The sequence below is a fragment of the Ascaphus truei genome, chromosome 16 (genome assembly GCF_040206685.1).
Source record: "Ascaphus truei isolate aAscTru1 chromosome 16, aAscTru1.hap1, whole genome shotgun sequence".
Taxonomy (NCBI): domain Eukaryota; kingdom Metazoa; phylum Chordata; class Amphibia; order Anura; family Ascaphidae; genus Ascaphus; species Ascaphus truei.
The window spans coordinates 44,824,397-44,968,575 of NC_134498.1; the positions used below are offsets into that span (position 1 = coordinate 44,824,397).

At 43.9% G+C, this 144,179-nt stretch overlaps 2 protein-coding genes across 3 annotated transcripts in view; both read left to right on the plus strand.

Annotated features, from left to right (window-relative positions):
* Positions 1-8,231: 8,231 nt before the first annotated feature.
* On the plus strand, positions 8,232-75,998 carry STAG2 (STAG2 cohesin complex component). The gene is made up of 35 exons (XM_075573416.1): positions 8,232-8,500; positions 42,448-42,590; positions 43,647-43,706; positions 48,870-48,948; positions 49,169-49,321; positions 52,679-52,775; positions 53,103-53,179; positions 54,127-54,331; positions 54,770-54,921; positions 56,888-56,961; positions 57,052-57,175; positions 57,290-57,388; positions 57,813-57,892; positions 58,455-58,562; positions 58,950-59,061; positions 60,968-61,085; positions 62,671-62,774; positions 63,014-63,106; positions 63,280-63,369; positions 63,791-63,994; positions 64,940-65,010; positions 65,898-65,985; positions 66,078-66,158; positions 66,260-66,352; positions 66,825-66,999; positions 68,649-68,788; positions 69,298-69,399; positions 69,731-69,879; positions 70,693-70,821; positions 71,454-71,659; positions 71,808-71,997; positions 72,135-72,248; positions 73,050-73,176; positions 73,329-73,406; positions 74,079-75,998. Exons 2-35 carry the CDS (start codon positions 42,547-42,549, stop codon positions 74,100-74,102), a joined length of 3,840 nt encoding a protein of 1,279 aa, XP_075429531.1. The 5' UTR covers positions 8,232-8,500; positions 42,448-42,546; the 3' UTR covers positions 74,103-75,998.
* A 62,312-nt stretch (positions 75,999-138,310) lies between these two features.
* Positions 138,311-144,179, plus strand: part of SH2D1A (SH2 domain containing 1A) — an 8,789-nt gene continuing 2,920 nt past the window's right edge. Inside the window, exon 1 of one of the 2 annotated variants that reach the window (XM_075573418.1) lies at positions 138,311-138,581. In XM_075573418.1, the coding sequence (XP_075429533.1) occupies positions 138,445-138,581 (137 nt within the window). In that variant the 5' untranslated portion in view covers positions 138,311-138,444. The remainder of the gene's footprint in view (positions 138,582-144,179) is intronic. The other variant, XM_075573419.1, reaches the window with a different exon arrangement.

Sequence of the window (144,179 nt, forward strand, 5' to 3'; positions counted from 1 at the left end):
CATTAAGGCAGAAACAATTCCATCGATTAAAATAACAGTTTATAAAATACAATACATTAATCCTACGCGTTTCGTAGCTGAAACGCTACTTCACTGATGAAGTAGGGAAAGGGGGTGTTGGTAGCAGCTCCAGCTGGGCTGTGTGTAGTGATAATAATGGCGGCATAAATGTCCTGAATCACCTGAAATTAACGCAGTTCAACTGCGGAGACTCCCTGCTTGTCACCAATTAAAAAAAAAAAACATGTTTAACTCCTTTAATTCCACTATATGCAGCTTTGCTCGATCATTTCTAGGTTTATTCGCTGCAGTGCTAGTTACAGTGACAGAAGCACATTTCAGGAAAGCACGACATCAGATGTAAAGTTACAAAACATGTCTTGTTGTATCATTCCACCAATTTACAACAAAATGTAACCGTTACGTGCTGCTTTTTAGTGAGGCAATATTTTCACTCCACATATAGAACAGCCACAAGCTCATGTTGAACCCCCAAAATAACCACAACATATAAGCGTATAAGTGTCACAGAGGAGTGCTACTGAGCATGGCAATATACATTTAAAACCAGAGACAAACATGAAACACAGACAGAGCTCAATGCACATCCAGCAAAACTTTATACACGGTACAGTGCCTAAATATACATGTATTGATATCTATTAAATAAAATGGTCTTTTAGTTTTACATTTTGGCCAAATTGTTGTAAGCCCCTGAGCCACTGCACAGCAGACCACACCTCAAGGGTCCCTACACTAATATAAATTCTTAATAACCTATGCATTGCCAGGAAGAATGATTTATAATAAATCTGTCAAAATTAGTTGGAAAGTTCTAAGTCTGATTGAAGCTTTTATTAACCTGTACATTACCAGGAAAAGCACTCTGTATTAGAGTTGTCACAATCACACTGCAGGCAGGCAAGTTCCCCTGAGGGTGGGAGATGCTATGGAGTAAGCTTTTAACCATTTAAAAGTGGGAGGGGGTGAGCTTAAATTAGGTAGGAGGTTGCCACCCTCCAATTAGCTAAGACCAGCTGAACAAGAATTGTAACACATAGAACACCCACAAGCTCATGTTGAACCCCCAAAATAACCACAACATATATATAAGCGTATAAGTGTCACAGAGGAGTGCTACTGAGCATGGCAATATACATTTAAAACCAGAGACAAACATGAAACAGACAGAGCTCAATGCACATCCAGCAAAACTTTATACACGGTACAGTGTCTAAATATACATGTATTGATATCTATTAAATAAAATGGTCTTTTAGTTTAACATTTTGGCCAAATTGTTGTAAGCCCCTGAGCCACTGCACGGCAGACCACACCTCAAGGGTCCCTACACTAATATAAATTCTTAATAACCTGTGCATTGCCAGGAAGAATGATTTATAATAAATCTGTCAAAATTAGTTGCAAAGTTCTAAGACCTCCTACCTAATTTAAGCTCACCCCCTCCCACTTTTAAATGGTTAAAATCTTACTCCATAGCATCTCCCACTCTCAGTGGAACTTGCCTGCCTACAGTGTGATTGTGATAACTCTAATACAGAGTGCTTTTCCTGGTAATGTACAGGTTAATAAAAGCTTCAATCAGACTTAGAACTTTGCAACTAACTTTGACAGATTTATTATAAATCATTCTTCCTGGCAATGCACAGGTTATTAAGAATTTATATTAGTGTAGGGACCCTTGAGGTGTGGTCTGCCGTGCAGTGGCTCAGGGGCTTACAACAATTTGGCCAAAATGTTAAACTAAAAGACCATTTTATTTAATAGATATCAATACATGTATATTTAGGCACTGTACCGTGTATAAAGTTTTGCTGGATGTGCATTGAGCTCTGTCTGTGATTCATGTTTGTCTCTGGTTTTAAATATTTTCACTCCATCATATTGTGTAGCGAGTGCACTGATCAGTGAGAACTAGATGTCACTTTGGAAACAAATATGAAAACACTGCATTCTGTCTCTAAGGCCCCGGCTATAGAGCACGCGACTGCTTGCCCTGTAAATTCATTACGTGCACCAGTCCAGTTATACTATGTGCGATGCGACGTGTGCGGCTACCTTTTGAGGAGACAAATCTATTTGATTTTACAGACGACAGCTGCCTCAAGTGAGACGTTTGAACCAATGAAGACGAACCTCGGATGTGACACCACGGCCAAGCCTGTCCGTAGTGCGTGTCAACTGAGGTCACAGATCGTCAAGGCGACAGACGCGCGCACATATTGGAAATGTCGCGTGCACTATGGCCGAGGCCCGAGAAGCAGTGCTCCTTCAGAAACTGGCGTCAATATATCTTATACCGTATCCCCTCGATTTGCGCCAGGGATGCGTTCCTGGAAAACCTTGTGCAAATAAAACTGAAGGTTATAAGGTAAAACAACTTGTTTACCCACCATCATTTATTTAATGAGTTGTTGAAACCCATCACAGCTTCAAATTGCAAAGCCAGTATAACCATCCTCACACTGAGACCCAAAAGTTTGAAATAGCTGGCTGTAAGTAGGTTTACTGGCTCTGCACTTCTATAACCCAGGCTGTGCTGAAAAGCTGTGTAATACGGCAGACATAAGCTTATAGGGGTCCATATTAAAATGGATTTGAAGCACAAGGTGATACTGTGAGCTTGTGACGGTGCTCGTCTCAAATCAGGAGGGGGACCCGCAGGGCTGAGGTAGGGATACAAATAAACCGACCACAACCCAGGGATAGAGTCCTGTAAGAGTATCCGTAGTCGGTATGGAAGCAGGGGCCAGGGCTGGAGCAGAGTTGCAAAGTCCAGGGGATAGGCAGAGGTCAGGGCTGGCGGCAGAGGTGCAAAGTCGAGGAGGCACGCGGAGGTCAGGGCAGGCGGAAGGCAGTGAGGTTGGGTTCACAGTCCGGGGTCAGCAACAGGAATTACAAACAAGCAAGAGGTTAAGGCAAAACTGCAAAGACCGAAGCTGCAAACACAGAGAACTTTGCTTGGCAACTCCCTATGGTAACTGCAGCCTTATAAAGCAGGCTGCCAGTACCCAAAATGGCCACAGAGAGCAGAAAGGGCAGGAGAGACATAAAACCTGGACCGAAAGTAAAACCCGGTACCGATCAAGCAGAATCCTTACAGTGCTCATTTGCATGTCATTTCCCAGAATCTTTAGCTGCAGTGAAAGCATTGTTTGCGAAAAGATAATGGTGAAAAGAAGGGATGCAGACCTGTCTGAGACATGCTAATGTGCTCACAAGTGATATTTGTATTTGCTGAATGCTGTATGGTCGAGGGTTTTTTACTCACCATTGTATGTCTTTATTTATATAGCGCCCTTAATGTACATAGTGCTTCACAGTAGTAATACACGTGGTAATCAAATAAATAACAGATAATATAAATAACAGGTCATGGGAATAAGTGCTTCAGACATAAAAGCAACATTAAGGAAAAGAAGTCCATGCTCCGAAGAGCTTACAGTCTAACTTATTTAATGTATAGTAAAATGGGGATGCATTCCCAAGACCTCCAAAAGTCCCCATTTTTCCACTTCTACGCCTAATTGAACACCAAGTACTCCCATCACTTCCTAGGTACTGTACAAATGTACTTTAATAAGAGTACAGTAGTTTAACACTCACGAATGATGAGGCGTGGTGTTTGGGCGCGCGCACTGCTGGGCGAGACAAGGACGGGTGGGAAGGGGGCGCCAAACAGAAAGCGAGATGCCGCAAACCCCCACAACACGACTTGCGCACCATACCTCACACCAACTCACGGACATGTGAACCACCCCTCATACTTTTTGAATTTTGGTAATAAAAACAAAACGGTGGAGGTGCAAATTCACTTTAACCGAAGTCATGCAAATAGAGAGTCCACTGTAATATGTTGGTCAATATTTTCGCTACAAATTGGAGACAGCCAATTGTTTAGAAAACAAAATTCTATTCTGTTGGGTATAACCTTTATTTGCTTCACATTCAGTGTTGTTCTATGTGCTGATATTTCCCCCCTGTATTTATAATATGAAAGGGAGAAAACAAGGATGAATATAGGACATAATGGGAAGATTATTGCAAAATACAACCACATTTCTGGGAGGCTCAACTGAGACAGGTTTACATGATAAACAAGCAAGATACCAGAGTAAGAGGCTGCTTTAAAAAGTAATGTAACATAGTTACATAGATGAGGCTGACAAGACATATACCCGTCAAGTCCAACCTATGCTAAATTTAGACGACAGATACTTATCCTATATTTGTATTTACAGTATGTACATATTGATCCAGAGGAATGCAAACACAAAACCCCAGTGATCATCCAATGATGTCTCATAAGGGGTCAAAATAAATTCCTGCCTGACTCCAATAATTGGCAATCAGATTTCTCCCTGGATCAACATCCTTCCATGTTTACTTAATTGGTACAGTATATCCCTGTAAACCTTTCCTGTCTAAAAAGAGTCCTAACTTTTTTTCTTAAGATATCTATTGTATCTGCCATCAGTCTCCATGGGTAATGAATTTCACATTTTAACTGCCCTTTCTGTAAAGAACTCTTTCTTTTGTTGCTGGTGAAATCTCCTTTATTCTAACCTCAAGGGACAATGCTGTATCATTTGTACTACCCTTGGGATGAATAGTTCTTTAGAAAGCTCCTTGAATTGACCCCGAAAATATTTGTATATACAGTAGTCCTCGCTATCCAACATTTCACTTTACAACGAATGGTATATCCAACGCTTTACAATGCAACCCTATGGGCCGTTTTCCGACGCCTAAACGCGTTATCCAACGCTTACCGCCACTGATTAACATGGGACTCGCTTTACAGCGGTTTCACTATCCAACGCTACTTCCAGAACGGATTCCGTTGCATAACCGAGGACTGTCTGTAGTTATCTTATCCCCTCAAACACCTTTCTAATTTAATCAAATCTAAATTAGTTAGCCTCTCCCCTGGAACTAGACAAAGTTTAAAAAGTGACTTTATGATTAAAAGTAAATAGTTCTGCGTACATCAAAGTAAAATAAACAAGCAGTTGGTTAATAGGTTTACCACACCAGGAGACGACCGGAGGCGACACCCTTTACTAGGTCTCAGCAGGTGGTGGATCAGCAAGCGTCTCGTCTGCTATTCACTCCACACATGTGGAATCCAGAGTTCTCTGTCTCAGGGTGGTAGATGGGTAAATCCCAAGGTGAAAGTCCCAGAGCACAAGGCTCAAATCGGCGTGAATCAGCCACAGTCAATGTCCACACGGCTTGAACGCCACTCGCTTGCCGTTACTCCTCGTGAGGCGCCCGGCGATGACGTCACGAATCGACCATCGACTTCCGGGAGGCGTCTCCTGGAACGCACAGCGTGCGGGCCGTGCTAGATGTTCCCAGCAGCGTAGAGTACAGTACACGTATTGGCAGCTATGGAATGAACTGACTGGCACTCACATGCGGGGGAGAATACACAAACAGTGTTCTTAGACACACAGGGGTACAGAAAGACGAGCAGAGACACCCTTCCTCAAGGACGATATACATTATGTCAGAATCATGAATAGATTACTCCCCGATCCCGCTTGCAATAGTGAGTATAAAGTCTTATTAGCAGCCTCCTCAGCACTTTTACAGGCATTGATTCTGACATAATGTATATCGTCCTTGATGACGTCTATTTTGGCTTTGTAAGTAAGATGTGTATTTACATAACCACCGCGCATGTGCAGTTGAAAGATCATAACAGCTGTAAAGCTAAGTGCCCGGGGGGGGGGGGTCGCCTCTGATTAGTCAAGTGGCTGCAACAGTGCTGATGACGTTAACTATTAAATCCTGCATTTACTATTGGATTTGAGGTCTGGGAGGTACTCTGTATACTTACCTGATTTTCTATATAGACTAGCTTGCCTCTAGTTTTACCTTATCACTCCGGTATGAAGCCCACTTAGGGCGAAACGCGTAGAGTGTATTCGTTTGGCAGCTTTATGTGATTTCTCTGGCGTGATCCCTGCAGCTCAGTAACTATGGACTCTATTTGAATTTTTTAAGACAAAGTTTTGATATTTCACCACAGAGGACTGAACCCGTTTGCTATTTGGTGATAGCTGAGTATAATCCCCTCTGCTGTCTGGTGGTACTGTTCCTCGTGGTTCCTGTTAATTTGTATGTTTGCAACATTCTCCAGCATGTGTTTTGTGCAACATTACTTAACTTTGTCTCCATCTACTCATGTGCTATGACCATGGTTACTTTATACATCTATGCTGCAGGAATCTTTTATCATTTTTGTATTTGCTGATCAGGGTATGAGTTGGTTTAAAAATGTTCCTTTTTTTCTCCCCTGTGCTCTTTCCTTGGCTTTAAGGTATATTTTTGTCTATGTTCATGTTTTATGCACATAGCATTATTGACTTCATACTTTTCCATATGCCTTTAGTTTAATTTTGCTCATTATAGCATTAGGGTTAAATCAGATATAATATCTTTTTTGGTTGCCTTTTGTCCCATTTTTGTCTTTTGATTGCCTCATATATTATTTTTTATAAGTTAGACGCATCATAGCTTCTTGGTTCAAATACAAGCATCTACTTTTGAAATATCACTGCCTATATATTTTCAGCTGCCATCTGTTTGTTTATGTTTTTAAGTTAGTGTGTCTTGCTGCTTTAATAAAATCTTGTTCATTTTTTGCCTTGAAGGAGCATTCGGGTCTTTTTTGTCAAACTCTACTTAGGCTATTTTGGTAGTATACTTTAGAGTGCTACTTTAGGGGGATTGTCTTTGTCTCTTTTCTTTGTGTGTTTTTTATATTTGAATCTCTCCCCCAGCACCATCAGTTTACCCCTACATATATTTTTTTCTGCCTCTTTGGGTGTATAAATTTTTCGTGTACCCTATCAGGCAGTACTAATTTTGGGGTCTGATTTAACTACTTATATATAGTGTTGAGCTACATACTTTTTTGTGTGTTCGATATATATATATATATATATATATATATATATATGTGTGTGTATGACCAAAGTGTGGGGGGTGTGTTGAACATGCGCGCTGTGCTGCCGGCTACTGCGCATGCGTAGAGGGGGACAGCTCTCCCTGTGCATGACCAGCTCTGCGCGTGCACACGCGCCACCACTCTCCTCCTGAGCGCAGTCGCCAGCCTCTTCGCTTCCCCCCTCCCCCACTTTGGAAAATTCACACGCACAAACATGTAGAAGTGCAAATAGCTAAAACAGGATGTGTGCTGAACACGCATGTTCTCAATCAAACTTCTTTGCGTTTTGTCACCGAAATTGTTTTGATTTTTAATTTAAAAAAAATCACCATCACAAATACAATTTCTGTGACAAAAGACAGACGTTTCACTTAAAATGCACGTGCTCGACATACACACCTTATTTTTATATATATATATAAATATACACATATATATAGCGTGTGCTTTCTTGTGTGTGTGTGTGTGTGTGTGTGTGTATAACACACAGCTCAACTGGAACTGCAGTGCTGAAAACTTCAATGTTTATTTCCCAGATATACGGGCACTACCTGGTTTGGGACCCCTCATCCTCCTCCATAATACCCGCCCCCCTGACTCCCCCCGGAGTTGCACGTAGGCAGCCGCCGCCGCCATGGCGGACAGTGAATAATAACATACGCCATTGCTTCCCTGGCAGCTAAACCTCCAGCGGCGAGGGGGGGGGGCACCGGTTCACTTTCTGAGTACGGGAAACACAACCTCGCTTTCCATCAACCCCCGGCCAACGTGTACACCTTTACGGTGCTGATAGCGTTTTACACCTCCTCCTCACAGCCGGTTAGGCCCTGCGCTCCACAACAGAGGCGGTGGCGCGGAAACTGTGAGGGGGGGAAACCTAGTGGCGCATGCGCACAACCACCTCCAACTTGAACCTGAGGACGCGCGGCCAACTGCACAGCGCGCGAGCCCCTCCCCCTCCAACACCGCCACGGCTTCCCCATTATGGCTAGAGAGAGGAAAAAAGAGAAGGGGGGAGGGCAGAGGCGCGCGCCGCCTCGTCCGGCAGGTGTCGCTGCGTCACAGCGAGAGCTCGCGGGCGCCTCGTGGCCGCCAGGTGGCGCCTGCGCGCCTCATTCGCTGCCCAGCCGCCGAAGTGCGAACACTTCGCAACCGAGAACCCGAGCGCCGCCGCGGAAACGGCCTCCGGACCCGCCACTTTGGATTTTTTTTTTTTTTTTGAGGGAGGGTGGGGGAGGTGGCCGAAAAATAGGGGGGGGTCGGGAGGGTCCGGTGAAAGGATTTTGAGGCGGGAGGGAGAGAAGACCCTCCACACACACAGAGTTTTGTTGTTGTTGGGTGAAAGGCGGAAAAGAACAGCAAACCCGTGGGGGGCCACATATACATTTTTTTTTTAATGACAGTAAAAGAAGTCGGATTTACAAAAGCAGGGGTCGGCGGTGGGACGAGGGCCTCCCCTCACACACACCGAGAAGAAGCGCGCTCCCCCGGAGAGGGGGGGGGAACCCTCAGCCCTCTGAGGTAAGTTAAATACAAATGGCGGCCACGCTTGTGGAAGTTGTTTTTTTTGTGTGTGCGTTCCCCCACGCTGGGGGAAATGTTTTGTGGCTGCGTCCTGAGAGACTCGCAGGCAAGATGGAGGACGCGGCCTGGGAAAGCGGCTGCTCGGCCAGTGAGGGGGGGGGGTGGGAGGAGGAGGGGAGGACGCGGCCTTGTCTGCCTTGGGCCCTCATCCCTCCCAAGTATTATACCCTCCCTCCCCGTGTACACTTTATTTCAGTGTCTACCCCCCAGGATCCTCCATATTTGTTTTCCTAATGGTCGTTATTGTGTCGCCCCCCTCGGTGCAGGAGGGGGGAGTGGGGAGAATCTCCCCCCCACGAGCTGAAAGGGGGGGAGGAAATAAGCGATTTGGAAACGGGAATCCTCCCACCAAGTATCATCACCCCCTGCATGAGGTCTTCACCTCTCTCCCCCCTCCTGCATGAGGCCTTCACCTCTCCCCCCTCCTGCATGAGGCCTTAACCTCTCTCCCCCCCTCCTGCATGAGGCCTTCACCTCTCCCCCCTCACCCCCATCTTTGCTTTCCCAAACTAACCAGCTTCTTCTCATCGGCTGCTTCTATGCTGTGTAACCCCCACCCCAAATCTGGCAGTGCTGTAGGGGTTCACCTCGGCTGTCTCCCCCTCCCCCCCAGCTGTATACTTCCCTCCAGTGCTGACTATGGTTTTAGATCCACTTTCTGTACTGCTTGCACTTGGATTGCAAGCTCTTTGGGGCAGGGTTACCTGTTGCCTTAATCCCCCCCCCCTCTGATTGTCATTTATTTACCCCGTTGTAAAGCGCTGCGTACACTTTAGGCGGGACGTATGTTAAAAGAAAAAGTAGTGCTAGTTTTCATAGGCGGGTTTCAGTGATTTGTGTTACCGTCATAACAAGTCGCTGAAAATTGCATTAGAAACGTGAAGTATGTTAATGTTTTTTTGTCTGGTCTATATGCATCCAATGGTGTATGTGCAATCCAAGCAGTTACGACGCCCGCACCTATTTACCTCTGAAATGACGGTTACATAGGTATTTTTTTCTTTTAACCTCATCTACTATGTCCATCAAGTTCTACCTATGCTAAATTTAGACGACAGATACTTTATCCTATATTTGAAATATATTCTCTCTCTGCCCAGGGCATGCTTGAAAACGACAGGTGATGCTCCAATGCATTTTGCTTCTGGTTAAAATATTTTATAATATACTGCGAGTGCTCGCAGATCTGTGACTGGGGGTTTGTAAATAAGTAGTGATAATTATATGGCGGTTACCTGCTCTAGGTGAGTGTTGTGGCCATGTAGTCAGCTGTGTAACTTCAGGAAGAGGTTCATGCCGGACCCACTTCCAAATCACCTGAGCCTGACTTGGTGACAAGTCTCCTAACCGCCATGGGGAGGGGGAGAGAGTTTGTGTAAACAAAAGTTACATGGACATAATCCTAGTGTAGGTTGGCTGTATTTATCTTTAAAATTACTTTTTGTGACCACTCCTAAGGCTGCGCGTATAGTGCCCGCGGCGGGACGGGTGAGGTCACCCGTCGCCGCTAGCTAAAGTTATATTTCGCTTTGCGGCGGGGTGAGCTTTCTGGCATTTGATTGGTTCAGGGGCTCTCACATGAGGCGACAGCCCTTGAAAAATCAAATATTGCCAGCTTCCAAATTCGGCGACGTCGCAGGCATTATACGCACGGCCTAAAGCTGCTTCTCTGTGGCGATCCAGACTAATCATTCATTTTGTGTTGCTTTAAAGTTATGAATTAAGTAGACGTAGCTGTGTTAGTCCCAGTGATACATAAAAAAAATTATTATCTGGACTAAATTAAAATGTTTTGAAATGATTTGTGTGGGTGGCCCACGCTGTGACGGTTTACATTACAGGGCATCCACTGGTCTGGATCTGCCTGAGATAAAGCTTCTGTGTTTGTGTGTCTCTCTCTGTCTGTGTGTGTGTATATATAATAGATGTGTGTATTTAATTTTGGTTGTTTCCCAGTCAGTGTATGGTGATATTTGATGGTGTTGCTCTGTCCTCTTCTCCATCCCTCCTCCCCCGTATCTGGTGTCACGGGACACCCAGCTCCTGAGGCAGCCACGCCCGCTGTTTACTGTCTGAGGAAGGGGGCTCGTGACCCCGCCCGTTTACTTATAGGGTCTTGACCATAATAAGCCTTTATATTTAGCAGGGAAGTAACGGGCGCATCCTGCACAAAGTACAGTACCAATAAGCCAGTTGTTGGATCCCTTTCCCACCCTCCCATGTTGCTTGCAGCTGACGGCGGCTGTCAGAGGGAAAGGGGGGGGGGTCATCGGGTAACCGAACTGCGTCACACAGCCGCTGGGGCCTTCAGGGATTTGCTCCTTGCGGCCCCGCCCCTCCCGTTCTTCCCCATTGGCTGGCTGTGTGGTGGGCGTGGTTACCAGCTTCCCTGTGCTTGCTGTGAGTTGGACCTGGTTGCTGAAGCTGCATACAGTATTGACTTTTGCAACACGTTTTGTTTTTTTAAACTCTACACATTTTTTTATTTTACCTGTACATATTCATTTTTTTTGACCTGTACATATGTTTTCATTTAACATGTACATATTTTTTATTTAATATTGACATCCTTTTTTTCATTTTTAACCTGTACATATTTTTATTTTTTTGGTGCATTTTCCAAAATGGCCAGATCAGAAAAATAATGGGAGACATAGAAGGGCCACAAAAATACTTTAATGTAATTTTTGATACATTTAAAGACTCGCAGGATTATGTTTTGCAATCTTGCATCCATAGGACATCTGAAGCATATTTACATTACCTTAATTTACAAGTCAGGTTCTATTCTTACATTTTTTTTAAAGGCACTATAATGAAATTAGCAGAAGCAGACAGTCCAGGGGCAACTTCAAGGCCCTTCACTGCTGCAAGTTGAAGAACCCTGCTGTAGTTATACATTGTATACATCAGACTAATACATGAATGAGGGACAAATACTGCATCTTTTTCTAACTTGTAGTGATCAGAAATAGGAATTGGGGGTCCCTGGAGGTTAATCGTCCAATTTTTGGTTCTTGGAAACTCCCGGTCCCTGATATATTTTACTGGTACAGGTGCTATTATCTTTTCACTTTCTGTTTTCTTGCTGGGATTTAAATGTCTATGCAGTAACAAGCCACCATAAATGACTGAAACGCCAGTACCTTCACTATTAAGTATCTTGGGATTCCCATAGAAAATAGCAGGGTTCTGTTCCAGGGACCTGCATGTTTTATCCTTTAAGGAAAAGAAAAAAAACAGCCGAGATTGCAGCTTTGAATCACTGCAAAAAAAAGTTTATCTTGGGATGGACTACTGACTCCAAAAAGCTTGTCAATATAAAATGTTGGTAATTCAAAATATCCCACACAGATGAGCTAATAGTTTTCCTTCTGTACATGTGATTAGACTGATACAGCGACTGAGTTGTGTTCTCTAGAACAGTGTTTTTCAACAAGGTTTCCCAGGAACCCTTCCCTGGCCTTCCCTAAAGGGTTCCCTGCAATTTTCTGGTCATTTGAAAATTGTATCAAATACAGAAGAATTTACAATGCATCTGATCACAGACACGCTTTTAGAGGGGGTTGGGGGCTCCTCAGAATTTTAATTGGGGTTCCTTAACCAAAAAAAGGTTGGAAACCACTGCTTTAGAACAGCGGTGCGCAAACGGGCGCTAGGTTTTCTGGGGGGTGGGGGGTGCGGTTATAGTTATAGAGGTCCTGCGCTCTCCCCCCAGGCATTTAATTTAAATGCCGGGGGACCACGCAGGGTCTAACACTTACCTTCCCTTCCAGCGAGGCTTCGTCCTGGTAACCCAGCAACAAATGACACCGCGAGGTGACGGTTAATTTTCTTGTCTCCACTTGAAATAAGCACTCTATACTTTATTTCTAAGTAAATATTTTGTTTGTTGATGTAGCCTTCTTGTTTAAGATATCTTCATAATGCATATGATTTTCACCACTTGAGTGTACTGTTGTCGTTAAGCAATTAGGTTTACATGATCTACATTAGTAACTTTTGATGAAGAACTTGAAAGACAAAAATGTTTACTATTTACCAAAAACCATATTAGAGGTTCAATGATCTTTTGCTGTGCATTCCAAATTGAGCTAAAAGCACATTATCCTCTTTCTGTAACTCGTAAATATTTTTTAATTAAAGGGGCACTCTCTCCTTGGTAAACTCTAATGGCGATGGCATGCTCTATATAGGTTAAATGTGGATGCTCTATCTATATCTGTGTATTTAAAAATATATGTTTTAACATTTAATGTCTCCATATTAACTAAATACTTTGACTTATTTATACAATCTGCACCTAATCTCTCTTCTGATACTACAATAGTGTTATTTTCTTTTATATGTTTGGTAAATTATGGCAGCATCATTTATTTAAAGAGCTTTAAGGAAAAACAACCGTACCAGATGACATTCACATTTAGTAGAAATTGACTAATTTTTTACACCTGAATCATATAAGTAAAAATTGTACTTGAAGGAGAATTACATTTTTGTAATGATGACAATTATATTTATATGTCGGTAAAAAAATGAATGCAGATGTTCTTGTATAACTTGCTAATAAGATGAGTTAAAAAAAAACATGGATTTGCCAGCCATGAAGAACTGCCCCTTTAAACGTAATTGCACAATGTGTTTTATTCTTTAAAGTAGACCATACATCCTTATAGTAAATGGTTACATCTCACTCCTTTCTTTTGTTCTAATGTGTATCATCAGGGTAGGGCCGCCAAGCAGCACCTCTATGAGGCAGGCCATAGTGCGTGCGATGAAGCGCAACGGCGCGGTAGCATGTTGAGCCAACAACATTTTTATTTTTTGCGCGACGGCCGCGTCACGTGGGTGTTGCAACAAATCAGGGCAAACCAGTCTGGTGATGTCATGGCCACGCCTCCCCGTCGCGCGAAACTCAGTCCATACATCACTCAAGTAACAGGCACGCGCAAAGCCATGTGTTCCATCGCGCGTCTGCACTATATCCGAGGCCTAAGGCTGCGTTTATAGTGTGTGTGAGGAAGAGCGTCCGCGCAGCAGAATTTTGAAGCGTCAATTTTGTTTTTTCGTGAGATGGTCGCATCACGTGCGCGGTTCAGCCAATGAGGTCGACCCAGCCTGTTGACCTCACGACCACGTCTCCCCATCAAAGTTCACAGATCGCTCGGGCGACAGGCGCCTTCCCTATAAACGCATCCTTATACATATGATTTTGTTTAGTGGAAACAGGTGTTACATGGTGATTGAAGACTGTTGTCGCACACTAATTCAAAATCTGTTATGAATACTACTTTCAAAATTAGTTTTTGTTTGCTATTATAAGAATCAGTTAATTGGAAATTACTTGATTATTTATTTTTACACGAGTAGAATTGGGCCCTGTGTAAAAGGTCCATGTACATGAAAGGTGTAGGCTTAGAATGTGCTTTCACAGTTAAAGTAACTTGCTCTGCACACTGCATGCTCCTATGAAATCTAATTTGTATGTCACTGGTGTTTGTCAGTCAACCTCATCTGGTTCCCTGCTCTTCTGTTTTTTTATGTAGTCCTGGTTTTATTGGTGTTTTTGTGTGTCCTAAAGTTGCCTTATCACTTCAGGGGTAACCACGTAAATGTTACGATGTATCCCAAGGAAATAACATTTGTTTCAATTAGATACAATTTCTTGTTATTAAAGAATGGGTATCAGAAACAAATTTATTGGAGCTTTCTAAAAATATAGTTGCAGTACCTTAATATTCTCTGTTTAAACATGGCATCAAAAACTGTTTTGTAGAGGGATACTTCTCATGTTAGCTATTTATCTTTGATGCAAACCAAGAACGTTTTTTTTCTTCCATGTACTTATTGTGGATTATATTTTGTCTATTTCTGCACATGTGAATGAGGCATAAAAGGGGGTGTATGTAATAACATCTATTTAATTTTTTTTTTTTAATCCATTTGCTGTTGGAGCTTACAAACTATTTTGTACCGTACTTTGCATTATTTTCTTTTAGTAAAATGTATGATGTAGTTTTAAAACCGCTATCCTTTCTGCTTACTCAATTACTTATTACGGAGTCCTTTGATGCTAAATCTTTCTTTTTTGTTTTGGTTTTGTTTCTTTATTCCCACTTGGGAATTTAAAATGATCACTGTGTGCGTTATGCACATGGATTTCCATGGTGACCCCTCATGCCTATGTAATAACATTTGAAACAGCGGATCACAGCATACCCTGTCAAAGTATGCTGCTGATTAATACCAATGAAATAAAAACACGTGTTCTAAGACTTGTCGGTAAACAGATGCGTTGAATCTCTACACAACAAATATTGGGACCTTTTATTTAGTATTCATTAACTTTTTAAAATAATTTGTTAGATTTTTTTTTCAAACTAAAATAAAACCTGTTATACAGTGTATTTCCAGAAATTCCTAGGAGCAAAGACCACTTAATGATGCCCTTTCAGCAGTTTGATTGTACATAACAAACAGCATCAATTTGCTGAGTGGACTGTGCAATTTTAATGGCATGACATTATAATCATGAGACTGTTATTTCCTGCAATACTATCACCTCTTAACAATGATGAATACGAATGATGTTCAATTTTGCGGTTTCATTTTCTTTTTTTATTTCACAATTTAATAACAATATTTTGTTCACCTAAAAAGTTTGTCACCCTTAAAGTGAAACCTTACTTGACTTGGAGAATAGGTACATTTAAAAGAAAAGTACTTAAACTTGACTGGTTAAAGGCAATCGATCACTTAACCCATTAAACAGTTTTCTGCTTTTTTCCTGTGCGGCTGCTCCTAGTTTAGAGCAAGCTTTTTCAATCACGGCCAACATAAGCCACTCAGTGACTCCAATTGATCGTAAACGACAGTGCCTGGCAAGTACAGTGCAGCTCTACTTGACATATTGAAGTTGTAATACAACAAAAGGCTATAGAGATACAGCACCATCTCTACAACACTAAACAGTTTTCCACAATGTAATGAATAAAGTTTGTTTACTACAGGTTGCTATTGGCTAGGCTGCATCAGATTACAGATGGATAGAGAGCAGTAATGCTAATTGTGAGTGAGTTGATTGTACAGTATGACCTTACAGGTTTGACATACCTTATATAAGCGAACAAATCCGTTAACATCAGAAGGACCTCTTTCATGAACAAAGTATGTCAGAATTAAATTACTTAAGTGTTACGATGATAATGCCACCCCAATTGTCTTGATTTAGGTTAATATGCAACGTTGCCATGATTTTGTTGAGAAGTGTAATGAAATAGTACATTTAAAAATAAATAAATACACATACAAAAAAAAGTATAAAACTTAGGAGCCAGCAAGATTTGTTAGGAGTCAAAATTCTGCACACACACAAACACACACACACAAACACACACACACACACACACACACACACACACTTTTTCTCGCTGACACTCGCGCTCGCCCCCGCACTCTTGCTCACGCTCTCCTCGGCTCGCGCTCCTTCCTGCGCCCTCCCCTGCTGGCCTGCTTTTTTCCCCATGACCTGCCTCGCTGGCTCACGCTCTTTCATGGGCCCTCCCCCCTTGCTCGCGCTCTTTCCCCCCGCTGGCTCGCACTCGACCTCGCGCGCTCGCACTCGACCTCGCGCGCTCGCACTCGACCTCGCGCGCTCGCACTCGACCTCGCGCGCTCGCCCTCTCTCGAGCGCTCGCCCTCTCTCGAGCGCTCGCACTCTCTCTCGCACCGACTTGTGCTCGCCGCCTTTCTCTCACCGTCTTTCTCTCTCTCTCTCTCTCTCTCGCCGTCTTTCTCTCTCTCTCTCGCCGTCTTTCTCTCTCTCTCTCGCCGTCTTTCTCTCTCTCTCGCCGTCTTTCTCTCTCTCTCTCTCGCCGTCTTTCTCTCTCTCTCTCGCCGTCTTTCTCTCTCTCTCTCTCGCCGTCTTTCTCTCTCTCTCTCTCGCCGTCTTTCTCTCTCTCTCTCGCCGTCTTTCTCTCTCTCTCTCGCCGTCTTTCTCTCTCTCTCGCCGTCTTTCTCTCTCTCTCTCTCTCTCGCCGTCTTTCTCTCTCTCTCTCTCTCCGTCTTTCTCTCTCTCTCCGTCTTTCTCTCTCTCTCCGTCTTTCTCTCTCTCTCTCTCTCTCTCTCTCTCGCCGTCTCTCTCTCTCGCCGTCTCTCTCTCTCGCCGTCTTTCTCTCTCTCTGTCGCCGTCTTTCTCTCTCTCTCGCCGTCTTTCTCTCTCTCTCTCGCCGTCTTTCTCTCTCTCTCTCGCCGTCTTTCTCTCTCTCTCTCTCTCTCTCTCTCTCTCTCGCCGTCTTTCTCTCTCTCTCTCGCCGTCTTTCTCTCTCTCTCGCCGTCTTTCTCTCTCTCGCCGTCTTTCTGTCTCTGTCTCTCGCCGTCTTTCTCTCTCTCTCTCTCTCTCGCCGTCTTTCTCTCTCTCTCTCTCTCTCTCTCTCTCTCGCCGTCTTTCTCTCTCTGTCGCCGTCTTTCTCTCTCTCTCGCCGTCTTTCTCTCTCTCTCGCCGTCTTTCTCTCTCTCGCCGTCTCTCTCTCTCGCCGTCTCTCTCTCTCGCCGTCTCTCTCTCTCGCCGTCTTTCTCTTTCTCTCGCCGTTTTTCTCTCTCTCTCTCTCTCTTGCCGTCTTTCTCTCTCTCTCTCTCTCGCCGTCTTTCTCTCTCTCTCTCTCTCTCTCGCCGTCTTTCTCTCTCTCTCTCGCCGTCTTTCTCTCTCTCTCTCGCCGTCTTTCTCTCTCTCTCTCTCGCTGTCCTTCTCTCTCTCTCTCTCTCTCTCTCGCCGTCTTTCTCTCTCTCTCTCGCCGTCTTTCTCTCTCTCTTTCTCTCGCCGTCTTTCTCTCTCGCCGTCTTTCTCTCTCTCTCTCTCTCGCCGTCTTTCTCTCTCTCTCTCTCGCCGTCTTTCTCTCTCTCTCTCTCTCTCTCGCCGTCTTTCTTTCTCTCTCTCTCTCTCTCGCCGTCTTTCTCTCTCTCTCTCTCGCCGTCTTTCTCTCTCTCTCTCTCGCCGTCTTTCTCTCTCTCTCTCTCGCCGTCTTTCTCTCTCTCTCTCGCCGTCTTTCGCTCTCTCTCTCTCGCCGTCTTTCGCTCTCTCTCTCTCGCCGTCTTTCGCTCTCTCTCTCTCGCCGTCTTTCTCTCTCTCTCTCTCGCCGTCTTTCTCTCTCTCTCTCTCTCTCTCCGTCTTTCTCTCTCTCTCTCTCTCTCTCTCGCCGTCTCTCTCTCTCTCGCCGTCTCTCTCTCTCTCGCCGTCTCTCTCTCTCTCGCCGTCTTTCTCTCTCTTGCCGTCTTTCTCTCGCCGTCTTTCTCTCTCTCTCTCTCGCCGTCTTTCTCTCTCTCTCTCGCCGTCTTTCTCTCTCTCGCCGTCTTTCGCTCTCTCTCTCGCCGTCTCTCCCTCGCTATCTTTCTCTCTCTCGCTCTCTCGCCGTCTTTCTCTCTCTCGCTCTCTCGCCGTCTTTCTCTCGCTCTCTCGCCGTCTTTCTCTCGCTCTCTCGCCGTCTTTCTCTCGCTCTCTCGCCGTCTTTCTCTCTCTCGCCGTCTTTCTCTCTCTCTCTCTCGCCGTCTTTCTCTCTCTCTCGCCGTCTTTCTCTCTCTCTCTCGCCGTCTTTCTCTCTCTCTCTCTCGCCGTCTCTCTCTCGCTGTCTTTCTCTCTCTCTCTCTCTCGCTGTCTCTCTCTCTCTCTCTCGCCGTCTTTCTCTCTCTCTCTCTCGCCGTCTCTCTCTCTCTCGCCGTCTCTCTCTCTCTCGCCGTCTCTCTCTCTCTCGCCGTCTCTCTCTCTCTCGCCGTCTTTCTCTCTCTTGCCGTCTTTCTCTCGCCGTCTTTCTCTCTCTCTCTCTCGCCGTCTTTCTCTCTCTCTCTCTCGCCGTCTTTCTCTCTCTCGCCGTCTTTCGCTCTCTCTCTCGCCGTCTCTCCCTCGCTATCTTTCTCTCTCTCGCTCTCTCGCCGTCTTTCTCTCGCTCTCTCGCCGTCTTTCTCTCGCCATCTTTCTCTCTCTCGCCGTCTTTCTCTCTCTCTCTCTCGCCGTCTTTCTCTCTCTCTCGCCGTCTTTCTCTCTCTCTCTCGCCGTCTTTCTCTCTCTCTCTCTCGCCGTCTCTCTTTCTCTCTCTCTCTCTCTCGCCGTCTTTCTCTCTCTCTCTCGCCGTCTTTCTCTCTCTCTCGCCGTCTTTCTCTCTCTCGCCGTCTTTCTGTCTCTCTGTCTCTCGCCGTCTTTCTCTCTCTCTCTCGCTGACACTCGCGCTCGCCCCCGCACTCTTGCTCACGCTCTCCTCGGCTCGCGCTCCTTCCTGCGCCCTCCCCTGCTGGCCTGCTTTTTTCCCCATGACCTGCCACGCTGGCTCACGCTCTTTCATGGGCCCTCCCCCCTTGCTCGCGCTCTTTCCCCCCGCTGGCTCGCACTCGACCTCGCGCGCTCGCACTCGACCTCGCGCGCTCGCACTCGACCTCGCGCGCTCGCCCTCTCTCGAGCGCTCGCCCTCTCTCGAGCGCTCGCCCTCTCTCGAGCGCTCGCCCTCTCTCGAGCGCTCGCCCTCTCTCGAGCGCTCGCACTCTCTCTCGCACCGACTTGTGCTCGCCGCCTTTCTCTCACCGTCTTTCTCTCTCTCTCTCTCTCGCCGTCTTTCTCTCTCTCTCTCGCCGTCTTTCTCTCTCTCTCTCGCCGTCTTTCTCTCTCTCTCGCCGTCTTTCTCTCTCTCTCTCTCGCCGTCTTTCTCTCTCTCTCTCGCCGTCTTTCTCTCTCTCTCTCTCGCCGTCTTTCTCTCTCTCTCTCGCCGTCTTTCTCTCTCTCTCTCGCCGTCTTTCTCTCTCTCTCTCGCCGTCTTTCTCTCTCGCCGTCTTTCTCTCTCTCTCTCTCTCTCTCGCCGTCTTTCTCTCTCTCTCTCTCTCTCTCTCTCTCTCTCTCTCTCGCCGTCTCTCTCTCTCGCCGTCTCTCTCTCTCGCCGTCTTTCTCTCTCTCTGTCGCCGTCTTTCTCTCTCTCTCGCCGTCTTTCTCTCTCTCTCTCTCTCTCGCCGTCTTTCTCTCTCTCTCTCGCCGTCTTTCTCTCTCTCTCTCTCTCTCCGTCTTTCTCTCTCTCTCTCGCCGTCTTTCTCTCTCTCTCGCCGTCTTTCTCTCTCTCGCCGTCTTTCTGTCTCTCGCCGTCTTTCTCTCTCTCTCTCTCTCTCTCGCCGTCTTTCTCTCTCTCTCTCTCTCTCTCTCTCTCTCGCCGTCTTTCTCTCTCTGTCGCCGTCTTTCTCTCTCTGTCGCCGTCTTTCTCTCTCTCTCGCCGTCTTTCTCTCTCTCTCTCTCTCTCTCTCGCCGTCTCTCTCTCTCGCCGTCTCTCTCTCTCGCCGTCTCTCTCTCTCGCCGTCTTTCTCTCTCTCTCGCCGTTTTTCTCTCTCTCTCTCTCTTGCCGTCTTTCTCTCTCTCTCTCTCTCGCCGTCTTTCTCTCTCTCTCTCTCTCTCTCGCCGTCTTTCTCTCTCTCTCTCGCCGTCTTTCTCTCTCTCTCTCGCCGTCTTTCTCTCTCTCTCTCGCCGTCTTTCTCTCTCTCTCTCTCGCTGTCCTTCTCTCTCTCTCTCTCTCGCTGTCCTTCTCTCTCTCTCTCTCTCTCTCTCGCCGTCTTTCTCTCTCTCTCTCGCCGTCTTTCTCTCTCTCTTTCTCTCGCCGTCTTTCTCTCTCGCCGTCTTTCTCTCTCTCTCTCTCTCTCGCCGTCTTTCTCTCTCTCTCTCTCGCCGTCTTTCTCTCTCTCTCTCTCTCTCTCTCTCTCGCCGTCTTTCTTTCTCTCTCTCTCTCTCTCGCCGTCTTTCTTTCTCTCTCTCTCTCTCTCGCCGTCTTTCTCTCTCTCTCTCTCGCCGTCTTTCTCTCTCTCTCTCTCTCTCTCGCCGTCTTTCTCTCTCTCTCTCGCCGTCTTTCGCTCTCTCTCTCTCGCCGTCTTTCGCTCTCTCTCTCTCGCCGTCTTTCGCTCTCTCTCTCTCGCCGTCTTTCTCTCTCTCTCTCTCGCCGTCTTTCTCTCTCTCTCTCTCCGTCTTTCTCTCTCTCTCTCTCTCGCCGTCTCTCTCTCTCTCGCCGTCTCTCTCTCTCTCGCCGTCTCTCTCTCTCTCGCCGTCTCTCTCTCTCTCGCCGTCTTTCTCTCTCTTGCCGTCTTTCTCTCGCCGTCTTTCTCTCTCTCTCTCTCGCCGTCTTTCTCTCTCTCTCGCCGTCTTTCTCTCTCTCGCCGTCTTTCACTCTCTCTCTCGCCGTCTCTCCCTCGCTATCTTTCTCTCTCTCGCTCTCTCGCCGTCTTTCTCTCGCTCTCTCGCCGTCTTTCTCTCGCTCTCTCGCCGTCTTTCTCTCTCTCGCCATCTTTCTCTCTCTCGCCGTCTTTCTCTCTCTCTCTCTCGCCGTCTTTCTCTCTCTCTCGCCGTCTTTCTCTCTCTCTCTCGCCGTCTTTCTCTCTCTCTCTCTCGCCGTCTCTCTCTCGCTGTCTTTCTCTCTCTCTCTCTCTCTCGCTGTCTCTCTCTCGCCGTCTTTCTCTCTCGCTCTCTCGCCGTCTTTCTCTCTCTCGCCATCTTTCTCTCTCGCCGTCTCTCTCTCTCTCTCGCTGTCTTTCTCTCTCTCTCGCTGTCTTTCTCTCTCTTTCTCGCTGTCTTTCTCTCTCTCTCTCGCTGTCTTTCTCTCTCTCTCTCGCTGTCTTTCTCTCTCTCTCTCTCGCTGTCTTTCTCTCTCTCTCTCGCTGTCTTTCTCTCTCTCTTCTGTCTCTCTCTCTTCTGTCTCACTCTCTCTCGCTGTCTTTCTCTCTCTCTCTTCTGTCTCTCTCTCTCTCTCGCTGTCTTTCTCTCTCTCTCGCCGTCTTTCTCTCTCGCCGTCTTTCTCTCTCTCGCCGTCTTTCTCTCTCTCGCCGTCTTTCTCTCTCTCGCCGTCTTTCTCTCTCGCCGTCTTTCTCTCTCTCCCGCCGTCTTTCTCTCTCTCCCGCCGTCTTTCTCTCTCTCTCGCCGTCTTTCTCTCTCTCTCGCCGTCTTTCTCTCTCTCTCCGTCTTTCTCTCTCTCTCTCTCTCGCCGTCTTTCTCTCTCTCTCTCTCGCCGTCTTTCTCTCTCTCTCTCTCTCTCCGTCTTTCTCTCTCTCTCTCTCTCTCTCTCTCGCCGTCTTTCTCTCTCTCTCGCCGTCTTTCTCTCTCTCTCGCCGTCTTTCTCTCTCTCTCGCCGTCTTTCTCTCTCTCTCGCCGTCTTTCTCTCTCTCTCTCGCCGTCTTTCTCTCTCTCTCTCGCCGTCTTTCTCTCTCTCTCTCGCCGTCTTTCTCTCTCTCTCGCCGTCTCTCTCTCTCTCTCTCTCTCTCTCTCTCGCCGTCTCTCTCTCTCTCTCTCTCTCTCGCCATCTCTCTCTCTCTCTCTCGCCGTCTCTCTCTCTCTCTCTCTCTCTCTCTCGCCATCTCTCTCTCTCTCTCTCGCCATCTCTCTCTCTCTCTCTCTCTCGCCGTCTTTCTCTCTCTCTCTCTCGCCGTCTTTCTCTCTCTCTCTCTCGCCGTCTTTCTCTCTCTCTCTCTCGCTCTCTCGCCGTCTTTCTCTCTCTCTCTCGCTCTCTCGCCGTCTTTCTCTCTCTCTCGCCGTCTTTCTCTCTCTCTCTCTCGCCGTCTTTCTCTCTCTCTCGCCGTCTTTCTCTCTCTCTCGCCGTCTTTCTTTCTCTCTCTCGCCGTCTTTCTCTCTCTCGCCGTCTTTCTCTCTCTCGCCGTCTCTCTGTCACGGGACTATAGGAGTGCTCACCACAAACCGGACTGGACCGCGAGGCCGAGGTGGGGATACAGGAAAACCACCGCCCTACAGCCGCGTGAGCGGGTCCGGTAAGCAGAGTCGTGTGGATAGCCTAGTTCGGAACAGGAGAGTGTAGAGTCGTAGAGATAAAGAGTAGTCGGGGTCCAAAGCCAAGGTCGAGGAGAGGAGAAGGTAGAAGTCCGTAGGGCAAGCCGGGGTTTGAGGGTGCCAGAGATCGGGAGTCCAGATTCAAACAAGGGTCTGTAACGGAAGACAAGAGCAGACTGCGAAGTAGCTTGTAGCAAGCACAACTAGAGACTGACTATGCTCAGCAATCAGCTCAGGGCTGGTAGCACTATATACTGATAGGAGCCAATGAGAGCTCCCAGCGGTGATGTCAGATGAAGGTAGAGCGCTGATAGGCTGAGGCAGGATGCAGGACAGGTGTGGGAGGAACAAGTACATTGCCGGCAGTGGAGATGGACATAGTGGCGCGTGCGCGCGACGGAAGGGGCGGATTGAATCTGCCGGGAGGAAAAGCCGGAACAGTAGACGCGCGCGGGGGTCTGCCCCGACGGCGCGCATGAGCTGCAGGGGAAGAGGAGAGGACACGGGACCGGACGCCGCGTGCCCCGACAGCGGAGGTAGGAGCCGCAGCGGGCGGCGGCATTACAGTACCCCCCCCTTAAGGGTCGGACTCCGGACGATCCATACCAGGTTTAAGCGGAAATTTGAGATGAAATGCCCGGACCAGCCTGGGGGCGTGTACCTGGGCTTGAGGAATCCATGCCCTCTCTTCGGGTCCAAAACCCCTCCAATGCACCAAATACTGGAGACCTCCTCTTGAGATACGAGAATCCAGGATGGACTGTACCTCAAACTCCTCTTGTCCATTAACCAGTCTGGGGGGAGGTGCGTTGTGTTGGATCTGAGGATTGGGTATAAACGGTTTTAATAGAGAACAATGAAAGGTAGAAGGAATCTTCATAGTTGCAGGTAGTTTCAGTCGATAGGTAACCGGATTGATCCTCTCCAATATAGAGAATGGGCCGATAAATCGGGGTGCCAGCTTTGGGGATGTGACTTTCAACCGTATGTTCTTTGTAGATAGCCATACTTTCTGACCCGGGGCATAATTGGGTGGTTTCCGACGATGGCGATCAGCCTGTCTCTTCTGCATAGCCGTGGCCCGTTTGAGATTATCCTGAATCCTAGACCAGGAAGCTCGAAGATCCCGAATCCTCTCTTCTGCGGCCGGAACTCCGGTAATAGGCCCAGACTGAGGAAGGGAGGAGGGATGAAAGCCAAAATTAGAAAAGAATGGAGACTGTAGTGTGGACTCATTCCTGAGATTATTATGAGCGAATTCTGCCCAGGGGAGTAGGTCGAGCCAATTGTCCTGAGAGTCAGATATGAAACAACGAAGGAACTGCTCCAGTAACTGATTGGTTTGTTCAGTTTGACCATTGGTCTGTGGGTGGTATCCAGAGGAGAAGTGAAGTGCCACGTTAAGTTTCTTACAGAAGGCCCTCCAGAATATCGAAACAAATTGCGACCCACGATCAGAGACTATGGTTTGGGGTGACCCATGGAGCCTGAAGACTTCCCTCATGAATACCTCAGCATGTTTAGGGGCGCTGGGTAGACCTTTGAGTGGGATAAAGTGCGCTTGTTTTGAAAAGCGGTTGACCACTACTAGTATAGTGTCCATACCCTTAGATTTGGGGAGGTCGACAATAAAGTCCATCGAGAGATGTTCCCAGGGTCGATCGGGAATGGGAAGGGGTTGCAGGAGTCCTGGAGGTTTATTCCGTGGAATTTTGTTTTGTGCGCAGGTGGAACATGCTGAGACGAAATGTTGAATGTCCTTGCGCATGCCTGGCCACCAAAATGTTCATTGCAAGAGGTCAATAGTCCTTTTGATCCCTGGATGACCTGCCGTCTTGGCGGCGTGCCCCCATTGCATTACCTTCTGGCGGAAGGTAGGGGGTGTGAAGAGTCGTCCAACTTGGCACCCTGAGGGATTTGATCTTGAACCTTGGTGATTTCCGTCAGTGCGTCAAAGGTATTGGCAGACCGGACACATTTAGGAGGAAGGATAGTCTCTTGAGGGTCTTCGGTTTTGTCTTCTACAGAGAATTGACGAGACAGTGCGTCAGCTTTAATATTTTTAGAACCAGGGAGGTATGAAATAAGGAAGTTGAACCGGGTGAAGAAGAGGGACCAACGTGCCTGCCGGGCACTCAGACGGCGGGCAGTCTCAATATATAAGAGGTTTTTATGGTCCGTAAGGATGGTGACGGGGTACTCAGCGCCCTCCAGCAGGTGACGCCACTCCTCCAAGGCCATCTTGATCGCGAGGAGCTCACGGTTACCCACGTCATAATTCCGTTCTGCTGCGGAGAATTTTTTTGAAAAGAATGCACAGGGATGCAATCTGGCCTGTGGGTTCTTCCTTTGGGATAAGATCGCCCCTGCCCCTATGTCCGAAGCATCCACCTTGAGAGTGAAGGGTTGTGCTGGATCAGGATGCACCAAAATAGGTGCCGTGACAAAGGCTTCCTTGAGAACCTGAAAAGCCATGATTGCCTCGGGGGACCACAGTGCGGGATTGGCGCTCTTCTGAGTGAGGGCTGTGATGGGTGCGACCAACGTGGAAAAATTATTTTATGAACCTGCGGTAATAATTGGCAAAGCCTAAAAACCTCTGTACCGCTTTCAGAGAGAGGGGTTGGGGCCAATTCAAGACAGCTTCCACCTTGGTAGGATCCATCGCGAGTCCCATGTCCGAGATTATGTAACCCAAAAATGACGTGGATGACTGGTGGAACTGGCATTTTTCAAGTTTGGCGAACAGACGGTTCTCCCACAACCTCTGAAGTACTTGTTTGACGTGCCGAGTATGTTCCAGGGGATTCTGAGAGAATATAAGGATGTCGTCTAGGTAAACCACCACGTGTTGATCCAGAAGATCTCTGAAAACGTCGTTAACGAAATCCTGGAAGACGGCTGGCGCGTTACAGAGACCGAAGGGCATCACGAGGTACTCATAGTGCCCATCACGCGTGTTGAAGGCCGTCTTCCACTCATCTCCCTTACGAATCCGAACCAGATTGTAGGCTCCCCGGAGATCCAGCTTGGAGAAGATAGTGGCGCCTTGTAACCTGTCGAAAAGTTCGGCAATCAAGGGAAGAGGATACCGATTCTTGATAGTCACCTTGTTGAGGCCACGATAATCAATGCAAGGGCGAAGTGTGCCATCCTTTTTCTTTACAAAAAAGAAGCCAGCTTCTGCCGGAGAGGAAGACTTACGAATGAAGCCTCTCTGGAGGTTCTCCTGTATGTAAAGCTTCATCGCCTTGGTCTCGGGGGGGGGGGGGGGAAAGCAGGTAGGTACAACCTCTGGGGGGAATCGCGCCAGGAATAAGGTCGATCGGGCAATCGTAGGCGCGATGGGGTGGTAATTCCTCCGCCTGAATTTTGTCGAAGACATCTCTGAACTCCCAGTAGGCGTCCGGAAGGAGGGGATTCTTGGATTCCGGATGTGTGCCACCTACTAGGGCCTTAGGCGAATCCAGACAAATGTCTTGACACCGGTCTCTCCAGGTGATGGGTTGTGACTGGAGCCAGTCGATCTGGGGGTTATGGTGCTGGAGCCAGGGAAGACCTAATATCACGTCCACAGCCGGCATGTGGATGGCATCCAACTGAATATGTTCGGAATGGTGACCAGTCATCTTAAGACGGAGGGGAATGGTCTGCTGTGAAATGAATGCAGGCTGCAAAGGCCTACCGTCAATGGCTTCTAGGCCCACGGGCCAATCCTTGGCTACCAGAGGAATCTGGTTCTTCTCCGCAAAAGCCTGATCGACGAAGTTCCCACCAGAACCGGAGTCTAGGAAGGCCTTCGTGGTGACGTCCCCAAAGCCTCCTGATAGGGTTATAGGAAGGAGTATCTTGGATGGCAGTTTGGGAGAGGGAGGAGAAGTTACCATGCCCAGTGTAGTTCTCCCAGTACTCACTGGGGGCTGGCATTTCCCGACTTGGAAGGACAGGTACTCACCCGGTGTCCACTATTTCCGCAGTAAAGGCAGACGCCCGCCCGACGCCGGCGTAGTCTTTTTTGTCAACGAAAGGCGAGTCCCACCCAGCTGCATGGGTTCTTCGGAAGATGCGGCAACAGGCTCCCCTGGAGCTGTATGTGGGAAGGAACTGGGTTGGGTACCTTTTTGACACTTCCCTTTCTCTGCTCTTCGCTCCTGGAGCCGCTGGTCCATACGGATACTGAGCGCGATGAGTTCCTCCAATGATGTAGGACACTCTAGGGCGGCCAGTTTGTCTTTTGAGGGAGTCATTTAAACCCTGCCAGAACAATGCGGCGAGTGCTTCGTCATTCCACCTTGTTTCTGCCGCAATAGTGCGAAATTCCAGTGCGTAGCGAGCCACAGAGCGATTTCCCTGCATTACATTGAGGAGAGAAGATGCGGCAGTTACCCTCCTACCTGGTGTATCGAAGACCCTCCGGAATTCAGCACAGAATCGTTCCAGGTTGGAAGTCAAATCCGGCCGTTGCTCCCATATGGGTGTCGCCCAGGCCAGGGCATCATCGGTCAGCAGCGAGATAATGTACGCGACCTTGGAATGTGGGGTAGGAAAATGAGAGGGTAGAAGCTCAAATTGGATGGAACACTGCCCCAGGAAGCCACGACATGCTGAAGGCTCTCCCGCATAGCGATTGGGAGTAGGTAGGCGAGGTTCAGGAGGGTGAGTTGAAGGTACCGGCAGGGAGAAGATAGGAGCAGGCGGAGCGGCAGCAGTATCAGGAGAGGACAGAAGGGATTTGAGTTGTTCCGAAATGGTACCCAAAGAGTTTTGGAGCAGTTCCATACGCTGGTTATTTTGAGAGAGACACGTCTCTACTTCCTTGAACAGGCCATCGTGTTCGCTTAAGCGTCGACCCACCTTGGCGGAGTCCAGGTCTGTTGGGCTGAGCATAATGTCACGGGACTATAGGAGTGCTCACCACAAACCGGACTGGACCCCGAGGCCGAGGTGGGGATACAGGAAAACCACCGCCCTACAGCCGCGTGAGCGGGTCCGGTAAGCAGAGTCGTGTGGATAGCCTAGTTCGGGACAGGAGAGTGTAGAGTCGTAGAGGTACTTGCCAGATTCAGGGTCGGAGAGATCAAGAGTAGTCGGGGTCCAAAGCCAAGGTCGAGGAGAGGAGAAGGTAGAAGTCCGTAGGGCGAGCCAGGGTTCGAGGGTGCCAGAGATCGGGAGTCCAGATTCAAACAAGGGTCTGTAACGGAAGACAAGAGCAGACTGCGAAGTAGCTTGTAGCAAGCACAACTAGAGACTGGCTATGCTCAGCAATCAGCTCAGGGCTGGTAGCACTATATACTGATAGAAGCCAATGAGAGCTCCCAGCGATGATGTCAGATGAAGGTAGAGCGCTGATAGGCTGAGGCAGGATGCAGGACAGGTGTGGGAGGAACAAGTACATTGGCGGCAGTGGAGATGGACATAGTGGCGCGTGCGCGCGACGGAAGGGGCGGATTGAATCTGCCGGGAGGAAAAGCCGTGACAGTAGACGCGCGCGGAGGTCTGCCCCAACGGCACGCATGCGCAGCAGGGGCTGCAGGGGAAGAAGAGAGGACACGGGACCGGACGCCGCGCGCCCCGACAGCGGAGGTAGGAGCCGCAGCGAGCGGCGGCATTACACTCTCTCGCCGTCTTTCTCTCTCTCTCTCGCCGTCTTTCTCTCTCTCGCCGTCTTTCTCTCTATCTCTCTCGCCGTCTTTCTCTCTCTCTCACACTCTCTCGCCGTCTTTCTCTCTCGCCATCTTTCTCTCTCTCTCACTCTCTCTCGCCGTCTTTCTCTCTCTCTCGCCGTCTTTCTCTCTCTCTCGCCGTCTTTCTCTCTCTCTCGCCATCTTTCTCTCTCTCGCCGTCTTTCTCTCTCGCCGTCTTTCTCTCTCTCTCGCCGTCTTTCTCTCTCTCTCTCGCCGTCTTTCTCTCTCTCGCCGTCTTTCTCTCTCTCTCTCGCCGTATTTCTCTCTCTCTCTCGCCGTATTTCTCTCTCTCTCTCGCCGTATTTCTCTCTCTCTCTCTCTTGCCGTCTTTCTCTCTCTCTCTCTTGCCGTCTTTCTCTCTCTCTCTCTCTCGCCGTCTTTCTCTCTCTCTCGCCGTCTTTCTCTCTCTCGCGGGCACACGTCTTTCGCTCGCGCTCGCCGTCTCTCTCGCTCGCGCTCGCCGTCTTTCTCTCGCGCTTGCCGTCTTTCGCTCGCCGTCTTTCTCTCGCTCGCCGTCTTTCGCTCACCGTCTTTCTCTCGCTCGCCGTCTTTCGCTCACCGTCTTTCTCTCGCTCGCGGTCTTTCGCTCACCATCTTTCTCTCGCTCGCCGTCTTTCTCTCGCTCGCCGTCTTTCTCTCGCTCGCGCTCGCCGTCTTTCTCTCGCCGTCTTTCTCTCCCTCGCTCTGTCTCTCTTTTGCACCGACCCTCGTGGTCACTCGCCGTCTCTCTCGCTCGCCGTTGCTCACTTGCCCACTTTCGCTCGGTCGCCGTCTCTCTCTCTCTCGCCGTATTTCTCTCTGTCTCTGTTGCTCACCGTCTCTCTGTGTCTCGCTCGCCTTCTCTTTTTCTTTCGCTTGCTCGCCGTCTCTTTCGCTCGCTCGCCGTCTTTCTCTCTCTCTGTGTCTCTGTTGCTCACCGTCTCGCTCGCCGTCTCGCTCGCCGTCTCTCTGTCTTTCTCGCTGTCTCTCTGTCTCGATCGCCGTCTCTCTGTCTCGATCGCCGTCTCGCCGTCTCTGTCTCGCTCGCCGTCTCGCTCGCCGTCTCTCTGTCTCGCTCGGTGTCTCTCTGTCTCTCTGTCTCGCTCGCTGTCTCTCGGTCTCGCTCGCTGTCTCTCGGTCTCTCTGTCTCGCTCGCCGTCTCTCTGTCTCGCTCGCCGTCTCTCTGTCTCGCTCGCCGTCTCTCTGTCTCGCTCGCCGTCTCTCTTGACAGTCCTCGCTGTCGCTCTCTCGTCCCCATGCTCCCTAAGGCCTCGGCCATGTTCCCTGCTGGCGTGCTGAGGCGCAGGGAAAGCGGGTGCTTTCCCTGACCTTGCGGTTGCTTACCGCACGCACTGTCAGCAGCCGTCAGGGGGCGGGCGCGTCACTGGCCGGGGGCGGGCCAGTGACGTCACGGAGCTGGTTCGCCCTCATTGGGCGAACCGCTCACGTGACCGGCCTGTTGCGCCGGCAAGCGGGGGAATTTAAAATTCCCCTAAGACCTGCGCTTCCGCAAGCGCGCGGAAGCGCAGGTGAGCCCCTACTGAAGCCGCTCTAATTGCGGCTGTAGGGGCTCAGTGCTGAGCGGGAGCGCGTGTCAGCACGCTTCCGCCAACAAGTGCTAAACATGGCCAAGGCCTTACTCTCTTACCGGGGGGCTTGGTCAAATCTTGCTACCCCCTCTAATGCAATGCTAGACTAGGCTTGTGCATGCCGCAGAGGCAATTTGTGGCCTAGGTGGAGACGTGGCGGAGGCATGACCGTGACATCACAAAGCTGGTTCACCCTCATTGGCTGAACCACTCATGTAACCTGGCCGTCACGCGACAAAATCAAATTATTTTGTCTGCTCGGCAATCGGGCGCTCTATGGCCTGCCCTTTTGTTCTCTTCGTGCTAAGTTTGGACGCGTCTTTACCCATTGGCGGCTCTGTGTTATACTCTCTCCTCCCCCTGAAATAGTGTGAATTGAGAACCCTGGATCACTCTGGCTCGCTCCCTCGTCTCTGCCACCTGCTGTCTGCTCCCCTCCCCCTGCACTCCACACTTATTTATTTATATATCAAATGTTTTACCAGGAAGTAATACATTGAGAGTTACCTCTCGTTTTCAAGTATGTCCTGGGCACAGAGTTATAACAATACATGGTTACATTAAATGAATAGGGTTATACAGTCAATTCACAGACATTTCATGGACAGTTAGAGTTGAAAAATTGGGGGCAGAGGATAAAAGGGTTGGAGAGTTTCACACTAAGTGACGTGGCTGATGCTGAGCGGTCAGTCACTGCCGCGGCCGGTCATCGTGCCCTCAAAGCAGCATTGGGCATGGATGCATGCTGGGGAACGCTGTTGTCTGTTGCGGTGGTTACTGCACAGGCACCAGGGACAACATTTTAGATTTTCCTGTCCCTGCTTTTTTAAACTCAGCGATCATATAACCTTGCTATCACCACGAACGGAAGAGTATTGTCCTTTTCCATTCAGATCATGTTCGGTGAATGGGATATCCCCTACCTAACAAGCAAAAGAACATAACATAGCTGCTTACGTTATAGGCACTCATGATGCAGTAGATACATCATAGGGCCCCCAAGGGTTAAATCCTTGTTCATGTCACTGAAGCAATCACATAGTTGTGATTCCAGAAGTCTGGTGTCACGCTGGTGCTGCTCGACTTTAGGCAGTGAAGATTTCAATTTTACTTATTTTAACCTGAATAGAAGCATATCAGCTATCATTGCTTCTGTTTTGATTGATGGCTTATTTGTGACATACTGACACCCGTCCCCACCCGACTCTGTCAGAAATCCCATTCCCCCTTGCACACTGTCCAGAATTAGGTGCACAGGAGGGCAGAGTCCTGGAGCACTCAGATTTGCTCCATCCACCGATCGGTCGCAGTGTACCTGATCCTGCTTTGCTGTCGCGTTAGTAAACCAGGATCGGGTGCAATGTTGCCGGTTGCAGCTGTCACTGACTGGCCAGTCAGCGCTCCATTCAGGATATATATTATGTACCGGGGCAATTGAAATTATGTTCTCAAAAAAAACAAAAAACGACGCAGAACATGCTCAGTGGGCAGGATACTAACTATTACTAACAGTTTATATCATGTTTGCTACTGGGGGGGGGGGGGTTTGGAAGATTACTTCTGTAACCCTTTCAGTGCTGGAAGACCTGCGGCACCTGGGTGCCACTCATCTTCTTGCACTTAGTCGCTGGCAGGATCCCCAGGACGTGAACCGAATTGGAGAATATTCCACTTGTGTTCTGATTTACATTCCATGGTAAACACGCTATCCCACTAGAAAAAAAGTATTTAATGCATGATGTACTCTATATGTCATTGCTGGTCCTTTTGATGGGCAGAGTAAGGCCTTGGCCATGTTTGGCGCTTGCTCGCTCTCGCTTGCTGCCGCTCGCTCTACCTGGAGCTTTTTGCTGTCCTTACAGAGGAGACAGCAAGCGCTTGGGAGGCGGGTATCACTGTGTGTGTTGGTAGCTGTCAGTGTGTGTGTCACTGGGGAACGTGTGTGTGTGTGTGTGTGTGTGTGTGTGTGTGTGTGTGTGTGTGTGTGTGTGTGTGTGTGTGTGTGTATTATATAATATTTTAAAAATTAAAAAAAAAAGACATGTTGTGAGAATAAATTATTTATTAACATTGTGCAACTTTGATAAATATATTCACGCACACACGCATACACATACACACACACACACACACACACACACACACAATGCACACACACATGCACACACATATACATACACACACACACACACACGCGCACACACGCATACACATACACACACACACACATGCATACACACACACACGCACACACGCACACACACAATGCACACACACATGCACACACACATGCACACACATATACATACACATATACATACACACACACACACACACACACACATGCATACACATACACACACACACACACATGCATACACATGCATACACAAAGGCACACACACACAAAGGCACACACACATGCATACACAAAGGCACACACACACACACACACACACACACACACACATACACAAAGGCACACACACACACACACATGCATACACAAAGGCACACACACACACACACACACACACACACACACACACACACACACACACACACACGAGACATGGATCGGGGTAGAAGGGGGACAGACCGTCAGGGGGCGGGCGCGTCACTGGCCGGGGGCGGGCCAGTGACATCACGGAGCTGGTTCGCCCTCATTGGGCGAACCGCTCACGTGACCGGCCTGTCTCGCCGGCAAGCGGGGGAATTTTAAATTCCCCCAAGACCTGCGCTTCCGCAAGCGCGCGGAAGCGCAGGTGAGCCCCTACTAAAGCCGCTCTAATTGCGGCTGTAGGGGCTCAGTGCTGAGCGGGAGCGCGCCTCAGCGCGCTTCCGCCAGCAAGCAGGTAACATGTCCGGGGCCTAAGTCTGGGGGCACTCAAAGGGTTAAAAGCTTGAGGGTTTCATTTCCATTTAGGTCATCCATTGTGCATGGTCATTCTGTTCCCCTCCCCCTCCTGCCTTCTTTCCCTTCACCTACTCTTGCTTTTTCGGAATGGTGTGTTTGTAGATTGGAGTGATTCAGATGACATCATGTCATCTAAAGAACATCTTAAAGTTGACAACGCAGTCACATACATGTCCACTCAATGGAATTGCTTAATTCTCATTGTAAGCAATCAATTCTGGTCTCATAGTATATGAATCTTTAAAAGGGGAACATTTGTATTCCCAATGACATCGTTGGAAGAAACCTATGGCATACATAAGCACTTTTACTCGTGGTGTGTGCTTTTTTTTATTTTGTTTTTTTAATATCTAAGGAGGAAATATACGGTTTGATTTGTAGCTGCAAAACTAGTGTCACTGAGAATCCACTTTTCGAATTCACAAAAAAGATATTCAAAAAGTTACCGGGAAGCGATCATACAAACAATTATGTAGATGTTCCACCGTATGTACTTTGACACAAAACAATTGAAGGCATTTCTTTCTAGGTTGGATATATCTAATTACATTGAATGAATTACTGAAGTTTAATAAAATGCCAGCAAGACAATCATGTCATGTGTCTTAAACTACCAAAGTGTTTATTTGCGGATTTCCACACACATCCTCTCTCAGCGAGATACTTGAAATAAAATATTTGCATTCCTAAAGCATAAATAAAAAACAATTCATCATATGCTGTCCTTGAATAGTGTCAAATTACATCGTTCTGTCATTCAGAATTGTGTTGTGCCTGTCAGCCCTAGGATATTGTTTATATTTTTCATGCCTCTGCCCCTTTTTATATGGTGATACACGTCTAATACTAATCTTTTTATCTCAACATTATTTGCCATACTTGAAATGCAAGAGCAGATAGAGAAACGTTCCGAAAACAATATTGTTTGTTTGGTACTGGTTGTTTTCTTTTACCATCCGCCATCCCCTTTAACTTTATATTCTATCAGTCTTGTCTTGCTTCTAGATTCATGCCAGAGTAAATTGACTTTCCTAGACAGCAGGCTTAGCAATTGTGCCCAAAGTCATGCAGTAGCTGCAAAGGCAAACAAGATCTTATCTTGCATCAAACGGGCAATGGATGGAAGGGAAGTAAACATAATTATGCCCCTTTACAAAGCAAGGATTAATCCGATTGCCAATTCTTGGAGCCAGGAAGGTATTTATTTTTCCCCTTATGAGATATCATTGCATGATATGACACTGGGGTGTTTTGTTTGCCTTCCTCTGGATCAATAAGTAAGTATAGATCTAGGATAAAGTATCTGTTGTCTAAATTTAGCATAGGTTGAACTTGATGGACCTACTTCTTTTTTCAACCTCATCTACTATGTAACTATGTAACTATTCAGATGTATATCTGAGATTAGAGTGTGTCAAAAAGCTAGTTATACAGTCTTCAAAAAAAATATCGTAGGCTGGATTTAACCAATGTTGCAGGGGCATTTTTCTTTATGGCGTTAAAAGACCAATCTAAGCAGCGTTTTTTGTTGTTTTTTTTTTATAACAGGATGGAAGCGGGGTCACCGTAACTGAACCCCACCAATTTCCGCTCTGGGGACCCCTGTAGGGGGCGTCGGTATCTCTGCAAAGTTTAATGCCCCATGTCACTCTGGCCAATAAGAAGCCGCACTAGATGACATCACGGCTTCCTATTGACCCACATGACCATGGGTGGCTACCGGCACCCCCTACAGAGGGCAGTATCTCTGGAAGCAGCTGATCCTTGGAGCTGAAATGATTGGGGTTCAGCTCTGGAGACCCGTGCCTCAATCCTATGTAATAAAAAGGGGTGGGGGTTGAAATGGCATGCTTGCATTGCCTCTTGTTTGCCTTGTTAGTATTCTCAGAACTCCAGTTACTCGTCGTGTAGTTTTAATGTAATGCTAGCATGGATCATACACTTTTGAAAAGTTTCTTTCTGCATATCAATATTTTCATTTCCCCCAAATCATTAATAGCGGATCCTGTCAGCATGTGAAAAATGTTGTTGCTTGTTGGTCGTGATTCTTTCTAATTTGAATGTGTGCCAGGAACATATTGTGTGTAATCCTTCCCATGTTTAAACTTGTTATATATATTAAACCACCTTTGTTCTCTTTCTCAAATATCTCTTTTCTCAAATCTGGCTGCAGTGGAAGCATAGTACGCCAGGAGATAATGGGGAAAGGCAGAGTTGCAGACCTGTCTGAGACGTAAATGTGCTGCTTTCGCATATATAATGTCTAACCAGCTAGGCTGTTCTGCTATTTAGATCTTATATAGATTTCTTATGTGGTCCTGTAATATATTTTCTATCGTGTATACTGTGCCTGCATGATTAACCCATTAAAATATAGGTTATGATTTCCATTCCCCACTATTATATAGGTGTTTATTACTGAGCAGATGTCTAGTACTCAGTATAATGGGAACTTGGCATTATATACCGCCTCTGTATAATTGATTGGAAACAGTCTGAATTGGATTGGAGCCATAAGATCATTCCTTATGGAAAAAGTGTAATTTATGTTCAATTTTCTCCATAACAATAAATGCTGAAATGTTGTTACAGGATGCAACCATGAGCTTAGTATTCATTTTCTTTTACCTATGGTGAAAAGCCATGGTTCTTTCTTCCCCTCTCCCCCCCCCCCCCCCCCAATTTTGGTTTGCATATTTCATGTTCTTGTTTTGGCGTATGTTGTAAATTTTTATGGGCAATTAAAATGTAGCTTGTTTGCCTTATAATAGAACAATTAAAAGCAATTGTTTAGGACCAGCAGTGGCAAGCTGATAGTTTCTATATTTACATTTTCAGCGCCAGTTCAATTGGAACCGTTACAGGTATCATTTGTTGAGATTGCAATAAGATAATACAGTACTTTTGTGCTTGCAAAAAAATATTCTAGATCAAATATCTCAAGAGTTAGAAATGTGATTGCAATGGGGCTGGAAAACCTGTCATTAATCTGTTTAGTGCATTTTTCTCTATGGGAGACACTTGAAGGGATGTAAGAATCCCGGGCTACTAAAATTTCCACCCTGCCGCATGTGTTGTGCGCAGTGATGACTGACCTGATTGACTGCTCAAGTCTCTGTTGCGCTTCTCAGTAAGGAGAGCGAGGGAGGTGAGAAACTGAGAGCAGAAGGCAGAGGTGTGTGATGGCTTGGGGCGGAGCTAGTCAGATGGGGCGGAGCTCAGAAGGGAGATGTGAGCAGTAGTGTGTTACAGGTACACACACATGGTGACATAGACCCGACTGTGGGTGGGGAGGGACAACGGGGTAGCCGGAAACCTCCCTCCCAAGCGCCCAACAACGCTGGCTCCTAAAAATTATATCTGGCTCCTAAGTATTTTATATTATCGGTCACACTAATTTACCTGTGCACCAGGCAAAGTAAACTGATGTTGTTGTCGTACCGCTATCTATATATTTTAGCAGGAGTGGACAAAAATATAAAAAACCTAAAAGCCAGCCCAAATTTTTAGCCACCAGAATTGGGGGGGGAGGGGGAAGGGGTCGCGGTGGTTTGTAGCTGTAACGGCATCCCCCTCTTCAGCGGTGTGTGTTTGTTACACACAGCGACACACTTACAGGTGTGTGTGTATAATATATATATATATATATCAAATAAAAATATAATCTTGTGAGCACATTCACATGTCTGCAACCCTGAAAAAGGAAAGGAAATTATTTGAAGTGCTAAAAGTATTAAAAACATGTAATAAAATCTAAAATGCAATTCATCTCATTTTCCTCCAAAAAATATTTAGTGTGCACTAATTGTTTGTCACACATACTGTATCAGATTGATATGTTAAAAACAAAAAACAGATACAAAAAAATCTTCTTTAGAGATCATCTTCAAAGACATACAAAATATATGCAAAACCATTGACAATCTGTGTATATTATGAATAATTTTAAAATGTTGGATTGTGCGTCAGTCTTATGTTTTTTCTAAATGGTTCCTTCTATGCTGCTCCGTGAAATGCTTCTCGCCCACTGGCAATTACTAGTATAGACTAAAAGAAAGCGCCTCCTAGTGAGGTATATTGAGAGGTGGTAGAAGCAAAGTAATCAAATGGACTTGGTGTTTTAGCTTTCCACAAATAGTTTATCAGCTACAGATGCAGCGGCCATTATTTTAAGGAATCACGGCGCCGTTTTCGTGTGCGCTGCTGTTCTCCACGTGGCATGAACGCGGCCAATCGCTCCAGGCACACGTGTTTATCCCGGTTGCTTTGAATTTCATGGATTGTGTGCAATTATATGCAATTAAATGAATGAATTGTAATGTGTACAGTACTGTGCTACTGTGTCAATTTCAGGTGTTTAAAAGCCAGAACACTAAAATGCACTAGCCTGCACGCGCGTCTTAAGGCGGTATGGTTGGAAGAAATCCAGCGCCATGACATGGGTATTCCGTATACAACGCGTGATTTGTTAAAATAATGGCCGCTGCATCTGTAGTGCCGTACCCAAGGTATTTATGCAGAGTCCGAGCTATATGAGGTCTCTGAGTCCAAGTCTGTCAGTCTCCGTGGGTGGTGTCTCAGATCACCGCTTCAGCCTTTTTTACCCGCCGGTTCTCACCAGCTTAACACTCTTTCTCCGTTTCACGCTCTTTACATTTCTCTGTTACTCCATATCTGTGATGTCCAGTATCCAACGCGTTTCGTGCAGTCTCTGCACTTTGTCAGTGATATGCCATTGTTTCTACCACCTCTCAATATACCACACCAGTAGGCTCTTTCTATTTGCACTTCTTCCTTTTAGTCTATACTAGGTCTAGGTCTGCAACCCTGCCTTTCACCATTATCACTTGTCATACAATGCTTCCACTGCAGCCGGGCATTCTGGGAAATGGCATGCAAATGAGCACTTTGTCACCTTTTGCTTTATGTCCATTTTAACATGTACCCCTATAACAAGGGTCTGCAACCTTTCAAGGAAGAACTATTTTATTTAAAAAAAAAAATGCCTTTCTCTAAAATATTCAGAGAGCCGCAACACATGCATGAATAATATTACACCCCCACAAACACACACATATACTGTACACACACTAACGGGTATATACTGTTTAAGCATTAACATACAACAAAATATGTGGGGGAATAAAATGGATATCATAATATTAAGTCCCTTTATTTAGTTTTTTTTTCCATTGTTTTTCTGTGCAAAACAGTGTCATTTATATTTGTCGCTGGCTGTGAGGGCGGGGGGAGGGCGGCTGGCCAGCGCTGGTTGGTCCGCTTGTTGCCGCCGGCCCAATGTTTCTCCAGATGCTTGCCTGCCTCTCCTGTACTGTCCCACGCACTTCCGGCGCGCACCGCATGAGCCTGGTGTGGGACAATACAGGAGAGAGGCAAGCAGCTGGGGGGGGGGGGGGGGCGTCGGGCCCGGCGGCAGCATGAGGCCTGACCAGTGCCAGCCAGTGCCCCCCATGCAGCCACCTCCAGGATAGTGAGGGAGAGAGGCAGCAGCTGGGAGTCGGCAACCTTCAGAGAGCCGCAAGCAGGAGCGGAAAGAGACCCACCCTGCCCTATAAGCTTATGCCTGCCTTATTGCACAGCTTTTTTTTGACAGTGCCTTGGTTAAAGAAGCGCATAGCCCAGCAGTGCGCAAACTGGGGGTGCGACCCCCTAGGGGGGGTGGGAGATTTTTCTGAGGGGCGCGCGGGCTGTTGCAGAGGTCCCGCGCTCTTCCCCCAGGCATTTAAATTAATGCCGGGGGATTGCGTGAGGCCTCTGCAACAAAAAAAACTTACCAAGATTTAGACGCTGTGACGCGTGTCCATGGCAACGCGGCGTCAGGTGATGTGAGGTCGCCGCGGGTCACGTATCCTGACGTCACGTGACCCGTGACGCTACTAGAAGGTATGGGGGGGGGCGTAACTTCGGCACAGGCCAGACGGGGGCGCAGCTGGAAAAGTTGGCGCTCCGCTAGCATAGCCAGTAAACCTACTCACAGATGTGAATGAGTATATTTTTCCTGGAGGGCTTTTTCCTATTTTTATTATTTAATATTAAATGGAGAATGCATCAAAATTAATTATCATTGTAAGTTACTGTTAATTACTGTAGTACACACTAAGAACCAGGGTCCTGCGGCCCTCAAAAAATATATCAATAATCCCCTCAGAACACGGCATTACTGGCCAATAATGCCCTGGCTGGGCTAAAGTCCCTCGGCCTCGGACCTTCAACTCTCCCAGCCAGCTTCAACTCTCCCAGCCAGTACATTATTGGCCAGTAATGCCCTGTTCTTTTGGGATTATTACTTAAGTCAGGGGTGCGCAAAGGGGGGGGGGGTGGTTACAGGGGCCCCGCGCTCTTCCCCAAAGCATTTAAATTAAATGCCGGGGGAGGCGTGAAGCCTCTATCTCCCTTACCTGCTCTCTGCCGGCTCTTCAGTGACGCGTCGCCATGGCAGCGTGCCGGCAAATGACGCCACGGGGTTATGTGACGCGTCATCATGGAAAAGCACCTCAAATGACGCCACGGGTTCACGTGACGTCACATGACTCGCGACATCATCTGACGCAGAGTCCTTGGAGACGGGGGGCGTGAACGCTGCGGCTGCCTGGCAGGGGGACGCAGCTTTAAGAAGTCTGCGCACCCCTGACTTCAGTAATACATTGAGAGTTACCTCTCGTTTTCAAATATGTCCTGGTTACAGAGTTATAACAATACAAGGTTACATTAAAAGAATAGCGGTTATACAGTCAATTTACAGACCTTTCATGGACATTATGGTGTAAATGAGTTTTGGATTGTCTCTCCTCTCCAACCACCGTCAGATTGAGTGCATACTACGTGAGACTGAACAGGGCTGATTATACATTTACTAACATCTGCTTTGCAAATCAGTCCTGTGGAATTACAGCACTCTTGTTATTTAATTATATTGTATAAATTATATTTATACTTATAGAAGTTAATGTTCAGTCTTAAAGTGTTAATACCAGGGTAGGGAAGGGGAGAAGGGGTAGAGGGAACCCTCGCTACTGCCAATGACAAAGGTGCTACGACCAGGGGAAATGCAGAACAAAAACACAGATAAAAAGAATAAACCTGTGTATAAACCTGTTAGGTAAAATCCCACCCTCCTCTCACAACATACATACCATGAGAGTCTGTGTACCGGATACTCCTCAGCAGTTGGAGATAGTAAGCGTATACCGGAAGTGACGAACCCGGAAGTCTCGGGAGCGTCACCTATGACGTCATTACGTCTATGGATGCCGACGTTCGTTTCGCTGGTAACGCTTTTTCGATAGTGTATACAGATAGACCAACATTCAATAGGAACATACATTCCTTTTGGTTCTACTCACCCCACCTCCACCTTTATTTTAATTCGCCATTAACAGAGGATTTATTTACATTGAGGACCATTTATTTTATTTGAGGTTATCTCCTAATAAATATTGCTTTTAACATGCTTTCATTATTCACACTTAAAACCAATTGTCCCCATTAAGTCCCATTTTTCTGACCATTTACATCAGTATCATTAGCCGCCGAGTGCTCCCAACATAGGGGTTCTTTTTCTCTGTGTTTTTTTTTTTTTTTTTTTTCAGTCTTAAAGTGGCAAACAATGCACCACTTTAAAAACATTTTTTTTAATTTAGAATCATAGGTTTGAAGCAAGGGGGTCTTTGAAGCTGATGCCCATTCATTTCTTTTCCGGGGACCCCCTGCTTCCGGTGATGCAGACCGACGTAGGGGGTGCTGGTAGCTTCTCCTGCTTGGCTAACAGGGATTACATAATAGCGGACCAATAGGAAGCCATGATGCTATCAAGTGAGGCTTCCTATTGGAAAAAGCGCCTGAAATGCTTCTTTGAAGCTGCAGTTGAAGCTGTCGTTTTAAAAAAATGTATTTATTTTTCATTCAATATGTGCATCAATACAATCTACACACTGACAAGTGATTAGCTAAGCTGCCGATCGATCCGTTCTCATGTGATCGATCGGCGAAGATTCAGCTCAGGGTTCACTAAGTGCATCTTGGGTCCTATTCTGCTGCACTGTTTCAGAAGGGGAAGGGAATCTGACTTGGTAAATGGTTTCAAAAGGAACAAACATGCTGGTTACATTAGAATACATTAAAAATGTCTTTAAAATAGCTTTTTTGTTTTTTTAAATGCTACAAGTATTTTCTCATAGTATAGATTTAAAAAAAAAAAAAAAAAACACATGTAGGATATTGCATGGTCTGCAGCTTTAAAGCAGCAGTCCCAGCTGCCAGTTTTTGAAATGTAATTAAAATTTCCCCCCTTTAATATGTGCATCAATACCCATCCACACAATGAGAAGTAATTAGCTGCTGATCGATCCGTTCTCCTGTGATCGATCGGTGAAGATTCGGTCCGGGGTTCACTAAAGGGCTGCATGTTACCTTAAAAAAAAAATGTCATAGTCCAGAACTGATTTATTAAAAATAAAAAAATAAAAAATAACACGTAGGATATTGCATGGTCTGCAGCTTTAAAGGTTGCACATCTTAAGTTATGAAACAGACAAAAGTAATGGAGCGTATTTCATCGCCTTTCTCACTTTGGCAAGAAATGAAAGAAGTCTAAAGTGGCTAGACGGTTATCTGGAAAAATTATTTTGAAATATGGTGCAGGTTTCTAAACCTAGAAACACAGAAATTGTTAACAGATTAGAAGATAATGCAGCCCACCTAGTATGGCCATTTCCCCTATTGCTATAAAATCATTATACCAAATCAATTACGTTTTCCTGACATTTCCTCTTTTGTATGTCAAGCATTTTTTTAATTAATTCTGTCTTTTGCCCGTAACATTTTTTTTTTCTTGAAGGGTCTCATTAAAAGGTGTTTAATTAAGCTTTGGTTTACTAAACAATGCTGAACCAGATAATACCAGGGGCCCATTAAGTTGATTTGATCCTTATGATGCCATAATGCATAGCACCATTTAGTATATATGGGCCTAAGTGTTTGCAGACGCTTTTGTTTTATGTTGAGCATCACAGATTTCAAATAAATTAGCAAGTCCATCTATTCCATCTGTTACTATGGTAACCATGACTGGCCTGCCAAGTTCAATACTATCTTTTAGTAATAATTGTCTTATGTAATTTGTCATGTCAATTTTATTTTCGTGGTAAATCGTTGTTGCAATGCAGATTTTGCCATATTAATAGTTTGCTATGAAAAGAATGCTGTCAAATAACTAGGTCAACCTCTGGATGACCTGTCTTCAGTTTCCTTAGTTAGCCTGGGGCTAGAGCTCCACCTTGTGATCTTCAAGAACAGTATGTTGTATCTTGCAACTGAGAAATTGCAGTAGTTTAACATTGTTTTTATGAACCGCCTCTGTATAACAGACGCATGGTTTGATTTGGCAGACGATAAATTCAAATCTGAAAAATAATTCTGAAAATTAACATGCATGTAAATATTACATGTTTTTGAAAATATAATGTTTTTTTGTGAAGTCTCATTTGCAACCCTAGTAAACCGGCTGGGATTCGTGAACGGGATGAGATTATTTTACTCTGGCACTTTTTTTCCAACCATATACCCAGTTGCTTTACTAAATTGTTAATATTACTCAATGTGTATGGAATATAGGTTTATTATGGTAATACTATGCAGTAGCACTACTTATTGTAACAAAAACAAGCAATAAGTTATGTGCCTGTGTATATGCACAGTGCTATTTTCCACTTATTTTGTTTACGTAAGTAATTGCAATACACAATAAATGAATAGCTTTGGTCCAGTACGCGTCTCGGTGAAGTGTATTTACTAATTGTTTTATTCGTTGTCCAACATTTTTACTTGGTAATTGTTAGTGGTTTACATTATTTTATTGTAAGCATCTGCCACACTCTGTGCACAAACATTTTGTTTTTCTTTCTTTGCAGAACCTGTGTCCACTAAAGACTGCTAATAGTCCGCTTCAGTCAGCAGGTTTATGACCAGTCAATTTCAAGGACATTGGTTTTCCAGAAGATGATAAAGAAATGATAGCCGCTCCAGAAATACCGACTGACTTCCATCTCCTCCAGTAAGTTCTAATAACAGATGTTCTTTTTATGCACATACAGATGGGTTTTATTAAGATTACAAATCCTTCAGAACTGGTAAACAAATATCATGGCATTTAGAGATGTGTCAATGTCCACATTTGCTTTGCCTAGGTTTCACTCTGCAAACTTATAGCTCACAAAATGCTATACGTGGAGAATACATGTGAGTTATTTTGAATATACAAATAGAATTATTTCCCAGGTATCTCCGGTGTGTTCACAGGTCTCTCTCCCCACGTGTTGTGTAGGGGGAGTGTTTTAAGAGGTATAGAAGTCGATGGGTCTGTTTGGCTCTGCCTCGCACACTATTAAGTAAAAACAACCCTTATTTATTTATTTTTTCTCTCTCAAAATGTACTATTTCCTACATTAAATGTGTAATCCCCAAACAAGAATATTTGGAGATTCTTTGTTATGAGAATTAGAAGATTGCATGTGTTAAAGCTGCAGTTCAGGCAATATCCTGCATGTGTTTTTTTTTTAATAAATCAGTTGTGTAGTAAGAAAAAATACTTTTAGCATTTTCTGTTTTAAAAACAACAACTTTGAAAGACCAATTTTCATGTATTCTATTTTAACAAGCATTGCATTGCATTGCAACATTGCATTATTGTAAGAAGTATTGTTCCTATAGCAACGATTTACATTCCCCATATTTAAAGATGTCGCCAAACTTTGCCGATCAATAGATGGAGAACGAATTGACCGGCAGCTATGCAGTTCTTTAGGTAATTAGCGATTGCCCACATGAAACTATTGAAGTAAAAAAATAAATTAAAAAAAAAAACAAAAGAGACTGAACTGCAGCTTTAATACCATTATTTAGGAACCTGTAAAAAATTTTCTTATCGGAGAATAGAAAAGCTGTATTTTAAAGAGTTGGGAGGATATTGTCATATTTTCAACTGAATAGTGCTTGTGCTTCGCCCCCCCACCCCTCTACGCTGTAGATGGTAATTACACATGTATTATGTACTATGTTTTTTTTTATCCTACCTGCCTGTGTGCTGATCCAATTTTATCCCTCTTTTCAGACCCCTTGATTCCTCCCTTCATGACATGGGTCCTCTCTCCTGCAATGCTGGACCCCCTAGGTATGTTGTAATATACCCCTGTGGGGGTATATGTTATATTATTTGGGCACTGTTCCGAAAACGTCACGATCTGCTAATAAGTGATGCACACTGCAATAACGGGGCGTTTCATGACATTTTTTAATTTCTACCTTCAGCATCATTAAGCTGGGTGTCTCGTGGAACAAAGTCAAAGGTGTTTTTGGGAAAGCAGAGAGTATCGTAGCGGCTTATTGCTTATGTAACTTTTCCTGGTCCCTTTCTCACTTTGGCACTGAGAAATTCAGAGATGGTAGTTAAACCTTTCCCGCCTGTTCAAATCCCTGGCCCCGACGTGAACAGTGGACTCTCTCCTCATTGATAGATTCCACAGAGTCCTGCGTTCAAGATACGGGATCTGGATAGACCTAGGGATGTAATCATTCGTCTCCACCTTTTTATAAGAGCAAGAAGCACATTCTAAGAGCTGCTGGAGAGTGGTTCGGCTACTGTGGAGGGCATGTTTTTGCAGATCTTTTCAGATCTTTCACCAGCGACCTTGCGGAAAGAGGGACATCCACGAGCCATAATCCAAGCCCTTCGAGATCACCAGGCCAGGTACTGGTAGGGGTTTCCATGCAGAATTTTAGCCCGACTGCCTGCTGTCCACCGCGCACCCGCCAAGCCAGGTCTGCCGCTCTGACAACTGCATGTCCCGACCGCCTGCTCCGACAACTGCATTTTTAAATGTCTTGCATGGGACCGCTACACTGCCTAGACAGGCTGCTCCCACACACCATCTTTAAATGTCCCGCGGGACATTTAAAGATGGCATGTTGGAGCAGCCTGTCTAGGCAGTGTACCGGTCCCATGAGGGACATTTAAAAATGCAGTTGTCGGAGCAGGCGGTCGTGTGTGTCAGACTTGGCTTGGTGGACAGTGGTCTGGAGCGGACATCACGGTAACGTGTCCCGGCGGCGTTTTGGTCACGGCCAAACATCCTAGACCGGACATTGAGGCCCAGGCGTTGAACCGTAGACTGGGCCAGACTCAAGTGCAGTGGACCAGATGGAAGAGAAATCGGAAGGGCCCAAGGTCACAGCAGAGACGCATCATGGCCCGGACACCGGAGAACCGCAGTGAATAAAGGACGGTCGGGATGACAGGTTGCATTATAACTGGGCAGTAGCAAACACTGTAATGTACCTGGAACAGTCATATGAATCAGTGTATCGTCCACGTTAATCCCCTCAACTTGCAGTTTTAGAATAAGATTGTATGATGTATACTAGTTTAGAAGTTTGTACTTACTCTCCAGCTAATGATCTGAATTGAGTTGACAAGACAGGATTTTGTGATGTACGTATGAGGGGCCTGCATATACTCTCCAATTAATAAGGGGCCATGTGCAGAAATATATTGCTCCATAGAGGGCAGGGAAAGGCGGGCTATGGTGCTACTCTCATATGTTGTGTGTTATTCTCTGAGGGACATGATATCAGTCTACGGGCCCTATGTCCGATCTGAAAAAAAATAATATATATATATACATATTAGTTCGTTGTTCAGCGAAGCTTAAACAACAACTTTAATAATACATACTAAATCTGTTATGTATGGCGGGATTACGGTACTAATGTTGCTGGATGCCCTATCAGTCCAACTAGGTCATGTGATATTAACTTGGGTCTAATACAGCTAGGGGCCTTATACCGTGAGGTATTACTCGTCCTGTACTAAACAGGAGACCTCACTAGTTTATAAGAGAAGTTCTCAACAATGACTTGTATTTAGAGCTCCCTTTTTTATCTAAAAAAAAAAGGGGGGGGGGGTGGCTTGGGAGGGTTCAGTTTCAGGATACTGTTCTTACAAGATTCTCCCCCAAAAAAGGGTTGGAAACGACTCTGTTTGTTCGAATGTTGAATTTATATTGTGCTCTACAGGCCACTACGTGCATTTCTTTCAATGAGTGCCAACTCGAGCGGTTTTTTTTTTTTTTTTTTCCCCCAAAGGCACTCCCTGGGCCTGCCAGTTCCCTTAATGGGATTCGGGTTCCCCCAGCTTCCCCATCTTTTTTGCTCTCCTCCCCCTCCCACCCCCCCATTTTTTTTTCTCCCCGTCCCCAAAAATGAGAGAAGGGCGGTTCCAATCACAAACAGGTGTATATATTGGCCACAGGGCCTCACCCCATGGCACCTTCAGAGACCTAGCACAGTATCAGGGCTCTATTTGGCGCGAAAATCTTTAAATAGACACATTTCCTCCCTTTCTCATATCATGACAATCTGTATCGTCTCCCAGAATGTTAGTGGATTAAATTCTCCCAGGAAAGATTCACTGCAATGATGGGGGCAAAAAAGCAAGGGGGTAATGTTTTGTTCCAGGAGACCCATTTAATGGTGAAAGATCAACATCTCCTATACAGCAAATATTTCCCCCATGTTTCCACGCTTCAGCGCGTAGCAAAACGTGTGGTAGTTACACTTATACAATGTATGTAACTGTACTTCAAGCTTGATTCCACTAAAGTGGATGGAAATGGTAGATATGTCATGGTCAAAGGTAAAATCAAGAGATGGTTACCAAAATCAATGTAAATGCCCCAAATAAGAACCAGCACCATTTTTTTAAAGAACAGTTTTAGAAGCAATTGAAGAAGTCAGACTAGTTACAATTTATATAGGATGGGATTTTAATATAGCCTAAATCCTACAATTGATAAATCTAGCCCAGGCACGCAAGCCTCCCAGTCTAAAAGTACCCTAAAGCTATTAAATAAACCATGCCCTTACGGACACCTGGAGAGCATTGCATCCTCAAGATCGGGAGAATACTTCCTTCTCTAATGTTCACCACACATATTTGAAACTTGATCTTACGGGCTATCCCACAATGCCCTTTGTGAAATTTGTGGAAATAATCCCTACTACCTGGTTGGACTAGAGTGCAGTGAGACTTCGAATTAAATACCATGTTAGGACGAGGCAACCCATCAATTTGAGACTTAATGACTCCCTTCTGATTTACCAACAGACTGGAGGCTATTCATAGGGAGATAGACATATATCTCAATCAATATAATGCCGGAGGTTAGCAGCTCCATGGTTTGGGATCCCATAAGGCCACGTTGGAGGGTATACCAATTTCCATTGCAACATGGGAACAAAAGAGGAAAGAGAGAGATGCTCTCTCTCTAGAACTGAGAAAGACGACAACCTTGCATCAGCTGGATCCATCATAGGCCAATCTGAATACGACACGAGCATACAATCAAACTTAACTCCCTAATGATGGACAGGGCTGAAAGGGGTATGAAGTGGGGTCAACACAGATTCTATCAGCAGCCAAATAAGACGGATAGAAAGTTGGCGAAAAAATGTGCCGGAGACACGTTTCCCAGATTAACGCACTAAAAGAATAAAAAAAATTATAGGAATCCTTGTATAATTTAGCTCAATGGCAGACTAAGAAACTCCAACCTCCCCACAACTTGACACGTACCTAAGGTCATTTTAACCTCCCTAGAATCTCTCGAGGCCAGGAATAGTCTTGACAATCCCTGCCAGCAGAATCTATGACACAGGCTCACAAAGTGCTGGTACCCAAAGAAGGCAAAGACAGCGTGGACTGCGGTAGCTGCAGACCAAAATAAAATCCCTATACACCTGCCCTTCGGCGGCTATAAAAGCTAATGGTATGACATCCTGTTATTTTCATTTAGCCAATGGGACTAGACAGGGGTGTCCTTTATCCCCTTGCTATTTGCACTTCCAATGGAACCACTTGGTAACCTTATTCGCTTTAGCCTGAATATTTCTGGATGTCAAATAGGAGAGAAGGAATACAAGCTGTCCCTATGCGGATGACCTAATATTAACAATTAATAAACCACTAATATCCCTGCTAAATGTAATGTCCACTCTGCAGCAATTCGGGGTCTAGTGTGGGTTTGAAATTAATATTAAGTCTCAAGCTCTAGATATTAACCTCTCACTTCACACCCTGAAACTTTTGAAGGTACATTTCGATTTTAAGTGGAGTAAAACATACATTAAATATTTGGATGTCAAAATTACTAGACGGTCTATACGGGGTTAACTATTTCCCCCACCCCCTCCTCCCCCCCTACTGAAACATATTTGGATGGGGTGTCCTTATCTTAAGCAACTGTGGGCGCAGGTTTACCATTGCATACATACTTTGACCGGGATTACCCTTGTTAGGAAACCATTAATAATCTTGGGTAACATTCCCTCGAACCCTGATAAGGCGATAAACTATTTTCCCAAATCCTCCTGGTAACTCGCTGTGTGATCGCGTCATTTTGGAAATGACCGTATCCCCCTACCTTATTGGTAGTTATAAATTAGGTATTACTCTATTTGTTATGGAAATGGAAAGGATGACCAGCTGTATTAATGACACGTCCAAATGTCGAAGGATTTGGGAGCCCCTTTTGCAAGGTAATTAGCTTGAAATCAAAACTAATAGAGATGAGCAAACTGTGAAGATCATGAATCTTTGTGAAAATATCTCTGATCCTCTACCCTCCCCCCTTTTATTTTTCTGTACCCCCCACCCACAAACGCTATTCAAACATTTGTATAAATCACTAATTGCATTGAAATGATTTATTTAGGAAAATTCAATAAAATAAACGTGAAAGAAAAATCGTCGTGTGTAAAAAAAAATATGTTGGTGTTATTTTCTTTTCGTGCGTTCAGCAGATGAACATAGATAAACATTTGATTTTAATATAAAAACCACCATGAGAAATGGTTTATATTGACTTTCCAGGAAAGCTGCATTTTATTTATATTATTGATATTCTTATATACTTTGAATATACTTTGCTTGAATATGACATAGATTAAAGCTTCCCAAGTTAAATTCTTAAAAGGAACCAAAATGCCAGGTTTTGAGGGTAAAACATTCCTATACAAGTTGTCTTAGTTATAACTAGAGCTACGTTAATTGGTTTAATAACTGTTTGAAAGTTCTTGAAAACCTGGCCTGTTGATTGGGGAAACCTGACGCAGATTAAAGTTGAATTCTTTACACCCCTTTCAACAATTTTTAATAAGAATTGTTGTAAATTGTAGATTTCATGTCATGCCAAATTGAAAGTTGTTTTGATTATTTTATTAGATGTGGGCATTTAATAAAAGGTAACTGATGAAACTGCTTGCCTCTTTCATATCTTAGGGAGTCGGAAATGCATTTTTCGTCCGATACAGACTTTGATGACAGCGAGGCAAAAATCCCGAAGCAAGGCAAAGGAAAAGTATGTTTAATGGTTATTTGTATTCAAATAAAAAAAACTATTTAAAAATGTCTTGCTATAGCTTGAAATAATGCAAACTGTTCAAAAAGTTGTTTAAATGTTGTAAATACCTTTTTATAAAGTTTATTAAAAACCAAGAAAAATATCTGTTGAGATTTGCAATACATATCCTTGTGTAACATACGTGCAATTACACAAGCTGCTATTTTTCATCAAACAGACGTGTAAAAAAGGAAGGAAAGGGGCTGGTGAAAAAGGAATGGGAAGTGGCATACCTGGCGGCCCTAGTTGGATGAATGGACATCATCAACAAAATGGAGTCGAGAATATGATGCTGTTTGAGGTTGTTAAGATGGGCAAGAGTGCAATGCAGGTAATATCAACTCATTTGTTCTATCCGCATATTATTTTTTTTGTTTGTTTTTATCCTGGGAATCGTTACATCTGTTAAGAGTATGTCCATATTTTTAAGTGCATATGACAAATTCATACAATCAAAGATCACATTCAGAACGGAGGGCAACTGATTGAGCCACCTGTGCTGAATCTGAGAGATCCTTTAAACCCGACCTGTTGGGCGGTCCTGAGGACTGGAATTGAGAACCCCTGACTTAACCCTGTCACCCTGTCTAAAGTGATTGCTTGTGGTGCCTTTTCTCATTTTCAAAAACATTTTTTTCCCCATTTGCCAGTTGGTTTTGGCATTTCCAGACACCAGCTGCAGGTATTTTTCACACCTGATTCATGGGTCTTAGCTGAATAGTAGCGATTGAGTCAATAGCTTTTGAAAAACTAGAACATTTTGCTAAGACTCTTGTGGTGTAATGAAAAATTGAACACTAAAAAAAAATAATACAGCTGAACCCGTTATGACGCGGTGCTCGGGGTCCACATACTGAGACCGCGTTATAACCGGGATATTGTGTTATAACTAGGATCATGAAATGGCCACCACGATCAGCGCGTGGCTTTCAATTTGACTTTCGAGCGCAGAAGATTCACATGACCCTTCTCTGACCAATAACAGCCCAACAGTGAATACATTTTATATAATACACATACTAGAATCGAACCCATGACCCTTCATATGCTAGTAGCAATTCTCTAGCTGCTACACCACAGAGTTGGTGTGCTGAATCTGACTCTATAAACACACTTAACATCTACTGCACAATGCAATCCAACAGATGTTAAGTTTATTTAATGAGTCAGATTCATCACACCAACTTTATATAGTGTATTATATCAAATGCATTCACTGTTAGGCTGTTATTGGACAGTGAAGGGTCATGTAACCCTTCTGCGCTCAAAATGGACAGCCTGATGAAGCAGGGAGAGGAGAGAGCTGCCGATGCTGGGTAAGTCAATAAAGCATTGAATGTTATTAAAACAAAAAACCCTTGGAAATGTTTATAAAACGGAAGCCACACTCAGACCGCGTTATATGTGGATCTGCGTTGTAGCGGATCGCGCTATAACGCGGTGGTGCTGTATATATTAAAAAATAAATCATTTTTGTACCAGTTTGTCATAGAACTTCCAGTAGTTGTACAATGTTTATTTTCAAGCACTTGCACAAGGGCAGGTATACTGAATTGAAGTCTGTTTTTTTTTTTTTTAATGTGTAATGGTTTGTTGAGTTTGTTTGCACTGTATCTCTATTGTGACTGGTACATTTCTAAAGCTTTATAAAGTAATCATACAGCACTGCAGTCTAAAATAAATGTTGCAGATGTTCAATATACTGTAGTTTTGGTTAGGCAATTAGCACATTTCTTTGTTGAGCTGCAACTTTGCTGGAGAATGAGAGCATAGTAACAGTAAACTATAATATGCTATGAAGTTGTCTTATCAGTGAACAGTTAAATACCTTGTCAGTGCTTTGTCACCTTTAGTCAATTTAGTGCTGAAGTAATCTTACTATATATTTCTGAAACCGTCATATGTGGCTGTGTCTGTATGTGTCTTCCTGTGTCCCTCCCTGTGTCCCTAGCGGCAATCACATTGGACCTTGGGCCAGGCCAATGAGATGGCTCCCTTGGCCCGCCCGCCCCTGCACACCTCATTGGCCTGAGGCGGAGTGACGGGCCAAAGGAGACACACACACACACTCACCTCGGATCTGCGCCAGTCCCACTCTCCACCACCTCTCACTCCCGTCGTGTGTGTGTGTGTGTGTGCCCCCCTCACCTCAAACTCCCCGCCCCCCCTCACCGCAAACCCCCCCTCACCCCCTTACCGCAAACCTCAGCCTCCTCCACCTCACCACTCACACGCCGCCAGCAAAACTCCCGCCGCCTCTCACACGCTGCCGCCTGCCACTCAGCTCTTCTCATCTGGGCCCCGTATTACCGCCGGGAGCGCCAGCAAGCAGTTAACCCCCCCCGCGGCCGAGCCGGGGGCGCAAGGAGGTAACCTCCCCCCCCACCACACACAACCCCCCGCGGCCGGGAGCACCGGGTGGCGCAAGGGGGTAACCTAACCCCCCCTCCCCCCCCGCGGCCGGGAGCACCGGGTGGCGCAAGGTGGTAACCTCCCCCCCACAACCCCCCCCCGACACACAACCCCCCCCACACACACACAACCCCCCCCCACACACACACAACCCCCCCCCCCACACACAACCCCCCCCACACACAACCCCCCCCCCCCCACGGCCGGGAGCACCTTCTGCCGCAAGGAGGTACACACACACACACACACTGACTGGCTGGCACACACTGAACGGCGCACGCACACACACCCTGACTGACGCACGCACACACACACACTCACTGACGCACACACAAGCACTGACTGACTGCCATGCACACACACACAACCCCTTACTGACGCACACACACACACAGAGTGACTCACGTGCACACACACACACACACACACCGGCTGGCTGCCACGCGCACGCACACACCCCATGACTGACGCACGCACACACCCCATGACTGACGCACGCACACACCCCATGACTGACGCACGCACACACCCCTGACTGACGCACACACACACCCTGACTGACGCACGCACACACACCCTGACGCATGCACACACCCAGACTGACGCACGCACGCACGCACACCCTGACTGACGCACACACACACACACTGACACACACACACACTGACACACACACACACTGACACACACACACACTGACGCACACGCACACACACAGTGACTGACTGACGCACGCACACACACTGACTGACTGCCGCACGCACACACTCACTGACGCGCACGCACGCACACACTGATTGAGGCACACACGCACGCACACACTGACTGAGGCACACACACACGCACACACTGACTGTGTGTGTGTGTGTGTGTGTGTGTGTGTGTGTGTGTGTGTGCGTCAGTCAGTCTGTGTGTGTGTGTGTTTGTGTTTCTGCGTCAGACTCACTGACGCGCGCGCACACACACACACACACACACACACACACACACACACACACACACACACACACATTGACTGACTGACTGACTGACGCACACACAATGACTGACGCACTCACACTGCATGAAGCTGTAAAGGGGGACAAACAGAGCTGTAAAGGAGGGAGGGGGGGGATTGGATTGATTTGAATGGGGGACAAACAGAGAGAGGGGGGAGGAGAGAGGAGACAGAGAGGAGCGGGAACATTACATTCCGGGCAACGCCGGGTCTCTCAGCTAGTCTACAATATATGCGTTGCTCACCTCGGCTATTTTATTCAGATTTTTCTTTTTTTAGTCTGTTGTAGATGACTGGATAGAAGCATATAAAAGCAACAAAGATGTAGCTCTTCTTGATCTCATCAACTTCTTTATTCAGTGTTCGGGATGTAAAGGTACGTTTATTTCAAAATGGCGCAATGCAGGAAACCAGTTTTGTCTATATGTTACCCCTATATTCAAATGTATAATATTGCCTATTGCACCTAGTATAATCCAATATGCATAATTCTTTATTTAGTCTTATCTCTGTAGTATCTAAACTTTTCCCCAAGGTATTTGTATGCATTTGTGTGTGTAAGTATCTGTCTCTGATGTGTGCGTATCAGAATGTAGTGCCTACCTTGACATCTTCTGGTGCGAAGATGGTGCATTTAAAGTATGCTAAGCAAGATATTGGTGTGGCAGTTCTGTTATAAATTCTACCATGTTTTGATCTACAGGTGTTGTCAGTAGTGACATGTTCCGTCATATGCAAAATTCGGAAATAATTAGAAGAATGACAGAAGAATTTGATGAGGTATTTTGATTTTTAAATGTCCGTATTGAGAGGAAATAAATGAAGTCTACGCTTAGACTGATAATCCCTTCAGTTCTGAAAGCTGATTTTAAGGCCTTATTCATCCAGTAATGCCTGGAATGGTTGGCACTGTGCCAAGATTTGAATTCTAGCCAATGAGCTTTCAGAGTGTGTGTGTGTGTCTGTGTCTGTTTGACAAGGGTGGGTGTGGCTGTGTGGTCTAGGACATTTGGTTGCGCCCGTCTTGCTGTGACAAGTCACCGGCACTCGCCACGCTGCAGGAACATTTCGCTGGCCATTTCACTACCAAGGTAAGCCTCTAACCTTAACCTAAAAGCCCCTAATACTAATGCTACCCCCTATCGTAAAAACCTTAACCCCTTACCCTAATTCACTACCCGTAAACACTTACCGCTAAAACCCCTTAAGATAATTTACCTTATTGGCGAAACGACCTGTGGCAAATTGTTCAGCGGCGGAGCAGATGGGGCGAAGGGGCCGTCGGTGTACAAACACCAGCAGCAACTTGGTCGTGGCAAGATGGCCGCGACCAAATGGCCGATTCCGGTACTGTGTGTGTGTGTGTGTGTGTGTGTGTGTGTGTGTGTGTATGTATAGAAGGGGAAGGGGCTGCAACGTGTTTACAATTTTACTTTACTAGGCAAGTAATATCAATTTGATATGAAATTTTCTATATTTTTATGAAAAATAAAAAAAAGCATACATCTAGCCTATAATAGTAGTAATCATAACAGAGCATTACTGGCTAGCCCTGTTCTTAGGGGATTATTACTTAAGTATTAGAATTAGAAGAAAAAAAACCCGGAAATAACCCTTAAAAAAAAAAAAGCTAGTTGATGTCTGCATCTATGTTTGAGAGCAAAGCCAATTACATAAAATGTTACGTTTGAAAATTATCTGACCTATTGCTTTTTTGCTGTTTGTAGGACAGTGGAGATTACCCACTAACCATGGCTGGTCCTCAGTGGAAGAAATTCAAATACAGTTTTTGTGAGTTCATTGGGGTGTTAGTACGCCAATGTCAGTACAGCATTATATATGATGAATATATGATGGACACTGTCATTTCTCTTCTCACTGGACTGTCTGACTCACAAGTCAGAGCATTTCGACATACAAGCACATTAGCAGGTTTGCAATCATTAAATTATTTTTGCTCATTTACGTATATTTTGTATGAATGCAAAATCTTTGTTTTAAATTTTTTATTTTATTCTTGGATTACTTTTTAACTTGTCCATGCATGTTTTTCACAGCAGATTTGGTAATTGTTTTAGATGAAACACTGCGTCAGATCATATTAATGGTCTACTCATAACTATGTCACATATATACACCGGTTTGCCCCTGCAACGAATAAAATGCATGAATAACATATATTTACATTGAATACAGTTTTTATTCTTTTTAGTATCCTGTAAAAACAGGAAAAATCTCATATTAACAGTGCATGTTTTTGCTGTCATCTTCATTCTGCTTTTTTCTTTTCTTTTTTTTTTCTTCCCTAAATAAGCTTAGCAAAGAGGTTTTCTAGTTTTTCCGTCGTTTCATTTTGTTTTCATATTACAGCTATGAAGTTAATGACAGCCTTGGTTAATGTGGCATTGAACCTGAGCATCAACATGGACAATACACAGAGACAGTATGAGACGGAAAGAAACAAGATAATTGGGAAACGTGCCAATGACAGACTTGAACTATTGCTACAAAAACGAAAGGAGGTTAGAACAAAAAGATCTTGTGTCTAAAGTAGTTCTTACAGTTTTGTAGAAAGATACTTTTGCCAGTGCCGCAAACTTTGAGTAAGTTCTTTTCGGCAGTAATGTGTTGATGTACAGTGTCTAGATCCGCTGTGCACATTTGTGATCCCAGCAAACATGTAATCTGAGCATTTATCTTGCAGTATCCACTCTCGGCAAAACCCTTATTTAACTATTGAAATCGATACAAAAGTAGAATGTACATGTTTATATGTGTTGGGATACAGCCACATGTTATCATTTTGTTACCTAATAGTAATCCTGGAGATTGCAACAGATGTAGCAAGCAATCCGAATCTGTTGTTTGGCTGTAATATTGCTATTAATACCTTTGTGATGTGGTTGATTTCTTGTACTTCCAATTTTATCCCCTACAGCATGACCCTATCAAATTTAGCAAGTCAAGCTCTCTTGCAATATACAGACATTTGTTTCATGTTGAGGGTATGGAATATGAATGTGTTTAATACAGTATATAGTGTCTTTTAGGTCAAGCGCTCAATGACACAATATACAGGCGTAATAAAAATTAATTACACACATTTCCTGTTATCCTTCCTTCCAGCAATGTAGGCATTCCTTGCAGTATGGTGCAGGCTATCTCCAAGTCACCTGCAGCCACACACAACTAGCGGAATCAGCATTTTTTGTGACACAAGGCAGGGAACTGTGACACTAGTGTTCTGTGTCACTAGTTTAGTTTACTACACTTGAAATAAGTATATATACTTTTATTTATATAGCGCCAACAATGTACGTAGTGCTTTACAAAATTACAATACAAGGTAAATTACAAACAATGGGAATGGTGCAACAGGTAAATAACAGCATAAGGCAAAGGAGACCATGTCCCGAAGAGCTTGCAATCTAAGTGGTATGTCGGGAAGTTGACAGACACATTATAAGTAAAAGTGCACCTGGAGTTCATAGTAGAGGCATAGAAAATGTAATGAAATTCTTCTTTTAAGAGGTGACTTTGTAGCTGGGAATGTGGAAAGTGAAGGTGGTTGATGAGTATTGCGTGAAAGAGAGTTTCATAGGTAGGGAGAGATTTGTGAAAAAAAGGTTTGACGGGCGTGCTGTAGAGGTAAAAGGTGTGAAGATGGGACAAGCTTGTGTCGAGCATAAGAGATGTGTAGAGGTGTAACGCAAAATCACATTGATATATATTTAGGTGTTAGAGCCTTAATAGAAAATTAGAATGTTGTAGTTTATACAGAAAGGAATAGGAAGCCTGCAGAACGTTAAGGAGGTCAGAACAGATACACGTTGAAGTGTTCTTTCAGGTTTCCTCTGCGATATTTATACTTCGGATTATTGTCTGAATAGTCTGGTTTCTTTGGAGCCAAAGTTACTGGTTCTAAATTCACATAATCGGAGTCGTTTCAGCTTATGAATATCAAGTATTTTGAATGTTGTGCTAACATTACTATATCACTGCATATCTCCACGGATGGTGAGCATGTGTTCCTACACCATATGGGTCTTTTATTTATTTATTTATGCAAAAAAAAAATTTAAGGATGTTTAGTACCGTATTCTGGCTTCATCTGAGCTGTGGCCAACAGTATAGGTCTCTCTTCTGCATACAGAATTTTGGGATGGCCAGAATAACTATTTCATGTGTGCATTATTGTTAACATGATCTGCCCTTGTATAGCTCATTTTAACATTATATTTAAATGTACTGAATACTCCATGTGGTGTTGTATGTTGGCTACATCACGGGTGGTCCATTCCAGTCCTCAAGAGCCACCAATAGATCAGGTTTTAAGGATGTCCCTGCTTCAGCACATGTTGGTCAAACAGTGGTTCAGTCATAAAGACCCTAATACCTGAGCTGTTGGTGGCCCTTGAGGACTGGAGTTGTCCACCCCTGCTTTACATTGTCAAAAGTTAACTTTTTTTAATTTATTTTTTAATACAGCTACAAGAGAACCAGGATGAAATAGAAAACATGATGAATGCAATATTTAAAGGCGTTTTTGTACATCGATACCGGTAAGTCACTATTTTATAATTTCGTTACTTATTTCTTCTGTTTATATTGCATTAGTGTCATTCTAATTCATATATATATATATTTTATAGCGATGCTATTGCTGAAATCCGAGCTATATGCATTGAAGAGATTGGTGTTTGGATGAAAATGTATAGTGACGCCTTCCTTAATGACAGTTATTTAAAATATGTGGGCTGGACGATGCATGATAAGGTATGTATAATGGTGCAGTTTTTAGTTTAGTTGTCTAATATGCATTCTTTTTAATAATCGTAGACATTTTTAAATGTATACACTGTTAACAATGATCTTTTTCTTCTCTATTAGCAAGGGGAGGTTCGGCTGAAATGCCTTACTGCTTTACAAGGACTGTATTACAACCGCGAGCTGAATTCCAAACTGGAGCTGTTCACAAGTCGATTCAAGGTATTTGATCGTTTTAAAATTGTGGTTCTGCCTAGGGTTTTTTTCTTGGCGGGACACGGGGTCTGCAGAGCTCAACCGCATTCATTTCAGCTGCAGGGACCACCTGCTTCCCGAGATACTTAACCCCAAAGGTGTCTTCGGTACGATCCCAGGTTGGATGAACAATATGAAAGTTTAAATCTCCGGTGGCACGAGAAGCCTAGAAAGCCGTGACTAATTCCTTTTGGCCCAACGTGCTGTGGGAGATTTTAAGAACTAAGAAGTACCGGCAGCACCTACAAAGGGGGTCCTCCGAGCTGAAATTAACGACGTTGAGCTCCGGGGGGAACCCTTGCTTTCATACAATGAGTGCTTGGAATGCTGGTTTAAGAACTTTTTGTTGAAATTCTTTATTTTGACGGTAGAATTTCTCTATTCTTTGTAGGATAGAATTGTATCAATGACACTTGACAAGGAGTATGATGTCGCAGTGCAAGCAATAAAGCTACTTACTCTTGTTTTACAGTAAGTTTTATTTTTTATTTTATTTATTAATGTTTAAGCTCCAATTTGTCCTCATTACGTCTAATACAGGAGTCACCAACTCCAGTCCTCAAGGGCCACTAACAGGTCCTTTTTTCAGGACATCCCTGCTTCAGCACAGGTGTCTCAGTCAAAGAATGAGCCACTGTTTGAGCCACCTGTGCTGAAGCAGGGATATTCATAAACCCTGATCTGTTGGTGGCCCTTTAGGACTGGAGTTGACTAGTCAATGACTGACCAACTGATTGAGCCACCTGTGCTGAAGCAGAGAGATCCTGAAAACCTGACCTGTTGGTGGCCCTTCAGGACTGGAGTTGGCTACCCCTGTTCTAATGCATGGTAGAGCTTCAATTGATAAATCTGGAGTTGGCAAACCATATGGTTTAATGCCCTTCTCAGGCCTGAATTTCCACAGTTTATTTATTGGACATGGTTGCTCCACACTTCAGCATATCAGATTGTAACCTTAAGGCTAGTTATCAGTTTCAAATATGTATGACCATTTCTTTAGAATTCTCCCTATGTATGTGTCTTTTTTCTGTAGGAGTAGTGATGAAGTTCTGACTGCTGAAGACTGTGAAAATGTTTATCATCTGGTTTATTCAGCCCATCGGCCAGTAGCAGTTGCAGCTGGAGAGTTCCTTTACAAAAAGTAAGAAACCCAGAGAAATGTTTTTGCATCAGTCATTTAATTGTTGTCTCTTCCACCTTATGTGATAGAGGTAACATAATTCTCCACACCCATCACTTGGGAAGGAATGCTTTTCACTTGAAGAAAATGTGCATTTACATAAAGCGTAACACAGTTGTTGGAGTGAACAAAATACATTTTTTGGAAACCTTTTTGTAATCATATGTTGTATATATAGACTATATTTAAAAAACAAAAACATTTATTAAAATGATTGTTTGAATTAACAAGCCTATATTTAGCCCTTTAATTAGATTGTCATGTAGGAATGTATAGGTTCATACACAGCGATTACTGATTTTGGATTCTATGATTCTTTAGTTAATATAATTAACAAACAATTCACAGACTCTTCAGTTGTCGAGATCCAGAAGAAGAGGGGATGATGAAGCGAAGAGGGAGGCTTAGTCCGAATGCCAACCTTGTCAAGACCCTGGTGTTTTTCTTTTTGGAAAGCGAGGTATGCGAACAATGAAAAAATAATCTATATTGCCTGAAAGTGTAAGACCTTTGTAAAAAAAATTAAGTTAAAAGCTCCACAGAATTATATAAATGCATCCATCAAATTTTTGGTGGTTTTTATACTTTTAAAATTTGAGTGTCATTGCTAACAATTTATATGCATTATTGTGTTTATTAAATTGACTTGTATACATATGCCCTAGAGGGTGCGCAAAGTTTGTGTGCAGTGCCCCCTTGCCTCCCAGCCCCAGCGCTCGCGTGCCCCCCACCCCCGTTTCATAGAAACCGGGGTCAAATGACGCCACGGGTCATGTGATGTCGCATCACATGACCCTGCGGCGTCATTTGATGCTGCGTTGTCATGGTTATACGCGGCCAAAGACAAGGTAAGTGAAATAGGAGACATTGCAGGGGCCTCAAGCGATTCCCCAGCATTATATTTAAATGCCGTGGGGAAGAGTGCGAAGCCTCGGCAACCGCCAGCGCACCCCCCTAGAAAATTTTGCGCACCTCTGCCCTAGAGAGCTCTCTCTCCTCTCTCTCCTCTTTCCTCCCTCTCTCCCTCTCTCTCCATAAAAAATGGGGACGTTGCTTTAGGTAAAAATGCTGTAAAGCAAAGCAGATTTGGTTACTTGTAGGCTAGGCTTGCGGTTCTGTCATGTAATCATACAAACAGTGCAAAGTAGTTGGAAGCTGAACCACTGAAGCGGTTTCTCTTTGTCTTGATTGTCCAGTTGTCACAAGCATGGCTTTGCCTAATATCTCATCGGTTTCCTATCTGGCCAGGTGATTAGGACTGCTGAAAACAAGAAAACGAGCGCAAAAAAATATACTTTGAATATAAATAGGATACTTATAGTCCCAATTTAAAGATGTAGGCAGAAACTGGTGGGTGCAGCAGAGGGTCATAAGTGGGTTCTTCAACCACTAGGGATGGCGTAGAGTAGGAGGATCCAATGCACACTCACATCCAGATGATATAAAAATAAGAGAGTAAACACAATAGTGCAATTCTGTATGTATTCGATATAGATAAAGATGGTAATGCACTCACATTTAGTAAGGTAAAACAGGCATCTCGGTTAATCAGTTTCACCAAACTGTAATAGAGAAACTTCGGGTGTCAGGATACTTCTTATATGGTCTGTGGTCTCTGACGGCAGGATATTCCCAATATCTTCCAGGCTCACAGGCAGCAGGATATCATGCAGATGTAGAGAAATAGACACACATAGTGTAATAATGTATATATAGATATAAATTCTATAACCATATAGTGTATCAACTCACATTGTGTGTATTGGTAATACGCCCTTAGGTTGTTAAAGTAACCAACTTTTGATGTCGTCTGGAATCACAGGGAAAAGGATGCAGGAAAAGGAGAAAAAAAAAGGAAAAGGATGCAGGAAAAGGTAGAACAAACAAAAGCCCCCTGAAGAAGTCCTTTTCTGACGAAACGCGTTGAGGCAATTTTTAGAGCCAGCTGCTGACAATCTACAGACTTTGAGGAGCTGTCTGAATCTCTGTAACCCTTCAGTGTGGTATTCCCAGGTGCATGGCCAGCACTAGGTTTTACTGAGAGTGGGGTTACATGTTTTGGACTACCTTTAGGTTCCTTATATGTCTGCAGCTCTGTAAGTGCTTTTTTATTTATATAAAGTTTGTTCTACCTTTTCCTGCATCCTTTTCCTTTTTTTTTGCCTGGGATTTTCCCTGTGATTCCAGACGACACCAAATTTTAGGTTACTTTAACAACCCAAAGGCGTATTACCAATACACACAATGTGATTAGGACTGCTACCTAGCTTTTTTATGCCTTTATACTGTACGTGATTCATTAATCTCATAGCTAATTTTCATCTTATACAAATTCATGTTGGATTGCATTGATTGTTTCCTCTTAGTTGCACGAACATGCAGCTTACCTTGTAGACAGCATGTGGGACTGTGCTACTGAGCTGTTAAAGGATTGGGAATGTATGAACAGCCTACTGTTGGACGATCCACTAAATGGGGAGGAGGGTAAGTGTATATGAATTTCACATTCAGGATTATTTGTTTCCCTGTTATAACCCTGAGGCTTTAATCACATAGGCTTTAGCTGCAATGTTGGTGAAGTATATCACTATGTGCCTAAAGATCACACCAGATGGAACATTGAAGCCTGTTATATACTGTACAGTATGTACACCTATACACAGTGCTTTTTCTTTTCTTCTTTTGGTTAAAAAAAAAAAAAAAAAGAGGTACCGTTTTTCAGGCCCGCAGACAGCTTTCCCAGGACTAGAGTGTCCACTGGGGGGGTCATAACCGCTCCTCCCCCTCTCCCCCCACCTCTCTCTACGCCCCACACCTTCACTTACCTCTCTCCTCACCCACACCCCTCCCCCACACACCCCACCTCTCCCTCAACAACCCCCCTCCCCCAATACATACAACATCCTCACTCCCCCAATACCCACAACAACCCACCTCCCCCAATACCCACAACAATACCCACAACAACCCCCCTCCCCCAATACCCATAACAACCCCCCTCCCCCAATACCCACAACAAACCCCCTCCCCCAATACCCACAACAACCCCCCTCCCCCAATACCCACAACAACCCCCCTCCCCCAATACCCACAACAACCCCCCTCCCCCAATACCCACAACAACCCCCCTCCCCAATAAACACAACAACCCCCCTCCCCCAATACACACAACAACCCCCCTCCCCCAATACCCACAACAACCCCCCCTCCCCCAATACCCACAACAACCCCCCCTCCCCCAATACCCACAACAACCCCCCCTCCCCAATACACACAACAACCCCCCTCCCCCAATACACGCAACACCCCTCCCCCAATAAGTAACACACACAAACACAAGTTACTTATTGTAGAAACCTGTTGCTTGATACACATGCCTAAACATTTCTGATCTCTACTGCCTCGTTCTATTAATACAGCCATTACCAGCCTCTGAAAATAAAAGAATTGCTTATTATTCTGCCAATAGCTTCTTCTTTATAAACTCCATTACTAATAGAAAGGTTTACTGTTAATAACTGTAAAAGCTGTGTATGAAATTAAAAATCTGTTTCTACCTATAGTTTTTAATATATATCTCATTATTGAAAGCTTTTTGCAGAGGGGGAGAGAAAAGAGAGAGAGAGGGGGGGGGGTTTTAGGGGAGGATGGTGGGTGTTCCCAGAGAGAACGCGCATACACGACCCACCTCTAAGAATGACACCTGGGGGAATAGGACTGCTCCGGTCTGTGTGGAGTTGCTCTGTAGAGCTCAACCATGCGGGGAGAGATTGGCTGTGTACAGTGACGGCCTCGCCCCCTGAGGAAGCAGGGATAAAACCTGCAGTAGGGGAAACAGGTGCCGCTACTGAGTACCAGACAGTACCGTCACAAAAATAGCTTTGCATGTGTATTCATACGTTGGGATTGTATGGCAAGTAGATGAGAAGATATCTCTAGGTATTGCTATCAGTAATTGGTAAATATTGCATTAATTTACTGTTAAATGAAGGACCGTGCAAGTGTCTTTTTTTCTAATGCATACTGTATGTGCTTTATTTCAAATGTTGTGGTTTCCCTTGCTTTACAGCATTGACCGACAGACAGGAAAGTGCACTGATTGAAATAATGCTCTGTACGATTCGGCAAGCTGCTGAATGCCATCCCCCTGTAGGAAGAGGAACCGGAAAAAGGGTGAATCTTTAATTTTGACTCATACTTCTGCATGATTTTATTTCTTAAACCGCCTCTCTGGATTAAAGTTTTGTTGGAAATTAGTCTTGGATTCTTTAGGCTGTTGCAGCACAGCCAATTGCATAAAGATAATTACAAATATATTTTTTTCGTATCCATTTTGCTGGAAATGTAAACTCTGGGGGGAGTCTTCCATTCATGGCCAAAATAATATTTATATAATGTCCTTGTTTACTTAGGTCCTAACAGCAAAAGAAAAGAAAACGCAGTTAGATGACAAGACACGAATTACAGAACTTTTTGCAGTATCCCTCCCTCAGCTGTTGGCAAAGGTAAGCATCATGCTATTACTATATCCTTCACATTGGTGGGGAAGGGTAGAATGCGCTTTTCTTGTACGACCTTTGCCATTTATTGCATCAGTGCATATCCTATCATATGCATTTGCAATACACTGTTAAACGTGCTAAGTTTGACATTTGACAGTCTCTTTTTCTTGAAACAGTATTCTGTAGATGCAGAGAAGGTGACAAATCTCCTGCACCTGCCACAGTACTTTGATTTGGAAATCTATACAACAGGCAGACTGGAGAAGGTAACGTTTCCATGCTTTCCTAGCCTGGGACTAATTAGGAATATGCGTTTTCTTTTAACTTGCTTGCATGCTCAAATTGTTTTTTGAGTCACCATGTGATTTACAAGGTTTATGGGAGAACAGCTGTTTAATTCTGCCACTGCTGGGAGCTCTTGCAGGATAGTGCTGTTGGCCCAAATTCTCTCCCAGAATTGACATGTATTAAAGGGTTGCTTTCCAGAAATATCAATCTTCACAATCCCAGGAGTTTCCCCTCGAGTCAAACAATATGTTATTGTTATACAGTTATGTGACTTGAACTAGAAATGCTGGTGAATTACAAATAAGGCATTACACGTAATTCAAGTAGAAAAGATTTTCAAGAACATATCTGAAAGCTAAGCTCTACATAATGCTAACATCCTTTTTTCTTTTGTTACAGCATTTGGAGTCATTGTTGCGTCAGATACGTAATATTGTGGAGAAGCACACAGACACAGATGTTTTAGAAGCCTGTTCTAAAACGTACCATGCACTGTGCAATGAGGAGTTCACCATTTTTAACAGAGTGGACATTGCAAAGAGTCAGTTAATTGATGAATTGGCAGATAAGTTCAACCGCCTTCTTGAAGACTTTCTGCAAGAGGTTTGTCTTTTGTTTTCCTTTGGTTAAAAAAAACAAACAAAAAAAAACCATGGAGAGGTTATCCCCTTCCAGAAGAGCACTTTTGTTTTAGCACAAGTCCCAGATTGCTTAAAAACAGTTGGTGTAGCTTGATGCTTGAATGATTAGATTCTCATTGTAAATAAAGTGTTTAGCAGCTCAAAGGTGCAAAGCAAACAAGCAGCAAAAAAAGATAAACAAATAAATTATATGTGGGTGCTAGAAAATTCACCCTTGCTAAGGTGACAGCATGTACAATTTTAGAGGGCCCACTATAGGACTAAAGTTATACACACACACTATATATTTTTTAAAATTGATATGCTTTGATAACTTATGTGACGTGCTTGATTTTAATTGTCATTTATGTTAATAAGAAATGTTCCTCTTGGAGAATTGTTTCCTGACATTTCCTCACTTAGTGATAGCAAACGGCTATTTTCTTATTATTGCAAAAATGTTATGCTTATGTTCATCATTTAAACTAAAATCTATATAGCACGATTAAGGGTTTATATGGATTACTCAAACGGACACTTGACAATTAACTTGGTTGCAGAATCAGATATTTATTGATAGCATTTTTTGTATGGGTCAAGAAATAAATGTAATCTGATAGAACTGGGTACTTACATTCATGAAAATATCATGCATTATATTCAATACATGTATTAAACTTTGTTTACATGAAAAAGGGCAACAAAACAGGTCAGGTTTTAAGGATATCCCTGTTTCAGCACAGGTGGCTCAGTCATAATTACTGAGCCACTGATTGAGCCACTTGTCCTGAAGCAGGGAGATCCTGAAAACCTGACCTGTTGGTTGCCCTTGAGGACTGGAGTTGTCCGCCCCTGCTCTAGCGTATTGTATTGGCGCCTGTTTTTTATGCTTTCGAAGTAATTCAATAGTTAAATATTGCATTTACAGGAAGAAGAGCCAGATGAGGAGGATGCGTATCAAGTCTTGTCAACGTTAAAGAGAATAACTGCTTTCCACAAGTAAGAATCCTTGCTCCATACAATGACACTCTGCTTTATACAGTGACACATTTCTTTAAACATTCACTGTTTTGGTGACCATAATGTTGAGTATAGGAGAAGTTATTCATAAGTTCTGTAATTATATATCAACCAAAAAGGCAAACTAATAATTGGATCAAAATAAACTTGCATCTTAGGAAGTTGTCATCATTGCTCTGTGAAACTAAAGGCAACCTGGGTTAGCATGGTTCCATCCTTGGGTGCAGGCTGGGTTAGCATGCTTCCGTCCTTGGGTGCAGGCTGGGTTAGCATGCTTCCCTCCTTGGGTGCACACTGGGTTAGCATGCGTCCGTCCTTGGGTGCACGCTGGGTTAGCATGCTTCCGTCCTTGGGTGCACGCTGGGTTAGCATGCTTCCATCCTTGGGTGCACGCTGGGTTAGCATGCTTCCGTCCTTGGGTGCACGCTGGGTTAGCATGCTTCCGTCCTTGGGTGCACGCTGGGTTAGCATGCTTCCGTCCTTGGGTGCACGCTGGGTTAGCATGCTTCCGTCCTTGGGTGCACGCTGGGTTAGAATGCTTCCGTCCTTGGGTGCACGCTGGGTTAGCATGCTTCCGTCCTTGGGTGCACGCTGGGTTAGCATGCTTCCGTCCTTGGGTGCCAAAATGTTAAGTGTCTCATCCCCAATAAATACATTATGGTTCTACTTCCATGTTGTTGTATGCTCCGTTTTGTTCCTTGGTAGTAGAACCTCCTTGCAAGGGAATAAATAAGGCTCCGGGTTGGCAGAACACGCACAACAATGTGTAATGAGAACTGAAGTTAATAAGAGACTGTAGTGTAGATTATTAAACACACCTTAAACCTGCTAGGAATGTAACCATGTGTTTCTATTTGTTTTTGTAGTGCCCATGATCTCTCAAGATGGGATTTATTCGGCAGCAATTACAAGCTGCTGAAAACTGGTATTGAGAATGGGGACATGCCGGAGCAGGTTTGTAACTAATGACACCATTATAAATGCATGTTTACAGAATGTATTAAAGCTTGTACAATGAAATGTAAAAGCATTGCCCTTTGTTTCAGATTGTGATTCACGCCTTGCAGTGCGCTCACTATGTCATTCTCTGGCAACTGGCAAACATCTCTGAAAGTGGCTCAACCAAGGTGAGAAAGTTTCCAGAATAAACGTCCTTGGAAAATGTGTGTTTCTCTGTGTCTGTCTGTAAAAACGGTACGAGAATAAAACAACCTTTTTTTCTTTGTAGGAGGCGTTGATCACCTTAAAGAGACAAATGAGGGTATTCTGCCAAATCTGTCAGCACTACCTGACCAATGTAAACACTGCTGTAAAAGAACAGGTTAGTGAGCCGTATAGGGTTATTTACTTGCAGTTTCATAACTGTCCATTCTAATCTCCTCCTGTTAAGTATAGCCGAAATACTTTAATGTTCAGTTAAAGCAGCTGTCCGTACTAATCACCTGGGAGATCTCGTGACCTTTTCCAAAGCTGTATTATTATTATAAAAAAACATTTTTTATATAAGATGTTTAGTTCAGGAGATATTAAGCATTTGTAATATTAAGCCTCCAGGTGGTTAAAATGAAGCTCTCTCAGGGGGCAAGATAGAAACCTAGACATAAAACACACGTAGGCTTGCGGGAGTGATTACTTCTTTCAATAAATTATAATTGTTTTTGGTGCCAAATATGCAGTTTAACAAACAATTTTTCAATTGAAGACTATTTCCGTATATATAATTGGCAGGCACTTTTATGGTTTAACAGTAGACCCTCTTTCAACTTTAGTTTTCTGTTTGAAATACTTTTCAGGCTTTCACTATCCTGTGTGATGTGCTAATGATCTTTAGCCATCAGATTGTAGTTGGCGGTCGCGATGCATTAGAGGCACTAATGTATTCTCCAGAGTCATCCTTGCCCTCGGAACTACTAAGTTTTATTTTGGATCATGTCTTCATCGACCAGGATGATGATAATAATAGCGCAGGTAAATATATACAGTAGATCAAATGGTACCCTATTCCAAAAACATAATCTGACGCTCATACCCAAAGTCTAAAGAAAAATAACAATAGTGTTATATCAGGGGTCTCAAACACTGTCCTCAAGCGCCACCAACAGGCTGGCTTTTATGGATATCCCCGCTTCAGCAAGGGTGGCTCAGACAAAGACCGAGCCACTGATTGAGCCACCTGTGCTGAATCAGGGATATCCATAAAAGTTGGCCTGTTGGTGGCCCTTGAGGACTGCGTTTGAGACCTCTGGTGTATACGCTCAAGTCTGAATGTTAAAAACAGGCTTCAGTGTTACCACTATCTTTGTTATGACCTGAATATAAACATATATAAAGTTTGTAAGGCACTGGTTAGCAATAGCAGTTTGCCAACTTCATTCTTATGCACCTTAAAAAAAAATGTAATGGCAAGAAATGTGGCAGATTTGCACTTATCACTATCCACAGGCACTGTTTTGTGTTGGTACAGTTGATACCCTCTTGCAGTGCTTTAGGCCGCGCTTACAGTGCCGACGACTCGACCAATGATGTCGCCACAAGCGAAAAATATAATTTAACTTTCAGCGACGTCGCTGGTGAAAGGGTCATTGATTGGTTTACAGACAGTCACATGTGGCGACAGTCTGTAAAAAATCACATTTAACCCGCTTCCAAATTTTTGGTCACGCTGTCGCGCTTACAATAAGCGCTGACGACGGAGTCAATTGTTTTGTTTTGGAGCGATGTTGCGTCGCCGTCGCGAGCACTATAAGCGCAGCCTTAGAAACAAACCGCATTCTGATGGATGGATTTGATTTTGCCTACTTTCACTGAAACAACTTTGACTATCAGCTTTAAACATGGGTTTATTTTCTAATAATTTCATTTCATATTTATATTGCCAAAAAGTCCATTACGTGCTTCAGTGCATTCTGTTTGTTCCCTGTGTGATTAATATAATACAAGACTTAGCCTGCTCAGCCCTCATATTTTTAATGCATTTAAACATAGTAATAGTTTACAGAGGTGTAAATCCTTGTGACCACACATGCACAAGCAAAAACCGTATAATACCACTGGACACTTGCACTCTGAATGCTTTATCCAGATGTACTATGCAGTTGTGTACTATGCAGTTGTGTACTATGCAGTTGTCATTCAAATATTATAAAATAACCCATTTTGTTTAAAGCAGGTGGGATTTTTTTTTGTAAAGTTTGTTAAACCTAGCTACTATTTCACAGGAACAATTGTGATCTAGGTCTTAAAGTACTGTAATACAAATATTATTATTGATTGCTAGCAGGTTACCATAAAGCAGTTCTTAACTCCAGTCCTCAAGACCCCTCAACAGGTCAGGTTTTCAGGATATTTTTAAAACCTGACCTGTTGGGGAAGGGGAAGAGTCCTGAGGACTGGAGGTGAGAAGTCCTACCATAAATTGATAGCTAAATGTCTAATTTTGGCCAGATGTCATTTCATGTAGGAATGTATTACTGCACTAGATTTGGTTTAATTATCTCTCTTCATATTACCTTCAGCACTGAGATGTGTTATCTGTTAGCCAAAAATAATTGTCAAAATTAAACAAAAATATCAAACAGCTGCATGTGCACTTTTATTTCTATTTTTTTTTCTGGTAGATGGTCAACAAGACGATGAAGCCAGTAAGATTGAAGCTTTGCACAAAAGGAGGAATTTACTTGCAGCGTTCTGTAAACTTATAGTGTACAATGTTGTTGAAATGAATGCTGCTGCAGATGTTTTCAAACAATACATGAGGGTAAGTACATACTGTTTTGTTTAACATTGATGCTAAATACTTTGGTTACTTGTTTTTGAGACACACATATTTATGGTGTTGACCTACACACTTTTGTTGTGTATCTTTTCATATATAAAAGTAATTGGGACTATAATATTTACAAATTACTCAACGTTACTGGTTTCAATGTCTGGATTCTGTCTACGTAGCATACTCGTGTTTAAGGTTGTAGAAAATAGTGTTGATTTATTTCCTTATCTGACTTTGGTTCAGAAGCAATAAACGGATTCATACATTTTCATATTTATCTAATTTTTTTAAATATGTATGCAACACTTTATATAAACTTGTATCAAAGGCTTCGTACATATTGAATGTTTTTTCTGTTCTGTCTTATCTTGATTTTCCTTGTACTCTAATCCTAGTTTAGATAGTTGTTTAAGGTTTTCAATTGCTCGTCTTGTTGTTTGAAACCTGCTCAGGTTCGAAAACGCTTAATTAATACATGTATTATGTTTAAATTCTAGTATTATAACGACTATGGAGATATAATCAAAGAAACAATGAGCAAAACAAGGCAGATTGACAAAATACAATGTGCAAAGACTCTCATTCTTAGTTTACAACAGGTAAGCAACCACTAATCTGTGATTTGTTCTATCTATGATTAAAGCTAGTGTTAAGAGTGCGTGTGTTTTCATAGTTTTGGTAATTTTAAAGTGTTTCAAGCCACATTGCATCTTTTAATTAATTATAAAGGTAATAAATAATGCCTTTTTTATGTTGTGGAATAGATCAGTTCAGCCATCAGTCATTATTGTACTTTCTCCGTAGGTAAGCTATTTTAGCATGTCCGTATTAATTTATTGAGAAGTTAATCAAAATAAAAGGGAACATCTTAAACTGTTAAAATGACGTGCATCTTAAAACATATTTTTTTGGGGTTGGTGTTTTGTGCAGCTTTTCAACGAGATGCTCCAGGAACATGGTTTTAACTTTGACAGATCATCACCAACTTTCAGCAGCATAAAAGAGCTTGCACGACGCTTTGCATTAACGTTTGGACTTGATCAGCTGAAAACCAGAGAGGCCATTGCGATGTTACACAAGTAATGACCTTTTCGTTCTAGTAGCTGTAGTGAAAGCTGTGTTGTTGGGTATGTTGGAGGCTCTAACGTGTTTTTAGAACAGAACATGCATGTGGGATATCTGATCAGGCTAGAAGTAGTTGCTACATCTGGATAGTGAATCCTGCAAAAAGTAAAAGCAAATGATGGTTATTTTTGCATAAAAAATGTCTGACGTTTAATAGCATTTGCTATTTTAAGTAACAATGATGTCATGCTAATCTCTTAATTATAAAGGTCATTCATTATATATAATTGTATTTGTCTGAATATATTTTATGGTGACTGCTTCATGATAATCACCTAAGTAAATAACTTTTAGGTCACTGAATGTCTAGTTGGAGTTGTCATGTTCAGTGAGCATTGTGGTATGGTCTATGCTGGGGTTAGAAACCTCATTTTTAGATGTGATTTGGAGTTCTTAAAAAAAATGGCCTTCAGTTACCGTCTGACAACCATTCGGTAAGCTTATTGTGCAAGGCCAAGTTCAAGATGTCCCCAACAGCTGGATGAATAAGAGAATTGAAAGCATTTTCAGATAATCTTTTTTGCATGCATTTAATCACTGCTTACAACCCTCCAGTATCTGCATTTCATTCGCTTCATATGCTTATAGAACACACAAGTGCTGGAGGATCTGCTATTTTTGTCTTGGCAATACAACTTAAATAATTGAATGTGCAGTATCTTTAAATGATCCGTAAAATTGGCACAAGAAAATACAATGTGTTTTTTTTTTTTTTTAGCATTACTGTTTGTAAATAAGCACGAATATGTCTTCTGTTTCTTTTGTAGGGATGGTATAGAGTTTGCTTTTAAAGAACCAAGCCCACAAGGTGAAGTCCATCCACCACTAAATATGGCATTTCTTGACATTCTGAGCGAGTTCTCATCAAAACTCCTGAGACAAGACAAGAGAACGGTGTAAGTACTTTGAGCAGTTATGTTTTCCATTCGTGCATGAGCAGGTAGATGTGTCTATGCTTTTGCTCTTTATGCACAAGCACACACTCCTACATTTGTATACGTCTGTACTTCAGCAGCAGCATGACCAGCATTTGTATTGTAGTTTTGAATTGCAATGTTTATTTATAATATATATATATATATATATATATATATATATATATATATATATATATATTTAATCTTGCAGGTTGTAATTTATCAAAAATCCAGTTACTTAAGCAGTAAATTGAGTGATAATAGGGCAGTTATGCTGAAATCGCATCACATTCCCAGAGTTCCCAATGACAACAAATAAAAGATCATCCCCATATTAACCTTTTTAAAATGTACAGTTCTGTTGATGTGACACCTAATGTATTTTAGGCAGGGTTTTTATTACATTTATATTGACCAAGGTATATTCCATAGTGCTGAACATTTTGTGGTGCCAGCATTTCCAAACAAAAGTAATCACCTACCTTCTCGTTTAGAAAGTATTTATGTGCATACTTTTTCTATTTTTAGTAGGATTTAGCTGTGCATATTTGGAGAATGTTAAATCATTAATGATAATGTAGGTGACATTTGAGCTTCTCTTCCTTTTTCAGATATGCATACCTGGAGAAGTTCATGTCGTTTCAAATGTCTCTACGAAGAGAAGATGTGTGGCTACCACTCATGTCTTACAGAAACTCTTTGCTAGCTGGAGGTGACGATGACACTATGTCGGTGATGAGTGGCATGAGTGGACGAGGATCTTCAATGAGGAATAAGAAAACAAAGCCAGCGACAGGGAAGCGGAAAATACCAGAAGGTAAAACATACATGAAGCCATATATACACACCAGAGTAATTTACTTGCTGATTATGTTTTGGGGGGGCGCGGGGAAACCAAATCAGACTACTTTTTAAACAGACCTGGATACACCGATCTAGATATCTAATGTTCTGCTTCTATCTAGCTGAAGAGAGCAGCAGCAGTGAGAGCATGTGGCTAAACAGGGAGCAAACTATGAATACGCCGGTCATGATGCAAACGCCACAGCTCACGTCCACTATTATGAGAGAACCCAAGAGGTTGCGACCGGAAGAGAGTTACATGCCAGTCTACCCAATGCAACCCGAACATCACCAAACTCCTCTTGATTACAAGTAAGTGTCAATGATCAAAGTTATATTTGATCCCTTTAATACAGGGGGGAGCTTCAGTGCATTAAAACACAATGTGCTAAAAGCTCACTATATTCTGAAAATGAGGCCTACCACATGGAAATAAACTCTTCTTTCAGCACGCAGGTAACGTGGATGCTAGCTCAGCGACAACAGGAAGAAGTAGCAAGGCAGCAGCAGGAAAGAGCCGCTATGAACTATGTGAAGCTGAGGACTAATCTGCAACAAGCCATGTAAGTTTATTTGTACATATAGCTGCTTTCAATGTCATTTGTGACACCCCGAAGAAAAATATGAAGTTAGGTTTTTATATATTTTGAATCGAGCTTAAATGCAATACATTTCCTGTTCGTGGGAGTGTTAAAACATTCACTCTAATTACCCACTGCAGTCAGTACAGCATTCCGTTTATAAATTGATGTTAACCATTGTTAATCCCTTAAACCCAAGAGGGTTTGACAGCACGTTGAACTGCCTTTTGTTGCGAACACCCAATTCCCTGAAGAGGTTAAAGCTGGAGCCAGAACAGATGGTCTTTTTGGGTTTCTAATTTTGCATTGTCTTGGATTATGAATTTTCACGTTAAACAATGGGCACAAACCTTAAATGGTGTTTTAGAGAGTATTATTTATTTATTAAATGTTTTACCATAAAGTAATACATTAAGTTACTGCTCGTTTTCAAGTATGTCCTGGGCATAGAGTTATGATAACAGTTCAAGGTTACATTAAATGCACAGGGTTATACATTATATTTAAAGACCTTTCATGAACAGTAAAGTTAATATATGTTATAACGTGTTAATATTTATTAAACTACACAGATTCCCTTCAGTTCCAATTTGATATTAATTGCGAACATTAAGTATCACTTACAATTTGTTCATAAAATAAAGTGCTCTGTTGTTCAACAGTATCTTCAATCATGGTGCAATACATTGTCATCTAGAATTTCTTTTTGCTGAAATATTGTGCGATTTGTACAGATATTTGAGTAGCTTTATTAACCGTACCTGGGAATTTGTTTTCTCAAAGTCGGCGTAACACTGGCCTGATGGAAGATGATGAAGAGCCAATTGTTGAAGATGTAATGATGTCTTCAGAAGGGCGTATTGAAGACCTTAACGAAGGCATGGATTTTGACACGATGGACATAGACTTGGTAAACAGATTTTGTGTAACTGGGGGGGTGTGGGGGATACTATTAATTATTCCTGCTAATAGAATGTTTACTTGTCTTTATGATTTGGTTCCCTTGTTGTATACGACATAAATAATATGCAGGTCACACCTAATGCTCATTTTCCTTTTTAGCCTCCATCAAAAAACAGGCGAGAGAGAACAGAGCTGAAACCTGATTTCTTTGACCCTGCTTCAATCATGGATGAATCGGTAAGCTTCAAGTATGGATTGCAGGGTGCCTGTCATTCTTAATATGAAGGAGGGAGAGGGAGTAGGTGGTATTATTCATTTTATTGGACTAACCAGTAGTTATGTTATAAGCTTTCGAAGCTGTCGGGATCCTATCCCTACCCTGAGATGTTGGAAAGCTTGTAACATATCGACTACTTGTTGGTCCAATAAAATGCATCATACCCCCTCTCCCTCCCTTGGTATTATATCGAAGAAAGGACCAACACGGCCCCCCACCCTTTTTACCTAAACATCATACATTGAACACGAGTAGGATCACTGGTGACATGTTGAACCTTCAGGAATCTCGTACGAAAAAACGTTTGTTTTATTAAAAGCTGCTCTGTTTTACACAACATAAGTTAGTTTATTGTTTACGAACTGCAAAAGAAAGTCTCAACAACTCATCTCAGATGTCTGCAGTCAACTAATGTTTCCACTTGATGGCAGCAAAGCCTAATACCACCAATTACTAAACCATTGGTGTACAGAATACGCTTGTTTTTCAGTCTTTACTTAAAATGGCTTTTCTATTTTGATATTCCCCAGTGCACATTGTGCTTTCATTTGCCATTTCTATCTTATGACATCTTTACATATATACCCGTACACACTAATGTTTTCATCTGTTTTTTTTCTTTCTTTCCCTAGGTTCTTGGGGTATCAATGTTTTAATACCAATTCGTCAATCAACTCTGTGGTGAAGTTTTTTTAAATGGAAGAGGAAGTTTTTAATGACACATTTGTGGTAGATACAGTGAAATTCTGTACAGATTTTTCTCCAAGGAGAATTTGACATGCTTACCAAGATTAAGTGCATTGAAGGGGCAGTTTTGTTTGCCTGAAAAATTAAAGTAAAGGACAAGTAAACAGTTTGAAAATAAGCTACATTGTATTGTTTTTGGGAAAAGATTTTTATTTATGTATTTCTAGTTTTTCAGATTAAGACATATTCCCTGGTGAGGTACATTTTTACATAAAAATGCAAATTTAAACCAGTTAATGGCGTTGGCTCAATGAAACCCAGTGAGCTTGGATAGTAGAGTTTACGTATATGATCTGGTATGGTTATGTAGAAACTCTTTCACAATTGAACGTCCTAAATAACCAACTTTTTAAAATCCGTTTAATTTTTTTCCCTTTAATCAAGTCACAATGACTAAAATGATCATGTTTATTTTCAACATATAGTAATCATCATGCTTTAAAAACAGGTGCATTTTTTTTTGTGCTTTCGTTGTAATGGAAAAGGGCCTTCCTGAACGCCTTTTTTCAGAAACACCCGGAGATGGTTAACTGCCTGAAGATATCAAACATAACCACGCCTGCTCATTAATAACCCGAAGAGTTTGCTTGTCCTTTAAGAAACATGTAATGTTGTGAAATTCCTTCCAGTAGTGCCACTGTATTTTGTCTCCAAATAAAAGAAGCTTATTGTAGTATGTTTGCAGAAAAAAAAATTTAAACAAAAATTATACAGCTTATTAGAGTGTGGGAATAGGGATCGAAATTTTAAATAAAATGATATATATATATAAATTGGTGCTGATTTTATAATTGCGCAGTTTGTTTAGTTTTTTCTTACTTTTAAATTCCAACTTAAAATTGAGGTTTCAGAAATATATTGAAAGTTTTAACAATGTTTAAAAATAGTTGAAGCGTGAATACACGCTTGAAAAATGATTTTTAAATTTGTATTTTATATTGTTTTATCTATCTGTCTTTGCAAGCAGTCTTCAGGTTAAATATACTTCCAGCAGGTTACAGTACATTTCCTCTATTTTTAAATTAGTTTAAACAATAGACAAATCATACACACCCCAGCATTATTCTTTCAAATCTATGCTTAAAACTGCACCCGGATTCCTTTCAGAGCAAATAGTCTAAAACAGTGAATCAATGTTTTCCACCGGACACAACTCATTTTGCAAGGCTTAGGCAGCTAGACATTAAAGTAAATTTTAACTTATATTTCATGTGTATATTTTTTGTCGGTTGTCTTTCATTCTTTGAGGTTTAAGTCATTCCATGCCTTATGCTTTGCAATACACAAACTTCTCTCATTGTGTTCAAACAAAACAAAACAAAACAAAACCATCTTTATATAAAAAAAATAAATTAAAAAAAAAAAGCACTCAGAATATATAACAATCATGTTTGGGCTGTGGTAGCCAAAAACCATAAATAAACTACAAAATGCTAAAATATAAATATTTGAACCTCATAAGCCTAACAATCATACAAACCCGGATTTGTCTAACTCATGTTACGTGAATACTCATGTCTGAAAATACTGCCTACCTTTTCTTCACACCACTGCATTTATTAGAACTGCTGAGAGGACTGTGTATATATGATTTTAAAGTTAAGTTGATTTCTTTCTTACTCTTGAAGGAGTATATCTTCGTGAAAGCAGTTCTTACAGCTTTGTTTTCAACCAGCTAAAATGTTTTATATATTTACCTTAACCTGTTGTCCTTCACATTCTATTGTCCTCTGTACTGTTTTCTGATTTGTATTTATGTCTTGAGACAGTAACTTTTTGAATAAAAATAAACCTACAGTATCTGATATGTTCTATTTAATTTGGAAAGGGTTAAATGCATGGTGTGTATAATCTTTGGACTGAACTATCTGATTTGGCTAAAGTAGAAGCAGTATTTTCATAAGATGATATATGTGTATATAACAAAAATAGTAAATTGAGTACAGGAAGGTGCTGCTTTAAAATGTGTATACACACACACACACACACACACACACACACACACACACACACACACACACACACACACACACACACACACACACACACACACACACACACACACACACACACTTGTGTGTATGTGTATATATTTACACACATTTTTAAAGCGACAACGTCCTGTACTCAATTAACTTTGTTGTTTCCCTGGATCTGAAAAGCGCTATGTTTTATCTTCGAGGCACCCCTATGTGTCTCAGATATTTACCTTTTTTTGTGTCTGTGTTTCTGGTCCCTTTTAGGAAATCAATATGGCTTCTATCCAAACCGCACTCCCATGGGCCAACAGGAAGCCGCAATGTTATCAGAGCAGCCATCTTTGATTTTACTTTCATTTTACCAGTAAATAAAAAGGTACATTTCCCTGGAACTGGAGTGATTCCCTCAGATAGGAATAGTGCGGATCAGTTTCAGGGGACCCCCCCCCCCCCCCCCCCGGCTCCAATACTGCAGGGGAAAAGTAAACGTTTTGCACCTTTTAAATTAGTTTTTTCAGATGCCAAAAACAAAATTACATTCATACACACTTTTTTTTTTTTAAACACGATTTTGAGTTTCCTGTTTTTGTTTATACATATTTGTCTGGAGAGAGACTTTGTACATCTCATTTTCAATGCTGCAAATTACACCTGGCATTTCTTTTGTTTCAAACAATTTGTATTTCTTTTTTATATAACATAGGGGGAGGGTGTGGGAACAGAAAAAAAAGAAGGGAGCGGAGGGAGGATTCAACCCCCACCATAGTCATAAGAAAAAACAACAATAACAATATCTTTGTTAAAATTATACTAATCTTAATGGTTATAGTCAGAGATAAAAAAAACCATATAGACAGACTCCCACGGTAGGAGTGAAGGAGGGGGGGTCTGGGTGGCGGGATAGACAAGAGGTTCCTTTAGTAATAATTCTTTTATTTTTCCTGGATCATTTATTTTTGATATGTTTAAGTTCAGATTTATAACTCTCGGCCATCTTCTCCATTACTCGCATAGATTTTAATTATTATTTTTAGTTTTTTTCCAGTTAGTTTAGATTTGTAAATTCTGTATTGACGATATGTCCTCTGGGAAAACACTCAACCAAGGTGTAGGAGGACGCGCGCAGAGGTATGCAAGGGAGACTTGTTAAGGTGAAATTAAATAAGGCTTTTATTGCGCCTGTTTCCTTAACATAAGAAAATCATCCAAACAAGGGGTCAAACAAAGCTTCTGTTCACTAGTATGTCTAGTGAAACCTATGCAGTCCACAACTCCCTTTAGATTAGCATGTCTCCCAGCCCCAAACATATATCTTGATATTTGCAGATACAAAGTTTTATAAAGAAAAGTATTATCTGTTTCTTGTAGTTGGAGGGAAAGTCTTCTCAGTTCCTGGGTTGCTGCCTTTTTCCTCAGGCTATATCAGGATTCAGGTTCAGAAGTGCTTTCCCCTGTGTCTTGCAAGCAGCGTGCAGTTTTTCTTCTGGCAGGCTCAAGACAACTGTTCCTATGGTCAGTCCCAATACTTGTGATACTCAGGAACAATCTCCCTTCCTTTCTCAAAGGGAGGTTTTTCTAAGGAACCTAATCAGCCAGGTGGTGTTGGTTAATTGACTACCAGCAGTTAACCACCACACTGCTGGATTAGAGGCACATTTCCTGAACAGGGATAACTCCCCTGTTACACAAGGGTTCCAGATTTTTTTCAAATTTGTCCATAGTATTATTCATAAATACCGTCAAATTTTCCATTTCTAAAACATGTCGCACCTTCTTTTGGAAAACTTGACATAACGGTGTATTCATTTGTTTCCATTGAAGTGCTATTGTGCATCTGGCTGCTGTCAGCAGGTGTGCGATAGATTTATTTATGGCGTATGTATGACACATTGGGCAATGGTTTCCCTTGGATCAGTATTACAGGATCCAGTGGTATGGGAACCTCAAGCACCCGGGTGATCTTTCTTCTAATTTTCCTCCAGAAAGGAACAACCTTTGGGCTGGTCCAATATATATGATGTAATGTGCCTCTAGTTTTTGTCCCTGGAGCACAGTCTGGCGTGTAAATATATCGTCCCTCTTTGATATGTTTGTACTGTGCACCTTTCTTCAAATTTGGTTAAATGTGTATCCCCTTGCAGGGAAGATTTTGATATAATAAAATGCCTGGTTTGTGTGTATCTGAAATGCTCTGAGAGTGGAATATTATATTTCTCTCGTAATTCCTCAAATGTATATAATTTCCCCTGGGACATAAAATCTTTAATCCTAAGTATTCCTCTCGGGATCCAAATATTATTCCTATCCGGTATACATCCCGGGGGGAATTCGTCATTCCTCCATAGAGGGGTCATAAGTGAGGGTCGTCCCTTTCTTTTCTCCCAATTGTCCCAAATACACCTGGAATTTCTAAGGATTAGTTATTGCTGTATTTGATTTTTTTCTTTAGCTTGAAATGAAGCAGTGTGAAAATGAAGAGAGAAACTGAAGTGTACAGCTACACATTCAGTAGTCAATGTAAACACCTAAACTAATAAACCTAGAGCAGAAGCACGGTGTTAAAGAGAATCAGGAAAAATCATAATTCAAAATTCATGCATTTTCAGTATTCAAGAATAATCAAGTATATGCCTCTAAATCTGTATATGAAGCATGATTATAGAGTAATTGGGATTTAATTAAATAAAATCCTTCTTAGTTGTCCAATTTACAGAACTCCTCTAATCACATTCGCATTCAAAACAAATCAGGGCACATTATATTTGTCCGTTGCTTCGGAGTGTGTAATTATAAAACACTGGATTTTGCAGAGGTGAAACGCAAAATGATTGCCAGGTTAATAAGGTAGTCTTGTCAGCCGTTTCGGTTGTTGAACCCTGTGTACGCAAGTTGGGAATGCTTTTCAATTCCCTAGAAATGTATTGCCTGCACAACACGCGGCCCGAATGCGGCCCGTCTGCACCCATTGTGCGGCCTGCGGCTTTGCCCGTCCTCCCTCCCGAGCCTCCTCTCCCGGCCGCGAGCCGCTATCCCCCCATCTCTCCCGGCCGCGAGCCCCCATCCCCCCCCTCCTCTCCTGGCTGCGAGCACCCACCTCCTCTCCCGGCCGCCAGCCCCCCTCCTCTCCCGACCGCGAGCCGCCCCTCCTCTCCCAGCCGTGGGCCCCCTCCTGTCCCGCCCGGGAGCCACGAGCCCGCTCTCCCCCTCCTCCTCGAGCCTGCTCTCAGGACTGCACGAATATGCTAGTCCTGCCTGCTCCGTGAGGTGCCGTTGGGGGAAAGTGAGGTGCAAGGAGGGGGGGGGGGGGGAAGGTGAGGTGCAAAGAGGGGGGGGAAGGTGAGGTGCAAGGGGGGGGCAGGTGAGGCGCAAGGGGGGGGGAATGTGAGGTGCAGGGGAGTGATGAGGTGATGTGAGGTGAGATGCAGTGGGGAGGGTGAGGTGCAGGGGTGGGATGTGTGTGGTCTGCAAGGGGGTATTGTGTGTTATGTGGAGGGGGAGTATTGTGTATGGGTGAGGGGGAGAGATGGGGGTGTGAGATAGAGGGTGAGTCTCGCAAAGGTTGATGATGAGGGGCGCAGGGGGTGATATATGAAGATGAGTGCTGGGGGAGATATGAGGATAATGAGGGGTGCTGGGGGAGATTGATGAGGGGTGCTGGAGGAGATATGAGGATGATGATGATTTTACCTGTGCGGCCCAAATCTGTTTTCCTTGGAGCAGTTCGGCCCCTCTCGCTTTACAAGTTGTGCAGGCCTGGCCTACAGTATGTGAAAATTAGTTCATTTTCTAAGTTTCCACATGTTAAACAATAATTAGTATCTACGGTCTACTTACCATTTTTAAGTGTTCAAATTCATATTTGGCATTTATAAAATAAATTTAAAAAAAAACCTAACTTTAGGGTTATTATGTTAAAACGTTGGCCACTGGCTTTTTTTCTTCTTTCCTTCTCTTTTAACATGATGGGAACAGGAGTTTCAGTCCCCTCCAGGGGAAACAAGATGGCTGATTAAACCGCTCACGTCACGCGAGCCAATAGGAAGCCGCACCTTAATTATTTCCGGCTTTCTATTGCACATCCATTTAAATCCGAGCGCAAAATCCGGACGCTGGACAGAACCCTGCCAAATGACCGATTTTGTCTTGGTGTATGTGCTTACCGCTTCTGTACATTCAGCAGTGGTAGATTTTCCATAGAGCTGCACATACAATTGAGTACACAGTGGTTTTTTTTGTTGTTGTTGTTGTAAGCTCTAATGCCTCTTAAATATATCTAGGGATGATATGTGCAATATCCATTACTGCACAATAAGTGAACTTTACCAAATGGTCAAAAGTGAAAGGTTGTAGGAAGCCATTAGAGGGCGCTATTGTACAGGGATAGAACTAGCTTTGCCACAATACCATTCTTTTTTGTACACTGTTCCCCTGCAGTATAAACTTGTTCAGTATTGCGACAAATGTATGCATATCTTTATTTATATAGCGCCATTAATGTACATAACGCTACAGTGCAGTAATACACATGATAATCATATAAATAATACAAATAACACATAATGGTGGGAAGTGTTTCAGACATAAAATTAACATTTAGGAAAAGGAGTCCCTGCCCCGAAGAGCTTATAATCTAATTCAAACACGGTTCATTGCAATTTCTTTAAAAAATAAAAATTTGGAGACTTCCGGTGACGTCGAGAGGAATGGCTGCCTGAGAGACTTGCTCCAGGACCCCTCCAACGTATAACCCATATCAACAGCAATTAAATAAACAAATCCCCCCCCCCAAACCCTATAGCCCTGAACCTCTAAGACCAGCTGGACACAAGAGGGACCTTTTCCGGCGATTTGGAGAGGAGTTGCCAGCGCTCTGGGAGGCCTCCTGTGAGCCTCGACCCCCGGTGGAAGACTCCCCCTGACCCACTCAAAATCAGAGGAAACGCCTGGACGAGCGGTGCGGGAGGTAGGAGAGGCGACGGGGCTAAGCTCCGAGTGTCCCGTGGAGTCCACTCTAACTGCGGGGCTTGGGGATCCCCCCTGCGCGCGCTGCCCTTGAAGTGCGCCCGCGGCCCTGAGGAAGCCAGAGCGGCACCAGCATCTCTCCGCTGCGGTCCCGGTCCCCGCTTGCCCCCTCCCCTAGAATAAGTTAAATAAATATACATACCCCCATCAGGCGATCCCGGCAGGGGAGAGTACCCCCTGACTGCAGGAACTGCGAGACCCACCACGTGGCGGCAGGAGAGGAAGCGGCCATTTTAAAGGAGACACCAGCTCCCCTTAAAGAGATACACGGCTGCTTGCCCTAACCACCAACTTCCAACTGCTGCCTGAGCCTCAGTGTGCCACAACCCCCTACCTCCCCAGCAACACAGCATTGAGCCAAATAAATAAATACTCAGCAGCTCCAGAAACACCCCAGAAGTTCCCCAACACTCACACCTCCCCCCCCCCCTCAAATAAAAATAATAAAGAAGGGACTATCAGACTTTCGAAGACGCCCCCCAAAAACGGCGCAATGCTGCCAAAGAACAAGCGGACCCAAAATACGGTCACTAAGTTCTTTGCACCCGCGCAACGCCAGATGGAGCCGGCCGCCGAGTCCCAAGAGGGCGTCGCGGACCCCGACCACGCCGGGACAAGTGCGGAGCAGATCCAGTTTGAACTGCCTGAACACGGACTGCACAAAGACTTCTTTGAGGCCCTATTCAATAAAATCAGACGGGGGTTCCAGGAAGATTTGGCTTCAGCCATAGAAGGCCTCAGATCCGACGTAGATAGCCTTACCTCACGCGCTGACACACTAGAAGCAAAGGTAGAGGAGGTCTGCTACACTCAATCGACAACAGAGGACGAGGTGAACAGGCTTGGTAACCTCGTGAACGAGCTAAGGGACGCCCTCGACGACCAGGAAAATAGACAGAGGAGACAAAACATCCGCATCAGAAATGTGCCAGAAACAATCCTGCCGGACGCCATACAAGCATACCTGAAAAAGATTTTCCTGAAGCTGGTCCCGGATCTGCAGGAGCATGAGCTACTTATGGATCGTCCCAAATCCCCAGACCCCAACCGCCGCCGAGACATCATAGTCAAAATGCATACCTACACCGCAAAGGAGCGAATCATGGCGGCTAGTAGAGGGGTGGGTGACATCCAAATTTGAGACGACACCCTGCAGATCTTTGCTGACCTGTCTGCTTTCACAATCAACAAGCGCAAAGACATGAAACCCTTAACTACTATACTGAGGGCTCAAGGCATCCGCTATAGATGGGGATTCCCCTTCAAACTGGTGGTTCCCCGAAATGGACGCTTTCTAACCATTGTGGACCCAGATGATATCCAGGACTTCCTTAAGGCTCTCGGAATAGCCTCTCCACAAACCCAAGAGCGACCAACAAACCCGCCTCCTCTGAGATCCCCCGTGCTTCAGAACGGCTGACGAGCCAGAAGCAGCACTAGAGCCAACGAACCTCATCTCCTGCTATGTGCCGGGAGCGTCAGCTCCCCACCGAAACCTGCCTAAAGCCCATACTGCCGCGACAGACCCGCCAAGGACTTGAGGAAGACAACCAGAGGGAACCCCCCCCCCGAAGAGAGGCCAAGTCCACCCATCTACCTGTTGTTCCTGCTACCTCCAATCTCGGCAACTGGCGCCGTAGCACAGCATTCCCAGTGGAGAAACGCCGAGACAATCAGCGACAGACCCCCCAGCACATTGCCATCTAGAACTCAGCCAAGACCCCCTCCACTAACCCTCATCCCCCCCCCACCACAACCCTTTCCTCCCCTCTTCCCCCCCCCGCCCCTTCTCCCACCCCCCCAACCCTTTCCCCCTCTCCCCAACCCCTCCCCCCTAGACCCACCCCCTCCTGAATCCCTCCCCCTCCTCCCCTACCTGCCCCCCCCTTTTCTTTCCTACCACCACCTACCAGAGCCAGGGGAGCTGGAGTCGGAGGGTGCCGACCCCAACCTGGGGCCTCCGACCCCGGCGATAGTGGTACAGCCTCCCAGAGAGAGAAAACCCTGGCTACTGACGAGGACTATGCAGACTATATCCCTAACCCAAGGGGGTTCAGCAACAATCAGGTTGGATCCACCTTTTTCCCCCTGCCCCTTATATGCCACCAGTCTACTCCTACCCCCCCGCCCCTCCGCCACCACCACTGTCCCACCCCCTCTCCGATCCCCTATGCCCCCTACCCCCCCTCCCTACCCCCCTCCTTCCCCCCCTCCCCTCCCTCTCCCTCCCTCTCCCTCCCCTCCCTCTCCCCCCCTCCCCCTCCCCTCCCCCTCTCCCCCACGCCCCCTCCCTCCGCTCCCCTCCCCCCTCCTCCCCACCCCCCCTACAAATCAAATTAAAGAGTACTCTGTGAGAGTTGAATATACTACTGAAATGTGACAAAGCAGTCAGAAAGCATAACCACCCTCCCCCTCTTCCCCCCCCCCCCACTCAAAGAGGCACAGGAATATGTCAATGGCGAGTCCCATAGAAGGTATTTTGAGGATGTATACAACAATTGTGGGACTAGAAAGACGCTGAAATGTTTAAAGTTATAATCTGATTAGGCTATGTCTACAAAACAACAACTGTGGAAAGAAATGCTTTACATGTTTGCACTCAGGTTTTTCTTCGTTTTTTCTCTCCCTTTCCTCTCCCCCCTCCCCCCCTACCCTCCCCCTCTCTCCCTCCTCCCCCCCCCTCTATATCCCTCTCCTCCCCAGTTAGTCCCATGCCTTTAGCCTACAAGACCCAAAGGCCACACTGCACCGCAATTTAAACGGGAGGCAGCTTTCCCCTCATTTTACTAGGTCTCCATTAAACACGGTATGTTCGAAGACACGGAGGGTGTCGGACCATATACCTGGTTCTCTCTCCCATTCCAGGCTTGGTGTCCTGGAAGGATCTCCAGGGGTGTTTGACCCCGCCACCTTTCTCACTGTCGTGGGAAAGGCTACTTTTTTTCGGCCTGACAAAGGCCCGTATGTTCTTTTCTCCCCTTATGTATCCACCCTTCCCCCCTCCCAGATCCGATGCCCAGAGACGTCCTATCCCTTCCCATCCACACCGACTAAGGACCTTCGTCCTATGCCTGAAGAACGAGCTCTTGTCCTGGGAAATCCAAGAGCATCAGAGCCTGGAGCTCTGGGAATACCCCCCCATGGGACAATGTCTTCCATTAAATTAATCTCACTTATTGTCAAAGGACTCAATTCAGTTACAAAGAGGAAGCTAGTCCTTCAGGACCTAAAGAAATCAAAGGGAGACATTGTCCTCATCCAAGAGACTCACTTCAATTCCCCAACCCCACTCAACACTTTCAAAAGTGTATTCCCCCAAGCATATTTTGCATCCTCGCCAAGCAAATAAAGAGGAGTAGCCATCCTTATACGGAATGGCGTCCCTTTTGTTCTATCAAGTCACTCCCAGACCCCGATGGTCGGTTCCTGATACTACAGGGCACCCTGTCTGGCACCCCAATCACACTTGTAAACATCTACACCCCCAATGACAACCAACTCCCTTTCCTAAGAACACTCCTCCAAACCCTAGAACAGCAATCTTTCTCATCTCTGATTATCGGAGGGGACTTTAACATGGTGGCCTCTCACGCACTAGACAAATCGAACCCCGCGCCCACCCTCCTTCCATCCTCTCCCACTCCACACACCATCCAATCCCAAAAGAAAGCTAGGAAATTTAGTGACATCATGGAGGAATACTCCCTAGTGGATATATGGAGGGCTCAGCACCAGGGTCAGAGGGACTATACCTTCTTCTCCACCCCTCATCAGTCCTACTCGAGGATCGACTATTTTCTAGGTACTAGCAACATCTTCCAGGCGTCCTCCCAGTCAAACATAGGCCCAACCACCTGGTCCGACCAGGCACCAATTGAACTTACCCTATCCATACCCTTTGTGAAAAACACCCAATACAGATGGAAATTAAATGATTCCATGTTAAACTGCCCTGACACAGAAATGGTACTCTGCCAAAAGCTATCAATGTTCTTTCAAATTAATGCAGGTTCAGTCTCCTCCCCAGCCATGCTCTGGGAGGCCCATAAAGCCTCCATCAGAGGAGACCTGATTTCAATCGCATCACACAAAAAGAAAATTAAACTTAAGCTCCAAAAAGAGATCTTAGACAAGATCACCAAGCTAGAACAGCAGCATAAAACTACTGCATCTAAAAAAACGCTTAAACAACTAAATCTAGCGAGATCTGCCCTCAAACAGACCCAACTCGAGGAAGTAGAGAAGGCACTAAGGTGGTCGAAGCAAAAATTCTTCGATAAAGGCAATAAAGCTGACAGGCTTCTAGCCGCAAAACTCAGGTGCACAAGAGTCAAATCTCAGATAGCCCGCATACAGACACGAAATGGACAGACCACATACATAGAAAAAGAGATAGCACAGGAATTTGCAGACTTTTACTCTGACCTTTACAACCTTCACCCCCCAACCCAGGACCCGGTTAGCCTTAATACTATCTCACAATATCTAGAGCAATGCAACCTGCCCACCCTATCCCAGGAAGAAGTGGAGAAGTTAAATAAAAATGTCTCCCAAGAGGAACTATCTGAAGCCATTAAATCACTCAAATTAGCCAAAACCTCGGGCCCAGACGGATCCTCGAACTCTTATTATAAAATGTTCATGCCAATCCTCTCCCCATACCTATTAGATATGTACAACTCCTTCCTCCAAGGGGAACTAATCCCGCTACGATTACAGCGGCAAATCTGGCTATAATCCACAAGGCGGGTAGAGACCCGCTCCTCTGCGGTAACTACAGGCCCATCTCCCTGTTAAATACCGATCTCAAAATCTACAGTAAGATCTTGGCAAACAGGCTAAATCCAATTCTCCCTAGACTCATACACATAGATCAAGTAGGTTTTGTGTCAGGAAGACAGGCCTCCGACAACACCCGCAAAATTGTGGATATAATAGACCACGTGCATCTCACCGGATCCAAAGCAATGATTCTGAGCCTCGACGCTGAAAAAGCGTTCGACAGAATCAAATGGTATTTTTTCGACCAAACAATGCTGAGGTTCGGCTTCAGTGGCCCTTTCCTAGAGGGAGTGAGAGCCCTCTATCAAAACCCAACAGCGTACGTCAAACTATCAGGCGGATTCTTGGATCCAATAAAAATCAGGAACGGGACCAGACAGGGCTGCCCGCTTTCCCCCTTGTTATTTGCCCTAACCATTGAACCTCTAGCGGCCAAAATTAGAGCCGAAAAAAGTATCAAGGGGATCCAAATTGCGGACCGAGAGTATAAAATTTCCCTATTCGCGGACGATGTGATTCTGACCTTTGATGACCCCCTTTCCTCCCTTCCTAGCCTTCAAATGCATCTGACTCAATTTGGGCAGGTCTCTGACTATAAGGTCAACACAGACAAATCGGAAGCCCTAAATATCTCCCTCCCTCCCCAGAAGTGGAAACTTATCCAAGCCCACTACAAATACAAGTGGAGCTCCACCTATATAAAATATCTGGGGGTCAAAATTTCAAACTCATATAACTCCCTTTATCAACACAATTACCCCCCCCCCCCTATTTGACCAGATTAAAAAAGACTTGGAAACGTGGAAAAAACACCAAATTTCCTGGTTTGGAAGAATAGTGTCCATAAAAATGAACGTCCTCCCACGGTTACTATATGTCTTCCAAACCCTCCCCATCGTAGTGCCACGCCCGGCTCTAAAGAACATCCAGTCATTAATGCTCCAATTCATTTGGAACAATAAGAGACCTAGGGTTCCAAGGTCAGTGATGCTCTCCTCAAGAGCAAGAGGAGGCATAGGGGTCCCCGACTTAGTCAGATATTACCTCTCAGCACAATTGAAGCAGGCTGTAGTTTGGAATTGCGACCCAGCCTCGGCCTGTTGGCTCGCAATAGAGTCACATTACGCACAGCCTTACTCCATCCAAGTGGCACTTTGGACCACAGGAGGGAGAGTGAGTGGGCCACAGAGGTTTGGCCTCGGAGCAATGAGACGTTCGTGGGACGCATGGCTCAAAAGCAAAGGGAAGTATGGTCTGCTAGCTTCTCCCTCCCAGCTCACCCCACTCTTTGGGAACCCCAACTTCCCACCAGGGTGTTCCACAAGACAATTTGACCAATTCCAGGGTCTCAATATTAGGATGGTTGCCGATCTACTGCAGAAGGGAGAGATCCTAACTTTTCAGGCATTAAAGAACAAATTCCAGACCCAAGACCTTCATCTATTTAAATATTTACAACTTAGGCACTTCCTACACTCACTGTCTCAAACCTCCAAATTCCCCCCGCTGACCCGATTTGAAACCCTATGTCTCAAAGACATATACACTGGCGGCACACTTTATTAGAGTGCGGCCAGTTCCGCAAGCCGGGAGATTTCCCGGCTTGCTAGTGGCATCCCCTCGGCGTGCCGCGTGTCACCGATGCGCGGTCACGCGTCATCGGGTGCCTGCGCCCCCTGCACGCGCGTCCAGGGCTCCCCGAGGGAGCCCTGGTGTCCCGCGATGTGGGGGATGGCGGCAGGGAGTTCCGGGGGACCCGGCGGACCCGGAGAGGAGAGGGGGAAGCCCCGATCGGCGGGCCTCTCCTCCGAGGCTTCGGCGCGCGCCCGGGACATCCCGGCGCGCGCCAGCTTACTGTCGCGGCCGAGACCGGGCAAATGCTCGAATAAACTCGGCCGCGACAGTACCAGAGAGGCCTGATATCACAGATATACAAAAGTACGGAACCGACATCAGACCCCCCGAAAACCCGGTATATGCAAAAATGGTCGGACGAACTAGGTCTCCCAATAGACCTGGAAGACTGGGAGGACATTTGGGAGCAAGCCCCTAAAACCTCAATTTGTACGACGATAAAAGAAAACATCTATAAAAATTATATTCCAGTGGTACCTGACCCCGGCTAGGCTGAGCCAGGTCTACCCCGGCACACCGGACCTGTGCTGGAGGGGATGTGGTCAAAAGGGAGACATGGCCCACATTTGGTGATCATGTCCGGAGATCCAGAAGTTCTGGACCAAGATCCAGACACTTATCTACGAGATCACTGGAATCCCTCTCCCCCTGGACCCCCTGACCATGGTGCTGAGCAAACCCATAGACGACCTCCCCCCACCAATGTCCCGGCTGATCAGGGCCATGCTGACAGCGGCCAGATGCTCTATAGCCGCAGCCTGGAAACAGATTAAGGCCCCCTCGAGAACCACAGTAGTGAGAAGGGTTAATGAGGTCATGACTATGGAGAAGCTTACGGCCATGCGCCAAAAGAAAATGCCCCAGTTCTGGAACACATGGGACCCCTGGATCGAGAGTTAAACCCCCAGAAAATTCAAAGCACCTAGGTCTAGCAGCCACCCCCAAACAATTGGAGAGCTACACCGGGACACCTCTGGGCAAGCCCACATACCCCCCTTCCCCTCTTTCCCCCCCCCTCCCATGTTTGTCTCCCCCTCCTCTTCCCCTTACTCTTTAGCCTACTGTAAAAGGAAAACTGTTATTGGTCCTTCTCTGGAAATAACGAGCAGAAATGTTGTGGGCCCACGACACTACTGTATGTAAATTTATCTGTGACTGTGACCAATAAAAAAATTGTTACCAAAAAAAAAAAAATTTTTTAAAATAGTTATTCCTATTTTGCTGTCACATATTTAAATGGGAAATGCCCTTAATTTTTCTATTTTTTAGAGAGAGAGAGAATATTGTTAACTGACCGCACCAAAACAATGTAAATTGTACTATGTTGTAGTATATTTGATCGTTTTTATATCTACTTTTAAATGTCTTGAACTTTGCCCTACTAAAAGAGATGAACATTTCTGCTTTATAGCAACTGAAATACATATTAGTAAGTAGATCTGCCTTCGTTAGCAAAACAGTTTGGATTACCGCTTCAAGTACCGATTTGCTTGCAATGACTATTACTAATCCTCCTGTAATGGTGAACATTCTCAGGGTGTTTATCTGCCGACTTGCAATGTTTATAGTGGTACAGTTCTGCTGAGTGATTACATCACAAGTAAACCACCTACAAAGGGGATTTTTTTTATAACATTTGCATATCTAACAAGAAAAAACTGCATTAGCCTTAAATCCTGTTCCCAGAAGTAGCTTGCTGGAAATTACTGTTTTTCTGGTATGTTTTACAAAGCATTAGATTAAAAAGTGCTATTTACAAAGAACCTGGTATAGGAACAAAAATGCTTAAACAGCAATGTGTATGTAACCGAGCATTTAAATCACCAGTCCTTCTGCTTGCCTTCAACATGCAAACATAAAGAGCAATTTAATTTGAGGCCGAGTGCAGAGATATAGGTTTAGGAAGCAGTCATAATTGAGGACTATTTACTAACTATTACATGTACTTGTTGATCAATTGAGAATTGACTTAGGCAAACCATAATACTAATCTTTATATTGCACTGTTTCCATTGTGAGTCTATCCTTTATCATTCATCCCGACATGAGCATATTATTTTTGTATTTTCTGGCGTGTTTGAAACGGTTGATATTTTGCTGTCTACTTATGAAATACTGATAATTTTCACAGATTTTTTTTTTTAAGTACTAAATATTTTTATTTCCGTCGTTTTTTCTCAAATGTGGAGTTATTGCCCCTATAATTCTGATCTTATTCATAATTGTAGAGTTTGCCGGTATGAGAGCCTGCGCAGCAGATCTTGCCAACTATTATAGCGCATTAACGCACTGAGAGATCTCAAAGGACACAAGCTGTGACAAGCCTATTTTAAGATGAGGCTTATACCTGTGGGTCATTCCATATCCATTTGCCTGTATATGTTACAGCTTCCTTTAGCAATGAATAGATTAGAAATGGTCAAACCACACATGGCATTTTATCCAGTCTAAGGATTGATCGACTAATACTGTATATTGAGAGAGAAAAGCAGGGTTTTCTACTAGTCTTCCATGAGACGGCAGATAATGAGCGCTTGCCATAAAAGTGTATGCCTGAAGTGCGGTTCGTAAATACATTTTCACTGCCTGCTTCTGTTTTTTTTTTTTTTTTTTTTTAAATATACCGTATATACTGTATCTCTTATCTACCATCCACCCACCACACCAGGCTGTTCAAATCAAGGAGTCTGTAATTCTAAGAAATAAACTCACACATTAACAAACGATTGCTATTTCCTTTTTATGCCTCGAGTAAATCCTGTTAGAACTCTATACGTTGTGGATTTAAAGCACCAGTACAGGATACTTGTAAACTTGTAGTTAGCTTTCTAAACGAAACGGCTACCCTTTCCAAACTTGTCATTGCAAATACCACCGCCCCACAATTGAGTATCAAAAGAAAGGAAAGGACTTATTACAGTGAAATCATTTTCTTGCCAAAGCGAAGACATTCAAGACAAATCAGTGTCTATTCTAGTTCAAACACTGAAAGGGGTTGCAATTTACAACTAACAGAGGTCTTAGTCTGCCACCTAGGGTGAGCGTCTTTTAATTCCCTGTATAATAGCAGCACTTACTGTATACATTTGTATGTTACCCACTTTATTTTGCTATATGTATATGTTGAAATAAAGAAGTGATTGTAATTTTAGTTATTACACACTGATTACTACTTGTTGTTTTCTACATGTTTACACACCACGCATGCGCGGGTTAGGCTCGGCTGATGATTTTCTTCTACTATATTTGTCATGGGGATATCTCCATCAACTAGTTTCTTGATCATGCTACTAATTCTACACTACAGAGTAGGGGTGGCAAACTCCAATCCTCAAGAGCTACAGTACCACCAGATCACTATTTCCCTGCTTCAGCACAGTTGGTGCAGTCTTCGACTGAGTCACTGATTGAGCCACCTGTGCTGAAGCAGATATATACTGAAAACCTGACCTGTTAGTAGCTCTTGAGGACTGGAGTTGCCCACCCCTGCTAAAGAGAGCTTTCTAAATGAAACCGGGTACCCTTTCCATCCTCGTCATTGCTTGTAACTCCCTTCCCCGCCCCCCCGCAGCCCCCTAATTGGGTATCAAAAGAAAGGAAAGAAAACGTATTACAGTGAAATCATTTTATTGCCCGAGTGAAGACCACGAAGATAAAAAAATGACTCGGTAGCTACTTCCAGGCTCTCACATATCACATGCTTTTTTTAACGCGTTTGCTGCGTGATGCGTCTGGGAAGCCATGTGTCCCAAAGTCCTCTAGCAACAAAAGATTGAACACTTCAGTGCTGAGGAAACCCTGGATATATCGCACAATAATGCATTGGAAACCTCCTATATTGGTGTCTAGGATTCTGACCATGAACCAAAATACCAATGAGAAAATGGGGTCTTTTTTTTATCTTAATTTTTCCCCAAAAGCCTGCTGCATAAGATGCTGCTTAAAGGGGCACAGTTTTTCACACACACACACCACACCACCCCCCCCCCCCCTTTTAGTGTAACTAAGAAACCTATAAGAAGTATATATCTTGAATAAATAAAGGGTACACAGGACCCCTAGGGATTTAGAAATATATATATGTTACACAAATTCAGCTAGCGCTCATGTCCTGTAATAGTAATTGATACAAGATGTACAATGCGTAATGGGGAAAATGACCCCTAATAAATAGCACAATTAAAAAAAGTCCAACATGTGCAAAATAAGGAATAATGTCCAGTAATATTATGGGTTATGCAGCTTGCTTCGCCGGATCCAACCCTCGGGTCCAGATAGAAACTACAGAAGATAAAGAAAAGAAAAAAGCGGAAGACTCATAGTGTAGAAGGTTTAATAATAGAATAAGGAGAACGGTTAAAAATCACTTACAAACGTAAATAGGTATCAAGCACATAAATGTGTGTGATAGTCAGTGGAGAAGGGTCCGCTGGAACAGCCGCAGTTTTCTTGCGCTCCTGCAAGGAGATTTCTTCCAGTCAGCGTTATCTTCCCCTGTTGACCGGTGTGTTACCGCTTCCGGGTCATGTGTCCTCGTCACGTCGTCGGTCGGGGGTGGGCCCAGACTGATGTTCACTCCCACGCTGGATAAAGATAACCTGATCAAACAAACGACACAAAACATGATACTTTTTCAACATTTATCCACAACGGATTCAACATCCATGTGGAAAACATTACGTGAACCTTTACATTCAGTACCTGGTGGCGTCCACTTGAGCAGCAATGACTTCAATTAAGCGTTTCCTGTAACTGCTGGTCAGTCTCACATCGGTGTTGAGGAATTTTGGCCCATTCCTCCTTACAGAACTGCTTCAACGCAGTGATATTTGAAGGATTCCTTGCATGTTTTCCACCGAGGAAGGCCCCCGCTCAGCTTGCAAAGCGATTAAATACGTACTAGAGGGGTGCTTAGGGAATGTGCACTATACTTGTAAACAGGAGAGAAAAGAATACCTTTTACAAGCACTCTGCCTCTACTAATTAAATAATAATATATCATTCTATAATGTAATGCTAAAGAGAAAACTAGAAATATAATGTTAAAACCTAAAAGACGCTTTCTGTTGAAATGGGAGCTGGTTATATCTCATAGTCCAGTGAGAAAAACCCCACCCACAGCGGTTTCCCCCACACACTTGCAAATGGCAATTGATATTACGTTGCAGCTGTATGTGGGCGGTTCATTATATAATCTCATTGATTACATAGAAACTCTACACTTAGAGAGTGTATTTCAAACGGGTAGCTAGACTGGTAAAAGAACCAGAATTCTAGTGCTCATAACAAAATAAACATGTGGAGGAGACTGGTCAGTCTCTTACAAAATACATATATATACTCCCCAGATAAAATGGAGTAAGTGCAGATAAAGTCAGTGCTATAATACAAGGCTACCTGAGAGATGCCTGTTGGTATGGCGTGTGGTTAACTATGATTCAAATTGAGTCTCATATGTCCAGACTACATACGAAATATCATCCAGTTGCATCTAATGGATTACTCATATAACCGTTGCAAAAGCCCCATGCTGTATTGAGTATCGTAAATATAAGGCTGTGGTCCCGCTGCATCCGACTGCGCCTGCGTCACTCACCAGCTCCTGACGTTCTCCCGAGCCGGCCCCAGTCCCTCCTCACTGCAACGCTCACTACGCGCTGTGACACGTCAGCCGGCAGGGAATGCAAGAGGATTGTGATCCCGAGCGGCGACGCGTCATGTGGTCCGCTGGTGAGCCTATCAGTACCGGGGACTGTACCTTCCTGGAGCTGTCCGAGCTTACGCCACCTCCAAAAAGTCAGGGGGGGGGGGAGGGGTGGGGGAGTGTGTATGTAAACAAAACAAACAAAACCCCAGAAAGCTCGTTTTGGGAACCCCTGAGCCCCCACAAAATATATATGTATATGTGTCCAAAAGGAGAGCTATTGAGCGTGGCATATGTATACAACAAACGACATAAAAGCCCAATGCTACATCCAATATGACAAAAATACACAGTAAAATACTTATATATTCTCTTGAAAAGGGGTCATTTGGTTTAACCCTTTGGCCAAAGTGTTGTAAGCTTGCGAGTCACGACAAGGCAGACACCTGTTCGCAAGTCCTAACACTACCAGATAAAATACTGATAGATCTCTATTAGGATTAAAATTCTCATTTACCTCTATTAGGAGGGAGAAAGACCAACATTGGAACTTTACAGCACCCTATCTGCCCCCTTGTATCAACCCACCCCCCCTCTCCTCCCGGACCCACAACTCACCCCCCCTCTTCTGCAGACCCACAACCTCCTCCACCCCTCTCCCCGGGCTCAATGGCTGCGCGGCACCCCCCCCGACCCATTTTGGCGACACCCTCCCTGCTTCCTACGGACCGCAGGTAGCGGTGAAGTGCTGCACCACTTGTATTCAAGGCGCGCTGTCTGATGCAGCGGAGCCTCGGCCTTAAGCGTAATTAGGAGCTTTCGGTTATAATGTGAAGAGGCTAACTAGCGCTATTGACTGCTAGCCTTGCATGGACAGCTTGCTTCAGGTCCTGCCACAACGTTTCGATGGGGTTTAGGTACAGAACTTTGACTAGGCCATTCTAAAACATGGAATTTCTTCTGCAGCCATTTGATAATCTGCTTGTATGTTTAGGATCATTGTCTTGCTGCATGATCCACTTTCATTCCAGCTTCAGCTCACTGACAGATGCCCTGACATTCTCCCCTAGAATCTTCTAATACAATGCAGAATTTATGGTTGTGTCATTGATGGCAATCTGTGCAGGTCCTGAGGCCATCACACTGCCACCACCATGTTTGATGGTTGGGATGAAAGTCTTCTGTTCGAACGCAGTGTTTGGTTTTCGCCAAATATAAAGTTTCTCATTGAGTCCAAAAACTTCTTTCTCGTCCGTCCAGAGAACATTGTTCAAGAAGTCGTATGGATCATCTATATGCTCTTTGGCGAATTGCAGACGTGCAGCAATGTTGTTTTTTTAGAGAACCGTGGTTCCTCCTGGCTATCCTTCCATGTACACTATTCTTGTTCAGTCTTTTTCTGATGGGTAATATCTGTGTTCATGACAACTAAGGCGAGAGTGGCCTGCAAATCCTTGGATGTTACGCTGAGGGTTTTTTGACTTCCTGGATTATTTGCCAGTTTGTTCTTGAGAGATTTTGGTAGGACGACCGCTCCTGGGTAGAGTGACACCGGTTCTGAACTTTCTCCATTTGTAGACTGTCTGACAGTGGATTGTTGGAGCCCCAAATCCTTAGAAATGGTTTTATCACCCATCCCAGACTGATGAGCATCAATAACTGTTTTTCTGAGGTACTCAAGAGATTACTTTTAATCATGGCATGACGTGTGTCCACACACCTGTATGGTGAAGACCAAACTCACAAAGTTTCTTATCTTTATAGAGGGTGGAGTCTCCCAAACTCACCCACTGAAGGTCTACTTAATTATTTAAACTAGTAATGTACCGGGTACCCAGAAATTACCGGTATACCCGGCACTATTTACAGTACCCAGAAATTACCCGGAACCGGCAACAGGGGGCTATAACCCGGTGCCGGGTTATTTCCGTTCTGTTCTGCTCCCTTGGTCTTCCTCCTTGGAGAACAGCAGGAGCAGAGCAGCAGAAAACATACCTGCAGCCAGCGGCAGAGGGTGAGGAGGACTGCGGCGACATCCTGGTGGTGGGAGCAGCGGCAGACATCCTTCAGACGGTGGCTTCATTCTTCAGCCGGTGAGAGCAGCAGAAGATGCCCTTCACAGACAGTGTCGGTGCGAGCAGGGGAACATGTGACCGGAGTAGGAACGTTACTATCGGACAGCCGGGGAGGAGCGCTCCTCCCCGGGTGTCCAATAGTAACGCTCCTGCTCTGGTCACATGTTCCCCTGTACGTGTACCCGATGAGTAATTATTTTCTTCTCCCCCAGCTACCTGGTACCGTGTAGGACCTGGTACAACACTAATTTAAACACCGGCTTCTAATTATCCCCGCGGTACTTGTGAGGGTATAGCTACCCCTTCCTGGATCTGAGCTGGGATTTGACGGCTATTTAAATCTAGGCATGAAACTAGGAAGTGATACCGGTGCCATCACCAGTAAGTGTCACGGGAGGCGCCGGAGCTGAAAGGCGCGATGTAGCTCAAGGGACCGCCTCCTCCCCCCCCATATTCCCACCCTGTTAAAAAACGCTAGATCGACGCTTTACCTTTAATTCTCATCTAGATGTTATTGGGGTAACGTTGCCTCTACCATCCTGTATTCTAATTTTAGATATGTAAGACCTAAACGCTCAAAGCTATTAAAGACTGTCTAAAAAGCAGAAAAAGAAAACCAAATGGCGTATACAATAGGTACTGATTTTATGAGTGACATACCCTGCTGAGAGAGAGAGAGAGGCAGCCCCTGCAGGGAGGATTTTGAAGAGGGTTTAGTGCATTGCTTGGTTCTTTATAGTGTATTATTGTATCACCGGCTATACCTGGAGGAGCACATTTTGTTGGTATTGTTACATACAAAGATATTAACCCCCTAAGATACCAAAGGGTCTTAAATTGCAAATCCATCACAGAATAATGGAGCCAAGTTGTTGTAGCCACAGAAATGGCTGTACATAATATGTTGATGGTGAATAAGCGTGAGAAGTTCAACAGAAGCTGCTGAAGGTGATTGTGGTTGATAGCGGGGCATGAGAGAGAGACTGCATGCAAATAAATAAATTGCTGCATCTCCAGCGGGAAAAAATAAAAAGTATTTAACCTCTTTACTTCCAAAAGGCCTATACCACAGTGCTAAAACAGTGCATTTTTAAAGTACTAAAAAGTTGTTTGATATATCTTAAGGGTGGCTTACTCCATTCCTCAAGGGCTCCCAGCAAATCAGGTTTTAAAGATCCCTGCTTCAGCACAGGTAGCTCAATCAGTGGTTCAGTCAATGACTGAACAACCTGTGCTGAAGCAGGGATAGCATAAAAACCCGAGCTGTTGGTTGCCCTTGATGACAGGAGTTAAGCACCCCTGTGCTAGACTGAGGATCTAATCACCTATCTTTCAGTACGAATTCCTTCTGAGCCAAGAGCAGTTTGTTTCGAAAAGCAGATTGTGAAAATCAAGACAGGAATTTAACAAGGCGACAATGAAATGTCACCTCCCATGCGCGTTAGGGGGGGGGGGGTGGGGATGGAATCTGCCCTTTTCAAATCACTGTCCATATATTAACACCGTTGCTGTGTCCTGCAATTAATTATTTATTTATTTTATAGCACAGACTACACGCACTGTGCATAGAATTTTGCAGGCATAAATTATCCCTGCCCCATAGTGCATAGTCTAATTTTGGTGTCTGAGGCACAGGGAGATGGTGACTCACGCAAGGACACAGATTCAAACTGGGTTTACCCGTGTCAGCCCCGTGATTTTACCACTAGAGAGAAAATGTGTCTCATCTATCTAATAGGTGCCTCTTCTGCAAGTCCTAAAACCCCATTCAGATAATAGAAAATCGCCCAGAACGTTGTTATAAAGTTTCTTAAAACAATCCCTAATGATCAGAACACTGCTGTATAATCTGCTGCTGGCAGACGCAGCACATGGAGTTAGAATGTGTCTAATGGAGCTCCATGGCAGCTCTGTCCTGCTGAAGCAAAGCTGTATTCATCTGCCTCCTGAGTGCCCAGGAACCAATTTCAGAGCTTTTTACACTCACTAGTGTAAGAGTAAAAAGGAGAATATCGATTTCTCCCCATAAACAAGAACACCGGTGAACTGCAGCCCAGAAAGCTAATGCATATATTGGAGTGGCAACGAAGGGAAAGCACTCAGCCATATAACATCTAATTTTCCACTTTCAGCATTTATATCCTCTAACCCAGAAGCGCGCCCCCCGCCTTTAGTTCTCCGTTGGCAGCCCCCCTCCTTACCTCACGCGTGACCCGCTACGGCATTTGATGTCATTTTACCATAGCAACCGTGACATCACATGACCCCGGGCCGAGTTGCCATGGTCACGCGTGCTGAAGCTGGCAGAATCCCCATAAGTATAGGTTGCAGAGGCCTCACCCGGTCCCCCGCCATTTCATTTAAATGCCTGGGGGGAGAGACGGGGACCTCTGCAACAGCCCGTGCGCCCCCCCTCCCCCCCCAAAAAAAATTCTCGTGTCCCCCAGTTTGTGAACCGCTGCTCTAACCCTTGTCAAAACCTTGACTTTCAAGATTCCTCCATTCCCCTGCTACTTTAGCCGACCCCAACCAAATCCCTATTAAACGCTGACACTGATTTGGATGTGGAAGAGCAACAGCATTTTTTTAAATTCTACATCATACCACTTGCCAGCTCACCTTTAAACATAATAACCGCTAAAACATTCATATCATGCCAGCCACTTTCCTTAGAGCCAATAGGAACGTGATAACCCATAACAGTCCAAGCTGCAAAGCCATTGGCATTTTGGCCACCTTCCCGTGCCCCAATTTGGGTACCAAAAACCAGGTAAACTTTCCCACCAAACTTAGCTGGTAAGAACATTCCGCCACAAGTGAGCCTATTTTAATCCTAAAATGGGCTCCACACCCGAACAATAACCAGCGCCCGCTTCATACCCTCCTGCAAGTCCACGTTGAAAATATCCGTCAAATGAGCTCCACCGTTCCTCAACAAATCTCTATCATCCCCTCTGTGCCCAGGACATACTTGGAAACGAGAGGTAAGTCTCAATGTATTACTTCCTGGTAAAACATTTTATAAATAAATAAATTCTAATGCCTTGTGCCTAATAACTACACTACCCACCTTCCTTACAAATGTAGAGACCGCTGCCTTTATTTTCCTTCTATGCTCAATCGCCTCTCCTACAAAAAAAACTCAGTCCAACCTCCGACCATACCAAACGAATGTCCTTAAATATGGCCGATATCCTTGAAAAATCAGATTTAATTGTGTTATCGTTTGTAACTGGCCCAAATCATTAGCCCCAGCATGCACAACTAAACTAACAGGACCAACACCGTCATCTTACCCTGAGCGTTTCTAGCCCCAAGAAAATGGCATCAAACTGATCGAGCGCATAAATCCTAAAGCGATTGAACTTCCAACTCTGCATTACCTGCTGTTACAAATACCCCCAGCGGAAAAGCTACCCCCGCTCGGGGCTGGGCAACTCCAGTCCTCAAGGGCCCCCAACCGGTCAGGTTTTCAGGATATCCCTGCTTCAACACAGGTGGCTCAGTTGAAGACTGAGCCTCTGATTGAGCCACCTGTGCTGAAGCAGGAATATCCTGAAAACCTGACCTGTTGGTAGCTCTTGAGGACTGGAGCTGAGCACCCCCTGCGATAAGTGGCAATTTGAAGTAACAGTTGTGCGGTGTATGGAAATTCACTCTACTTATACCAGTAATTATGCCAGAAATTATACTTCTAAGAAGAATTGGGGGAAAGTGTGGTTTATTTTATCACTCACACACAGTGTGATTGGAGCCGCAGCTGTAACCCCTTCAGCGCTGGAACGCATTGCAATGCCGTGCAACTTCCTGCCCACAACTGAAGGAGCAGAAAGTGCTGTTTTAGTCAAATTCATTTTTTCTCTGTGTGGAAAACACAGAATATCACATCACTCAGTCATAAACAATATTCGGGGTTTTTTTTTCCAGGGGGTTCAACATAGGTGCTAACGCACAATGAGTATCTCGGTCTCCTGCACTAAATGTGACCTGGGTTGAATTCGATGGATATGTGGCGTCTTTCAACCTTATCTACGATGTAACTATGGTTCTGTATAAAGCAGCAAAACATGTGAAATGTTACAGTATATGTTTTTTTCAGAAATAAATCAGTTCTGTAGTATTAAATGTGACTGTTTTATATTTTTTGTTTCATTTTCTTTTATTCAACTCTTAATGCCATTTTGATTAATTTTAAAGCATTATTTGATTGCTATAGCAGGTGTTGTCCCACCTCCCCCGCAGTGCAAGATCAGTGCAACACGTTCCTGTTTGTGATCATTTGTTGCCAATGTTCCCAGCAGTTTGAGCTGCAAACTGTAACAATAGATAATACCTTCGTAATATAAGGATACATTGTAGCTGCTGAGTTACACTGACTGAAGGATTGATTGAAACTGAAACGCAGCCATTTAGTGAACCCAGGGAAGCAGGATCTGTGCTGATCCATCACAGGAGAACAAATCAATCGACAGCTTAGGTAATTAGCTGTCAATAAAGGTAATCAAAGAATGTATATATTAAAACAGAGAAATATATATATTTTCAACGGCTGCTTGGATTGTCTCTTTAACCTCCTGGACACTTAATATTTGAAACTCATATCTTCTGAACAAAGCTTAGGTAAGAATGTAGAATTATACATTGCTACATGCTTAACATATACAAATAATACAAATAAAAAAAATGGGGGGAAATGTAAGTGCTTTAAAGAGTACAGAGAAAAATGTAATTTTGAAGTTGGGTGAAGGATACTGCTTTTTTAACCCTTTGCTACTGTGAGGGGTTCTGGGTGCCCCTCTGCCGCTGTCTTAGTCTGGGCCATGGCACCGCAGACCGTACGGACGTGTCCACACGCTGAGCGAAGAGACCGCCTTGAGGCAGTGTTCGCGTGCGGGCCCTGTTCAAACTGATTTCTTGGCGCGACAGGCCGGTCACGTGAGTGGTTCGCCCAGCTCAGTGACGTTACTGGCACGCCCCTGGACACGGCGGGGCGAAGGCACGATGGCCCCAGCCTTAGGCGCTCCTACGGAGCCCAGATCTGCAATGATGGCGGACGGAAGGAGGATAACTCCTCCCCTTCCGCTAATCGTGACGCGGGCAATCACAGGACCTAGCTATATCTATTACTAGCGTTCCATGCCCATCGCCAACCAGTTCTGTACCAATCTGGACAGGGTCTTCAATGGGTTCTGGCATCTCAAATGGATTACATCAGGGGTGGCCAACTCCAGCCTGTAAAGACCACCAACTGGTCGGGTTTTATGGATATCTCCGACTGAGCCACTGATTGAGCCACCTGTGCTGAAGCAGGGATATCCTTAAAACCTGACTTGTTGGTGGCCCTTGAGGACTGGAGTTGGCCACCCCTGGATTACTTTAACCAGGACACTTTTAGTACCTGCTGTTTTCACGGCGAGGATAATCAGGATCTTTAAAAAGTCCCAGCTCAGCAGGGATGCTGAACACAAATCCACAAGTCTTAGTTACATTTAAATCATTATCTTTTCTTTATCCCCCCCCCCCCCCCTCCTCCTGAGCCTGTAGTTAAATAGTCAGGGAAGCACTAATGCAATTGCAGATATATTAAACCTCCCGTAAGGTTGAAAAAACAAAAAAAAGCTACTTAAAAATGTGCTACATCCTTCTTAAAAGCCTATATTCCTCTTACCCGTATTTATCTTACTCCTTGTAATTCTTAAAATGAGAATTATATGTTTAATGGAGGGTGTGCAGAATAATTTATACCACAGATTCTCCACTCCAGTCCTCAAGAACCCCACAACAGGTCAGGTTTTCACTATATCCCGCTTCCGCGCAGGTGGACTGAATCACGTTACCGCGATCACGCAGCCTCTCTCTGGTCTCGTGATTGCCCACGTCAAGAAATATAAAACCATAAGGGCAATTGCTTTAGCCAGTTTTGGCACAACGGGCTTGAACCTCTCCCTTTCACTGCCACCAAAGGTAGGTCCACCTTTGACTCTAGCTGGTCACCGCAGCTCTACCTGTCCTTAATGGTGGAGCTTGCTTGTCCCCATGTACGTGCACACAGTGCTATTCTCATGTCTTGCAACTGAGGAGCACAGCCCCTAGGCCATAATTGCTGGTGTGTTCTCCGTATAATGATGGAAACAAGCTCATGTGTCAATTTCCCTGGGCATAGACTGGTCATTTATTTCAATGGTTGCCCTTAAAGCAGCAGTCCAAGCTGATGTTTTTTTGTTTTTTTCCCCTTTATCAATACAATCCACACAATGATTAGTAATTAGCTCAGTTGTCGATTGATCTGTTCTCCTGTGATCGATCGGCGAAGATTTGCCTCGCGGGTTCACTAAATGGCTGCCAGTGTAGCAGAAGACGACCAAAGATGCAAAGTTCTGTGGGGGAGATAATGTGACCAGGCAGTCACTAGATACAATTGGTGCACTGCTAGAGAGAGGGCAAGGCTCAAAAGGGGTGTGCCAGAGCTGGTTTCAGAAGAGGAAGGTGATGTGACTTTGTAAATGGTTGCTATAGAAACAAAAAAAGCTTGTTATATTATAATGCAATTATAAAAATGCTACAAGTATTTTCTCATAGTACAGAACTGATTTAGTAAAAAAAACACATGTAGGATATTGCTTGGTCTGCAGCTTTAATGTTTCATCTGCAGACTTCTGGCCTGGCACATTAAACACAGTATGTTGAGTTCCACCTCCGCTGCTTCCATGGAGAGGACCTCCGTTTTCTGCCAGCTCCTCTTCATTAGAATACATTTTATGGAGGTGGCCGTGCGCCTGTGACTGGCCCGGAAGAATATGTCCTGGAATGTGGGCATCATGTGTCATCATGTCTCGTCCTACATTTAAAGGATTGCTCGGCCACATAAATGTGTAGGTAATATGTAGGTAATGTGTAGGTAATGTTTTCCAAATGTGTGTATACTTTCTGCAGCTTGTTTGAGCATTTGTCTGGGGCTTTATACTACTGTGTAAGTCAGATGCTGGGCTGCGACATCCACCTACGTCCAAGAGATATCTCTGGAGTGTCACAACTTTAATGTCACAGACCAGACTGTCCAATAGCGTATCTTCTAAAATGGTACAAATCCCTCAAAGTGCAGGTCGCCTCTAGGACAGAGGTACAAAGTGCAGGTCTCCTCTAGGACAGAAATACAAAGTACAGGTCTCCTCTAGGACAGAGGTACAAAGTACATCTCTACTCACAAGTTCACAATGCAATTCGTCATTTATTGTAGCAGCCAAGAACAGAGGAACACCATTTCACCACCTGATGGAAGGTCCACATGGCTAGTATCTTGCTGTAAATTTTGGTATCTGAGTTCAGTAAAGAAATAGGTTGGTAGCTACCGCATTGGTGAGGGTCTTGGCCTGTCTTGGGAATGATTGCTAGATTAGCTGTGGTCATTCCCGTCGGGATCTCTCTACCTTCTAGTTCAGTGTTTCCCAACTCCAGTCCTCAGGGAACCCCAACAGGTCAGTCAGGTCTTAAGGATATCCCTGCTCCAGCACAGGTGGCTCAGTCAAAATGACTGAGCCGCTGGTTGACCCACCTGTGCTGCAGCAGGGGTATCCTTAAGACCAGACCTGTTGGGGTTCCCTGGTGACTGGAGTTGGGAAACACTGCCCTAGTTGGATCTTTTTTAACTCTAGTCTGGCCCCCAGTAGAGTTGAATATATTGTCTTAGACGGATTAGACTTGTGTTTTTGCTCCAGTTGTATAATTTTGTCTCACAGGTCTTTGCAGGATTTTTGTTTTTACCTTTTTCCTGTGGGAGGCTATTTGATATGAAGACCCCCTTTCCCAATCTCTGGAAAGCTGGATCTTGAAAATAAAATGAGCATTCATATTTACCATTTAATGGGGATGGGGGAAGAACAGACGGCTACTGTTTACATGCCAAATGTAGTTTAACATTGCTTTAGTACAACTGCTCCACCGACACCAATGAACGGCACAGTTGCCTTTCCTAATTGCGGAAGGCAGCATTAAAGGGGGGTGGGGAGGATGTGACAGCTGTATAGCTGACAGGTGCCTGACACAGTGGTGCAGCTCACTATACAAAGATAAAAACCAGGCAATAAATAGCCAAGAAGGCGTGTTTTGTTGATCAATATATTATAGATTTAAAAAGGGGGTAATATATCTGCGTACATAAAAAAGGTTGGTAAAAGGCATGTAGTGTGTATCACACTGTTTACCACTCGGCTGTTAGCTGTAGATTCAGGTGCTTGCTTCCCTCTGCTGCTGCAGCTCAGCTGATTCTGGGGCAGGACGTCAGTCTTTTCACTCCCAAGGGGATTTCCCTTCATGCAGCCAGGTTCAGCAGCTGGTACTGGGGCTCGGTGAAATCGCTCCTGCTTCCTAGCCGATATGAAGCTGCTCCTGTACCTCGGCAGGTGTATCCTCTGCAGAGAGGTTAAAACGCAGCTTGCTGCTGTCTTCACAGCAGTGGTGGATTCAATAGGGAAGTTTGAACAGTCTTACAGAGTCTCTCACAAGTGTCCAAAACAGCACACAGGATGAAATAAAAACAGGACAGGCCAACACATAGACAAAGGCCAATGTAAGCAGATATAAGGCAATAGAATGTTACATCCAACTAGTTTCGTAGAATTAACTACTTCTTCAGGGAATAATTAGGCCATTACCCAGAGGTCTTAAATACCTCACATAGATACCTTATTGGTCAACCAATTAGGGATAGACCAATCATCTATAATAGGTAATGGTCTGCGTGATAGGGAAGATGTGTAGTTTACTTTTAAAACAACAACTTTATTAAGAAGAAAACAAAAACAAAACAATACCTATTTAATATAAACTTACATATAGACAAAATCTAGCATAAATAATTAAAAACATGCTGGAATAAAAGAAACACAATATTAGTCGACTTAAAATAGACACCATCATTACTTGCATAAAAAGATGTAACTAGAAAAAAGCGTAGGATAAAGAAAGGAAAACAGAGATACAGAGATAAATGATACATCCCCTAGGTACAGAGGGGTGGTGAGCTAAAGATTCAATAAAGTGCCCAAATATCCACATCCTCATTTAACCCCTTAGGGGACATAGTATCTAACTTATGTATCCAATATGTCTCTTTAGAAGACAATGTTTTAACTCTGTCCCCTCCTCTTCTATTTATAGGAATCAACTGAATCCCCTTAAAAGTGAGACTTGACGGATCTTTATTATGGTGTATCAGGAAGTGTCTAGATACACTATGTTTTTCAAAACCATTTTTAATATTTCTGACATGTTCCTGAATCCGAACTTTAAGGCTGCGTTTGGTTCTGCCTACATATTGATACCCACACGCACATTCCAATAGGTATACAATATGTGTAGAGGTACATATTTGAAGGACTTGAAGGTACATTATTTGAAGGACTCTACAGCAGTTCTAAACTTATTTAAAGATTTTGAATGGAAAAGTTCATATGTATGGATTACATGTGACATAAAATCCCTGTATACTAATATACCTCACCAGAAAGGGTTGGATGCTGTTAATTCCTTTCTGGAATCAGACTCTGATCTGCATCCATTAAATAGGGAATTTATTCTAGAGTCTATCAGTTTCATATTGAAACATAATTATTTTCTGTTTCTCTCCACTTTCTACCTACAGGTTTGCGGAACTGCAATGGGTACTAGGTTTGCCCCCAGCTTCGCAAACCTGTACGTGGGAAGGTGGGAGTCTCAGTTTATCATGCCCGACCAACCATACCACAGGAATGTCGTTGTGTGGAGACGCTACATAGACGACATCCTGTGTGTGTGGGATGGTGATTACGATTCAGCAAGTGCATTTGTAGCCAACCTTAATAGGAATGACTACAACCTTGAGTTCACACACAAGGTGGATGCCACCCAGATAGATTTTTTGGACTTAAGATTAACTTCCAAAATGGATGGCACCGTGGAGACTGAGACCTTCTTTAAGGAGGTGGATACCAGCAATGTGCTGATGGCGAATAGTAATCACAAAAAGACATGGATAAACAACATACCAGGGGGGGCAATTTGTGAGACTCAGACGTAACTGTAGTAGTTTAGAGGTTTTCAACCAACAGGCTAACAAATTATTTTGGAGATTTAGAGAGAGGGGATATCCTAAGGAACTTCTAGAAAGAGAGATCATAAGGGTACGTAATATGGATCGTAAGGATATGTTAGTTCAAAATAGATCCACGATTAAAAATAAAGAAGGTCAAAACACAAAAAAGGACACTCTTAATGTGGCTTTCATTACAGACTTTAATTCGGTTCATAGAGACATTGAAAAGGTTTTTAACAAACACTGGGGTATATTGTGCAATGATCCCATTTTGGGATCACATCTTGACGTTAAACCACGGTTTATTTACAGGAGAGCAAAAAATATCAAAAACTTGTTAGCTCCTAGTGATGTTTTTATAAGTAAGAGCAATACTACATCGAAAAAGAACTGGCTAGGGCCTAAACCAAAAGGCAACTATATCTGTGGTAATTGCACGATTTGTAAATACCAACATCCTGACAAATACACTTTTTATTCACAAGTAACAAAGGAAGTTTTTAATATTGATGACTTTATTCTATGTACCTCTACACATATTGTATACCTATTGGAATGTGCGTGTGGGTATCAATATGTAGGCAGAACCAAACGCAGCCTTAAAGTTCGGATTCAGGAACATGTCAGAAATATTAAAAATGGTTTTGAAAAACATAGTGTATCTAGACACTTCCTGATACACCATAATAAAGATCCGTCAAGTCTCACTTTTAAGGGGATTCAGTTGATTCCTATAAATAGAAGAGGAGGGGACAGAGTTAAAACATTGTCTTCTAAAGAGACATATTGGATACATAAGTTAGATACTATGTCCCCTAAGGGGTTAAATGAGGATGTGGATATTTGGGCACTTTATTGAATCTTTAGCTCACCACCCCTCTGTACCTAGGGGATGTATCATTTATCTCTGTATCTCTGTTTTCCTTTCTTTATCCTACGCTTTTTTCTAGTTACATCTTTTTATGCAAGTAATGATGGTGTCTATTTTAAGTCGACTAATATTGTGTTTCTTTTATTCCAGCATGTTTTTAATTATTTATGCTAGATTTTGTCTATATGTAAGTTTATATTAAATAGGTATTGTTTTGTTTTTGTTTTCTTCTTAATAAAGTTGTTGTTTTAAAAGTAAACTACACATCTTCCCTATCACGCAGACCATTACCTATTATAGATGATTGGTCTATCCCTAATTGGTTGACCAATAAGGTATCTATGTGAGGTATTTAAGACCTCTGGGTAATGGCCTAATTATTCCCTGAAGAAGTAGTTAATTCTACGAAACTAGTTGGATGTAACATTCTATTGCCTTATATCTGCTTACATTGGCCTTTGTCTATGTGTTGGCCTGTCCTGTTTTTATTTCATCCTGTGTGCTGTTTTGGACACTTGTGAGAGACTCTGTAAGACTGTTCAAACTTCCCTATTGAATCCACCACTGCTGTGAAGACAGCAGCAAGCTGCGTTTTAACCTCTCTGCAGAGGATACACCTGCCAAGGTACAGGAGCAGCTTCATATCGGCTAGGAAGCAGGAGCGATTTCACCGAGCCCCAGTACCAGCTGCTGAACCTGGCTGCATGAAGGGAAATCCCCTTGGGAGTGAAAAGACTGACGTCCTGCCCCAGAATCAGCTGAGCTGCAGCAGCAGAGGGAAGCAAGCACCTGAATCTACAGCTAACAGCCGAGTGGTAAACAGTGTGATACACACTACATGCCTTTTACCAACCTTTTTTATGTACGCAGATATATTACCCCCTTTTTAAATCTATAATATATTGTTGAATTTGCTTCACTATTTGGCGTTGTGCGCTGTTTTCTTTTGTTTCCCTTCTCTTAGTGTGTGTGGGGTGCTGAGCCACCCCTGCGTTTACAGCTGCAGACGCCATTATCCCCAACACGGTTATGTGGCACTTATTATTTAATGTTTAACTACCTCACTGTGGGAGTTGTGGTTTAATTTTTTATACATTTTTTATCACTAAATTGATGGTATAGTCACTGCACTGTATATATTTATACATTTAAACTTTATAGGTAGTTAGGTAGTAGCGCACAGTTTTGTTTTTTGTGTTTTGTTGATGTTATCCGTTCTGCTGCCGGAGGAGCCGGCATGATGTAAGCCAGGGGTAGACAACTCCAGTCCTCAAGAGCTGCCAACAGGTCAGGTTTTCAGGATATCCATGCTTCAGCATAGGTGGTTCAATCAGTTGATCAGCAGTTGGCTGGCCAACTCCAGTCCTCAAGGGCCACCAGCAGATCAGGGTTTATGGATATCCCTGCTTCAACACAGGTGGCTCAATCAGTGACTCAGTCTTTGACTGAGCCACCTGTGCTGAAACAGGGATATCCTGAAAACCTGACCTGTTGGTGACTCTTTAGGACTGCAGTTGGCTACTCTGACCAGAGGACACAGCAGTGACGTGCTACTATCTGCTCTGCTGCGGCTTCTGGATACAGCCGAGTAGAGACTCCTACCTGAGATCAGGTCTACTCGTACTGCGATTTTTAAACGATTGTTTGTGAGCGTGCATTTCTAAGGTTACTTCAACCTTGCTATATGTATTAAATACAGTACAGTAATACACTATGGGGCAGGCGCTTCTGTTTTTTTTTAGATTTGTTTGGAACTAGTTTGTTCCTCAGAAGCAGCTCAGTCCTCAAGATCCATCTGGACCATTTCTCCTTTACTATATAAAGTCCTTTTTGTAGCACGGCCATTTTTTGTTGTGTTGATACACATTTGTATTGTTTAGCATTTATCATTGTACATCTTTTAGTGCTGAATCTTTTTTCTTTTTGTTATACATAGTCAGGGCCGGCTGGGAGATGGCGGCCTCTTACTATCCTCTGAGCCGTCCTCTCCTCCTGCTGCATTGCGTTGTCGTGGTGACGTGTCGTCATGTGACATTGCGTTGTCATGTTGACGCATCACCGCAACGCGTTGTCATGGTGATGCATCGCCACATGACAGCAGGAGAAGACGCTGGCACTTGCGGAGGTCCCGCCTCCCCTCCCTCCTAGCAATCACAGATTAAATGTTGTGGGAAAGATCGCGGGGCAAATTAGATTTGCCAGGTGTCCAGTATTGAACCGGACTGTCCTGTATTTGGACTATGTCCAGTAAAAAAATGAGAGGTAATACTGGACATATGTGTGTGTCCTGGTATTACCTCTCTGGACATAGTGACCTGACCGGCTTGGGGGGGGGGGGGGGGGTGCAGGATTTCCCAGAGCAGGGAGAGAGAAGGGCTCTTGCTAGGGGGCTGGGCAGCTTTCTCGATCTTGATTGGCTGCTGCTGGGCAACGCAGCCAATCAGGAACAGGTGTCAGGAGTCTGGGGTCAAGGAGAGGACGAAACAGCATGGAGCAGAGAGAGAGGGGGGGGGGGGGGGTGGGGGTGGTGGAGCACATCGTACCATTGTGCACCATTGTGTCCAGTATTTTTACAGAAGCCGCCTGGCAACCCTAGTCACCCAGAATTCCCCACCATCTATCCGGTCCTGGGGCAACATGGCTGGGCAGCAGCCATATATAAAGATAGATAGCTTCCTTATTTATTTCATTTAGAATAACAGCTAACAAATGCCCTTTGCAGCAGCACTGCTTATGCAAATCCTCTACTCTTCTGATACATTATTGCTTCATGTTTCATTGTGTAAGTGCTTCAATGGTTATGGCTATTATCACTCATAATGATTATATTTATAATTCAAACAAAAATGGATTTTTTTTAATGTTTATGTTCGTGCCATTAGGACGCTGTTCCTCGCTGCAACTGTCACCTTAGCAAAAACTGCATGTGAAGTGGCTCATTTGCAAGTGGAAACTACTATCTGTTATCTTTCACAGATTTCTGTAGCGCAAAATGTACTGCGGTATGAAGATAACCAAAGTGACACAAGTTGTTCTTCACAAGCGTCTCCTTGTAGCGTCTGCAGAGATGCTGCTCGGCTGAAAGCCTCAGGAGGAACCACACTAACCTGTGAATAAGAGTGTCAGCCCATAATGTTACAGTCTGAATTCAGCTGTAAACTGTTACACAGAGCGAGGAACAGAAGTTGAGCAATTTACTTGGGCATCAAATGCAGGTGAAATTCTGCAAGCACGTTTGAAGACATTGCCACGCCTACAACCCCAGGCTGTACAAGTAGTTGAGACAGGATTTGACCACACAACTTATGTATTTAATGCAGCAGCTCATATCTTTATTTTTTATATATATATGTGTAGCCATGCCTGGCTTGGCTACTCATCTACCCTGCCTGACATGTAAATCCTGGTATCAGTGCAGGCAGTGTTAGGCCCAATCCAGGGTTTTCCCCACCAGCAGCAGCTCCTTTGAGTGAGAGGGGAAGAGGTGGGCGAAGGCCTGCGTTTTGCCCAATAAGGGGCTCAGACCTTGGACCTTCCCCCTCGGTAGTTAAGTGGTTGCACTTCCTAAATTTAGTAGTGTCTCTCCCCTTGAGAGAGACTGGTAGCACACAGAGGTGTACAGGGCTCTGGCACCTGCTGTCCCCTCCCCTTGGGGGATGGGGGGTGATTACCATAACTCTGGCTCTATTAGGGTGTCAGGGAAGAGTTCGGACTGCCCCTGGTGCCCTAGGCATATCTCCCAGAGGGTGAGGGAAGCACTGCTATATATACTATATATATATATACTGTATATATATATATATATATATATATATAAAACATAATACTGAGTTAAGTTATGGTGAGTAAAAAAAGTGACAAAAACCCTCCACAGGAAATTATATTTGCATATATATATATATATATATATATATATATATATATATATATATATATATATATATATATATATGAGACAGATTGGGGAAGAGAGAGACAACAGACCAGGGAAGGGAGTGAGAGAGACGGGGGAAGGGAGAGAGACAGACAGGGGAAGGGAGAGAGACAGACTGGGGAGGGGAGAGAGACAGACTGGGGAGGGGAGAGAGAGACAGACCGGGGAAAAGAGAGTCAGACGTTGAAGGGAGAGACAGACCGGGGAAGGGAGGGAGAGACAGTCGGGGAAGGAGTGAGAGAGACGAGGAAAAGGAGTGAGAGAAAGGGGTAGGGAGAGAGACGGGGAAAGGGAGTGAGAGACAGATGGGGGAAGGAGTGAGAGAGATGGGGAAAAGAAGTGAGAGAAAGAGGTAGGAGAGAGACGGGGAAAGGGAGTGAGAGACGGGAAGGAAGAGAGACAGACAGGAAGGGAGAGAGTCAGATGGGAGTGATATGGGGAAAAGGAGTGAGAGGGTGAGAAAGTGGGGTTGGGGGAGGGAGAGAGGCAGGTGGGGAGGAATAGAGGTGGGTGAGAGTGAAAAGGTGTGTAAGGCTATGGCCCCAGTCTCAGCTCCTGCACGTGCGCCCGGCAGCGCGTGCATGGGTGCAAGCCGCGATCTGCTGTCTGTGCTCGAGCTGCAGGGGGAAGGACAGGATCGCGATGCGGGGAGGCCATGACGTCTTGCGGCTGGTTCGCCCTCATTGGCTGAATCGCCGCCATGACGTGGCTAATGCTCGGCCACCGCGCTCAAACACAAAAATCTTTGTCTTTTGGCCAAGGCGGACCCGCATCGCGCTTGTGCTCGCATGCACACACGCCAACTGGAGCCTGCCCCCATAGAGGGATGTGCCTTGTGTGCGGCAAGCATGCCATAGCGTGCACCGTAGCGGCCACTGGGGACCTGGCCTAAGAGAGAGGGGAGCGTCACAAGGCCGTCGACAACAAGGACGGGGGGCGGTGGAAACAAAATATAATCATCATGTTTGTGTACTACAGACAGGGCCGCAGGATTATAAATAGAGTGTTACAAAGTAACCTCCCGATGACGACGCAGCTTCCTACTGGCTGCTGGAGCCTAACCCCCTGGCATACTGTGTCCACCGGGCAAATATTCTGACTCGGTGCACAAAACTTGTTGTAGTTCGGCAACTGGAAGGTCCCTGACGGTGGCGTTGTTGCAAATCGTCTCCAAGCGACTCCCGGCCCAGGTAATAAAAAACAACCTACCCGCTGGCAATAGAATAAAGTCGTGGGGCTGCTGCTTTAAGAGCAACACTTGCCCTGTCCCCAGATATCCATCATTGTTTAGCTGCATCTGTTTTTGGAGCCACTGAAAACTCCTCTGTTGTTATCTGCTCACTTTCCAAACACTTGCACTTCTAAGGCTGCAGCCAGGCTGGGAGCGGACGCTCAAACGCCGTGACGTCATGCGCTCTGGTCGGCCGGGGGATTTCTGGCCAGCTAGTTGTGCGTGTGGGGGTGGGAGGGGGGGCGTCCTTGCACAGTAACACGATTAATTTGGGAGGCCAGCATGTCTCATCACAAATGAATAGAGCAAGAACAGACACAATAGTTCTTTATAATGAAAACATAAATAAGAAAAACACAGGAAAAGGCACAGTGTTCACCTCTGAAGTAGCAGATGTTTATCTGGATAACAATATCCGTTGTGCTTTTGGTTTTTCAAAAGTGAAAAGCACATTTTGTGTTCGGATTCCAATCGAAATTAACATAATTCAATGTAAAGAGGAGCAATGTTTTGGCTGCTCCTCTGGTGCGGAGGTTGGTTACTCGTTACTTCTGCCCGGTAACCGTGTATTCTGAGAAATATCACTTATCTCAGGATTATAGATACATTTATCAATACAGCTATTGGACCTATACACAATGGCGGGCAATAACATACAATATGATATGACGGTGGTTTCCAGACCTTTTTTGATTAAGGAACCCTATAATTATATTGTGAAATTCTGCGGAACCCCAACCCTCTCTGATATTGCATCTGAGATCAGATAAAATGTAAGGAACCCCAACCCTCTCTAATAGCGCGCCTGAGATCAGATGCATTGTAGGGAACCCCAAAACCTCTCTAATAGCGCTTCTGAGATCAGTTGCATTGTAAGGAACCTCACCCCTCACTAATAGCGCGTCTGAGATCAGATGCATTGTAAGGAACCCTGATCCTCTCTAATAGCGCGTCTGAGATCAGATGCATTGTAATTTCTTCAAATGACCTAAAAATTGCACTGAACCCTTAAAGGATGCCCTCGAAATCCAAGGGCACCTAGGAACCCTAGTTGAAAAAAACTGTTTTAGAATATATTTCTATATATGCTTATATATACATATCCTGTCATTTATATTTATAAGTAGACATATATCGGAGTAATTCTATATTTTATGAAGTGCAATCAATTGAAAATCCCTATTGACTTGACAGGGTTTTTTTTTTGACAAAGTGCAATTACCCATATTGCCCCCTCTTTGGGGACTACTGGTTCTATAAGGGGTTAACGGCCTTAACAGGTTAACTGGGTGGATTCACAACGGTATTGCCGCTCCCCTGGTCTTGTGATGTAATTATAGGAAGTATAGAGGGAATATATAGCTCCACAGTGTGTTCTAGAAGTAGGTTCTTCAGAGGTCTGACTGGGGTCCTCACTGTGAGTCCTGTAAATAGGTTTGTGTCTATAGTCAAGTGTATTAAGATGTGTCCTGTAACCATTTCTAGTTTTCAGTTAGGAAACGTACTCCGTTCTAAGTAAGCGCCAGTAGTAAGAGTGCACGGTTGTTCTCGCTATTGATAAGGATGCAGCATACTCTTGATAGGAGCTCTCGGCATAGTAACTCCGGAGTATGTTTGGATCGGCCCAACGGGAAGGTTCCCTGAGCATTCCTGATCGACTGGGTATGGTGGAACAAAGCAATACATAATAGCTGGTTGCTAACCCAGGAGCCCAGAGTGTATGGCTGAAATGCTCATTCAACAAGTGGTGCGGCATTACTAACTCTATGCAAAAGACTACGGGTAACAAGTTCAGTACCTCCTAGCATAGCAGTGAGAGCTACCAGGAGATGAAGTATCAATATATTGTTTGCCACAAGTTTTCTGTCAAGTACCAAGTATGTCAATACCTGTGGAGCATTGTAGACGGATGTCAAATTAGGCACCTTTTTGTTTCATAAAAGTTCCAGGCTCCCATCTTTTTCCTATCTGCTTATCCACGCTCAGCCTGCACCTACCCAGCACCCTGCACAGGCCCGAGAGCCTGCACCTACCCAGAACCCTGCACAGGCCCGAGAGCCTGCACCTACCCAGCACCCTGCACAGGCCCGAGAGCCTGCACCTACCCAGCACCCTGCACAGGCCCGAGAGCCTGCACCTACCCAGCACCCTGCACCTACCCAGCACCCTGCACAGGCCCGAGAGCCTGAACACTGCCAATGTGTATAGTTCATCTCATATGAGCTCCTTTAGAGCTGGGGAAGGAGGGTTACACCCCCACAGGATGTTACTTTAAATAATATTTTAAAGTAATTCCTGCAGATGTAGGTAACCATTGGAACCAAATTGTGCGGTGGGTTTTATTTAGTTGTGCTAGGAGGGATTGTCCCATTTCTTTAGCACAAAACGCTAGGGCATCACATGACTGGGGTTAGCAGGTGTCCAATATTGAACCGGACTGTCCTGTATTTGGACACAATGTCCAGTAAAATTTTTTTAGAGATAATACTGGACATGTATGTGTCCATTATTACCTCTCTGGACTTAGTAACCTGACCGGCCTGGGGGCCCGCAAGATTTCCCCCTGAGCAGGGAGAGGGCAGGGCTGCTGCTACGGGGCTGAGCATCTTCCTCCATCCTGATTGGCTGCATTATCCAGCAGTAGCCAGTCAGGAGGAGGTGTCAGGTGCCTCAGGGAGTGGCCAAGGAGTGGAGGAAACAGCATGGAGTGGAGTGCAGCGAGAGGTTGTGTCTCGAGCGTGTGTGTCTTGCACCTATCACCATTGTGTCCAGTATTTTTGGCGATGCCACCTGGCAACCCCAATGCTTCATCAACAGTGGAACGCTCTAGCTTCGACGCTCTCAGGCGTCCCGGCGTCGCGCTTGCAAAACAAACTTGTTTGTATTGCGAAGCGCGGCTCTCCCTGTAGCGCATGTGCTTGCGCTAGCGCGCGCGCGCAATATGCACTACTACATTGCCGTCAAAGTGTTTGTTTCGGCGCGAGCTACGTAGCTCACGCCGTAGCCTGCTCTATGGACGAAGCCGAAGATTCACGCCCCAAATTCTCCAACAATAGAAATACACTTAATAAATATGTCACTTTTCAGCTGGAGAAAAAAATGCAAATGTTTCTAACACGCATGCGGCAGCGAAAGACCCCAATGTGCTCTGGCAATGAAGGAACTGTTTGCTACCAAATGCAAAGTACCTCCATCTCACAGAATATGCGCCGGCTTCCGTGATGTCCATATTAGACAATACGTTTAAGATATGGGAACACAACTGGCGAGCTATCACATTCAGGTCTATAAATTAAATAGCGCCCACGAGCCTCGGTAGAAAAAGCCCTGCTCTGTAATCTTCACGTATCTCAAATGTTACAGTCCCGTGAAACGCTTCGGATATTTCCCAGGCATCCAGAGTCTGACTAATGATTACAGCTGCACATAAAACAGAAAGATTAGCATCTCCGTGGCCTGCTTAATATGTAAATCTAGCCAGTGATGTGTGAGTGCTTTTAATGCAATAATGTGGACGTCTGTTTCCATAGATCACTGTTCAGTATGTGCAATCAAAATACAATCCAGATGCCCCTTAAAACAACACGAGTTGAAGTGATTAACAAGGTATATTTCCTTTTTAACAGATTGATGTGTGTGTTTTATTTTCTCCATGCTAACGGTGCAGAGAGAGATGGGCACTTGTAATATATGAATTACAGAAGTTCTCTTGTAGAGATTTAGATTAGCAAGTTTTAACCTCTTCACTGCTGGAAATGGCTGCAACCTACTTTACATATATCAAAAGTTACGTTTTACTCCTGGAACGCCAAATGTGTAAAAACAATCCCCAGTTAATTGTACATACAGTAGAACGACCAAATGTTCCGGTTTAGCCGTTTGTCCCTTGCTCCCGACTTTTACGGCCACTTTCCTGGTTTTTATCTGCGCTGGCCGATTGGCGCTTGCCGGCCGCTTGTGCCCATGCGCGATCGGCAAGCTTCGATCGGCAAATGGTGATCGCGCATGCACATAAGCGCCCAGTAAATGCTGATCGCGCATGTGCGGCCGGCCATTGCTCATTACGCATGCGCAACACATGGCTCGGTTTTTGCCGGGACAAATATGGTCACCTATATATATACAGTAAAAGCTTAGGTGCCGTATAAGCAAAAATTCCTGTTAACTAAGGGTTATACCATACCATACTCATACCATACTCGTAGTACAAATTTTCAAATAGATTATAACATTATTTTATTTATTTATTTATAAAATATTTTACCAGGAAGTAATACATTGAGAGTTACCTCTCGTTTTCAAGTATGTCCTGGGCACAGAGTTATAACAAATAATACATGGTTACAAGTACAGTTACATAAATGAACAGGGTATACATTATATACAAGACATTGCGTGCACAGTTAAAGAAAATATATATTATGAGCGTATGAAACAGTTACAGACCAGATTAAAGTGTGAGACAGCCTTAGATTTGAAAGAACTTAAACTGGTGGTGGATGTGAAAGTCTCTGGTAGGTTGTTCCAGTTTTGGGGTGCACGGTAGGAGAAGGAGGAACGTCCGGATACTTTGTTGAGCCTTGGGACCATGAACAGTCTTTTGGAGTCTGATCTCAGGTGATAAGTGCTGCAAGTGGTAGGGGTGAGGAGATTGTTCAGGTAGCTGGGTAGCTTGTCCATGAAGAATTTAAAGGCAAGACAGGAAAGGTGAACTTTGCGCCTAGACTCTAGTGTTGACCAATCTAGTTCTTTGAGCATTTCGCAGTGATGTGTGTTGTAGTTGCATTGGAGAACAAAACAACAAATTGAATTTGTAGAGGGTGTCAAGTTTGCTAAGGTGGGTTTGGGGTGCCGAGCCATATACTATGTCTCCATAGTCAATAATTGGCATTAGCATCTGCTGTGCGATACGCTTTCGTACCAGGAGACTTAGGGAGGATTTGTTCCTGTAAAGTACCCCTAGTTTGGCATAGGTCTTGGTTGTCAGGGTATCAATGTGCATCCGAATGTTAAGTGGGAGTCAAACCATAAGCCCAGGTATTTAAAACTAGTGACAGGTGTTAGGGTGGTGTTAGCGTTGGTTCTAATCAGGCGCTTAGTCACTGGAAGCTTTACAAATTTAGTCTTGGTCCCAAATACCATTGTTACAGTCTTGTCAGTGTTTAAAAACAGTTTGTTTTGGGAAATCCAGTTTTCGAGTCTGAAAAAGTCAGACTGAAGTATGTGTTGAAGGTCAGAGAGGCTATGGCTGTGTGCATATAGGATTGTGTCATCTGCATATGAAACAGTATACAGGTACGGCCCAATCAAGTGGAGAAGGAATTGCTCAGTGAGTAAAGACACTGACTGGTACTGAGTTTGAAGCAGGGTAACCTGGTTCAATTCCCAGTGTCAGCTCCTTGTGACCTTGGGCAAGTCACTTTATCTCTGTGCCTCAGGCACCAAAAACATAGATTGTAAGCTCTGCGGGGCAGGGACTGTGTCTGCAAAATGCCGTTGTAAAGCGCTATGTAAAACTAGCAGCGCTATATAAGAACATGCTATTATTATTAAGTAGTGATACTACCGTAATACGGTCGAAAACATCTGACTCGGCGCGATCTGGAGGTGCCGGATAAATTTGGCATGGATTCCGGTTACCACATTGAAGATTTGTACAGGGGTATCTGAGAAATTCAGGATACTAGAGTTTCACGGTGGGTAAAATGCCGGGTAACACCGCTTTTACTGTATGAAGTGAAACAAACAATAGAATTAGGACTGAAACTGCAAGTAAATGAGAGATTCTGCTAGATACACGACAAGAATGTCAGCTTTGCCAAGCACTGAATGTACATTACACATTCACAAGTGGGGAATTTAAATGTAATGTATGAGAGAAAATGTATGGGGTCTTGTCATATCTCACATGGATATTTAGCAGAAGCTGAAATAATGACATCAGTTTAGAAGTGCTGCTAGCAGAGATTGGAAGTACAAACAAGAGTGTCGCTGCTTTGTTTCTATTCACAAACATACACTTTCCCTTTTAGATTTTGAACCCCTTTTCTGGTCATATAAATAATTAAAATAAAGTTATTTAAAGGTACAGTCTATCACTAAAATAATCGCAGCCTAAGGCTTATTCTTTATCCATCAAAGTGGCCGATACAGGAGTTTCCGGCCTACATTCCCCATTGACTTTGGCAGTTGTGAATTAGAACCCTGGGAATCTGACCAGAAGCGTAAACGTCAAGTACCGCAAAAGAATTGGTGGAAAGGAAGGGTGTATATCAGTCACAAAGGCTGATTTCCTATTCAGTGTTCAGCAACTTTGCAAAAGCAAGAAAAGACGTGACTCAGAAAAATATCCCTCGAAAAAAAGAGGCGTGGTACAATTATCTCATGTTTGTAAAAGTAATTTCTCTCTTTGCATATCCAGTAGCTCGATACTTGTGTTAAGGCAGAGGGTGCTCAACCCCTGTCCTCAAGCCCCCCTCCCCCCCAACTCCCAACAGGTCGAGTTTTTAAGATATCCCTGCTTCAGCACAGGTGGCTCAATCTGATTGAGCCACCTGTGCTGAAGCAGGGATATCCTGAAAACCTGGCCTGTTAGGGGAGGTGGGGAGCTCGAGGTCTGGATTTTAGCACTCCTACATTAAGGCTTGGGCATTACCAACATGATATTCAGTAACAGCTCTGGCTTGTTTTAATCCTGGGATATCCAACCCATTACCGAGTTGTAAAACCACTTAGGTGGCTGATAGCGTTTGTTCCCGGTTTTCTTCTTGGGGTTGTTACATTTTCACCAAATTGCCAGTGGGAGGAATGCAAATTTTTGGCAAGAAATGGGAAACCCCAAAAGTGACTAATTCTAAGTGGAACAGCACAACTTCAAACCCGTATCATCTTTTATTTGCAATTTGTATGAAAAAATGAGGAAGCATGAGAGCAGAGGGGCGATTCATAACATTCTCTGCCTTGTTCGACTGATACCAAGAAAACGAGATGACTAGGCTGCCAATAATTAACACAGGTAAGAGAGCGAGGCGAAGAGCAATGAGACGAGAATGAATATACAGTAACAATCATCACACACTTTGAGTGGGGTTCTGAACAGTGGTAAACGTTGATGGTCCCAGGTAAAGAGTACCCCAATTGTATTATTTAAAGACCCAGTGATACTACTTTTAAAAAAATGTACACACAGTTTCTCTTTCTTTTTAAATAAAATATGATTGATGTCAGACTCACTCCTTTTCTATAGCATATTGTATAAATCTTTCTAAAATACAGTTCAGAGATATTTTTCTAATCTTATTTAAAAAAAGTTTATTGGGTGCAGACTGTTACTTTGTAAATCCCCTTCTACCGGTGGTTCTGAAGGAAAAGAGATTGGTTTTGCCGGTCCAGAATACTCTTAACAGATCAACTCAAGAGCTCTAAGGTATAAGGACAACATTGGCTTCCAGACCTTAGAAGTCTCTCCTTCAGGTGGCATATCCAAGGCCAAAGAAACCTTTGAAGTCTTGAAAGCTCATGCATCAACTGTCCACATCTATGAGGAGCACTCACGTCAATCTTTTAGCATGTGCTGTAGCACTGGAAAGAAGAAAGATCCAACACAAACATGCATGTAGAGGACAACTGAGAAGAAAGAGGTCCCCTATCTGGGTCTCACAGTTGACAATCCCTGGCCTTCCAAATGTTCTTGGGAATATGTTGGCCTTCTGAACTGGTCAAGTGGTTGGTGCACTTAACTATTCTCTGGCAATATGATCGGCTTTCCAAAGAAACATGTCAGGGCCCATTTATCTTGTGAGAACTCATAGTGACCTTACAGGAAATGGATTAGGTTTTCCATGCAACACGTAGCATAACATGGCATGCAATCGGTAACACGGAGGTTAGCCGTCTAACGTGATTCAGTGAGCTGGAACATACTATCTGCATCGCTTGATGCTTTGCATGGCAATGAATGCTTTGTCTGATCATTTATATAAAGCGCCGACCTGCTCAGATTCATCATGTATGATCATCCTCAGCAGGAATCCGAATACATGAGAGGAGGAGCATGCAGCGTTTATAAAACAGGCTGAAATAGGATTAGGTTTATCTCATTGCGTACCCATCCTAATCCAGGCCTGAAGACATTGTCCATCGTTAATTACAATGTGGTATACACCGACGGCAATTTAGGCCTTCGCTGAATATATAAGCAGAAGGACAGCGTTCTCGATAAAGCAGACGTTCTTGTTTGGGATGTTTAATAGTGAAAGTACAATATACTTAAAGCATAACTGAAATGCAATTGTGCAAAGTGTTGTTATCCATTTCAGTCATTTGCTTATATTAACCATTGAAAATCATGCGGCGGATGCCTCTAAGACTCCACGTGTGAGCCTGAACAATGCATTTGCTCAAATAGAGGAGAAGCAAAGAGGCATGGGGAATACATGAAATATACCCCCTCTGCCTTAGATTAGGGGGGCTCAACTCCCGTACTCAAGACTCCCCTCCCCCCAACAGGTCAGGTTTTCAGGATAACCCTGCTTCAGCACAGGTGGCTCAATCAGAGGCTCAGTCTTTGACTGAGCCTCTGATTGGGCCACCTGTGCTGAAGCAGGGATATCCTGAAAACCTGACCTGTTGGGGGGGGGGAGGGGGGGGTGGAGGACGGGATTTTAGCGCCCCTTGTCGTAGATGTGTATCCAGTAAACCAACACCCATGTAAGACTCTTCCCTAAATAGATGGGGACAGAGGTATGACCGATATATAGACTGCCTGGCACGACCTACGCAAGACACAGAGATCCCAGCTGGATAAGTCGCCCTTTCTTGTTCTCTGATAATATTGTTTAAACCCCTTCACTGGGGTTGCATTGTGTCGAGTACCCCCTCTCTCAGTGAAGTCTTTACATTATTACTCCACACAGCTCTTGGCTGTGAATAGCACCTGAAAATGAGCTTCTATTGCAAACATTTTGCATCCAAGAACTGCTCGGTCCCCAATCCACCCCTCAATGTTCCCATTTCCCATTTTTAATTTTTTGATTGACAGAATTATTTCAGTTTGTCCGAGTGGCCTCAAAAGTGCAATCTGCATATTGCAGGCGGCAGACGGTGACATTGTTGAACGAGAGTGGACATGCACCGTTTCCAGGTGACGGGGAGCAGGGGTGCATGTCGCCGTCCAATCGGAAGTCCTGAAGTGGACTCGGGCAGGAATACATTTGCATCCTCTGTCAGCCAAATTGCTTTGCCAGCAGTAAGTAATCAAAGTGACAGTCGCGCTTGATTAGAATCAGTGGTGCAATTATCCTGGCAAAGGTCTTCGTCAAATGCAAATGCATTAGATAACTCACAAACAAATTACTTCTGTGATCACAAAAAAACATGTTTTGCCGACAGTTGGTGCTTCCGTCCAGCTACGCGCTGTTCAAGGTTTATTCTTAGTTCTGGTCCAATGATTTAAATATGGCATTCACTTAGGACCGGAGTGATATATATACAGCATACCCCGCTTTAAGTACACTCACTTTAAGTACACTCGTGAGTAAGTACATATCGCCCAATAGGCAAACGGCAGCACACGCATGCGCCTGTCATCACATCCTGAACAGCAATACCGGCTCCCTACCTGTACCGAAGCTGTGCGCAAGCGGGGAGACTATAGAGCCTGTTACAAATGCGTTATTTACATCAGTTATGCACGTAGATAACGATTGCAGTACAGTACATGCATCGATAAGTGGGAAAAGGTAGTGCTTCACTTTAAGTACATTTTCGCTTTACATACTTCAGAGGCTTCAGAGATTTTCAAGTCAAGAAATTTTCTAAGTCCCACTTTTCGGGGCCAAGTTCTGAGAAGAGAACGTAGTGGTCGTGGCTGGAACTACACGCTGAAAAGAGTACCAGGACGTTTGGTACTTTCTCCCGGTCAAGGGATTTTGGCATCTCCGGCAGAGATACAGCGGTGGCATCTGGAAACTCATGCCGATTTGAGTTCCAGGACAACTTTCGGGCTGTGTCCCGGTCAACCTAAAGACTTTGTTTTATGGACTATTTCGACTAGGAAAGTTTCGTTTTGTAGCCCAGACCCCCAGAAGTTGTTTTTCTCCTGTATATTGTAATCCAATTTGTTTTACTTCTTGGTTTTGCTCAGTGATATGATCCCGGTATAAAGGTGTAAATACCTGGTCTTCCGTGACACCTCCTCACTCTGGCGCCCCCCCTCCCCCACCTCCCCTTGCTGGTGGCTCCCTCCCCTCACTGGCAGCTCCCCAAACACTGTTGGCTCCACCCCTTATGCTGGCAGCTCCCCCCCCCCCCCACACTGGTGGCACCCCTTCATCACTGGTGGCCCTCCCTTTCTGGTAGCTCCCCCCTTGCTGCCAGCCCCCTTCCCTCGCTGGTGGCCGCCCTCACTGGCAGCTCCCCCTCTCTTGCACTCCCCCATCCGTGGTGGCTCCCCCTCTCGGTGGAAAATCATCCCCCCCCCCTCACTGGCGGCTCCCCTTCCCTCGCTGGTGCCCCCACCCCCCCCCCATCCCTGGCAGTGCGCCCCCTTTCTGGTGGCTCCCCCCTTGCGGGCAGCTCCCCATTTCTGATGGCTTTCCCCCCTCACTGGCGACTCTCCCCCTTCTCCCATACAGATCCCCCCCCCCCCTCTCTGTGTTGGCTCCCCTGCAGGTTCCATGAGAAGCAGTTCAGCAAAGTCTTTTCCCTTTCAATTTCAGCATCTTGGAAAGGTGTCAGTTGGACCCTTCATAATTCACTGCTGAGAAATATAAATTCATGCTTTGTTCAGAGAGCGGAAAGGTAAAGAAAAGACAGGGACTTGCTAGGGTTTTTCCGGAGGTTTTTTTTCCGCTTTTAAATTGTCAAGAATGCTACAATCAGATAATGGCTTCTAAAACAGATTTCAAAAACACATAATAGTTGCTAAGGGCAACGTTCTGTCTGCAAATTTAAGCACAAGAAAATCATTGGTACTGAAACATAGTCATTAATGTAAACAGTTTATTTTAAATAACGAAAACAATTCCTTTGTTATCTGCCGTCATTATGACATCTGCAGTTTGTGATAGTGGCACACAAGCAAAGTGCTGGATTCCTCATTTGGTCAGAATAACTTTAGCAGGTCACAGAACATTTTGTCGGAGGACACGAGACGAGGAAGACACAGTTAAGTGGAAAAGTTAAGCTCTGACATCTTATCATTCCCTATAGCCTCGCCAGAATACATAGGTTCTTTTGTGTTGCAGGAAAATCTAAGTTCCAAGCTTCATGTCATTATTCTTTGTGTGTGTATATATCTATATCTATATCCAGTGGTTGACAAATCACCAAAAAATCTACTCGCCACACAAAAAAACTACTCGCCACCTAGTACCAAACGTGTGCTGCTTGGGCCAATATTTACTCGCCTGGGGGTTAAATCCACTCGCCCGGGGCGAGCAAATGTATAGGTTTGTCGAACACTGTCTATATCTATATCTATATATTAAACAGAAATAACTGTGTTAGTCGAGTTGCGATAGTGCAGAAGAAATTAGTACAGGCGTACCCCGGTTTAAGGACACTCACTTTAAGTACACTCGCGAGTAAGTACATATCGCCCAATAGGCAAACGGCAGCTCGCGCATGCGCCTGTCATCACATCCTGAACAGCAATACCGGCTCCCTACCTGTACCGAAGCTGTGCGCAAGCGGGGAGACTATAGAGCCTGTTACAAATGCGTTATTTACATCAGTTATGCACGTATATAACGATTGCAGTACAGTACATGCATCGATAAGTGGGAAAAGGTAGTGCTTCACTTTAAGTACATTTTCGCTTTACATACATGCTCCGGTCCCATTGCGTACGTTAATGCGGGGTATGCCTGTAATGTGTTAAACCTTGCTGGTTGATGCTTTTAAAAGAAAACTATATGTATATATATATATATATATAGTGCCATCCAGGTACAAAGCGCTTCACAGCTGTGATGACATGACATAATATTATAACACGTAATGGGAATAAGTGCTTCAGACACGTGGCAGGATTTGCAGGAGACAAAAATATTCGATTTTTCACGAGTCGGACGTGACCATGCTTTGCTCTGCTTGAATCTGGTGACTTATTTATCATCTATGCCTTACTTTTGATTCAATATTTTGTCACCTACATTGAGTATATAGCTTTTGTTGTGCCTTGTCTACCAAGGTACAATCCATGAGGGGACTTCTCAGTTACTCTCTGGTTTTGTGCTTCTCTGTGGGACACTTTACATGATTCTCTGGGGGGGGGGGGGGGGTACAGCCCTTACAGAGGCAACGCGCTCTTCTCCAAGGCATTTAAATTAATTGCCGGGGATCGCACGCAAGGCCTCTGTAAGTTCCTTGTCTCCGGCGGCTTCTGGCGATGCGTCGCCATGGCAACGCGGAGGCAAATGACGCCATGGGGGTCACATGATGCCGCATTGCCATGGCAAAGCGATGCCGGTGACAAGGTAAGGAGGGGAGGGGGGGCGGGGGGAGAGCAGGCAGGGGGCACAGGGGGAAAATATTTGCTCACCCCTGCTTTGCAGCACAGCCCCTTTTTGTGGTTATAAACCTTTATGTTCTGTTGTTGTTGTTACAAATAGAACTTGGGCATCAGCTACAATTAATATGAGAATGTCTCTACGTGGTTCAAATTTCAGCACTGGTATTAGCTTGTGACTTATGACAAATGTAACTTGTTTTTCCTAATTCCATTGCAATCGCTCTTTGAATTAATATTGACGTAGAACCAAAACATGTCTGACAGTTTCCGATGGGTATTTGTTATCTCAAGTTTGGATCAGCTTCATTTTTCAGCCGCCGACGCCAAATATTTGGATGGTAGCAAATGTTGTCGGAAAGTTTCAACCTTTAAGATTTCTGCAAGATTTGGGGGATTTTCGATGGGCAGAGACCTTGCTTCACCTCAGGTTACTCTTCAAGTGATATGATGATATCTCCTAACCTGAAAGGAAAGGGGAAAGGGGGAGGAAAAGGAAAGAAGAAAGGAATGAATAATATAATTAATATTGATAAAAAATTGCTGATGTCCTAATCCGTGGTAAGGCCTAGGGGTATCCTTGTTTGCAAAGTAAAAATCACTTCTATCAAGTCTATTAACACCATCACCACCTCTTAAAGTGTGGACGGACGTGTTCAATACCCTTAAATGAGAACAGTTCTGGTTTACCCATAGGACATGTGACCGCATGTTTAGATGCAGGATGATTCAGATCACCTTTTTTAATCAGTCTAAGATGTTCCTGAATCCGCTGTTTAAGAAAGCGTATCGTCCGTCCTACATGTTGCTTACTACAGCCACGGGTAAGAAGATAAACAACAAACTTTGTTTGGCAATTTATAAATGGATAAATTCCATAACTTTTATCTGTGACTGTGGAAGCAAAACGGGTTGATACCTGCATTGATGAACAAGTAATACAATTATTACATTGAAATGTACCTTTAGGTCTATTCATCAAACGTTTTTCAATTTGAAACAGACTTGGAGACAAGTAATTTGCTAACGTCTTAGCTTTGCGAAAAACACATTTTGGACCCTGACTAACGATGGAACTAATGGCTGGATCTAGTTGTAGGACCCTCCAACGCTTCCTCACAATAGCCTTAATTTGTTCTGATTGCCTACTAAAGCGAGTAATGAACAGTGGAAGATCCCCTCTAAGCTGATCCTTCCTCTTTCTCCTCAATGTGTTTGATCTATCTATACATTGTACTTCTTTGAATGCTTGCTCATTAGACTTATATCCCCTAGATAGGAATCTATCAAATAATTTGCGAGACTGTAAAACAAAATATTCCTGGTTCGAACAATTCCTTTTCAATCTTAGGAACTGTTCCTTAGGTATTCCTCTTAGTAAATTCCTGGGAAGGCAGCTGTCAGCAAAAAAGTATTTTGTGCATTAGACTTGCGATATATATCTGTGTGTATATTTAACTTTAAATCAACATCTAAAACTAAATCTAGATAGTGAATATGTTGACAGTGATGATGATAAGTGAAATTTAAATTTCAATTATTAGTGTTTAGGGTATCTATAAAAGATAAAAGTGCACAAACATCTCCATCCCAAATAAAAATTAAATCGTCAATAAACCTCTTATAAAAGCTAATGTGATGCCTAAAGAGATTCTTATTTCCAAACACGTGAAATGACTCCCAGCAACCCATGAAAAGGTTGGCAAAAGAGGGGGCAAAACTAGTGCCCATAGCCGTTCCACGTGTTTGGAGATATTAAACCCCATCAAAAAGAAAATAATTGTGCTTCAACAGAAAATAAATAGCGTCCAAAATAAAAGTGCTCTGTGCTGGTGCCAGTGGGGTTTTATTTAGAAAATGTCTGACAGCTGCCATCCCTTGTGTGTGATCAATAATTGAATACAGGGGCGATACATCCAACGTCACCCAGCGGTAACTATTTTTCCATTGTATAATTTGTATTTTGTTAATGAAATCCCCGCTATCTAATGTAACATGGTCTGTATCTTTTGGCCTATCTCTCCTCCCTGTTATGTAACTCCTAGTAGTCTAGGCTGTGACTGGTTAATCTGTGGGCTGTTCACTCCCCTCATGCCCCTCTTATGAGTGACAGACGTGTGGTGGTGACTCATGGCCTGTGTAAGCTATCTGGTATAGGTATAGACCTTGAGCCCGCCCCTTCTGGTTCCTCTTAGGAGGGAGTGGCAAATTTAGTCAGTCCTGCTCTGGAGGAGTAAGAGAGCAGTAGAGCTGTGAGTATCTCCCATCGGGAAGAACTACAGAGAAAGAACCTAAGCCTGTTCTGATCTCTATACCAACGCAGATCCAACTCAGCTCTCCTGATCCTAACAGGTATCCGCACCACACACCAGGTAGCAGAAGCTGTGTATCTCCCACTAAGAGGACAGTTTCCGAACTAGGGGCTGTAGATAACATCTACATATCGAGATACACCATCTCCCAAAGATCCAATACTAGCGACTATTGGCCTCCCAGGAGGGGAGACCAACATCTTATGGATCTTTGGGAGATGGTGCAAGATAGGGATGATCAGATACTGTCTAAAGAGATGTTCCATTTCTTTATCACTGAGAACATGTATCATCTTACCCTCATCAAGGAGGTCCCGAAGATCTCTTAAAAATAGAGAGGTGGGCTCTGACCGTAGCACAGCATAGGAAGAGACATCACTAAGTTGGCAAATTGCCTCCCTGCGATAGTCATCCCTATGCTGTATCACGATGGCCCCACTCTTATCATCCCCCTTAATAATTAGAGAGTGATTAGATTTCAATGATGTAAGAGCTGACTTCCCTCTTAACTCAAATTAGACTTTTCGAGATGTTTCTGTTGAAATGGAAAAAACATCAAAATCAAAGTAAGAGTAAATCTCTTTCCACACGCTTCTCGAATGTGGTGATAAAATGTCCCTTTATAAAGGTAGGATTGAATATGGATAGAATATGGATTTTTTGTGTAGACCTGAATTCTTTCTTCCCAAAAAATCTGCCACATCATTCTCTGTTGTTTGTTCACTTAGCAGGTCATTTAGGTCTTGAAGTCTACGAAGATCTTTAAAGTCCCAATTGTCCTTTTCCAGACACCGATCTTCCAAATCAACTTCCGAATTAATGTCTCCATCTATTTCATTTGGTTTTGTTCCCAAAATTTTATTTAGACTTATCTTCCGTACAAATTTATGTAAATCAATTACTGTCTCAAATACTTGAAAATTCATGCTAAAGGTGCGCTGACGAGTATTCTAAAACTTGCCTTGGAAAATCTGGGGCTATCACCAACAAGATCCAGGTACATGCTGGGTACATGCTGCAACATTTCAGTGACATTTCTGCAGACAGACTAATGGCCCATCGGATTAACACAGCAGTTTGAATGGGACTGCCAGGGACCCCCACGGTTAATCCGATGGGCCATTAGTCTGTCTGCAGAAATGTCACTGAAATGTTGCAGCATGTACACTGGCGACACACTTTATTCGAGCTCGGCTAGTCCCACGAATTCGGGTATACCCGGGTGTATTGAGGTTTGTGACTGTTTTCTGCCCGAGTGCATTGAGGTATTTTCCGGCAGGGATTGAAGCATTTTATTCCCGCTGGCTGCAATACTGCACAGTATATATATATATACTGCATTACAATTCATGAATTTATGCCATCTGGTAGACACGCGAAGCATTGCAGCCTATTAAATCCTAATCATTATCATTTAACAGATCAGCCGCCCATCAGCCAGGCATGAACCCAGGCTGGGAAGGCAAACGCAACGGGGCTTGTCAGAGGTGAGGAGCGGCGCATTCCAGGTATCTGCCAGGTACATACTGGGTATTTGCTCGAATAAAGTGTGTCGGTGCAGTACCCAGCATGTACCTGGGTCTTGTTGGTGATAGCCCGAGATTTGTTTTAGAATACTCGTCGGCACTACTGTAGTTGCGAATTTTAATCCTTTGTTAAGTAAGGAGAGTTCTGATTTTGTTAACTCAATTCCTGAGATATTAATAACCCCTAAATCATCAGTCAACTGTTCTTCTTCCTTTTTTGTGGGTGTTTCTGGTAACCTTGACTTCCCCTCCCCCCCCCGTCTAATCCTCTTCCGCTTTTTGAATTAGCATAGGATGGCATACCTTGATTTCTTTTTTCACTGGTTCCCACAGATGTTTGTCCACAGAAAATTCTTTGTCCATGACTCCGACATTGAATTGACAATTCTCCATCTGTAGTGCAATGTTAAGAGACTGATTGGGGGAAAGGGTCAGTATCAGAAACATCTGAATCTAAACTAGTAGACTCCGTAAAAGATTTGCTTTTCTTCAAAATTGATTTCTGTAAGTTGCCCGGTTTGGGAGATTTGTTAGACTTGGAGGGAGTTGAGTTTTTAAAGCTGCAGTTCAGTCTTCTTTTTTTTTTTTTTTTTTTCTTCATTTTTTTTTTACTTTAATAGTTTTATGTGTGCAATCTCTAATTACCTAAAGAACTGTACAACTGCCAGTCAATTCGTACTCCATGTATTGATAGGCGAAATTTGGTGACATAATTAGAGCTGGCATATGTTTTTATTTGCTTCTGTCAGTCAGTGGAAGCTCATGAATATTCATGAGCACTACTGCACTGACGTGCAAGAGGGAGGGCAGGGCTGACAAAGGGGTGTGCCAGGGCTTGTGACAGGACATGAAGGGGCAGTGCCTTAGCAAATGCTTGTTAAAATAGAATACAAGAAAATTGGTCTTTCAAAGTTGTTTTTTTAAAAACAGAAAATGCTAAAAGTATTTTTTCTTACTACAGAACTGATTTATTAAAAAAAACACACATGCAGGATATTGACTGAACTGCATCTTTAAATATTTGAGTTGATGGAGGTCTTTGCCACGTATATATTTGTTTTTTTTATCGTAGTCTGTTTTATCTTGCTCAAACTTCCCTTGTTTTTTAAACATAATTTATTTCTCCATTTTTACGATATTATTAGACAAACTTTCATCCAACAGACGACAGAGAAGCCCATTGCTACATCCAACATGACAGAAACACACAGTAAAATACTTTCATTCTGCTGGATATAGACCCACTGTGGTCTTTCTCCCTCCTAATAGAGGTAAATGAGAATTTTAATCCTAATAGAGGTATATTAGTATTTTATCTGGTAGTGTTAGGACTTGCGAACGGGTGTCTGCCTTGTCGTGGCTCGCAAGCTTACAACGCTTTGGCCAAAGGGTTAAACTAAATGACCCTATTTCAAGAGAATATATAAGTATTTTACTGTGTGTTTCTGTCATGTTGGATGTAGCATTGGGTTTCTCTGTCATCTGTTGTATACATATGCCAAGCTCAATAGCACTCCATTTTGACACATATACATATATATATTTTGTGGGGGCTCAGGGGTTCCCAAAAAGAGCTTGCTGGGGTTCTGTGTTTTGTTAAACTTTCATCCAAGTCATTAAATCCCTCCATTGATATGTATGGTTGCATTTTGACTTGTGATTGTTTTATGTTCCGTTTTGATAATTTCTTTATTTTTAAATTGAATAATAAGATCTATCAGTCTGAAAGAACATTCATCCAGGACTTTTTTCCATTGATTTTCAAAATCAGGGTCCTGAAAACCAAAACTTGGCTTTTTTTGCATACGTAGCCCTCTGGAATCCGTTTTACTTTTGTGTAACTCTCTAATGAGACTATGTCCCACCAGGTTCTTATTCTTTGAGACAACAATTTATCCAACTTGGAGAAAAATAACTTTAGATCTGATTTATATTAATATTTCTCTTCTAAAAAGTTGTCAAAAACTGGCTTTTTTATTCCTTACAGAGTTATCCGAGCAATTAAATGCATACTTAGTTTTTTGTGCTGTGTCCCCTGTTAATCTTGGTCCCGTTTCATGTAAATCCATCATTTAAATACAATAACCGTATTCCTGTTATATAGTATCAACAAAAAAAACCTCACCCTCTTTGCTTAAAATTCAAAAGTAAAGTGATGCAATCCTCATATGAGCTTGCCCAGAATATATGAACAGATATAATGATATCTCCTAACCTGAAAGGAAAGGGGGAAAGAACTGGGGCTCCAAAACTATGGGATTCGCTTCCCAATGAAAGAAAAACTGGTGTATAGTTTATCCAGGATACTTTCTATGAGAATTGATAGCAATAATACAGAAATTAGATTGCAAGCTCCTCAGAGCAGGGACTCCTCTTCCTTAATGTTACTTTTATGTCTGAAGCACTTATTCCCATGACCTGTTATTTATATTATCTGTTTTTTATTTGATTACCCCATGTATTACTACTGTGAAGCGCTTTGTACATTAATGGCGCTATATAAATAAAGACATACAATACAATACAACCCATTAGCAAGCATATAATCAGATGAGATATATGTGTGAGTAGTCTTCTGGAGATGTTAGCATTGGACAACGGTCCCATCCTAATTAGAGTATATCTTGGACCTTTTAGACTGTCCCAACGCATAGAGATAACCTTCTATATTACAAAGACAGTCCAGTACTCATGGAATGATACTCACAGTTACTCCTTAGTGGAATCCACAGCAGTAGGAGTTTTTCCCTGGTAGTTTCTTCTGTGTGCAAAGCATCAGTTTAAAGAACATTTAGAAAAACCTGGCATGATGCCAAGAGGACTGCCACACCGCACAAATATAATGAAGCAAAGAGGATGACAAGAAACGATTTATTGTATTTATCCTACCCCTAGTAATATATTTTGTAATCACTAATTGGATGTTTAATATATTTCTGACTCAGTCTATATGTTTAGTAACAATTTACCAAGTATATTTCATTGAATGTGCTTTTGTGACATATTGACTGTGTTTTAGTAAAGTTTTGTGTTGTTCAGATCAATAAGGTTGTTGTTTTAACAAACCGGGGTGACTTGATGACACTTTTGAAGTCATCCCGTTGGTGTGTATGGCGGGAATCAAGGAATTTATTTCCGGGTTCGGCGAGCATACAAAAACCCTTCATAGAGGTAAGATCACATACACTTTGATAAAGCCGTTTTGGGGGAAACATGTAAGTGTAGTGTAGCCCTCTTTCCCTCTAGTGTGAACTGTCTACTGGTGCTGGCTTTACCTGTCAGCTCACAGGGATCTGAGCCTCTGGTAACAAAGATACTGAGTGGCAGCGCCTCCACCTGCACGGGATCCCAATTGGATGAGATAACCCCGAGCAGGAACTATTAATAACAATCCACAGATTATAATAACAACCTTTACTGTGTGCAATAACCATAAACCATATACATGCAATAGCAATACCAGAGGTTACAGCTATTACCTCGCCGCACAGGGTGTTGTCCCACCACCGTGTACCCCGACACCGTGTCCACAGTACCGAGGTGTCCTTTGGTCACGTCACCCAATAAGTGTCCCCAAAAGATGCCCACCCTTCTCGGCGTGATCAGCGCCTTATTATACCGGTGTTGGTGCACGTTTGGTGAACGGTACCTCCCGGGTGTGTCCACACCCGGGTGCGCTAACGAGTAGAAGTAGAGGATCTGCCGATCCAACGATATCATCCACTGGATGGGATGCCTCCCACTGGAGTAACCGCTGTGATGATGGTCGCTCCGTCTATTGCAGCCTGGTCCCAGACTGGGGTAATAATATGACACAGCTGTGGCCCTAAGCTGGCTAAACACTAAAGGGGCAGGATCCCTAACTGAAGGGCCTTCCCTACAGCAGCCACAAGCTTAGAGTGATTTGGGGCCTAACTGGGGCCTAGGGGATTTCTGGCCTAGTGCAGAGGGTCAGAGACCCCTGCACCTGTACAACCCCCCTAGCTGTGTCCCTGCTCCAACTGAGAGCAAGCCCTCAGAGCACCAACTGTAACAACTGCCTCAGCAGGGAATCCTAACACTCCATTGGCCAGGCCTAGTCACCTGACTCCGCAGCAACCTCCCTTCTCCCAAGCTGCAGCGGAGGTAAAAGCCAAACCAGGGAACCAAGGCCACAGTAGTTTCTCCATTTTTTTTTTTTTTTTTTTTTTTTTTTTTTTTTTTTTTTAACAATAAATCGTTTTTTGTTGAAGTGAAAATATTTTCTCTGTGAATCTGAGAGCAGAGCAGCACGCGTTTCATGCAATCCTGGTCAATCGTTTTGACGCGCTGTATTCCAGCAGCTCACCTGACCGGGGAGACAGCGAGGGAGCTCTCCTCCACCCCAAGTACCCAGAACCCCACACAAATAACACACACCTAATGACAAGACAAGGTCTGGAGGTACTAAGACTGCTGCTTTTATTTAACCATTAAATAATTGGTAAGCGCAACCCCCTGCCAGAGTGCTCGCTCGCAGAGGTTAAAGGTCAAAGGTCCGTGAACCAATGTCCCCGTGGCACCCAAGCCGGGCTCGCGTGACCCGGCAGTTGATGCGAGTGGGCTCTTGGAACTCACTTATAAGTGAGCCCCACCCACTCACCACTCCCAGGCCCACTGGGCTTTACCAAGTACAGAGCCCCTTCTGGCCAGGGTAAGCACCCTTACCCCCCAACAGCAGCCGCAACAGAGGCAACAAACGTCTCAATACTGTGACCCCGTAGGGGTAACATAACAGAGTCTTCTCTCTCCTCCTTCAATGCACTTTAGTCCTTACCTACTCAGGTCTTATTTATACCCAACTATTGTTTCATTGTGAAATGGTTTGTAGAGCTGTGAATCCCTTTATAAAATGACAGGGGTTGTATACTTAACTTGCTTTTAAAATTGTCCATACATCTAAAACATTAACCCCTTTGACTCTGCAGGGGTCTACTGCAGCCTGGTAGTGACCTCTTCTGTGGCTTATTTAGATATGCAACACCTGCAATATGTTGCAAGCTTTTTTGGGGTTTGTTTTTCACACTATGGCTGCCACAATTGTAACAACGTTCATATTCACCGGACAGATAATCTCGTATGCCAACACCCAGGGAGCCTCGTTACCCAGACGTGCAAAACCACACGAGGCTGCTGAGAACATGAAAACAGCACATGCCGTCTGAAAACAAATACTTTTATCGATAACCAACTGTAAATTACGTGAATACCAGCATTATCTGTATTAACTGGAATTGTACTGAGTCCTGTGAGGCGGCAAATTACAGCACTTGTATGGGTTTGTCTTGAAACAGGATGGTTACACAACCACCCATCACTGTGTGCGTGGGCATCTGCCACACATTTAGTGGTCAAACGGCTTAAAAAACACGGTCTCTGGTTAAAGAAAAAAAATAATAATTAAATAGTGGGGCAAAGTTGGACTGTATTTTTAGAAATAATTATCAGATATTCTGCAGCTCTATTAGCATTTTCATTGATTATTATGGAATTAAACGTATATTCCTATTAGCACCCAGAGGCCCCTAGAATAAAAACCCAAATCTTGAATCATGCTCTTTCTGTGTAATGAGATCAATAAAAGTGTATGGTACCCAATTTCCAATATCATACACAAACAATATGGGAAATCTGCTTCTCTTTCTTACAAGAATGAAGAAAGAAAGCATTCAATATTTGTTGCCATTTTCACAAAGTGTCATTGGGGCAATATCTCATTGTAATATGCCACGATAACAGGGACACGTTCTTTAATTAGATCAAAAGAAAAGAGGCCACACGTAAGTGTTCATCGTACACGATCTGAATGGGTAAAAGATTTCACCCTGAGAAAGTGAAGTCCTATAAACTGAACACACCTGAGAAATATGCTATTTGGGATATGCACAATATAATCACATTACTTAAAATTAGCATAATTCCCAGGTATCTCTCCACATGTTGTATGAAGATGTGTTTGGGGGAGGGAGTAATCCCTGGATGTGAGGAGACTTCTTGTATGTATATCTTAATTTATATACTGTAGCACCATTAATGTACATAGCGCTTCACAGCAGTAATACACGACATAATATAAATAACAAATAATGGGACCTCATTTTGGTCAAGTAACCATCTCCTCTATAAAACAAGATACCTGGCAAATAACCTGATTTTAATATTGAAAACACTTTATTTGCATATCCAAATGAGCTTATATCCCAGGTTTGTTCACAGGTATCTTTCAGCGTGTTGTGTTACACAAGTGTTCTGGGAGGTAAATAACTCAATAGATACTCCTACAGGTTTTTATCATCTCTCTTCCCTGGTTAGCAAAACCCATATTCCAGGGGAAACTCTTCTCTGGCGAAATGTTAGGATTTCGGCCAAAACTTTGCCGGCACATTTTTTTTTAGCAAACCATTTGGGAAGTTCAAGCAAAGCATACTGTAGGTAAAGCTAATTTGGGCACGTTTGCACAAGTACCCACTTGATATTCACAGTCCCGCTCTGTCTCTAGAGGGGTGTTTTTTTGTGATACCAATCTCCCGTCCTGCACCCGGTCTCCGGAACTGCTCCTTACCAATCCTCGTTCACGAAGCTCCCACTCTGCCTTCTTAAAAGCCCAAGTAAAACACGGAAGCTGAAAGAATCTTCTCTAATAGTCGTTCCACTAATGTCAATGCGCCATCCACTAAACTTAAACTGGGCGCTGCACTTTCTCCACCTTCTTCCATTCTTACTTACTCATGTAATCTGCAGCAAGCTGCATGTCTCTATATATCCATTGTTATACCATATGCACTTGCACATCTGTCTCCCACTACAATGTTTAGATTGTAAGCTCTCTGGGGCAGGGACTCCCTTTTACACTGTTTCATGTATGCCTTGTGCCTTTAATTTAATGTGCACTTTATTTTGTATATGAGGCAAGTGCATGTGAAGCCTTATATGAGAATAAACTAATAATATTAATAAGTGAGGACAACGACAAGAGATGTACCTCGTAATGTTCAGATGCCAATCTGTTCAGACCTCAGCAGTTAAGTTAAAAGCAGCACTGACTCAGGGCTGTCCCTGTGATCGGGATGTAGTGATTTGAATTGCTGTTTGTTAGTACAATGAGTTGGGTTATGAGTTTAGCGTTAGATCAGTTACATTTAACCATGTGTAATTCAGTACTGAGAATACAAATCCTTAACAACATCTCTTTACATAGAGATCAACGCATGCTGATACTCAGCACTGCTAAATACCGTTGCAGCATTCTAAAGGTGAAATCCCACATAGTTGGCTAGTTTCATTTCTTTGGGGCCTGTGAATAGGGAAGTGTTATCTGTCTCCTTATCTCACTTGTCCTTGTTAGAGAGCCAATAAAGATAAGGGGAGGTGGGGAGTGCTGACTGTACAATCACTTGCTGATCACACAGTGACATCACACACAAGGGAGCAGCCAGAGGAAATCAAACCCCTCAAGCCTTACTTTAAATATGAAATGAAAAATAGTTATAGGTGTCAGATTGGGGTAAAAAAAAAGAATCAATCACCCAGATGTGACCCCTTAAATATGTCACTGGAATTAGTTCACTTAGTTCCTAGTAGGGATTGTCCCTTGGAAAAGGGGGGTGAACCTAATTATGTGCCCAGAATCATATAGTGTAAATATGCAAACAATGTAAAGTAGACAAATAATCCAAAACTAGAGCAAGAGACATACAATTAAATACAATTATCCTTTTACAGTGCTGCCCATAGTGTTATATACACAGTGCTGCCCATAGTGTTATATACATAGTGCTGCCCATAGTGTTGTATACATAGTGCTGCCCATAGTGTTATATACATAGTGCTGCCCATAGTGTTATATACACAGTGCTGCCCATAGTGTTATATACATAATGCTGCCCATAGTGTTATATACATAGTGCTGCCCATAGTGTTATATACACAGTGCTGCCCATAGTGTTATATACACAGTGCTGCCCATAGTGTTATATACATAGTGCTGCCCATAGTGTTATATACATAGTGCTGCCCATAGTGTTATATACACAGTGCTGCCCATAGTGTTGTATACATAGTGCTGCCCATAGTGTTATATACATAGTGCTGCCCATAGTGTTGTATACACAGTGCTGCCCATAGTGTTATATACATAGTGCTGCCCATAGTGTTGTATACACAGTGCTGCCCATAGTGTTATATACATAGTGCTGCCCATAGTGTTGTATACACAGTGCTGCCCATAGTGTTATATACATAGTGCTGCCCATAGTGTTGTATACATAGTGCTGCCCATAGTGTTGTATACACAGTGCTGCCCATAGTGTTATATACACAGTGCTGCATATAGTGTTATATACATAGTGCTGCCCATAGTGTTGTATACACAGTGCTGCCCATAGTGTTATATACACAGTCCTGCCCATAGTGTTATATACACAGTGCTGCCCATAGTGTTGTATACATAGTGCTGCCCATAGTGTTGTATACATAGTGCTGCCCATAGTGTTGTATACACAGTGCTGCCCATAGTGTTATATACACAGTGCTGCCCATAGTGTTATATACACAGTGCTGCCCATAGTGTTATATACACAGTGCTGCCCATAGTGTTATATACACAGTGCTGCCCATAGTGTTGTATACATAGTGCTGCCCATAGTGTTGTATACACAGTGCTGCCCATAGTGTTGTATACACAGTGCTGCCCATAGTGTTATATACACAGTGCTGCCCATAGTGTTATATACACAGTGCTGCCCATAGTGTTATATACACAGTGCTGCCCATAGTGTTATATACATAGTGCTATGCAGGCCCAATGAATCCCCCAAACATGCACAAGGAGATACAATAATATACCCCAAACCACAGGGAGCCCACATTGGATTTGAACCCGGTTCAGACGCAACAAAACCAATGATTCTTATTAATATGTTAACCCTTGAGCCTATGAAGAGAAGAGATACATGTGATAACCTGCCAGACTTACCCGTGTAGTAGGAGACATACCGACGCAGACATACCGACGCAGACATACCGACGCAGACATACTGACGCAGACATACTGACGCAGTGGAGACATACTGACGCAGACATACTGACGCAGACATACCGACGCAGTGGAGACATACCGACGCAGACATACTGACGCAGACATACCGACGCAGACATACCGACGCAGTGGGGATTACATGGGGGGGGGGTCTCTCTTTTTATATTACTTATTTATTTTAAAAAAATGACAAGAGAAAGTTTAAAAAAAAGAAAAAAAGCATTGACACTTTGTACCCCCTGCGCTGTCCCACGCCCCGTGCCCCACGCACCGTGCCTTACGCCCCACGCCCCGTGCCCCACGCACCGTGCCCTACGCCCCACGCCCCACGTTATGGAATGCCCTAAAATTCTATTTGTAAACTACAAAATGTTCTCTGTTATTACTCCTTATACCTTTTACAAGTGACATGCAGAGAGCTTTGTGCCATTGTCTGCCCTGCATTAAATTACTGTATCTACACATTTGTCATAGTACTTCTGCCAATACCTAAAATGTGTTTATTCTTATCAATACAGTACAATTTCCATATTGTCATCGGCTTCACATGAGGTCTTTGGGTGTTATATACAGTACTCGTGTTTGTATGTGCGCGTGTATGTATCTGTGTGTGTGTGTGTGTGTGTGCATGCATTTATCTGTGTGTGTGCGTGTATACATTTGTGTGTGTGTGCACGCACATGTATGTATGTGTGTGTGTGTATGTATCTGTGTGCGCATGTGTATGTATGTGTGTGTGTGTGTGTATGTATCTGTGTGCGCATATGTATGTGTGTTTGTATGTATCTGTGTGGGCATGTGTATGTATGTGTGTGCGTGTATGTATCTGTGCGTGTGCTTGGATGTATCTGTGTGCACGCGTGCATTTGTGTGTGCGTGTATGTATTTGTGTGTGTGTGCGCACGTGTATGAATGTGTGTGCGCACGTGTGTGTGTGTGTGTGTGTGAATCTGTGTGCGCATGTGTATGTATGTGTATGTATGTGTGTGCTTGTATGTATCTGTGCGTGTGCGTGTATGTATTAGTGTGTAAGTGCGCATGTGTATGTGTGTGCGTGTATGTATGTATCTGTGTGTGTGCGCGTATGTATGTATCTGTGGGTGTGCGTGTATGTATCTGTGTGTGTGCGTGTATGTATCTGTGTGTGTGCTTGTATGTATCTGTGTGTGTGCTTATATGTATCGGTGTGCATGTGTGTGTGCACGTGTGTGTGTGTGTGTGTGTGTGAATCTGTGTGTGAATCTGTGTGCGCATGTGTATGTATGTGTGTGCTTGTATGTATCTGTGCGTGTGCGTGTATGTATTAGTGTGTAAGTGCGCATGTGTATGTATGTGCGTGTATTTATGTATCTGTGGGTGTGCGTGTATGTATCTGTGTGTGTGCGTGTATGTATGTATCTGTGGGTGTGCGTGTATGTATCTGTGTGTGTGCTTGTATGTATCGGTGTGTGCGTGTATGTATCGGTGTGTGTGCATGTGTGTGGGTGTGTGTAAGATCCTCCCTCCGGGTTTTGCACGCTGTGTAATTGTGTGATAACACTGCTTGTGGTTGCAGTCACCTTGCTCTTTCCTTTCCTACATTGGCTTGGTTTTCTTCTGCAGAAGATGGAGAGCGTGGCGGTTTACCATGGAAAGATCAGTCGCGAGGATGGGGAGAAGCTTCTAAGTAATGCCGGAAGGGATGGCAGTTACCTACTACGAGACAGCGAGACGGTGCCAGGCATGTACTGCCTGTGCGTTATGTGAGTATCTGTGCGCAGATACACTGTATACATGAAGCTGAGCTCACTGCGAACCCAGGGCCCATTCGCTTTTGATATTCGGGGACATCTAGTTTTTTTATGGGCGCGGTCATGTGTCTTGCCAAGTAAATCAGCATTGAAGACAAAAGACGAAGTAGGATTGATGTTTTCTGTATGCGTATTACATGTGAGTTAAGTGATACTGGCAGGGGTGTGAGCCGAAGTCTGTATTTAAGATTCAGAGGGTTGGGTGCTATGGGATGCTGTAGATAGATTATACAATGCCAACTTATTAGAGAAAAACCTTCTATATAGCTACTAAAAAAAATAAAACTTAATAGACCAAGTAGAACTTAAATAGACTTTATGCTGGAGATAAATTAAACATTTCTTAGCGATTTTTCACATCGAATTTGCACCGAAGTACATTTTGGTACAGAAGTGTAAAACAGAGACAAAACGAAGAATAAACCTGAGGTTGAAAAGTTCAGTTCACTGTCATTTCATCGTATGTATGTATGTATGTATATCTTTATTTATATAGCGCCATTAGTGTGCATATAACATAATAATATAAATAACAAATAGTACAAATAACACATAAATGGGGAGAAACGCTTCAGCCATAAAAGTGACATTTAGGAAAAAAAAGTCCCTGCCCCGAAGAGCTTACAATCTAATTGGTAAGTAAGGAGAACATACAGAGACAGTATGAAGAACTGTAATGTTTGTCCACTTAAAGGCATCACAAACTCCAACGAATTAGCATTTTTCAGTGACAAATGAGGGGCCTTCTGCTTATTTGGCGATAGTACATTGTATATGTTCAGTACAAATACATGATTGTAGTGTATTTTTGCTCTCTTAACTTTGAATGTTAAATGGAGTTTAGGGGGAGTTGTCTGAGGATTCCCTAATCCAGGGTGTCTAAGATTACCGAAGGGGCTCTGAATTGGGGGACCGCAGAACAAGCCAAGTCTACCAGTGCATGCTCCAGTGAGCATCATAAACCACTCTTGCTTATAGTACAAGTGACAGTCTATTTATCAAGTGGTTCCTGAGAGAGGATTTAGCCGAGACCTTATTCAAACCATGTGCAATCTCTTCTTTATAAATAAATATTTCAACAGGAAAAGTACAGTGCAATATTTTTAATGTCTTGGAATAATTTAAGACTTTTTGGAACACAATACAGTGAGACAAACATTGCGAGGATTCAAATGGGCTGGTGTGTTGATGGAGAGATTGTGCTCAGTTTTGTTTGCGGATGCAGAAGAGGGGAGAAGCAAAATATGGTGGTTATGTGGCTCAGAACGAAAATGAAGAATGGTCAGTTCCTTAAGGAGAACAGGTGACCGTTACCAAAAAACGTATCCCCCACACGTTGGTGAACGCCTGAGTGTGTTGGAATAAATAAACTACTCAGGGAATTGAGTATCTCAGCCAGGAACTCTATTTATTGTTTAAATGGAAGTACCCTATTTATGATAATTAAGCCACGCACATGCAGATATATTACCTACAGCTGTGTATGTGCGGTATTGCTATGGAAATGTATTGCCTAGTAACACATTAATTTAAATGACATTCTCCAAGAAGGAACATGAAATTATATGTACTGTATAGCTTGCTGCAGAAATGATACAATGTTTATAAATAAGGGAGTATCAGAACATTCAGAGATGTACCCACGAAAGTAAATGATTATTTAATGGTCATCTCCTGTTTGATAATATTAATTAAGGAATTTATTGATGGTAAGTACAGTGATGCCCACACCACATTGCAGTATCTTTTAGCCCAAATTGAAGGCTGGAAACACTGTATTTCTCTCTATATGTGGTTTATTTACAGGGAATAAATCCCTGCCACCGTCCCTTAAGTCCAAACAAAACATAAAAATAACACCTATTCCTTTTAGGGAAAATAACTTAACTTTTCTTCAGCCCTTTCTAACGATAGCTGGCCAACTATACTGGTTCCCAGCTCAAAACATGCCCTGGCATATGCACCCCACATGAACAGTCTTAAGACAACAATAAAGTGTTTTTCCTATCTGTTTGTAACAGACGTCCCCGCTTCAGCACGGTCTCTCCTCCTTTCCTTCCTAGGGGAACTTGGCCCCACGTGAGCTCAGAGAAACTCCTCTGTAGGTCCACTGTCAAGGGCTGTGCCAGCCTTCCTTCTTTAGCTGGGGAGCACTTCTCTGCCCCCCCCTCTCTGGCACAGCAATCTATCACTCTGTATCTCTCAGAATGTGTCTCTCACACATGGCATCTCTCTGTATCTGCCTTCAACACTTCCTTGTTCAGCCTGCTCAATAAGGCAACAGCTGCTGCTGAATTAACTCTAATGAAGATTAACTCTTTGTAGACTAGCAAGCCCACTTACTACACTGTTTCAGCACCTAGAGATACCTGATGGTATCACAATACACAATAAAATGGTACACTATTTTACATGTTTTCTAAGACAATATAAATATTAAATATTTAGCCGTTGTTTAACCAGTTTGTGTTTGTGTACAAAAAAAGACACGCGAGAGACTGTTGAGGTTCACAATGTTATGTCTCTAATGAATAACTCTCTTGTCAGCTGTTTCTGCATGTAAAGTATATATAAAATATATACACATATTCAGAGGTGGGCGAATCCGCCCGAATTCGTTTCCTGGATTTTTGCTGATGTTACCCCCAAAAATCCGTTTCACGTTGTAAAATCCGCAGACGGATTTGACTGGTTTTAATTCATCAAAATCCGCCAATGGCTACAACTCGTATCTTAACAATCCGTCCACGGGCTGCGGAATCCGCGGAGTGTAAGGGTAATAATAAAAAAATCCGCAAAACGCCAATCGTCCTTTATGAGATTGATCCGCTGAAATCTGCGGATCAAAGGAACCGGCCGGATCCAAATTCGTCCCCCAAAAAGTGCCCATCTTTACACATAATTACTCAAATGGTTAAAAAAAAAATATATATATATATACAGTGTATATACGCTGTGTGCTGGGTGATAATGGTGAAAGGTGGGGTTGCAGACCTGTCTAAGACATGCAAATTGGAGGGTTTTTGTCACTTTTTTACCCACCATAACCTTAATAATTGTGATATATATATATATATATATATATACCTTTTTGTGTCTTCTATGAAATATAGAAACTTTATGATTTACTTACCTGCGTGCTGTCCCTTGATGTCGTGTTGCAACCGGTATCGTATGGTGTATATATATATATATATATATATATCAACACCTTTATAAAATGTAGTGAATAGGATGTTGACATTTTCAAGTAATGAGGTTTTAGAGGACCATGTTTGCATAAACTGAGGTGGAAATACTTGCTTTTTTGCACATGGAATGTAATGGCAGCTTAAGCAGACACTGTACCTGTCAGCTGTGAGATGCCATCAGTAGCTGCACCTACAGCATGAATAACTTTGCCTTAATGAATATGGAGGGGGCCCTGCTTGAGAGGCCTGCAATGCGCTGCAGAGCTGTGGACGTCCCGACAGCGTCTGCTGTAAAGACGTGTGACGGGGCGCACGATGAACCCTTTGCAAAGTGTTGCTACACTCATTTAGCAGCAGAGGGCTGGAGTTATAATTGTTCATTGAGCACAAGTGAGGGAAAGAAGCACTTTCAGCTCTTCTTCACTGCGAGGAGGAAAAACAATGTGTTCAATATACGCGCGCATGCTTTGATGCGGTGAAACAAGCCGTACTCTCCAATAGAACAAGCTGTGGAATCTTGATAAGATCTATTCCGTTGGTAAAAGAATTCAAAACAATTCAAGGTAGTTTCTCAAAATGAGCGCAGACACACATGCAGCCTGTTTCTGCCATTAACTCTATTACTGCTGGAGTGTGTCGCAATGCAACATGATGAATAAGAGGTTTCTAGATGTTCGGCGGACTTTTTGTAAGACCTTGCATCTCATTATCGTGCGTTTTTGCCGGCGAGTTTAGTTTTTATTTAGGGTTAGCCGTTAGGATTAGGGTTTGGGGTTAAGGTTAGGAATATTAGGATTTGGAGAAAGTGATTAGGGTATTTAGGGGTTCAAAGTTAGAATTAGGTTTAGAGGTTGACGCTGGGATTAGAGTTAGGTTTTAGGTGTTGGGATTGGGTGTTAGGAGGTTAAGGTTAGGGATATTAGGGTTAGGGTTTAGCGATTAGGTTTAGGGGTTAGGATTAGGTTTTTGGGCTTTTAGGGATAAAGTTAGGTTTAGGGTTTAAAGTTCGATGTTGCAGTTATCCAAAATGTCCCGGAATCACCCAGACTCCTACTAACTGCACTGGATACCATTTGCAGGCCCCCCTGGCTGTGAAAGGGTTAAGATGGTCCAAAGAAACCATAGAAACCTCAAAAAAGTAACATTCACTGTGCAGAGGCGATTTGACGTTACTACGGCTCTGCGATGTGCTGCAGGCCCCCGTCGTACAAGACGGGTTAAAACGGATTAGCCCAGATATCCCAAGCAGGAGCAAACAATGCAAGGGTGGGAACTGCGAGCCTGCTGTGGTGCAGCTTCAAATGGAAGAAGCTGAAAGTCCCCAAAATACGATGCAGAACATTAGGCAGCGAGGATTCTGCCCCCGCAGAGCCTGCCACAGGCTTCTAGGCCGACGGAAAGAAAGAAAAATGATTCCGAGGTTGATACATCTCGGTACGATGGGGAGGAGGTCCTATTCACTCATTCATTTACAAGCCACTGCATACAGAGCAGCTAACAACTGAGGTGTTTATCAATATTTATCACAGTCTCCGACCGGCAAAACTGTGGCCAAAAATGTCACCAAATTTAACAAGAAAGCCAATGGGATATTATTTTTGCCCCCAGTTTTCCATCCACGAGGCTTTGATAAATAACTCCTAAAGTACCTTGATATATTGACACAGGATTATACTAAATAAAGTGTGTTAGGTATTATAACTTATTCATGTCTAGTTAATGCAGAAATACTAAATTCCCTTCCTTTTTGCCCCCCTTATTTTTATATGTAAAGCATGTGACAATGTATCATTTTATATCCTTATCTAAATTGGCAATCGTTTGGTGCTTCTGTTGTAAATCTGTAACAATCCTGATTGTGTGCCTTGCGAAATGGCCGCCTTCTAAGCATGTGCTGCAGTCTGTGAAATGCGGCATTTGATATGTAATATTATGTTTTATTAAGTGTAACACATTATTGTTACAGCTTTCAGAGTAATAGACATCTGCTGTTTGGAACACAGTGTGATACTTGGTTGCCAAAGGGCAGAGCTCAAAAAGAAGTTTGTCAGAGCCTATTTCATAGAGGTAGTGGATATCACTTTCTAAATGGTTGCTGTAGCAACCAAAGGATAATTAGTACATTAACAAAATGCGTCTTTCAGAGGGATCAAAAAATGCTGTATTGGGGGGATGGATCAAGGCAAATTTGGAGCAAAATGTATTTTCATATTGCGTCAATGTATCAAGGTGTTGGCTCCAAGCGTTGCGGTGTGCAATTTGGGGGAGTGACAGTAGGAGGAGTTAGGGAGGAGTTATATGACACACAGGTTATAATGAGATGCAGCAAACTGCGCCTCCGGGGGTCCCTTCTGTATCT

Bases quoted from the DNA above. Each gene is read 5' to 3' on its own strand.
- STAG2 (XM_075573416.1), top strand. From the start codon at position 42,547: ATGATAGCCGCTCCAGAAATACCGACTGACTTCCATCTCCTCCA. The intron at 42,591-43,646 runs GTAAGTTCTAAT...CCCTCTTTTCAG, and splicing joins ACTGACTTCCATCTCCTCCA to ACCCCTTGATTCCTCCCTTC. The intron at 54,922-56,887 runs GTTAGAACAAAA...TTTTTAATACAG, and splicing joins TGCTACAAAAACGAAAGGAG to CTACAAGAGAACCAGGATGA.